A 144179-nucleotide genomic window follows, 5' to 3' on the forward strand; every position below is an offset into this window, starting at 1 on the left:
CCTGACTGACCTATTCTTGCTCAGGTGTTACATTCAGTATTTTGAGTATACTGTATACTGTGCCTTCACTGTCAACAGTTGCCATTTTAACCATCAAATCCAAACTCTGCCAGAGCAAATATTTATACAGCCCTGTCTGCCTCGACACCTTGGCTAGAGCTGTTCCAACTAAGCCTCTTTGGTGTGACACGTAACAGGATGGATGGCACAGGGTTGAGAGAGAGGTCTCAAAGGACTGTCACTGTAAAAAACACCATTATATTGCTGGTGCTGCAGCTGATTAATGTATTGGCCACTCCGAGGTCACACCTTGATTGAGACCTTCCTCCTGACATCTAGAATATGGCTGTAATAAAGACTGTTCTGATTCTCAGGGTAAATGTGTCTTCTCCAGTGTACAGTTGAACTCGAATAAAGTCAAGAGAGCCTCTCTCTAACCTTGAGTGTGTTGTGTATTTGTTTGGTAGGCTGATCTCAAATGTGAAATTCATCACGTCTGTGAGAGGTTCCTTCTCCGGGGACGCAATTCATTTGACAGTGTGTTTTCACATCCAATAACAAAATCTAGCCACTGTTACACTTTTCCAAGACATCTGCACAACCTTTTGGATGGTGGAGAAGTCAACTCAATCAGCAGAATGTGACTTGTTTAAGTTGTGATGACACATCATTGCTGTTCAGTACCATGGTGACATAGAAAAATATGTTATTTGCCTTTGTCAATTTTAGGTTAGCTATTCATTTGACGATATTTTGCATAGATGTTGACAACATTAAATATACTGTATACAGTAACATGTCCTTTGCATCTAATATCTAAACATTTCCCCAGGGATGCATTCATTTTGGTTCAACGTTTTTTATGTTGCATGATGATTTATACTGGATTACACACGTTTCCCCTAAACGGTGTGGACCGTTCTGTAGTTTCCTGCAGTCAAATTACCTAATGGCTTCAAGGGTCAAATTATATTAATATTTTTCATTATTTCATCATTAATAAATCCAGTGTTTCCAGTGTAATATCGGGATGCAAACTCAACATTTAATACATTTCAACTCTATATCTGAAATGTCTTATTTTTTTAAGCCCATAGCCATGTGTGTGAGGTGTGTACTTTTGTTTCACAGTAGATTTGTTTAAGACTACCAAGAAACACTCTGTGTGACCCTGATTTAGCCCACTGCAGTAATTAATAACCTTTGAGGTATGCTTGCTCCCATTCCATGGGTGTGGAGATGTGTGGCCTGATCAATATGGGTGTGATCATTTTAAAACGCATTTATCCTGCAGCACACAGCATGCACAATCACTCTCTGGGTAAACATAATCCCACCATTCTCCAACTGGTCATTCAGTACCGTTTCCTTTGAATTAAACATTGCACACTGTTCTGTTGAACTCAACACACTCCAGTTTCCCAACACACATATCTCCCTCTGTTGGCCAGGCTAGGGATAAGGCTAATTTAATTGTGATAATTGAAATTCCATTATTGTGTGAAATGTGTCCCCTGATATAGATATAAAATGGTGGGAGGTGAAATCACACCTCTGCAAACAGAGCCATGCTAACACAAGCATTCATCAGCTCAGTAAAATGGCACAAAGCAAAAATAGTCAGTTACAAGGTAAAAACAGAAATTAAGATGGACTAAACTCAAGTAATATGAATGTTACTGACTGACCTTGTCTTTATTTACTTGTGTCTGATGGAATGATTGGTGCATTTAGATGTCCTCTTTGAGGAACAGTAAAGTACTCTCTTAGTAGACAGAAAACATCCATTTATCCTCTGATTTCGACTCTATCCCCTGGCCCTGGTATAAAAATGCTTTGTCTTGGTGCTCTGTAGGATGGTATAGACTCTACTTAGCCGTATCGTGCCCAGCCATGTGTGCCCATATAGCCTTAGCACGCAGGCAGCCCAGTACTGACGCAATGTAATGATGTAAATGAACTCATATTGCGTCAGTGGCCACAGTAGCCCTCCCTGCCTCATTGACTTGACTGCTGCCCAGGACTGCACAGCTGGGCTCGTCAGGTCTAACGTGATGCTGTCTGACTGTGCACGCCCCATGGCCCTTCCACTTTCGCATGAGCACAGGAGCGAAAGCTACGCCGGATAGGCCACACAGACAGAGCCACATGAGCCAAAGCTCTGTTCATCCCAATTTTTATGATCCCATACAACATGACATTATCCTGTCTGACAATTACAGCACACACTAAAGCAAGAGGTTGTTGTTCCAACGCTTTTAGTCTTGATCATTGTGCCAAACTTACTTCAGAATCAAAATGTTGTTGTAGCAATAAATGAGTATCAATTAGGAGGCTATCACCATTTGAACCTTCAATCACATGGTAGGCCTATGTCATGTAACTGTATGTTTCTTAGATCCAAAACAAACCTCTGTCTCAGTGGGTGTGATCACAGGATGATGGCATTACCATGGTAGCCAGTGTGACATTCAACCATATTGTTCAACCTGCTGACTCAGATCTGTTTAGGGGACAAGGAGGGAGACAGGGTTCCCTTCAATGCTTGTTTACTTGATAAAACACATAGGCCAACTGTCATATTAGATTACATAGAATTAGATGACAATTTACACAAATACGTAATATTTTCCTGAAAATATTCAGTAGTCATTAAATTACAGTAAAATACAATGACCTGTCTGTAAATTTACAAAGTTTCATTGACCATTCTCATGGTCACCCAATTGACAATTGAAATGTTTATATATGTATTGTATTGACTGGAAACTGTACTGGAGTCGAACTAGTTAACGCAGGGGAAGGCACACATCACTGTTGTGCTCGTGCAAGGCAAATTGTAAGGGCGTGAACGCGCGCTGAAATAGTCCTATTTGCTTCCCGGGGAGAGAGAACCGAGTGCGGTAAGCGAGAGAGGAGAACGCGGAAACAGCAGGAGCGGTCCGCAAGAGGTACAGCTACCGGTGACAGCGAAACACTCGAACGGTATAGAGCCCAGATCCTGGGTGCATTTCTTTCGTGAAGTTATCGGATCAGAGGCTTTTTTTTTTTTATCGCTGTAAGGGGATTTTTCTTCAGTAGAGAGTATCATTCGGGATTCAGAATGTCGGGGACCAGGGAGGAGGAGCGGCGGAAACTAGCCGACATCATTAACCACTGGAACGCCAACCGGCTTGACCTGTTCGAGATCAGCCAACCCACCGAGGTGAGTCCGTGGACCTTCCCTGAGCACAGGCCGCACCCGTCGGGAGAGAGGCAATCATTCCCAAGTGGAAAGAAGACCGGGGGATACGCGTGCGGATTCTCTTGTCTGATAATGAATTATGAAAAACTGTCAACCAAACACATTTGTTAACAAATACCTGTATAGTACTGTTGAAATTGTCAAATGACCACAAAACTGTCTCAAACTCGAAAAACTAATTATCCACACCTTAATCGCAAATCAAACTAGCTACTGAGTTAACCAACCTGACAACCAGATCATTGGCGCTAGCTAACGTAATGTTTGAGAGCTAGCTAGAAAGACAGCTCGAGGCTGTTTTCTTGCTCACCAGCAGCACGCTCCGGTTTATAGCTGTAGCAAGTGCATGCAATGGCGGACGAGGTGAATACAGTAATTTATGCAATAGATTGTAAACTTGCAGTCACACTTGACTATTCGCTACCAAGCTAGCTAGCATCTAAACACACACAGATGCAATCCAACGTGGACGGTTACCTGGAAAATCACGACTCCAAATCTCGCTATTTACAGATAGACAAAAAATTCTATTGCATTTCTTGTGTTGGTTTTAAAAAAATTTATACGTTCACATTGTAAACAAGTGAAGCACACATTAGCTAACAGTAGTTAGCTCATATCGCTAGATTGTCGTTTGGCCACTTTGTATTTCAGCACCATGATTATGGATAGCAGCAAAGTAAAACACCGACGTCGTTAGCTAGCTAGCTAGCTAGCTTAGCTATCATTCTAACGTTATCGAGAGTGTTGAGTTGGGATGATGACTAGCCCAGTAATGGACTATAGGAACATAACATTACTCATTAAAGCCATGTTCTTTGCCACTCATCATGTAGCTATGTCACTAGGTGGTAAGGTAGCTAGTTGGTGTCAATAAACATTACTGTATGGTCTACTATATAAAATAAGTGTTTGCTAAGACAATGTTAAGTGTTTAACCTGTTGCTGGGTGTCTCAATATATCCAGATGGCTGGCTAGCTAGTTATCTCTCTTTTCTAATCAAACTAGCTACTAAAATGAGTCGTGTTCTTGCGTCTCCTGTCGTGTTTATATTTATTGCATCCAACACGCACGTAGTTGTTGTTTTTGTCTGATGGGTTTCAGATCTAGTTAATATTTGTTGGACTGTGTGTGTACAGTTTGCTACATGTAGTAAAGTGTTTTTTGGCGCGCAGGCAGAAGCCAGCTACCCCCACCCCTCACCTCCAAGTTGTCAAAGCATTGGGGGTGATGGGGGTCCCCTTTGATCCGATTAATTAGCTTTGGACAGAAGGACCGCTTCACTGTCAGCTAGGCCTAACTGTTGCTGCTGTGTTCCTGTAGTCCTGAGTCAGTATTCCCCTGCTAGTATTTACATTGCTTAAGAGAATTTGCTTTTGTGATGGTTTGGTTAACATGTCTCACATGTAACACACACCCCCCTCCCCACTCTAGTCATTGCTCTCCACACCCACAACCCTATGTCAATTTTGTATTTCCTCCATTGCTTATGAACTTGCCAACAAAATGTCAGAGATTGTTGGATGTCATTAACATAATAACATTCTGCATCAAGGCTATTATGTCATTTTTAGCCCATGCGTGACAAACGCTCCTTAAGCCAAAAAAGTATACATTTCTTGCAAAGATGTTAATGACATGGTTTTATAGCATGACCCCATGGCTGGTTATTGTAAAGCAGATGGGTCAGTGTATCTCTTTCCTCTATCTCCTGTGGAATTCACTTCCTTTTTGCCCCTCTCTCCTTAATAGTCTTGATAAATGCTATAAGATATTCAACTAGTTGTAACTGCTGACCAAGTCTCTATCCTTTGGAGTAGGGCCAAAATACAGTACCAGCAGTCTTAAGGGCTTACATTTTAAAACCAACCAAACAGCATTTTCCTCACCAACTTCGTATTGATCCTCATTAGCTGCATGGCTTGAGAGAGGGTGGATGGAAACTTTTGACTGGCCCAAATCAAAGCCCTATGGAGCACTGCATCCTGTCAGAAGGTTGGGTCTGTTTGTCAGAACAGTTTTGTCGGAATCCAGGTTTCCATTCCATCCATGTGGAAGCCAGTGATTTGATTGTTGGTGTCAGTGGAACAGTTCACCTTTTAGAACTTATCATATCCGCCCTCTGACTGGCAATGTGTGCAGACTGTGATCCTGGGGGAATGCTGCGTATGTTGACTATGGGTTGGATTGGCCAGAAATTAAGCGCCCGTCTCTTTTGTGTGCTACTGCTACCAACCAAAATAAAGCACAGTTTCACAGCTTGTTTTTGTTATATTTTGAATGGAAAGAGGACTGAGTTAGTGATCAGAGCAACATAATGTATATTCAAACTGATCAGCTGACCCTTTGATAGATAATGTTTAATCCCAGTTCATTTTTAACCATGCTGTTGTTGTGTTCTGCCTTAAACAAGGACAAATTGAAATACCTTGTTAATTTATCTGCTTTCGTCATCCACTAGCAAAAGACTGATGTCAGGTGGCCTTGAGAAGGGGGGTGTTATTTCTCCAGGTCATGTATGACATGAGAGGTTCTTGTCCTGCAGCCCTCTCTAGCATGTGACTTGTTGCCAGGGTTGGGTAGGTTACTTTCTAAATGTAATCCATTACTAGTTACCTGTCAAATTGTAATCGGTAATGTAACTTTTGTGTTACCCAAACTCAGTAACGTAATCTGATTACATTCAGTTCTTTTAGATTACTTTCCCCTTAACAGCCTCTTCGTCACCGATCCCGTAGCGGTTGAGGCATTAGAAGAAGACACAAATGTATGTTACCAATTGAACGGCATCTATTGCAGGATAAATCCATGTTAAAGTTTACATAGCTGGCCATATATGGATGTTACATTTTACTTAATGGGTTGGTTATGTAGGCTTCTTCTTTCTAATGATCAATTAGCCTTTTAAAATGATAACCTTGGATAAGCTAACACAACGTGCCATTGGAACACAGGAGTAATGGTTTCTGATAATGGGCCTCAGTAAGCCACTTCTCAGTAAAAAGGCACATGACAGTCCGCTTGGAGTTTGTCAGACAACAACCACCCGAGCCACTGCCTGTTCACCCCACTATCATCCAGAAGGCGAGGTCAGTACAGGTGCATCAAAGCAGGGACCGAGAGACTGAAAAACAGCTTCTATCTCAAGGCCATCAGACTGTTAAACAGCCATCACTAACATTGAGTGGCTGCTGCCAACATACTGACTCAACTCTAGCCACTTTAAACAATGCCACTTTATATAATGTTTACATATCCTACATTACTCATCTCATATGTATATACTGTACTCTATACCATCTACTGCATCTTGTCTATGCCGCACGGCCATCACTCATCCATATATTTATATGTACATGTTCTTATACACACACAAGTTTAAAGCAATGAATAAGGTAGTTGTTGTGAAATTGTTAGATTACTTGTTAGATATTACTGCACGGCCGGAACTAGAAGCACAAGCATTTCGCTACACTTGCATTAACATCTGCTAACCATGTGTATGTGACCAATAAAATGTGATTTGATGTAATTTAGAGTTTTGAGGACCTATCACCATAAATACAGGAGCAGAATTTCAACCAATCTCAACCTTGTCTTGCTTCATCAAGTCTTGAGATTTAAATTGATCAAAGCCATTGTGTTGTTAGATTTGTCACACCTATTTTCTTTACACTTTCATTTCAGGTTTACCATCTCCATGGAGATTTTTCCCCTGCATTGAAATACACTGAACAAAAATATAAATGCAGCATGCAACAATTTCAAAGATTTTATTAACCTATATTTAACTAGGCAAGTCATATTACTGAGTTACAGTTCATATAAGGAAATCAGTCAATTAAAATAAACAAATTAGGCCCTAATCTATGAATTTCATATGACTGGGAATATAGTTAGGCATCTGTTGGTCACAGATACATAAAGAAAATAGGCGCGTAGATCAGAAAACCAGTCAGTATCTGGTGTCACCACCATTTGGCTCATGCAAAGTGACACATCTTCGCGTAGTTGATCAAGCTGTTGATTGTGGACTGTTGTCCCACTCCTCTTCAATGGCTGTGCGAAGTTGGTGGGAACTGGAACACGCCTTCGTACACGTCCATCCCAAACATGCTCAATGGGTGACATGCCTGGTGAGTATGCAGGCCATGGAAGCTTCCAGGAATTGTGTACAGATCCTTGCTACATAAGGCTGTGCATTATCATGCTGAAACATGAGGTGATGGTGGACAATGAATGGAATGACAATGGGCCTCAGGATCTCGTCACGATATCTCTGTGCATTCAAATTGCCATCAAAAAATGCAATTGTGTTCATTATCCGTAGCTTAAGCCTGCACATACCATAACCCCACTGCCACCATGGGGCACTCTGTTCACAACGTTGACATCAGCAAACTGCTTGCCTGCATGACGCCTGGTCTCAGACGATCCTTCAGGTGAAGAAACCGGAGGTCTTGGGCTGGGGTGGTTTGCGGTTGTAAGGCTGGTTGGACTTACTGCCAAATTCTCTAAAACGACGTTGGTGATTTATGGTAGAGAAATTAACATTTTCTGACAATAGCTCTGGTGGACATTCCTGCAGTCAGCATGCCAGTTGCACACTCCCTCAACTTGAGACATCTGTTGCATTCTGTTGTGTGACAACTGCACATTTTAGAGTGGTCTTTTATTGTCCCCAGCACAAGGTTGACCTGTGTAATGATCATGCTGTTTAATCAGCTTCTTGATATGCCACACCCACACCTGTCAGGTGGATGGATTATCTTGACAAAGGAGAAATGTTCACAATCAGGGATGTAACAAATTTGTGCACAAAATTTGAGAGAAATAAGCTTTTTGTGCGTATGGAACATTTCTGGGAGCCCTTATTTCAGCTCATGAAACATGGAACCAACACTTGTAGCGTTTTTTAAATATTTTTGTTCAGTAAATTTACACACACACACACACTGAAGCATCCTTGTGTGGGTGCTCGCTGTGTACTGTAATTATACTTTACACAGAATAGACATGGTTACCAACAGGTCCAACAGCTGTAATTTGTGAGTTTATAATCCAGAGAGTGGTTATATGTGGGGACCTGGGAGTGGGCTGTCTGGGATTAGCACATCCTGACTGTGAATTTGGATCAGTCATTCCCTCTGACTGTTTGTTGCGGCTCATACTGGGGCGGCAGGTAGCCTAGTGGTTAGAGTGTTGGACTAGTAACCGAAAAGTTGCAGGATCGATTCCCCCAAATCAAATCAAAATCAAATTTATTTATATAGCCCTTTGTACATCAGCTGATATCTCAAAGTGCTGTACAGAAACCCAGCCTAAAACCCCAAACGGCAAGCAATGCAGGTGTAGAAGCACAGCTGACAAGGTAAAACAAAATCTGTCGTTCTGCCCCTGAACAAGGCACCAACACTTGTTCTGCCCCTGAACAAGGCACCCACTGTTCCTAGGCCGTCATTGAAAATGCCTTTTTAAATATAGGTAAAATAAATAAAATACTGGCCAACACTTGGCTCCTCTTCAATGGGCCAAATTATTATCTGCTTAAAGTTTGAGACTTTGTAATAATATATGATTACTGCTTCTGGTGTTGTACAGTTCACAAGATGACTCGGCTAGTATTGGCTGAACTATTGGAGCGCACCGCATTTGACTTGAAGGGGATGCTGAGAGTTGGGCTGGCTCACCTCATACATCCTACTGTGCGTGTGTCTCCTCCTCTCTTCTCTTAATACATCTGTTCATCCCGCCCTTCGTCTCCTCTACTGGGAGATGAAGCTGTAAATGAGTTCTATGTCACTGCTCAAGGCTTGCTGCCTGTGTGTGACTGTATTTAGCTGAGAAAGCTCTGTTAGAGTAATGGCTCAGTTCATTAGGAAGTGGCCCAAAGATCACGAACACAACTTGTCTTACTGGCTTCAAATGGAATTATGGCCCATATCTCATGGCCAGACTGGCTATTACACTTCCTGGTCTGTCTAATCTATTCCGGGGCCTGATGCTGAATTATGTTGAGTGATCCAAAGCGGAACACATTTCCATTAACAAATGTTGCACTTTGGCTAATTGGTCACATGATATGGTAAGGACGGTGAGTTTATTTTTCCTTTGCAGTTTCCACAGGTGCTTTCATGTGACTGTGTCTCTGCCTCTCCCTGATCCTGTTATTCTGATGTGGATCTCACACACACACACACAATCTTAATTTATGCTGCTGCTACTCTGTTTTTCATACATCCTGTTGCCTAGTCACCTTATCCCTATACATATCTACCTCCATCACTCGTGTCCCTGCACATTATAAATATGGTATTGGAACTGATCCTGTATATATATCTTCTTACATTCTCCTGTTCTTATTTTATTTTTATTTTGTTTGTACTGCATTGTTGGGTTTAGAGCTTGTAAGAAAGGCATTTCACTGTACTTGTGCACGTGACATTTGAAACTTGAATCCAGACATTAAAACTGAATTCAAAAATATTCATAAATGCATGCATTTAGTAGAAAATCAACTAAATGTATTGAACTTATTGGAAAGTTCATGAATTTACCCAAGTTAATCATAACACATGAATAAAATGCATCAGTGATTATTATTTATTTTTTCCGTAACGTTTCTCAAACGGCACAGGAATTCCCTTCTCTGTGCGTTGTGTGGTGCCCTCGTGTGTCTAATCTACAATTTGTGTAGCCGTTAGCGATAATGCTAATGATAACCGTCTGCTGGTAGATGGAAAGGCTTCCCCAAAAACCTGAAATGCTACCTGACAGAAGGCTGTTATGATTATTTGCATCAATCCATTGGCCATTTTTTTTGCAAACCTTGCAATCGCATGAGCGCTAGGGAAACACCACTAACCAAGCATCTCTGGCTGGTGCCTGGTGCACATTGCATTAAATGATAACGCCCCAAATTCAAAATGTCTTAGATTAGAAGGGGTCTCCTGATTGTTCAACAAAAATGTTATGTTCTATTCCCTGGCCTTGGCTTGTCAGACCCCATTAATCCTTACAGAGGCCTGACAGTCACTCCAGTCCGCCCTTGCCCCCTCCTTACTGGTCCACACAACACACCCAGTCCTCTGCTTGGCTGTTCCTTCTGTCATTCAGAGCCAGACACTATGTCACTCAGTGTGACCTCACAGGATCAGACGGGCATTGTGGGCTGATGACTTGTCTGTCACCCTCCTCTCAGCTCCCATGTAGCCTATTTGACAAACCAATAGAGATCACACAACCCGGTATTATATCCTACTCCTTATTCTGACTGGAGGAAATTTGATATTTGCAGGCCCAATGTCTATTGGGCTTATTGTTACAGGACTTTCCTCATGTGGAAAAAAAAACGTTGTGTTGAGTCTGCTTAGCCAGGGGAAATTCAAACCTCTCTCAACCACCCTTTGTGCTTTAGTTACTGGAAATGTCTCCTTCCATTTGCAAAAAAAATATTTTAAATGTTTTTGTCTGTCAAATAGTTTGTGGTCATCCTTCACATTACGGAATGGTGTCTTTTTGTTTCGTACGGTCTGTCAGTGGGCGGGGTGGTGTGTGGAATGTCTATTCTCTGAGTTTGTGCTGAGAGGGCTGTGACTGAGTGTCACGCATGTTTATGAACAACAACAACAAGTCTCAAGAGGCTAGACTGGTATGGGAGTTGGCTTAGCTCTAGAAGGATTCTGGCCTGAACTTGTAGTCTGAATTGAAACCTGAGATAGTAAGACTCGTGCCTCACCTACTTCCTTTATGGTGTCTGGTGATCGTTGCGTATTTGAGTGAACATCACATACAAATCCCTTATACAGGATTCCCCTTTAATACTTCTGGAGAATAATGTAATATAGAAAGATCTGTTTAATCTTCAGGGCTAGATCTAATACTCCAGTCCACATTATACAGATGACTACTGTTGTATGGGGACAGTTGGCAGCCCTCCCATTTAGTTTGAGTGATGGCCACATTTGGGACCAACCTAAAGTTTGAAAGCACATCTAAATCTCTAGAACTGTGAAAGGTAGAGATGCATTAAACCTCTATTTTCTCTTATGACGAGGAACAGAATGCAGTAGGAGAGAGAGAGATTAGAGACGGCAGGACTTCCTCTTCTCATTTTCTACCTGCTGAGAGAGAGCCTCCTGGCAGATCCAGTCTAATGCACTTACTGCTGGCTTCCTGATGTCCAATTGGAGTTTGCTCATTAAACTAGAGTTTAATGGCCCTTGTGCATACATTACTATGTAGCCTATACATTGGCCTTGTTGTGCTTGTGTACCAGAGAACCATTTTCTCTCTGTATGACAACCAATGAGTCAATGTGCTCATGGTTGTGTGCGGTCTTTGTCCTCCTCTTTCCTGATTGGCTTTTCTCTTGAAGAATGTTCTATTGCATGTCAGGTTGTTTCCCTTACATTAGGACTGCAACATGACTGTATTTCAGAACCCTGCTTTGTGTATGACATATCTCTTTTGTATGTCTGATGGTACTGTTTGTCCTGCTCAAACTCCTTGATGCTGCTTTCGGCAGTGCTGGCGACTCATCTTTGACCCTATGAGATCAAGCCAGCCCCCCTGAAATGCCTCTACTCAAGTTAATGAATGATGGTGCGTGGCGTCATATCCCAGTAGACGGAACGGTGAAGGCCCTAATCCAGGCACTTGTCCTCTCCTGTCTGGACTACTGCAACTCGCTGTTGGCTGGGCTACCCGCTTGTGCGTTCAAACCCCTGCAACATATCCAGAATGCTGCAGCCCGCCTGGTGTTCAACCTTCCCACGTTCTCATGTCACCCAGCTCCTCAACACACTCCACTGGCTTCCAGTCGAAGCTCGCATCCACTACAAGATCATGGTGCTTACCTACAGAGCAGCAAGAGGAACTGCCCCTCCCTACCTTCAGGCTATGGTCAAACCCTACACCTCAACCTTGACCCTCCCGCCCCTATGGGAGTGCAGCTCCCGCTCAGCCCAGTCCAAGCTCTTCTTTGTCCTAGCATTCCAATGGTGAAACCAGCTTCTCCCTGAAAACAGCAGAGTCCCTGCCCCCCCCACACACACCTTTCATAAACTAACACTCGCGCTTGACTCTTTTCACACTTACTAGCTCTGATTTTGCTGATCGCTACTTTGAGGAAAAAGGTACTTAATATGACTGTGGTTGTCCCACCCAGCCATCTTGAGTTGAATGCACTACTGTAAGTCACTCTGGACTCTACTAAATGACTAAAATGTAATAAAATAAATGTAGAGATTGGTATAAATCATGTTTGGCCGGCCCAGGGTAGTGAGCATCTTTACTGTTGTATGTAGGAAATACCTGAGAATGGCCCCCGGCCCTACAAGCCTAGGCCTAATCTCTTTACACAGGAAAGGCCCCGTTCTGTCACACTGTTGGAGGGGGGTTGGGGTGTGCTGAGTCGGCCCTCTGTTTGGTTTGGGCAGGAAAGATAAGCGTAACTATCCGGTGGGAGGGGGGTTATGGTGGGTCAGAGAGGGGAATGGGGGGGCGTGTGTGGGTGGACAGGGAGCTAGGTTGGAGATAATGCTGGAATGAGAGCCCCTCTCTCCCCTGTAGTCCCCGGGGGACCAAACCAGCCCTCCCTCCCTGCCTTCCCTGCTCAGATGACTGGGGATTGGTCAGCTCCTCTGTGGCTGATAAATGCCTGTTAGATCACAGGCCGGGGTTGAGGGGGAGTCGCGGATGAATGATCGGGTAGGAGCAAGCACTGTAGGATCCTTTAGACAAGTCAGGGTTGTCTTGTAAAAGTTAGGTGAGCCCCTTAAAGTACAGTGTGTATGTGTGTAATATATGATTGACAAGGATAGTATGGATGCAATAACTCAAAGGCTTATGTAGAATTGGCCGGTTGGTATTTGTATTCTTTGCGAGGGTGTGTGTGTGGGAATACTGTGCCTGAGGCAGCCTCGCCTGAAACGCCAAAAGTTAAACTGGGAACATCTGCTGCTTCTCATATGGCTCTCCTTTTTATCTGTGTTTTAATTCCAGGACTGGACCTGACCCCACCTTGATGTGTGGTGGGGCTGAGGGAGGCCTTTTAGGGTCGTCTCCCGCAGCTCTTTCACTTTGGCCCACCTCCCCAACCCACACCCATGTAGACCTGGGGCAGTAGAACACAACCGGCCGGCCGGGCCTGGTCCACGCAAATAATATTGTTGCCAAGCAGACAATGGCTGTCTGAAAGATGACCGCTGTGACTGAGGCTTCCCTAAACACAGCTCCCCCCTCACATGTTTGTTAATCTTAACTTAAAATCCCTTCAAACGAGTTGGTTTCTCCTTTGCACTCATGTTTTTCTTTTTCCCTTGGTTGACTTGCTGGGTTCATTCTAAACAGTGGAACTGGAACGTCCTAGCTAGCAGTAGTCTGGTGCTGGGCTGTACATGGAGGCCAGCGGAGGAGAGGCCTGGTGGCGTTGAGTGACCGAGTGCTCTGACTCTGGTTGGGCCCAGATGTGCGGTCTAGCTGGTGTGGGTTGGGGGTGGGTTTGAGGACCCTGTGTGGGAGCAGTTTTGTGTAAGGATGTGGTCAGCTCCCAGAAGTCTCCCCTCAGGCCCATGTGTTTAGTGGTGGGCTCCTGTGTGGTGTCTGCCCCAACCCCCCACCCCCCCACACACACACAGAGTAATCTGACAGAAGATGTGTTCCATATGAGGCCAGCAGTCTGGCTCGCGCTTGGAGAGGCAGTTGACTGGATTGATAGCATTTGGCACAGTGTGTGATGTGCTTTCATAGCTATGTTGAATGTGATTTGAAACCTGGGAATGGGCCTGCAAATGATTTAGGTGGGAGGAAAGAAGGCAATTATCTGTTTTGTCAAATCCCAATATGTCTTTGTTGGAATAATGGGCGCAGTTTCACGGAACAGTTATTCTTAATGTTAGGCTCATTTATGGCCCATTTCAGTCTTCTGGAGTTACCTGGCATCAGTTCCTGAAGACAAAATACATAAGTACTTAGCAACATCATATAGGGGTAAGATTTAGAACAGCTGCCATACCTGTGGTGTGAAGTCTTCCTTCCAGGGTAAAAACAACACAGGCCTGGCCTGTCATGGCTTGTCTCATCTGCAAACAGCATTGTAACCTGAAGTGGTTGGCGTCAGTGTCCTGGGCAGGGTTCTATGGTTACACTACACCTGGTTTTTGTTGCTAACACAGGTGTCCGAAGATCGCCAGACTTACTAAGGACTGACCGGCCTTTGACTCAATGGTGCGAGGTTGTGGTCAATTTTGTAGAGCTTTGCCGTCTCCGATAATTGGCTAACGTTCGTCAGCACTTTATTTTTTCTCTCTTTGTACCAAAGTCACCTCTCCAAGGCTGCTGGAAGTTGACGGTGCCCTGTTGCATAATTCAGTGTGTGCTTGTGTGTCACATCTCTTCTCCACACAAAGTAGGACCATACAGATCACACTAAGGTCACACACAGGCTGTGTGGACAGCGCTCTGACATGCAACCTGCGTGTGTGAGAAAATCTATACATTGTAATCACACATTACCGTGTTGCACCACAACCCAATATTTCACAGCGAGGGCTTACGTAAGGCCATTAACCAGCTTTAAACATTGATTGATTCCTCAAACTGAACATAGTTCTTTGGTTTGTCCGGAGACAGAGTGACCGTAGTGCAGAAATGCAGTTATTGTTAAAACAACAGTGCTGTGTGGAGTCAGCCCTATCCCATGTGATGTTCAAGCACAGCACACGGCAGTCCCTCTTACGGACTCAACCAGAAGAATACTGACCGGTTCTTCTAAAACTAGACTCTGTCTTATTATCGTTCCTGTGATACTGGCAGGCAGTGGGGGGGAAAAGCAACAGTAAATGGAAGCTTCCATCTATAAGGAAGCATGGGGCTGCACGTACAGAACTGCAGTTTAAAAAAAAAAAAAAAAAAACATTTTGTGTTCTCTGGCTGCCGACAGTTTGGTCAAAAGGGAGTTTGTGTACGCTAGCCTGTCAGTGCGTGAGCTGTCGAGTAAGACTGAATAACGTCCCAATGAAGAACAATCGGAGGCCTGTGCTGGGACTGGGATTGCAATTCTCACTGGGCTCCATTAGGAGAGACAGGAACTTTTTTTCTTTGGCAGGAACAACGCTATTTATCAAGGGAGAAAAAAAAGAACCAACTTCAGCTCATCCTTTGTGTTTGTTTTCCCTGTGCTGTAATGGTTCATGACCAGGACCTGGTCTGAGCTCCCAGTGATGGGATAACCCACATACCCACTCAGCCAACCATGTGACCTGCCAGGCTCAGCTCAGAACCATGTCCCCATTCATCCAGCTATTTTATCCATAAAACCTAATCAATGGATATTATTGGCAAGTACACAGTGTATAGGGGTCTCTTTCACCACTCATACTTTCCAGCTCTGCTTAAACAGTGAAGCCTTCAGAGAGGCTGTTGCTGTGTAGCAGAGGGAATGCTGTTCTCCTGTCTGCTCAGCCAGGACTATGTCGAACAATGGCTGTATGTCAAGTGTCAGCCAGGCAAACGGCCTGAGTTGAAGGGTAATTTAAGACGCTGTACCTCCCCTAAACGGTCTGTGTTACTGAAGCGGCAGGCAGACAGGCCCATCTCCCATCTCCCCCTGGAATTTACTGCTGTCTCTGTACACAGCGGCGCTTCTCATCATGCCGGGGCCTTGTGTAAAGACCTCAGAACCAGGAAGGAAGTTACCCCTCCTCCTTGTGAGCACAGAAAATACTGCGCCATCCCCTGGTAACAATCGACCACTGTTGGGCTATCGCGTAACCTTGATCTGTCTGTTTATCAAGGCCCAGCCTGGTCGGCAGGCAGGCACAGTTAAGTGTTTGCCACAGTTAATTTGCAGTGTTGCATGGCATCAGCTAATTTAGAACACGCTCCTGGTCCTCACTCACTCCATCCCACAATGCTCAACACAGAACAGACTGGGCACAACTCACACCTGGGACACAGGAGATGCACTCCTATGGAGCACGTCGGAGAGATTTGCTATAGAGCTGTGTTCTTCAGTCCCGGGGCGCTTCGGGATGTGCGCTGTGCAGCAGACCTTTGTTCCATTCCAGCACTAACACAGGATACTGCTGCTGTATGTACTGAGGGAGGGCCAACCAACAAGAGACTCTCCATAGAGGGAGGTAGAGTTGCAGGTTATGACACACCACATGCTTATCAGATGAGAAGATGGAAATACAGACTGGTGTAGAAGGAGGTTTGTTCTAGTGTAATGAAAGCTATTAAAGCTCTGATTAACAGTGTATTGATAGACCTTGAGGGGTTGTCTGGGTGTGACATTAGTTTCTACTGAGGAGAATGTGAAGAAGCCCACAAACATTAACTGGGAGTAGCGTGAGGTCACCCCCCCCCACTTCCTCTGAAGTCTCGCTTAAGTAAAAAAATATTTACTTAGAAAGTAGAGGACCCCCCCCCCCCCCCCTCCTCGGCTAAGCTGTTCCCATAAGGCTGAGCTGTTCCCATAAGGCGGTCACGCCTCACAGCATGTTGAAGGAAGGTCAGATCAATAACCCAGAGTCCTGGGGAGATGACTACATGCAGCTGGAATTCATTTTGACCAACGACCTGCAACAGGCTCTGTTATCAGATGGGCTGTCATCTAGTCATGGGAAGTTCTGATCTTTTCGACTCGTTCAGTAAAAATAACATCTTTCGACTAATTTCGTTCATTTCGGTCAGTAATGCTCGCGGGATCCCCTACTGGTGAACGATGAACTGACAACTCGAAAGAGTCATAATTCTACGAGCCTCTCGTTCAGGTTGTTCACCATAAGGGGCTTATTGGAGCTGTCATTTGTGACAGACTTGTAAAAGTTAAACAATGTTAATTTGTTGATTGCTATACATAGAATAAGATTTTCTTGATACATTTGAAACTAGGTCTAGTTGTGGCAGCAAACGGACTAGATTTTTATTTAACCTTTTATTTAACTAGGTAAGTCCGTTAAGAACAAATTCTTATTTACAATGAATGCCTCTTGGCGAAATGCATTTCTTGACTGCCGTGATGGTGATAAGCACAATATCGTTCGAACTGCAGCACCCCAAACTATCCGTTCTCGAGTTAAAGTTTGTTGAACAGAATTTAATAATCAATTAATTGCATTCATTCTTGCACCATGTGATCAATTACCAGTTCTAAACATGTGTTTTTCTTCTCTAAGCTGTTATTTCTGCCAGCAGCATGATCTATTTTAGTTGTTGGTCGAAGAGCATCTCCAGAGCCGCTGACCTGGAGGAGTGCGTATTAATCCTGCTGTAGTCATTGCAGCCAGCAGGTCAAACGAACGCCAAAATGTCACTCAGAAAAACAAATCATTACTCGTTCTTGAACTGCACATCACTACTGTCATCAGCCACAAAGCACCTTTAAATACCGCCAGCTCCTAGTCGCCTATCCTACTGAACCTTCCCCTCTGACTGTCAACTGACGGGGTGACTGACGTTGGTGACACCTGCCAAGTTTGTTTCATGGGACCAGCAAACATACAGACCCAGGTCTCCTTTGAGTCGTGTTCCAGAACAGGGCTTCGTTCCTGGGGGAAGATCTCCTGCAGAGACTCCCCTGTGGTGGAGGTCTGAGACTGTCTTCCCTGCCAGAGCTCCATATCCTCAGGCTGAGTCTGCTATACAGAGCTGTTGTTGACCTTGACCTTCTCCCTCTTCAGAAGATGCAGTGTTTAATGCCGGTCCTCTCACGACCTTGAGAGAACGTGTGGTTTTTAGCTGTAAAATTGAGACGGTAGAACTGTCAACAACATTGACTTTGAGGTGTAAGCATTAAAAATAATGTCAAGTTTAGTCTTTCCTCTATTCAGTTAAAATAAAACGAAAGCCTGTTTTTTAATTTAAAAAAATACATTTTTATTAATTTTAGACTTCTCACACTTGTATCCAGGTTTTCTAATGGGAATACGGTACTAGTGCGAATTCCTCCCTGTAGTAAAAATGTTGGTGTTTTTGCTGTTGGAACATGTCTATAATGTGTCTAGCTCCATGGGTCTCTAGCTGTGCATCTAGCTGTTTAGCTAAGTGGAGAGAGTTAGTGCAGATGTGCATGTATCAGCTGACCCCACTCAGTGCACTTTGAGACTGTTTTCTTAGAAATGTGGCATGTAGCTAATTTAACATGCTTACCATGGTTTTTATTAGCCAAGCTGGACTGTCTGGATGTTTACTCAATGTTGCACCACACACAGCTCTAGAGATCGAATCAGGGAGAAGTGATTAAGGCTGTTTTCACGGACTCTCTTCTCTCACTCTTTCTGGTATGACCCTCCAGCTGTAGAGGAGGATGTGGCTGGATTCTGGCCTCTCTCGCCCCGCCTTGTGTTTTCTCTCTTTAAGGCTCTTCAGGGGAGTGGTCCAGCGCAGGCTGCAGCTGTGCGTCTGTCTTTTATTACTGGAGAGGGTTGAGCCTCTTTGTTGAACTAAGCACTGCGAGGGACCTAATGGCATTTCAGCCCATCTTTGAGCGATGGAATAGAGAGAGTGAAGGTTAGGGAGGGATAGATTGTAATGCGGCGTCTTAACATTAACCGGGTGATGGACTGACTGGCTGGGTGGCTGGGTGGCTTTCAGCTCTCCACTCTTGGCTTTTCACAACCACCACCACCACAGTATCTGCTATGGTTACGACGGGTCCTAGTGTGTGTCTGACCACCACTAGCCTCCCAGAGGAGATGTTATTTAGTAAGACTCCTCCTGTCTGTCTGCGTATGAAGCTGGAAATCCACCAGTCACTTCCAAATCAAGGCCCTGTATGTGGGAAGGCCTTTAGAGAGAACCTGACAAGCCAATCAGTCCTCCATTACAATACATTATCTTTGCCTAGGAGAGGGGCTGCTTTCAGGAGACCTGGTTGTCCATAGAGCTGGTAGTGGAGGGTGATGTAAGGCCTGTCTGGGGGAAAGTGTCTGTTCTCAGACTGATAAAATCTACCCTGAGGTCTTGACCCCTGTGTTGATAGTATCTCCATCGAGGGTTGGAGTCGTAGCCTCATTCCCCCCAGACCTGCACTGATAGCAGTGTCTGTCTCCCCAAGCTGCCTGGAAGTTTTGTTAGATACGTTAGTGTTTATTAGATTGGACGTTTCAAATTGGTTTTAACTGCCTTTTAGAAATCTAATCTAGCTCTCCTGATTGTGATTCTGCCAAATGGAGCCCATGTTTTGGAGCGCTGGTGCTTTTCACTGTTCTGCTTCGGTTCTCTCAGAACTGCGCAAGCTCCGATATGTGGCTGAACCCGTTGAGTGATATTAACGCAACGTTTTGTCAGACGTCGTTGTGCCAGGTTATTCTCAAACACGTGGTGACATGTTGTTGTGGTAACTTGCGTCTTGTCAGCACCCTCTTCTTTCTGACTGACCCTGCAGTTCTTGAGTTGTTCTGAGAAGTGACTGTCTGCAAAGATGTCACCAGAATGCTCTTTCAAGGCATAAAGTATCTTTAAAATACATTTGACATAGAGGGGACCTCACAATACAATATTGTCACGATACTTTGGTACCGATATGTATTGTGATTCGATACTGATTTTATTACGATTCAATGTTCCAATCCATATTGCTCTCCATATGTCTGCTGCAGAGGGACATTAACCTTGAGAGAACACGTTTTTTGATCAGTCATGTAATTGAAAGTGCTGAAAAACAAAATTGTCTCCCTATTAAAAAAAAGATGTAGAACAAGTTAAAAAGACAATACTGGAGTTTTGGTGCAGGTACAGCCAACTCGCGCAAAAATAATATTACGATATTTTCAAAACGATACCATAAAAAGTGAAAATAATTTCCCTATATGTATCTATTGATTTTCCACTCCCCACCCCCCATCACTACTTTGCTGTGTCTGTCAGACGCTATCTAATAGTTCCCATATAAACTACACTGTATGTCTGGGGGAGGTGACTGCCTGCTCACTAGGTAGTTAAAAGCCCTGCACAACACTAATTACTGTTCTCAGATCAGTTTGACGTGGGAGGACGGCTTGTCAAACACCAGAATTGCAGGGTTGACTTACCCTCCAGGATTTATAGGGCCCATTTGTGTGAACTTATGCTTTTCACGCACTTGGTGGAATTGCACTAGAACAAAAGACCACAGAAATTGGCCCATTTGCTGAACTTTAGGAATGAGACCTGGCATTTTGGAGCCATTGCTTGAATGTTGTCGAATATGCCCAACTTCAGTATTTTAGTGTATTCTTTTCTTGTTAAAGTCAAGATTTTCTTCGAACCAAGCCTTGTGAGACCGAGAAAAGTGCAGTAAATCCTGAGACGGTGTTCATGTGAAATCCCCCGTAAACGTATTTCTCAATCCCCTTTGTAATGTGCTGCAGAGAGAGAGAGATCAGTGCACCTCACACACTGGGCTGACTTCATAAGGTGCTGCACCAAGAGAGAGCGCATCCTCCAACCAGGGATAACACAGATGGATGAGAGCGGGACCGGAGTAGCGGGGAGGAGAACGGAAAGTAGAGTTGGATATAGGGAGAGAATTAGCAAGAGTAGGAGGTGGGACTGAGGTGACGTCATCCCAACTATCAGGCTTGTCGACTGTCCTGAACTCCTGATCAACCATGGCCTCCTGAACACAACAGTAACATCTCCTCCCCCCTATGACTGACCTGTAGCCAGGGGGAGGGCTTTACTCAGCCATCCACCTCCCCTCTCTCTAACCATAGGCCTTAATCATCCACCCCACTGGCCCTGTTTGCTGGATTAAGACCATGGCTGTAAGGGAGGATATGAGTGATGTCAGAGACCGGCAGGCTTCATTTATCTTGGTCTTCATGTGATTAGACATTTCAAGTTTTATTAGTCGTATGTACGGGATACACATATGGTATACACCGTCCCAATGAAATGATTACTTGCACGTTCCTTCTCGAAAACGCAACAACAATAAGAAATAATACAAGTTAAGAATACCACCTTTAGGGCCTCCCGGGTGGCGCAGTGGTCTGGGGCACTGCATCGCAGTGCTAACTGCGCCACCAGAGTCTCTGGGTTCGCGCCCAGGCTCTGTCGCAGCCGGCCGCGACCGGGAGGTCCGTGGGGCGACGCACAATTGGCATAGCGTTGTCCGGGTTAGGGAGGGTTTGGCCGGTAGGGATATCCTTGTCTCATCGCGCTCCAGCGACTCCTGTGGCGGGCCGGGCGCAGTGCGCGCTAACCAAGGGGACCAGATACACAGTGTTTCCTCCGACACATTGGTGCGGCTGGCTTCCGGGTTGGAGGCGCGCTGTGTTAAGAAGCAGTGCGGCTTGGTTGGGTTGTGCTTCGGAGGACGCATGGCTTTCGACCTTCGTCTCTCCCGAGCCTGTACGGGAGTTGTAGCGATGAGACAAGATAGTAATTACTAGCGATTGGATACCACGAAAATTGGGGAGAAAATGGGATAAAAAAATTTAAAAAAGAAGAAAGAAAAAGAATACCACCTTTAAATTAAATGGCTCAGTAGAATAAACATTTGGTGGGCAAGTGTTTAAATTGTGCTGTATTTAGCTATTATAATAGGAGTCTGATAGCATCAGATCTGATGTGTGTGTGTGTGTGTGCGTGTGTGCTAAGGTGCGGAGAATCCGAGCAGGTGGTCAGTCCAGTTCAAGTGTTCAGCAGTCTGATGGCTCTTCGATAGAAACTGTCTCTGAGCCTGTTGGTATCAGACGTCATGCTCCGATATCGTCTGCCCAACGGTAAGGGAAAGAACAGCTCGTGGCTGGGGTGTGTCGGGTCCTTGATGCTGAAGGCCTTCCTCCGGCACTGTTTTGATTAGATGTCCTGGATGGCTGGGTGCACAGTCCCATTGATGTACTGGGCTGTCTTCACCACCCGCTGGACGGAGCAATTCCCGTGATTCAACCGGTCAGGATGCTCTTGATGATGCAGCAGTAGGAACATAAAACCTCATTCTCTCTACTGCAGTCCTGTTGATGTGGATCAGGACATGTTCCCTCCTCTGCTTCCTGAAGTCAACAATCAACTCTTTGTTTTGCTGACGTTGAGGGAGAGGTTGTCCAGGCACCACAATGCCAGTTCACTTCCCTCCTCCCTATAGGCTGACTCGTCTTTGTTGGTTATCAGGCCTACAACTGTGGAGTCGTCAGCAAACTTGATGGAGTTGGTGTCGTGCCAAGCCATGCAGTCGTGGGTGAACAGGGAGTACAGCTGAGGACACACCCCTCGGGGACCCCTGTGTTAAGAGTCAGTGTGTAGAATGGGCCTGATATGCCTGATCTGTTATCTTGAATGATTGGAGAATTAAGTTCACTTCAATGAAGTTGACCGTAGATCAGTGGTATTCAGTTTTTTTCTTTGGGGACCCCTTTTTGTTCTGCCAGAATTTCTGCTGACCCCACCCCAAATCTAATGTCACAACCTTCAAATCAGTATATTTCTATTTTTACATGAACAAATCAACTTAAATTCATTACATTTTCATCTCTTATCAAAAGGAAAAGAAACCAATAAATAGATTTACTCAATAAAATTATATTTTTCAAATCTTTCGCAAAAACGTTTGTATAATGTCCCATACAATGATCTGTACTTGTATTATTATTTGAAATGCCGACCCCACTGCAATTCCCCCGCAACCCCATTAGGGCTTGTGACCCCGACTTTGAATACCACTGCCCTAGATGCTGATTCTAGGGCAGCTTACAGTTTTCCCCCTTATGGTTAAAGGTGGTAAAGTCATAACAATGATCATCTTTAATGCTTTGATTATACTTACTGGGAGGCATATTAGGGCCTAAAATTAGACGGCAACAAAACCAGATCAACGATAGTTAGTCACTTGACTCATTACTTTTCAAATCCCTTTGTCACAAACCCTAAGATGGCGCCATGTTTGAATGTCCACAGGTAGTTGGTTGAATCGTTAGTTTATCTTGGCAGCTCTTATCAGCGGGGTGTAAACAAGCAGATAAAGCCTTTGTAGAGTGGGATTAGTTCAACCACTGATTTACATTGTTGTAGTAGGAGCGTAACTGGGTCAAAGTCCATCACAGCCACACAGCTTTGTGAAGTGTTGCAGAGTGAGAGTGCCTTGCCATGCCAGTCAACAGTGCCTTTTATGGTGCTGACTGTGGGGTGGGGGGGACTGACTGGCTGTGAATGGGTGGACCGTGTACTGATTGCCTTTAGCCTAACCTTGGGCCCTGAATGAGTGAGTGCTCTTATCACTAGGCCCTGCCTGGGGAGATGTTGACTGGATGCCCTCTGGGCTGCCTTGTCCTGGTGTAGGGCATGCTATGGAGATGCTGATGGGCCTCATTCAGTCTACACACAAATGTTGTGGAAGGTTGCAGATAGAAAGATCACTAATGGAACTGATGTACTGAATTCCTTATTCTACAGAAAATACTTATCTGATCGTTGCCCAACATACCACCCTGCTGAACACGGGGTGTAATCATTAGTCAGATTATGTTGTAAATTGTTTTGTCTGTTGCAAAATGTTTCAATTTAAATAACTACAAATTCCGTTTTTAAGAACACAATGGCTTTTACGTCACGTTGAAGTGCGGTTGGAGTTAACGTTTTTTGTTGCAAAATGTTTTGCAACTTTTGCAACGGAATCCGACCTAATGAATACACCCCATGTCTGGCCCCAGTTTGACTTCAGCAGACAGGTGCTGATGGAGAAGGCCCATTGTGTTGATTGGGGTCAGGCTGGGAACCTGTCTGACTTCCTGCTCTGCTACCCTGTTGGAACGCTGTTATGTGAATCGCAGCAGCAGCCTCAAATGAACTATAAGACTCTCTCACTCTGTGCTGATTGTTCACTCATATAATACAGTAAGTTACTCCCTTGATGTTTCCTCTTGTCAAAATCTGGTCGGCCTATTTGTGTTTTGATTGAGAACACTCACATACACAGACAACACTGTAGCTTGAATGTCTAGTCACGGTTGTTGGTACTGCATAACGTGAGTTCTGGATGTGGCCCAGCAATATCCATCTCTCCCTCCCTTCTATACTGTGTGTACAGTATGTCCTCAGCTGTTTACCTGTGTGGGACCATGTGTGTGTGTGTGTGGAGTTTGCTGCTGCACTATTTAGTCTAAGTGTGTGGATATAGGCTGCCGTGAACAGATGGAGAGGAAGTTCTGTACACACACTCCATGTATCAGGTCGTGTCTACACTTGACACTTACATGCGACGTCTGCTATCAGAATACGAAGATCATATTGAAAAGGCTGGTCTAGACGCACAAAAGGCGCTTTGTGGTCTGATTGTGTTCAGATCTGTCTGACCACTTCAGGAGGTGGTCAGGGATGCGTTGTGTGCGGACTTCTCCTCAGTCTGGACACAATCAGGCTACCCGAAAGCGCATACAGTGAGCGACGTAATCAGCACTCCTCCCACAAGTCTCCAGAAATGGGACCGAGCGGCGCCTTTTCATTATAATGCTGTAGGAACCAGGCTGTATCAGGCTCTGATTGGGAGTCCTATAGGGCGGCGCACAATTGGCCCAGCGTCGTTAGGGTTTGGCCTGGGTAGGCCGTCATTGTAAATAACTGAATGATTGGCTATGAAAAGCCAACTGACATTTACTCCTGAGGTGCTGACCTGTTGCACGCTCTATAACCACTGTGATTATTATTATTTGACCCTGCTGGTCATCTATGAACGTTTAACATCTTGGCCATGTTCTGTTATAATCTCCACCCAGTACAGCCAGAAGAGGACTGGCCACCCCTCAGAGCCTGGTTCCTCTCTAGGTTTCTTCCTAGGTTCCTGCCTTTCTAGGGAGTTTTTCCTAGCCATCGTGCTTCTACATCTGCATTGCTTGCTGTTTGGGGTTTTAGACTGGTTTTCTGTATAAGCACTTTGTGACATCATCTGATGTAAAAAGGGCTTTATAAATACATTTGATTGATTGATGGGCCTTACTGACTTGCCTAGTTACATAAATCTAGTGACAGGAACATACACATGGACATAGCTTATGCTTTATGGCTGGCTGGCGTAGTGGGGAAATGGGATGAGTATTGATCTAAATGTCATAATGCTGTGCAGAGGGCCGAGGGGGACATTATCCTAGATATACTTTGCACTGTAAAGATGGCCTTGCTTTCTTCAGTACTTCATTACACAGTTAGTTCTGCTGAAATCCATCGTCTTTACACAGCTGGATCCATTCATCCACCCATGGTGCTGCATCTGACCCAGACTGCCTGTCAGCCAGAGCTCTATTAAAACATGTTGGCCCCTCTGCCCTCCCCCAATCCTCTCATCTCCTGTCATCATGGGGCTCTACCTGCCTGTAGGGGGTGTGAAAATATTTCTGGGCTGGCATGGGCGAGGAGGGAGTGAGGATGGTGTGAGAATGCTGAGGGTGAGGGAAGGGGGGGAGTAGCTCCTCATTAAAAGCATTAGTGCTGGGAGAATGTTAGATCTGACGGAGCACATTAGCGTCAGCCTGCACCCCTGCAGCCCACACGGGGAGAAGGCATTACTGTCAGCCTGTCTGCCTGCCTGCGTGTCTGTCTGCCTAGGAACAGGCTCCGCAGATGGCCGGCACTATGGCTGCCTGCATGCAGGATTATTAGTTATCACTTATCTGGCTACCCCCGCCTCAAACAGGCTCACAGGCTTCACAATGGCTTTGCCAGGCGGTTCTAACACCACCACTCCCAAGGCTTTAAATAGAACTGACTCGCCTTGTAAATGTGGTGGTGTTTCTTTCTGTGAAGTTCCAAATTGGAACTTATTGCCTTGAAGTGTGTTCCGTTTCAAAGTGGAACATAGATAGTGCTGGCTGTGACTGGAGAGGATTCTTGATGGGGTGAAGTGGAAACAAGGTCAAGGCTGTTATTAGATAGCGTTGGACTTAAGACCAGCCTACTGAGCCTAGATAGAGATGGCATTGATATTTTTGACTTAAAACATCTAAAAGTGAACTATCTTTTGAGTAGTTGAAGTTCTCATAGAGCCAAATCCTAACTTGATCTGTGAACAAAATCACCAGACAAATATTCCATAGAAATCAATTCATGGTTTCGGTGTCTGGCTTATGCTTGCATATTTGAAGTGATGATTCTCCCAAGACTGTGCTTCTAGCTAGCTGACTCTCTCTGGGGGTTGACCAATCCCCCCCTTCCCCAAAACACAGGTAAATATTGGACTATAAATTGTGCTTTCCTGTATTATACTTACCGTAATTTCCGGACTATAAGCCGCTACTTTTTTCCCACGCTATGAACCTCGCGGTTTATACAATGACGCGGCTAATTTATTTATTTTTTATTTTTTCACAAGATTCATTCCGCCAAAAAACTGAGCACCGTCACATAATGTGACGTAAATCGAGCGCGCTCAAACTTGCCATCATTCTGATTACGGTAGTCATTTTGTCACCCTCATCATGGCAAAGACACGGAGAAATGCATATGATGCAGCTTTCAAGTTGAAGGCGATCGATCTGGCTGTTGGAAAAGGAAATAGAGCTGCTGCACGGGAGCTTGGCCTTAATGAGTCGATGATAAGACGTTGGAACTGTGCAGATCTGACTGAAAGCCAAAACAATCGCCACCGCAATGAAGTTTGACTTTCTTGGTAGGCTACTGTTTACTGCTATTTATTTTTTATTTTTGTTACAAGCCGTGTTTCGTTAAAGCCTATTTATTTTTGTTACAAGCCGTGTTTCGTTTAAAAGCCTATTTATTTTTGTTACAAGCCGTGTTTCGTTTAAAGGCTGTGTAAAGTTCATTTGTTTCAATGTACCGGTAGGCACTTGCGGCTTATAGACATGTGCGGTTTATTTATGTACAAAATACATATTTGTAAAAAATTCAGTGGGTACGGCTTATATTCAGGTGCGCTTAATAGTCCAGCAATTACGGTACGCTAAAATATTTATATTTTACTGGGCCATTTACTTTTAGTATCTTATTTCTTATTGCTGTTGCATTGTTGAGGAAGAACCTTCAAGTAAGCGTTTCGTTGGACGGTACATACGACTAATAAAACTTAACTTGACCTTGTGTGAGTTCCCACGGGACACCCGAAGGCCCTGGGTCAGAGGTGACCCCAGCAGAGACCAAGCCTTTGAATGTGCTGTCACTTTCACTCCAACACTGCAGACAGCCTGTGTAGTCCCCACCTGTCCCTGTCTGTTACACTGATTGATAAGAGGTGTGTGTGTGTTGTAAATCACCTGGTTCTGTCAGTGTGTTTGTCACAGAGATCCCCCTTCCTCTCTCTACCGGACACTCTCTCCCTGCAGCACTCTGGGAAAGGGGAAAGGCTAACTGAGACAGAATCCTTTGGGCCATCAAAGGGCCAACAAACCCAGCAGTAGGTAGAAGTTACCCCCTAATCTAGGATCAGGTTACCATAACCATTTTGGGTTATGAAAATCTGACCCTGTATCTGTGGTTAGGAGCTACTAGATCCTGTGAAGATAGATGGAAGCTTTTTATTGTGGTCTGCATTGTAGGTTATCTGGTGGGTCTTCTCTCAACACAGTATCCACCCAGCAACAGTAAAGTGAAGTGATGATTTGTGCATATGTGGTCATATTCTTTTGCCTCTAAGCCTCAGAAATGTTGGCCTGTCAAACTGGGGAGATGAAAGCACTGCTGGTGTAAAAGGGAATTGGGGATGCTTTAAAGAACCTCTGTTTTGACATCTCATCTGTCGGGAGATTTGGAGAAGGGAATGAGAACTCTCTGATGCCGTAGACTCTGTCAGGGGGAGTCTCCCTGCCTCCCCATCTCTCTGCTTGTGCTGCTACACATCACAAAAGCCCTCTTCAAAGGAGCATGGGCATAGTGCCTGTTGTTATTAGCAAAAGGTGCAAGCTGTGTCTGGTCTCTTAGAACACTTGTACAGGCCATCACAAAGGGGAGAAACTGGGCTTGAGCAACTTGCGCGCGCACGCTCATCCTCCCAGCGCTCCTGCAGAAAGACCATGAGAGGAAGAGGCCAAGCCCACTAGCTAAAAGGCCCAGTTCCAGCAGCCAATGTTTTAGTTGAACTGTGCTACTCCATCATGAAGAGATTCCAGTGGGTTCAGACGGCTGCTACCATTAATCGGAGGATGATGGTGTGTGTGCAGTTCCAGCTCTAGTAGATGTAAGCCAGGGCTTTCTCCTCCACCTCTCCCCCTCTCTCCCCCGCTCTTCACTCGCTCTCCCCGCTCTCTCTCCCCCCGCTCCCCGCTCTCTCTCCCCCCGCTCCCCGCTCTCTCCCCCCCCCCGCTCTCTCTCTCTCCCCGCTCTCTCTCTCTCCCCGCTCTCTCTCTCCCCCCGCTCTCTCTCTCTCTCCCCCCGCTCTCTCTCTCTCCCCCCGCTCTCTCTCTCTCTCCCCGCTCTCTCTCTCTCTCCCCGCTCTCTCTCTCTCCCCCCGCTCGCGCTCTCCCCCCGCTCTCTCTCTCTCCCCCCGCTCCCCGCTCTCTCTCCCCGCTCGCGCTCTCCCCCCGCTCTCTCTCTCTCTCTCCCCCCGCTCCCCGCTCGCGCTCTCCCCCGCGCTCGCGCTTTCCCCCGTGCTCGAGCTCTCCCCCGCGCTCGAGCTCTCCCCCTTGCTCGCGCTCTCCCCCTTGCTCGCGCTCTCCCCCGCGCTCGCTCTCTCCCCCGCGCTCGCTCTCTCCCCCGCGCTCGCTCTCTCCCCCGCGCTCGCTCTCTCCCCCGCGCTCGCTCTCCCCCCCGCGATCGCCACCTTCTGGTTTACAATGAGCTTGCAGGAGTTTGTTAATGTTTTATTGTGGAGCGCAACCAGAATTGGTTAATGTTACTTCTACAGCTTTTGTGGGAAACTTTCGCAAAGCAGAAACTCACAAGTGTGAAGTTTAGCTCCAAGTTCTATTTGAGGCTCACACCGGCGAAGGAAATGTATTGAGTACCAAAGCAATTTTAAAACAGTGCCTTTATATTGAGCAATTGCATTTTAGTAATTTAGCAGACGCTCTTATCCAGAGAAATATACAGTAGTGAATCCCCCCTCGCGCGTGCGCTCGCCCCCCCTCTCGCTCTCTCCCCCCCTCTCGCTCTCTCCCCCCGCTCTCTCTGCTATAGTAATTAGGGTTGGCGTTTCATGTTTTCAGTGGGCCGGCCTGTGCATTCCTGTTCTGCTGTCTCGGCCTGGTACGAATTGAGCAGAGGGATTAGCTCACACACACACACACACACACACACACACACCAGGGTTTCCATTAGCCAGCAATTGGGCTTTTGGATGAAAAATGTATAAATGGAAGTCAATAAATTAAACTTTTGCCAGCCAAAATGACCAGGAGGAAAAAACATCCTATTGCAAAATAATGCTTTTTATTCATTTTGACCTTCTTGCTTATTGGTCTATAGGTTAATTTGCATAATTTATTGGAATTAAATTGCCCTGTGTATTTTCATTAGTCATCATGTATCTTATTTATCCAGCATACAGAGCCTGTTTTGTGCGGGTATCTCCTGTAGCTCCTCCGCTGGCTGCGAATTAAAACCTGCTTTTAGAAGTACGTGTTAAAACCTCTTGAAGCTAGGGGGCAGAATTCTTATGTTTGGGAAAAAATAACGTTTCCAATGTAAGCTGCCTATTTCTCAGGCACAGATGCTAGAATATGCATATAATTGACAGATTAGGATAGAAAACACTCTAAAGTTTCCAAAACTGTCAACATATTGTCTGTGAGTATAACAGAACTGATTTTGCAGGCGAAAACCTGAGGAAATCCAACCCGGAAGTGCCTCTTATTTTGAAAAATCCCTGTTCCATTGCCTGCCTTTCCTCCATTTAAAGGGATATCAACCAGATTCCTTTTCCAATGGCTCCCACAGGGTGTGAACAGTCTTTAGACATAGTTTCAAGCTTTTATTCTGAAAAATGAGCGAGATTTATCAAAACGCGTCAGTGGTTAGCTGAATGTCCTTCGATTAGTTCATGCGCGCGAAAGTTGTAGCTCGACATTTTCTTTATCTCTTTTATTGAATAGTTTACCGTCCGGTTGAAATATTATAGATTGATTATAAAAAAAGGATTGATTATTAAAAAAAACGTTTGACATGTTTCTACGAACTTTACGGATACTATTTGGAATTTTCGTCTGCCCTTCATGACCGCTCGAGCCTGTTGATTTTCTGAACATAACGCACCAACCAAATGGAGGTTTTTGGATATAAAAATAATATTTATCGAACAAAAGGAACATTTATTGTGTAACTGGGAGTCTCGTGAGTGCAAACATCCGAAGATCATCAAAGGTAAGCGATTCATTTTATTGCTTTTCTGACTTTCGTGACCAATCTACATGGCTGCTAGCTGTTCGTAATGTTTTGTCTAGTGAGCGATAAACTCACAAAGGCTTGGATTGCTTTCGCTGTAAATTATATTTTCAAAATCTGACACGATAGGTGGATTAACAACAAGCTAAGCTGTGTTTTGGTATATTTCACTTGAATTTGGCGCTCTGCAATTCAGCGGTTGTTTACGAAAATGATCCCGTTAAAGGGATCTGTGCGCCAAGAGGATTTATTAACAGTTTTGCTGCACGATTACAAAGTTACACATTTCCTCCCATTCACTATTCAAATGCAGGCAACAGGCTATCAGTGTGTCACCCACCACTTTACAATGTGAGCTGAAGGCAGTATGCATTTTGAAAACCAATTTAATTGTTTGAAATCTGAATGTTTTATTTCATGTTATGAGGCATGTCTTACCTTGCTTCAAAGTAGCCTACATGCAAAATCTGACCATGGAAACGTGGAGGGAATTATTTTATAAAGACTTCATAGGTGGAGCATGAGTTTCAAGTTTGGGGAAGCTTACAATGTATGCTACCATTCTGCGTGCCAGTTATGATTTTCAAATGCGTATTTTTGTGGAACAGTTTCATTTCAATAATGTTTTCATTCTCAGAATCATTGTCACGTGGTCAATCATACACATTTGAATTAAAATGATGATAATCTCAAAGTAAAAAGTGAACTAATACGAGAGCAGCATCCTCTGCCATATGGACACGTTGTTACACCGTGATCCAATGGCGGCTAAGAAATGAGCGCATGGAAGTTATAGGCTAATATAACTTCCATCTTTCACACCGAGGATTGGAGATTGTTGGAAAGGTTTTAAATAGTTTACTGTGAGGAGCTATAGTTGTAATATATTATAATTCACAATGGATGTTAAAAAAAATACTTCTACGTTTCTGCGCAGCTGGCCAGGTACTTCTGTGTGTACGCTCCCTCAACATTATCAGGACAGAGAGACCAGACACTTGCTCACACGGCGCACTCCAAACAAAAGAAAATGAAAACATTTACAAATCTCATAAATGATTATGAAATTAACAACAAAAAACTTTAACAGGTTGTGAACTTTGCAAATAACTTTTCAACGGTACATAACTGCAATACATGCATTAACAGAAATGAATGTAACCAAATGATGGTCGCTAACTACTGGTGACATATGTAATGGGGAATTTATTTTTATTTTAAATCAAAGGAAAAACAATTCACACAATGAATGCGCAAGAATTAGCGGGAGACAGCTGAGCCGTTTTTGGAGAGAGATTCGCCTATATCTTCGCCAAACACCCCTCCCCTTGTTTCAACATTTTAAATTATACTCGAGACACATTATCTTCAGACATATTTTAGATGCCACGCAGGCTTCCTGAATAGACATAGGCCTATTGCCACGCAGGCTTCCTGAATAGACATAGGCCTATTGCCACGCAGGCTTCCTGAATAGACATAGGCCTATTGCCACAGGCCTATTGCCACGCAGGCTTCCTGAATAGACATAGCCTATTGCCACGCAGGCTCCCTGAATAGACAAAGGCCTACAAGCTTGTGATTTGAAACAATCCACAGATAATTTTTTATAAAGAATGAATTGATTCCTCTGTGGCTAACTCATGCTTTCTGGTAAAGTGTTTTTAATGATTTTATTTCTGTATAGACAGGATTAATTATATGATTTTGGCAAATGTACTTCCCTATTGGACCCAGCTTTATGCCATTTCTCTCCTGTTCTATTGGCAAACCATCCTAGTTGTTGCATCTTTAGAGTCTTTCAAAATTTCTAACAGAGATTTTCAACTCTGTCACATATGGAACCACTATCAGGTGTACTGTTTAGAATGGTGTTTTCCCAGGTGGGCTGCTTAGAATGGTGTTTTCCCTGGTGGGCTGCTTAGAATGGTGTTTTCCCAGGTGGGCTGCTTAGAATGGTGTTTTCCCAGGTGGGCTGCTTAGAATGGTGTTTTCCCTGGTGGGCTGCTTAGTATGGGGTTTTCCCTGGTGGGCTGCTTAGAATGGGGTTTTCCCAGGTGGGCTGTTTAGAATGGGGTTTTCCCAGGTGGGCTGTTTAGAATGGGGTTTTCCCTGGTGGGCTGTTTAGAATGGGGTTTTCCCGCAATTTAGATTTTGGAAAATATTTGAAAATTACATGTTCTGTTAAGATGCATTACCATAATCAAAATGTGATTTCTGTCATTCTGAGCACCGTGGGTGGACGCCTTAATAGTACACACACACACACACTGAAGGAGAACATTCCTTCATTCCTCTCCCCTCCTCACCACCCTCTAGCCTTAGGCTCCTAGGCTCTGCTCAGCTCAGAGACGAATCTATACCCCACTACGCCCTTCTCAGCCCCTCTGTTCAACCTGAGCCACTGGAAATCAGCACACCAGCATGGTCACTTAATCCCTGTGTTTATCCAGTGACAAATTATACACCCAATAATCTCAATACACATCAACAATGACTAATCCAGATCAGTGTTTCCACAGGGTGAGAAATAATTGGCTGGCAGTTGACTGAAACCCGTTGCCCACTGGATCCCCCTGAGCAGCATGCCAGCCATTGATCCTTTGGGTGGTACGACGCTGACCCAGCTGCTATTGCTGTGGAGAGACTGGCTTTACGTCCAGAGAAATCTACACAAGCGTTCTCTATACTACGACTGTAGTCATCTAGCAGTTGGCACTGATGTCATTACAGCCTGGCTGAGCTAAGAGCTTAACTCAATGAAACCACTGGTAGATGACTAACTGTAGCCTGATGTGTTTCTGTGTTCTTTGGAGCCAACACCTCTGGCTACCAGGCTAAGTTGACTCCACTGCCACCCCTGTGGATTTGCCCTGTGTAAATCTAATGTGCATAGCCTCATCTGGTGTATCAATGGCCCTCATTTGTTGCTGCTGCCCATATCAAAGAGTGCAGTAGATGGATAGAGCTAGTCTAGGATTGTCCAGGGCCACAGCTGAGGCTCAGCACTGTGGTTCACCCACGTAAAGGTGAGATGAGGTAAAACCCCTTGCTGCTCTGCTCCACATATTGACTGCTGCAGCTGGGGCCTTATTTCATGAGCAAGTGGTTCTTGGGGGCCAGAGTACATTGCCACAGTCAGTGTGTTCACTTCCAACAATTCTCACTGTTACAAAAGAGTGTTTGGAGAACAGGGGTTCTGTAGTTGAGGCCTTGGTTAGCGTGTCCTGCTCTCTTATGGCTGCCTGGTGTTCCAGTAAGAAGTGTGGTTAACAGTTACTATTGGCAGCATGGTGTTATGTATTGCCACATAACTGTCATGCCATTGGTGAAGAGCTAACAGTGAGGTCAGAATCTATAGTGGGATCAGAGCTGAGACTCTGTTCTCTGTCCCTAACAACACACTGAACAGGGGAAGGGTTTGGGTGCGTGTTCTCTCTTTCCTGTGCAGGGGTTCGAGGTAATTGAGGTAGCTATGTACATATAGTAGGATAGATAATAGACAGTAGCAGCGGCGTATGTGGTGAAAGTGTGTGTGCGATGTCAGTGTGTGTGTATTCAGTCAGTGCAAGAGGTTCAAAAAAGGGTAAATGCAGGTAGTCCGGGTATCCATTTGATCCAAGTCTTGATTAGCAGTCTTATGTCTTGGGTGTAAAAGCTGTTCAGGGTTCTGTTGGTACCGCTTGCTGTGCTGTAGCAGAGAACAGTCTACGGCTTGGGTGGCTGGAGTCTTTGACAATTTTGAGGTCCTTCCTCTGACACCGCCTGGTTTACAGATCCTGGGAGCTCGGCCCCAGTGATGTACTGGTCTGTGATGTGGACACCAGGAACTTGAAGCTCCACTACAGCCCCGTCAATGTGGATGGGGGCGTGGTCACCCCTCCGTTTCCTTTTGTCCACGATCAGCCCCTTTGTCTTGCTGATGTTGAGGGGGAGGTTGTTTTCCTGGCACCACACTGCCAGGTCTCTGATCTCCCTATAGAAGGAAGTGTTTGTGTGTTTCTCTCTCTCTCTGTCTGTCTGTGTGTGTGTGTGTGTGTGTCAAGTTAGAGCCTAAAATGTGTTAATCACGTTTGCCTGCTTTATTTCATTATTGTGATTGAGGGAAGCCAAATGGTTTTCTGCTTTGATGGTTTGCTGATTTAGCCGAGCTCTGGCGATTGGAGTCATGTGCTTACCTTCACTACACTCTACTACGTTCTCACTGTCACACACAGCACTCTAACACAGCCTGGGCTGCCTCAATTCTCTGCATCTATTTCCCCCTTCTCCCAGTCTCCCTCACTTTACCCCTGTCTCTAGTCTTCACCTCTCCTCCACCTCCCCTCTCCTTCTCCTCCACCTCCCTTTTCCTCTAACTCTACTTATTTCCATCTTCATTCTACAGGAACACGCTGGCCCGTTATCCCTGTTAATTGTGCATTTATCCCAAATGACTTAACGCTTGCTTGGTCTCCAGAGGTTTCTGGAAGGGTCAGGTGTTTTGGGGGAATTGGAAGCAGGAAATTAAATGATTTTGTTTTCCTAGCGTAGCCGCTGTTGCTAGCTGTTTGAAGCTAAGTGTTTCCAGGTGCTAACTAGCCGGATAGTGGGTCTGGGAATTGCAAGGGACGTCACAATACCATATTATCACGATACTTAGCAGGGTTCTCCCCATATAATGTATGAGGGGCGCTGCGCCACCTTGTGTATTGGCTGTGTGTACTGGCTGTGTGTACTGGCTGTGTGTACTGGCTGTGCCACTGTGAAAAATGTGTTATCCCGCCGTATTCAGCAGCACCATTTTGTTAAAAATGATGGGGAGAACACTGCTTTGGTGCTGATATGAAATGTGTTGCAATTCTCACGATTCTGTATGTATTGCGATTCGCTACTGCAATTTTATTTCGATTTGATATGAAAACATGTTGGCTCACTATTTATAAAGAAGGTATAGGATGAAAAATACCAGAGTTTTGGCGCAGGTACAGCCAACCAGCACTAGCTAATGCTGCCTATCAAAAAAAATGAATTTGGGTTGCCACTCTGCTCTGCAGTATATTAAAAGTCAAAGGCAGGCCTACGGGTGTATGGGGCTTCAAAATCAAAAAAATAATTTTATTCCTGAGAGAGAACCCCATTGCTCTGTGAAACTGGTGACTCATCGCGCGCGTGTCTCTGTGTGTGAGTCGGAGAGAGGGAGTGAATGAAAGAGTTCCTCTCTTTGATGCTCTGTGGTTCATAACACAAGGCACACTGTGCCTCCTCCTCCAGGCCCAGCAGCTCCTGTGATAGACTATTGATGGGCAGAGCAGGACAGCTTCTCATGGTGCTGCTGCTGACTCAGTCAGGCAACACCTCAGGCCTTTTGCCTAGCTCTCTCTCTTTCACTTTCTAGCTCTCTCTCTTTCACTTTCTAGCTCTCTCTTTTTCGCTTTCTAGCTCTCTCTTTTTCGCTTTCTAGCTCTCTCTTGCTTGGTTATTCACTTTCTCTCCATCTCTGATTAATGAGCTAGCCTGCAGCTGACTGACTGACGGACAGCCATCACCCAGCCATCCATCTCTTCCTGTAACTTGGGTGGATGCACAGCATCTCTCTTCTCACTAATGACCTTTTCGAGGACTCTGCAGTTGCTGTGGTGCTGTTGCTATACTAAAAGGCATATATATTTTTTGGGCTCACATTTGGTCATGTAGATGGGAATATCACACGCAGAGGCACAAAGGTGCCTGCAGACTTGTTTTACCAATGTGATAAAGCTCTGTGTGTGCGTGCATGGGAAAGCAGTTGAGGAGGGGTGTGTGTGTGTGGTCCTAGAATGAATAATTCAATGGCCTGGCTGGTCGACTCAGTTTATCAGGTGACAGTCTCTTCACAGTAAGGTATTACAGGGTGAGCTATAGACTTGGTGGAATATGTGGAATTGTAATTAAGTTGATTAGACTAGCTTATAGCGGGACACTTCAAGCAATCAGGATACAATACTAGAGTTTTGGGTATAAAAATAGGATTGATGTTGGATTCCATGCCAGCTGTTGCTAGATTGCTTCTCTCAGCTCTGCTCTGTGGGAATAGTAATTTCCTGTTGTCTGTGACCTGGGCAGCTCGGCCAGCCTGGGGATCTGAAGGCCTGTCGACTCGTTTAGCTTAACAGTCCTCACTGTGTTACATCTGTATGTATGACAGACCAGCTACTTACTGCACAGTGCTTGAGTGGTCCATCAGTCTGCCTTTTTGCATTGCAAGGGAAAACCCGAACACCACACACACACACACACACACACACACACACACTTGCAACGCAGTCATCTGCATTCACACTGCCCTTCCTGTAGTCTCAGACTAGACTGGCCGTATTGTTGTTTTTTCGGTTGTTGATAGTCTTTGTCAGCAGAATTCTGCACTCCCAGCTATTTCATGTGAATGCTGCCTGCATGTTTTGACTGCCAGCTCTATTCTGTGGCTTGTGTCCAGCAGCACAATACACACCCACTTAGCAGTGGCCTGAGTCTGACACTGTCTGTCTCTGAGAAGCCCACATCAACTATTCATGTCTGTCTTCGTGGAACTCCCTCAGTGACAGTCTAATTACCCCTTTTCCCTACAGTACAGTGCTCAGACAGCTGAGTGTCTCACTCCATTTCTCTCCTTCTTTCTTCTCTCTCTCTTTGACTCTCTCCCTCTCTCATCATTTCAGTTCAATCCATGTGTAACCTGTTGCGTTGTCGGTACAGCAGGAAGACTCGCAGACACTCCAGCCAGAACCAGCCTAACCAGAATGACCGTTACCTCAAAGGACAGGGTCTTACTCTCTCGCTCTCCCTCGCTGTCTCTCTCCCATCTTTGTATCCTAACAAAACCTGGCCTTGTTTCCCAACCCACTGGCTCCATCTCAGTCAGTATGGAGTTCTGGGCAGGAAATGAAAGACAGGGCTGTAGGACTCTGGATGAGATGAGTGCTATCCAGGTGTGTGTTTTTATTTGATTGCTCTTACGTGTGTGTGTGTGTGTGTGTGTGTGTGTGTGTGTGTGTGCGTGCTCATGATGCACTCATAAGGCCTGGTGTCTGTAGGGTCAGGAGGAAATGCACGCTGCAGGAGGAGAGGGGCTGTGGTCACTAGTCAATAACGGCTCTGGTCGCTGTACGGGCTGTCTATTCCCCTCTAGATATCCACTCACTAATTGCCACAGAATAAGTGCTACCTTTTTTTGATTTTTCAGCACACTCTGTGTGTTTGTGAGGGTATTGGAGAGAGTGCCAATGTGTACGTTGGCTTGTAGTGACAACAACGCTGGTTTGCAGCGATCTGTCTTGGCCTAACCCACATCAACACTTGCCAATAGCAGTTGTGTGTCAGTGTTCTGAAGCCACGTGGTCCCGCTGAGGTTAGCATTTTCCTCATTTCATTAGGGACATTAGATATGGACGTTTCCTCATCAATGTGCTATGATGTGATATTACATATGTGAAGCAGGTTTAACCATTCTAACCAGTGAGGTTGACTGACAGCGTTCTAATGAAACAGCACAGCCACATTCCCCATGGTGGTGTTGTCCTTCTCACTGGGTGGGGAAATACCACAGGCATGTCTGACTGACAACTCTGGGCCACAGTGAGACCCAGGCCAGCAGCTAACTCAATGTACCTCCCTGTTCCTTCCTGCAGTATCTACACACACACACACACACACACACACACACACACACACACACACACACACACACACACACACACACACACACATGCCAGAACACCCACAACACTCTCCCCATTACTACCAGGCCTGGCTCCTGTTCCAATCTGTTGTTTACACAGGGTTAGTTTCTGACTGATGAAGGTTTGATAAAACTGGTGCACTTGAGCAGGTTTCGTTGGCTGACTGGGGCGGAAATGGAATCTGATGTTGTTCCTCTGGCTAACCAACTGTGTATTTGTGTTGGAAATTAATGTTTGCTGTGTGATGTTTTAAGGGGCTGGTTTCCATCAGGTTAGGTCTGTATCTGTAGGCTGGGTGTATATTAACTTTGGCTGTGTGAGGGTCTCTGTGTGGGGCTGTGGGCTGGGTGTATATTAACTTTGGCTGTGTGAGGGTCTATGTGTGGGGCTGTAGGCTGGGTGTATATTAACGTTGGCTGTGTGAGGGTCTCTGTAGGGCTGTAGGCTGGGTGTATATTAGCTTTGGCTGTGTGAGGGTCTCTGTGTAGGGCTGTAGGCTGGGTGTAGCAGGGCTAGCAGGGTGTGGCTCTGTACCCAGACTCCTCTGAGGTGGTGAGTTAGGTCAATGTTTTCTCAACCTCAGGAAGGCTGGCCCTCGGGGAGCTCTTGGAGTGGAGGGGGTATGTAGTGTGAGGTGAGGGTGGTTTCTCTCATACTCCCCTTTAACGAACTGCAGGGGAAGTGGATGTTTCCTGTCAGGTAATCATTAGGTCATTAGGTCGAAAGGCCTTTCCTCCTGGACCTTCTACAGGCCTAGACGTCTCCATCTCTCCCTCCCTCTCTACCACACCTTTTACTGAGGCCAGCAGAGCTGAAGCTCTGAGACGCTGCTCCATAATAAAACACCCAATGACTCCATACCTACATTGGAACACATGTCAGTTGGTTTTCTATGACTATGTTCTGTGGAAAAAATGGTGTCCACTGGCCAGGCATCAAATCAAGTATGTCAAGTAAAAGTGTATACTTGTATGTTCAAAGACATGGGCTGTGTGTCAGATATGTCAGCCTATGTTCTGAGCTCCTGGGCACTGACTGTGCTTCCCAGGGGCCTGACTCATTGTAATTCCCCTCCAGTAGTGGTGCTGACCGAGAACAGGCCAGTGAGGAAGGGTTGCTCTCCCCCTTCTCTACTACTGCCTGGGGCACAGAGGGGCTTAGCAGGCCCTAGAGCTCCCCTCCTGGAACAACGCTGACGCCAGCGACAACACACACCACAGCCTAAGACGTTCATCCCTGAGGGATGGAGAGACCCTCTCCTCCCACTTCCCTGTCTGATGGATGGTGGAGGAAAGGCCTAAAAACAGGCCTGTGGTTGACAAGGCTAGCTAGAAGGCCTTTCTCTCAGTGACAGTGGGATGGGGTGATGAGGTTGTGAGATGATTAGGGGGGGGGGGGCTGGTTACGTTGCACCCCTCACCAGACAAGGGCATCATGGGTTTGGTTGTGCAGGAGGGCACCCATCTATCATGATGTCCGCTCTGGGGGGACGGGACGGGGACAGGGGTGCAACATGTTTCCATGACAACGCAGCACACTGACCAGAACTCCCATGCAGATGAAGACACTGCTAGCCTATAGAGTGTGTTCTCTCAATGCACAGCATGTGTGAAAGAGAATGCATTTTCACTTTGTTAGCGCACTGTGGTTTAGCTGCCCCTCCAGCTCTGCATTGTATGCAGGGCACTAGGCAGGTTTACCATTGTTTAGGTGGGGTTGAATGAGGGGAAGTGGGAGTGTGAGTACTACAGGAAGTGACTGGTCAGTGTTAACTACTTCTCTGTGTTATCTCTGCCTACTGGGGAGGACTGGCATACAGTTAGGCTTTGCTTTTGACCATTCTGCTTTTCTCTCTCACACACGGACACAAACACCATCCAGAATGTAATAGAGCTATATAAAATATAAATCCACTGAACCTGCGTCTAAAGGTTTGAGTGTTTTCTCCCCCCAACGCTAGTGAACATTTCAAAACAAACTGTTCTGTGAGAGAGCGGGAGCTGGGAGGCAGGCCTTATCTGAAGCACCACTCTGTGTGTGGGAATTGGGAGATGCTGCTATTAGCATATTTATCACAGCCTATGGAGCTGAAGTCTCTGTGTGTTAACCCTGGCCAGGTATGAAAGGGAGGATTTGGAGAGGGAAAAAAACCTTAGTCTTCTGCTTTAGGGGATTATAGCAACAGTAAAGAGACTGGAGAATGTAGCACTGGGCTGTGAGGGGAGGGAGGTGGGGATAAGGAGGTGGGGGGAATGCTCTCCCTGTCTGTCTTTCAGTCTCTCTTTGTTGCTTTTCCAAATGGATTCTGATATCTGGTTTAAATAGACACTTTGAAGAACTCGAGACGTCATGGAATGGACAGGAAATGGAGGAGAGGAGAAGAGGAAATGAGATCTGGGAGGGAGTGATTTCCAGTCTGCAGTGCAGACCGAGGCCCTGCTGCGTGTGTGGGTGCATGTGCGGTTACGTGTGTGGGTGGTTGTGTGTGTGTACAGTCACTCAGAAAGAGAGCAGGCTGGAGAGAGTGTAGCCCCTCCAACCAAGAAACAACCATGTGGTGAGCTGTCATCTCCATTTCCTCTCCCCTCCGCGCTCCCTCTGTCACGGATGAGGAATGAGCTGCTACACGGTACTCTCTCCTCACTGACATGTTTCAGTCCTGTTCGCCTGCAGGACTCTGGTTTGATGAAAAGGTCAACAGGGTGAGTTCAACACAGTGTTGTATGTAGCTGTTGTTGCTCCCCCTCACCGTGTACTGTCCCATCCGTGTTGGTTTGGACGTTTTCATTTGCCGTAGCTGCGTTTGTCACCTAGGAGATGGTTACTGCTGTGATCAGACAGGCCTGACTGCTCAACGACAGCCCTTGGTCACCCACATTCCAGTGACTAAATCAGCCTGCACTGCTGTAACGCCTCCCTTTGTAGCGCTACAGTGTACAACTCACTGATAATAACACTCCGCTGTGTGTCCCCCCCTCAGGTTAGTCTGTGTGTGTGTGTCCCCCCCTCAGGTTAGTCTGTGTGTGTGTCCCCCCCTCAGGTTAGTCTGTGTGTGTGTGTCCCCCTCAGGTTAGTCTGTGTGTGTGTGTGTCCCCCTCAGGTTAGTCTGTGTGTGTGTGTCCCCCTCAGGTTAGTCTGTGTGTGTGTGTCCCCCTCAGGTTAGTCTGTGTGTGTGTGTCCCCCTCAGGTTAGTCTGTGTGTGTGTGTCCCCCTCAGGTTAGTCTGTGTGTGTGTGTCCCCCTCAGGTTAGTCTGTGTGTGTGTGTCCCCCTCAGGTTAGTCTGTGTGTGTGTGTCCCCCTCAGGTTAGTCTGTGTGTGTGTGTCCCCCTCAGGTTAGTCTGTGTGTGTGTGTGTGTCCCTCAGGTTAGTCTGTGTGTGTGTGTGTGTCCCTCAGGTTAGTCTGTGTGTGTGTGTGTGTCCCTCAGGTTAGTCTGTGTGTGTGTGTGTGTGTGTGTGTGTGTGTGTGTGTCCCCTCAGGTTAGTCTGTGTGTGTGTGTCCCCCCCTCAGGTTAGTCTGTGTGTGTGTGTCCCCCCCTCAGGTTAGTCTGTGTGTGTGTGTCCCCCCCTCAGGTTAGTCTGTGTGTGTGTCCCCCCTCAGGTTAGTCTGTGTGTGTGTGTCCCCCCTCAGGTTAGTCTGTGTGTGTGTGTCCCCCCCTCAGGTTAGTCTGTGTGTGTGTGTGTGTCCCCCCTCAGGTTAGTCTGTGTGTGTGTGTCGTTGTGTGTGTGTGTGTGTCCCCTCAGGTTAGTCTGTGTGTGTGTGTGTGTCCCCTCAGGTTAGTCTGTGTGTGTGTCCCCCCCTCAGGTTAGTCTGTGTGTGTGTCCCCCCCTCAGGTTAGTCTGTGTGTGTGTCCCCCCCCTCAGGTTAGTCTGTGTGTGTGTGTCCCCCTCAGGTTAGTCTGTGTGTGTGTGTCCCCCTCAGGTTAGTCTGTGTGTGTGTCCCCCCCTCAGGTTAGTCTGTGTGTGTGTGTGTCCCCCCTCAGGTTAGTCTGTGTGTGTGTGTGTGTGTGTGTGTGTGTCCCCTCAGGTTAGTCTGTGTGTGTGTGTGTGTGTGTGTGTCCCCTCAGGTTAGTCTGTGTGTGTGTCCCCCCCTCAGGTTAGTCTGTGTGTGTGTCCCCCCCTCAGGTTAGTCTGTGTGTGTGTCCCCCCCCTCAGGTTAGTCTGTGTGTGTGTCCCCCCCCTCAGGTTAGTCTGTGTGTGTGTCCCCCCCCTCAGGTTAGTCTGTGTGTGTCCCCCCCCCTCAGGTTAGTCTGTGTGTGTGTGTCCCCCCCCTCAGGTTAGTCTGTGTGTGTGTGTCCCCCCCTCAGGTTAGTCTGTGTGTGTGTCCCCCCCCTCAGGTTAGTCTGTGTGTGTGTCCCCCCCCTCAGGTTAGTCTGTGTGTGTGTCCCCCCCTCAGGTTAGTCTGTGTGTGTCCCCCCCTCAGGTTAGTCTGTGTGTCCCCCCCTCAGGTTAGTCTGTGTGTCCCCCCTCAGGTTAGTCTGTGTATCCCCCCCTCAGGTTAGTCTGTGTGGCCCCCCCTCAGGTTAGTCTGTGTGGCCCCCCCTCAGGTTAGTCTGTGTGTCCCCCCCTCAGGTTAGTCTGTGTGTCCCCCCCCCCAGGTTAGTCTGTGTGTGCAAACTGTATGTGCAGCCTGATCATTCTTCCAGAGAGAAGCGACCGAAACTGCTCTAAACCTCTTTGGTGAGTCAGGGAGGGGGAGATTTGCCGAGGGGGAGGCAACAAGTCTTCAGTGAAAAGGGTCTTTGTTCTCTCCCCCTCCCCAGGTCTGCTCCCTCCATGGCAGGACCCAGGTCAGATCCAGTCAGCTCAGTATACCAGCGGCTGTCTCTATTCACAGCCACACACTGATCCCCAGTCAGTCTGACACACAGCTGATAATGACGGGCAAGTGGAATGTAGCCGGGGGTCTTTGGTGTGTCTCTAGTAGCTGTGCCATGCTTTGGGCTGACTAAGCATGTCTTACTGCTGTTGACTGTAACAAAGCATGTTGTTCTCCCTGGAGCGAGGGAGGGAGGGTCAGTTTTACACTGTCTTTTAAATGTTAGCTGTGTGTGTGTGTTAGCAGTGTTTGTGTGATAAATAAAAATATATACCAGTTTCATTTAAGGACCAAAAAATGTATAGCTGTGCCATTTTATAAATTGCAAAATAGTTGTGAAGAGATTTCCGATGTACCTATTCCACGGCACATGGTTTATGAATTGACACGCAAAACAACGCCGGATTCAAAATGTCACATTTTTCTATTTAAATTATTATACAAAATTCTTGCAACCAATAGAATGTTATATATATGGGGGATACATTCTTCCCAGCTCTGCAGATTTTGCTGTGAGGAGGCAGAGTCATTATATCATTTATTTACTGTCCATATGTAGCTTGTTTTTGGTCACAGGTCCAGGAATGGCTGAAGAATTGCAACATTTACCTAGAACTAATGCTGCACAGCAGTACTGGGTGATTTGGAGAGTCATAGTCAATCAATCAATAATATAATCATTATTTTAGCAAAAAAATGTATCTTTAATTTACAATCTGTAGAAACTGAGAATAGAAAGGTTCAGTACTTTTGTGAAGCATCACAGCACAGTTGAAAAATATATGGCAAATAGAAATCCAAAATGGAGGATGTTGAGAGATAGATGGGAGGGGTTGAATGGAGCTGAAGGGTGGGACTAATAACAAGATAACCAATGTAAAACATACGGGGTCTGTAAAATGTATATAGGTTCAGAAATGTTGTGAAATAACACAGTTACAAATAGAAATCATACTGGATGGACATCAGAAATAGAGGAAGGACTAAAAACAAACTAAAGATAACTATTGTAAAATAGATTGTGTCTGTAAAATGTGTATAAGATGTATAAACTGAAGGTAGAAGCCTAAGTGTTATTGTTTATTAGTTTACTCCAATTGGGGGAGGGGTGGTAGAGTTTTTATGTATGTATATGTAAAGATATATATTTTTACCCCCCCCCCCCCCCCCCCCCAAAAAAAAATATATACCCCCAAAATATATGGGGGATTGGAAATGATGCAGGCAATTACATTGATGGAAGCAACAATCTATCCTCAATATTAAAGCTGATCTACCACCTAATAAAAAAGAGTGTGTGTTAGCGGTGGGTGTGTGTGTGTTAGCAGTAGCAGTGTGTGTGTGTGTGTTAGCAGTAGCAGTGTGTGTAGCAGTGTGTGTTCTCAGTGGTCACCAGGCCTAGCCTGTTGAGAACATTGGCCTCTCTCTCTCTCTGGGGCCTGTTTCACCTTCGCCTTAATAGCAGGGTGATGAAAAGCACAGTCCAGGACAGCCTTGTTAGATGTAGGGTTGGAAGAGAAGGGTCTGCTGTGCTATCTTTCTCTGATTCCCCCTTTCTCTGCTAGTGTCTTTCTATGTCCCCACCACTTCTCCTCTACCATCTCTTTCCCACATTCATGTTTGGGTTTTCTCTCCAGGTCTTGTTAATGAGTCCTGGGGTCAGGGCAAGCAGCTCCTGTTGGATAGGTTCTGTGTTATTGCTGTGCAAGTGCTGCTCTTGTATCCAACACGAGGGCACGGGGCCATTATTGGATTCTTGTCACCCTCCACGACGAATCGCCCCCTTAAAGTGAATGTCTTCCTAAAGCCACTGATTAAAGATGCTGCCCTTGGGGCTTTCTCTCGCTTTCCCCTTTTGCTCTCTCTCTCTCTCTCTCTCGCTCTCTCTCTCTCTCTCTCTCTCTCTCACTCTCGCTCTCTCCGGACAATAAAACGTAACTATTGGTTATTTTGTGGGCAGTGTGCAGAGATGAGGGTGCAGTGGTGCATGATGGGAGAGTTTTGTCCTAACGAGCACTGAGCAGCACAGTGGAAAGTGTGCAAGAGAGAGGGGAATGCCTCTCCTACTTACTGCACACAACCCTTCGCCTGGCCCCTTCACTGAGAGAGAGATGGAGAATGAGGAAGAAAAGAGACTGAAGGAGAGTGAGACGGGAAGAGAAAAACAGAGGAATAGGGGGTTGGACACAGGCCAGCAACCAGTAGTAACAGGGCTGTGTTTCCCGGGGAATGATTATTCTGGTTATTAACCCTTGGTGCTGGACGGCCGACCGTCACGTCATTGTGTTTTTCCCCCTGGGCCGGGTGGTGAGCCAGCAGCACCTTCTGCCACGTCAGACCCAGAGTCAGCCAGACACAGCAGAGCACAGGCCAAGCCAGCCAGACTCCAGGGACTCTAATCTGCGCAGGTACACAAACAGAACAGGGCTTCTAATCAGACTTAGTGATTTCCAATAACCAGGGCCCTGCCCACTCCAGGCCTCAGCTGCAGAAGGATGAAGCACTGGCTGTTTTGTGTTATTCCTTTTAATGGTTAGGTTAGGGTGTGTGGAGGTTGAGCCTAGAGCCGTTTCTGGCAGTCCCTCCGCTCTGCTGAGAGCGCCACACCCAACCCTGTGATCTGATTGGAGGGTAAACAGGACGAGGGGAAGTGTGCTCTGTGCTCTGCTGTACACACGGTAACCTCCTAGGTCATGTGTGTGATAAGCCCAGGGCAGGGCTTATGGAGGTAAGGGGGGGGTCACTGCACTGAACACTACTGTAGTTTCTTCAGGTCACGCTAGTAGGACAACAGTCGGCTCAAAGCTGGCTTAGTTCCAATGTTCCCAATACTGAGACCAGCTAGTAGCAAGCTACTCCTCAAAAGCTTGACCCCTGATTTAAGCAACGCTTTGGGATTGTCCTCTTGCTTGTGGTTGTACTGTATTTGATTAGCTGCTCCCTCCTATGATGAAGTGACAAGGCCAAGCTGCACGTGATGACTGTGGTTCTGACAGATGGGGACCCCAGATGTGGTAGCCGTACAGCTGCACATGCCTCATCTGCCCAGACAAAATTGAGACAAATAGCCAAACAAACACACACACATACTCTGAGCAACATTTTTAGATGGATCTTATGAGAATAGCAGGTGGTCCAGAGTATTGTCAGGCTGGGGGGGGGGGGGGGTCAGTAGATGGGATGATTTTATATTTTAAGAGGCTCTGAGATGAAGTAAAATGAATTAGGCCATCAGCCTAACATACACACGGCTGGAGAAAATGAGCTCGTTTATCACGTAGCTAGTGCGTTTGAGCGGGGGCCCAGCCTGAGTCTTTGTACTACAGAGAGAGAGAAGGAAAGAGAGGGGGCTAACTCCCTCCTCCTCTCATGCAGACTGCAGCTCAGACATGAGGATTAGCCTTCCCGCCTCTCCTCAGGCCCGTCCCAGTATGACTCTGACGCTAGGCTAGACCGCTACGCTAAGGCCATGCCAGGCAGACACCTCCCCCTCCCACGTGACTCCTCCTCAGCTACCTCAGCTCTGGCCTGTTTAATACAACTACTACTACTACTACTACTACTGCTGCCCACGGCCGGCTACATTGAATGAACAGAGACAGATTCTGATGAAGTAGGGGTGTAACAGTTTGTTGGTGTATTAGTACATGCAGTTTCCAACTGCTCATTCTAAATTGAGTATAAGGCAGGAGGCAGTACATAACGCAAAATGACTACTCCTGAAGAAGATGGCTTCACGTTACCCTGCACCAATATTCCCTATAAAAAAAATGGCACTGAGATAATTTCTGGTCTCCTGAGCGCAAACTTCAACATGATGAAAATTCTGTGCAACTTCCAGCGCATGCTTACTGTGAACACTGAGGCTGTACCTGCTGTTGTCCCCCTAGCTAAGTAGACTACTGTGGCTATTTGATCATAGACCTACCAGAGTGGCCTACCATCAAAAACAAGGGAGAAAATGCATCCAATAGTATTTTAACATGGATCATTCAGCCTACAGTAGCAGCCAATGTGTGGTGTTCAATGTAGGGCTACATTCCATGAGATGCTCAGATTTGTTTTTTAAACATGACGTAGAACGTAAGTCTATGCAACATTAACCAATTAAAAACACTACAGTAGCAATAATGTTTGCAGTAAGCTATAGGCCCAATACATTATCACCCCATATTGGCTTTGCTTGCATATCAGGCTTTTTTTTTTAATGACAACATTTTGAGGTATGCTATACGATCACGCCGGTAATAAATACGTTGTTGTATTATGAGGCACAACTGAGTGAGCATACGTTTAAATAATTAGCTTTTTATAATTATTTTTAATAATTAGCTGCTGATCTCTCCCTCATTTTATGGCTTATAAACATGTTGAATACAAAGTGTTGACAGTGCTGAGTAAGAGCACAATGCTTTATCTTTGGCTTTTTTACAGAAATGTTGGCCGATCGACTAGGAATGCCGGTTGGTGACCACTGTTCTAGAAAGTTGAGTAAAGTTTAAACCCCGTTTCTCACTTGCTAGTGTCCTCAGTGTCAAAGTGCAGTGTTTGGTGACAAGGCTAGTGACATCAGCTGAGCCCAGAGATGTGCTACCAAGTGGTGTGAATGGGTGTGTGGTAGACTTGTCTTTGCACAAGTCTCCCACGCTGTGCTGACAGCTGCCAACAGGCCAGGGCTACAGATTCTGGGTTGGGCCTGCCGTGCTATTCTGGTCCGCTGTCTGTGAGGGAGACGGGCTACTCTGACTGGGCTGCTCTGTCTGTTTCCATCACCACACCAGTCCATCATCAAGAGCGTCAGGGCTGTTTGACTTCTATTTACAACCTTCGCTGTCCTATGCTCTGCCTTCTCAATTGTAATAAAGTTTGTTCCTCACCGCTGTTGATATGCTGGTTAAGACTAGTTCCTTCCTGTCCAAATGACAGTTGGTGTTGAAGTGGGATCCAGTGGGATCTTAACAGCAGCTGTGTCAGCATGCAGCAGCAGCAGCAGCTGTGTAGGGTGTTCAATCACTGGTCCTATAGCTCCTTCTGGCCCAGAGAACTGACTTTTCATCCTGGTCCAGTGGCCCCACGGCCACAGTCCCCCTGGGGCCTCTTCATCCTATCCCCTAGCCCTCCTCCCCTTCACGGCACGGGACTGTGTCCGAGTGTCACACTGGGAATTCTCCTCTGGGTGAATTAGGTGCTATTACTGCCCCAAGCATAAGGTGCTGCTCTCCTAGGGCCCAGTGGACACATTAGGGAAAATGCAGACTTTTGGTTTCATAACAGATTAAGCTATTTAGAATCTATAGAGGCCAGTGAAGCCTAATTGATTGGAACTTAGTGATTTACCTGGCCCCAAATTACATTGCATGATGGAAGTTACATTGAGCTGGCTGTAATGGATTATGAGCAAGACTGTTATTTTGGGCACTGGAAATAGGCGACGTTAGATTGATGTAATTTTGCTCAACCTGTCCAGCAGTGTGTTGTCAACAAGCACAACTGAACTCTGACTGCTATTTTTTCTCAGTGGAGGGAGATGGAGCAGAAAAAGCCTCCACTCCTGGAGAATTGGGTTCACCCAGGGTTTAGCATAAATCAGAACAATCCCAATGGCTCAGTAACGACACAGGAGAATGTTTGGGGATTGACAACATGCTAGCTAAGAGGTTCATACAGAGGTGCTCTGACTGCACTGCTGATGGACTGACTGGAAAGGCTGTGAGTCTGTCCACTCCACCACACTGTCCGTTCTGCAGCCTGTCCTGTCATGTTTAATGTAGGTCTGCGATAAACACTCGCTCACTCTCCGCTCTGTGTGCGCGTTCAGGCCGCTCCCTCTGACACACACTTCTGTCTCCACAGCTAGAAGAAGAGAAGGGTTGACGGTAGCACTTTGCCCCTGCATCAGCTGTGCTCTCCTTCTCTTCCTCTCTGGAAAAGAGAACACTTTCCATACTTTAGCCAACACAGGACTATAAACAGTATTAGCCTTGTTTTCCCCCTACAAAACACTGTTCTACATAAAGGACAAGTCCAGTGATAAAACAGAGAGAAATATACGGTTGATCCTCTGCAATGTTACTACTTTTCAGTGCTGGTCTGGAATTGAGAGTTGAAGGGTTGTTGTAGGGACTCTATTGAGGCTTTATAACTTTCTGTCCGAGGCCCCAGGCCTGTTTTCATCAGGAGTTCTTTCCCCCTCACCTGTCTGTGCCATATGAGATCATATGTTTTGGATGTTTCTCCCCATGGCATCATCTGCCTGGCAACTACTATGACAGATGTGATCTCTTTGTGGGCAAAACCAAAACCAACGCATTGTTAATAAACAAATACTGTGGGGGTGGGAAATCTAATTGATTATGGAGTTCCTGATAATCATTTACATGTTTTATAGTTGAGTTGATAATTGATATGTAAGTTGCCTTAAATCAGACTGCTCCCTCGGCCCAAGCAGATACAGGTTTGGGGCTGTAGAGGGACAGGAGGAAGAAGAGTGAAGACAATGAGTGTTACAGGTCCACACACTCAAAAAGAAATTGCTATGAACTATAGAAATCATTAGATATCCTATAGGTCTGTCCCTGGCAGGGTCACTGCCCCGTGTTGTATCTCTCCTCTATATATCTCAGCCTGTGTTTACTGGTTGTTAGAGTGTGTTGATACAGGGCATTTCTCTGGCCCTCCTCTATGTAAACTGACCCAATTACATTTCAGAGGCACTTCTCTCCCCTCAGTCACTATCTGATAAAGAACACCTGGGAGATGCCTAATCTGCCCTCGCTGTAGAGAAGAGATAACAGAGAGGAATCTTCTTTCTCTCCTTTAAACCTCAGCCAGCTCACTGACTGACTGAGCCTCTGCCCTTTCATGTGCTGGGCTCAGTTAAGACCCAATCTAGCCTCTCATTGCCGGAGTCAAATCTGCTGCTGCATATCGCTCTCATTCTCAACCACGTCACAGCAGGACTCAAAATGCATTAAAATCATGATGCCTGTTAGTTAAGCAGCATTGTCACTGTGTTGTATGCAAATTAGCTTATTTCTCCACGTGTGTCCCTGTCCCTAGAGTAGCTGGGTAGCTTCTCCAGTCTGTCCCTGTCCCTACAGTAGCTGTGTAGATTCTCCAGTCTGTCCCTGTCCCTACAGTAGCTGTGTAGCTTCTCCAGTCTGTCCAGTCAGAGCCTTGGGGAGGATGATGTAATGCTTTATTTCCCTTTCATGCAAAGCAGAGAGAGAACACTGTGATACGTTTCCCAGCCAATACCATACCTGCCCCCCCACCCACCCAGCCAATAACCTGCCTGCTCCCCCCCCCCCCCCCCCCACCCAGCCAATCACCTGCCTGCTCTCCTCCCACCCAGCTAATCACCTGCCTGCTAAGTGCTCTCCTTCCAGCCAGCTGCTTGGCAGACATGGTCTTACATGAGAAAGGGAGATGAGTGGAGGAGAGGAAGTGAGAGAGGAAGAGGGGGACAGCATCCATGCTATGTGTGCAGGGAGCTGGATGAGGCTGGGTTGGATGTTGCTGTGGTGATGGTGGATGATTAACAGCAGTAGATGGATCAGGTTGCCTCAGCTGATTCTAGGTCTATGTGGCTTTCTCGAACCCCTCCATTTCTCTGCTGACAAAGTCAGTGCGTGTTTGTGTGTGTGAGAGGTTTGACACACACACACACACACTCAGTCAGTCAGTCGTGTTAATCCAGGACACTGACATAACTCTGCTGGATGAGGAAAGACAGTGATTTCTCCTGGCATACTTCATGCTGAGGAGGAAAGACATTGATTTCTCCTGGCATAATTCATGCTGAGGAAGAAAGACATTGATTTCTCCTGGCATAATTCATGCTGAGGAGGAAAGACAGTGATTTCTCCTGGCATACTTCATGCTGAGGAGGAAAGACATTGATTTCTCCTGGCATACTTCATTCTGAGGAGGAAAGACATTGATTTCTCCTGGCATACTTCATTCTGAGGAGGAAAGACATTGATTTCTCCTGGCATACTTCATTCTGAGGAGGAAAGACATTTAATTCTCTTGGCATACTTCATGCTGAGGAGGAAAGACATTGATTTCTCCTGGCATACTTCATGCTGAGGAGGAAATACATTGATTTCTCCTGGCATACTTCATGCTGAGGAGGAAAGGGGTGGAGAGGGAGGAGAAGGAAGGTGCTGCTGAGAATAGATGACTGTGTGTGTCTTCAAGCCCTGAATATTGGTCTTGACAAAGGTTGACCTGACCGCTGGCTGTTACTATGCCAAATACAGGTTTAGCAGGGGCATTGGTTTAACCCTGTTACCATGTCAACTAGAGGTCGACAGATTATGATTTTTCAACGACGATACCGATACCGAATATTGGAAGACCAAAAAAAGCCGATACCGATTAATCGGCCGATTTTTTTTAAATTATTTTTTGTTGTTGTAATAATGACAATTACAACAATACTGAATGAACACTTATTTTAACTTAATATAATACATCAATAAAATCAATTTAGCCTCAAATAAATAATGAAACATGTTCAATTTGGTTTAAATAATGCAAAAACAAAGTGTTGGAGAAGAAAGTAAAAGTGCAATATGTGCCATGTAAGTAAAGCTAACGTTTAAGTTCCTTGCCCAGAACATGAGAACATATGAAAGCTGGTGGTTCCTTTTAACATGATTCTTCAATATTCCCAGGTAAAAAGTTTTAGGTTGTAGTTATTATAGGAATTATAGGACTATTTCTCTCTATACCATTTGTATTTCATTAACCTTTGACTATTGGATGTTCTTATAGGCACTTTAGTATTGCCAGTGTAACAGTATAGCTTCCGTCCCTCTCCTTGCTCCTACCAGGGCTCGAACCAGGTACACAATGACAACAGCCACCCTCGAAGCAACGTTACCCATCGCTCCACAAAAGCCGCGGCCCTTGCAGAGCAAGTGGAACAACCACTCCAAGTCTCAGAGCGAGTGACGTTTGAAACGCTATTAGCGCGCACCCCGCTAACTAGCTAGCCATTTCACATCGGTTACACCAGCCTAATCTCGGGAGTTGATAGGCTTGAAGTCATAAACAGCAGAACTGCTGGCAAAATGCACGAAAGTGCTGTTTGAATGAATGCTTACGAGCCTGCTGCTGCCTACCATCGCTCAGTCAGACTGCTCTATCAAATCATAGACTTAGTTATAACATAATAACACACATAAGTACGAGCCTTAGGTCATTAATATGGTCGAATCTGGAAACTATCATCTCGAAAACAAGACGTTTATTCTTTCCGTGAAATACGGAACCGTTCCATATTTTATCTAACGGGTGTCATCCCTAAGTCTAAATATTCCTGTTACATTGCACAACCTTCAATGTTATGTCATAATTACTTAAAATTCTGGCAAATTAGGCGGCCCAAACTGTTGCATATACACTGACTCTGCGTGCAATGAACGCAAGAGAAGTGACACAATTTCACCTGGTTAATATTGCCTGCTAACCTGGATTTCTTTTAGCTAAGTATGCAGGTTTGAAAATATATACTTCTTAAAATCAATACACAGAAAGGCATTGATGTTTATGGTTAGGTACACATTGGAGCAACGATACGCACCACATCGATTATATGCAACGCAGGACACGCTGTGTAGTTAACTAGTGATTATGATTGATTGATTGTTTTTTATAAGATAAGTTTAATGCTAGCTAGCAACTTACCTTGGCTTACTGCATTCGCGTAACAGGCAGGCTCCTCGTGGAGTGAAGTAATCAGGTGGTTAGAGCGTTGGACTAGTTAACTGTAAGGTTGCAAGATTGAATCCCCCGAGCTGACAAGGTAAAAATCTGTCGTTCTGCCCCTGAACGAGGCAGTTAACCCACCGTTCCTAGGCCGTCATTGAAAATAAGAATGTGTTCTTTACTGACTTGCCTAGTTAAATAAAGGTGTAAAAAATTTTTTTTTTAAATCGGCCAAATCGGTGTCCAAAAATACCGATTTCCGATTGTTATGAAAACCTGAAATCGGCCCTAATTAATCGGCCCTTCCGATTAATTGGTCGACCTCTAATGTCAACCACTCCCTTCTCTCTCCACTCCCTCCTCTGTAGTCCTTGGAGCTCTGGTCACGTGACCAGGGCCAGTGGTTTGCCTAGGCAGGCTGTTGTTTTGTTTGTCCATCAGTTAGCCTGACAGACGTGATAGGCTGGCCGTTAGGGGTGTGAACGTTATTTTTTTTTTCGTCTTCAAAGTTAAAATCACAGTGCAGGTATCATAACATTATTTTCCTTCTTATAGACGAGCTAGGCCTCGGGAAAAGTGTGCAATTTAAATTAAACCAGAGGTGAACTTTAGGCTACTTTTTAGTGAATTTGCGAGGCATTCAAAAAGGATACAGATTACCAAGACACCTGTGCACCACGGTTCTCTCTGCCTGCCCCATCCCCTCTCCCTTGCACTGGCAGCGTTGTATTAGTGGAAACCAAGACAGTTCTCAGGGCAGGTCTTGTCGTGTAATCGGGACAATTTTAGCTAACCCTTTCCTTATATTAACCTCTAATTCTCCTAACCTGCTACGAAAAGTCACTTCTGCTAGTCAAAACGGGCATACCTGCCCTGAGAACAGTCTTAGTTTCCACTAATGCAATACAGCCTCGCGCTGGCTCGAATGCTCTTTATCTTCGCTAATGATGCCAGTGTGTGTAGAATATCCTAGCCTATTCATTGATGATAGGCCCTGCTTTATTGAAGTTGCGAGACATTGTAAGCCAAGAAATTGTGAGATACAGCACTCCATATACTGTGACCCTCCCCTCTCTTTCCGTCCCTTGCTAGCTCGCTATGAAAGATGCGAGTGTTTGTGTTCTCGAAAGTACGGCAACTAATCAGTAAATTCAGTTTAAGGGGCTTTATTGGCATGGGAAACATATGTATACATTGCCAAAGCAAGTGAAGTAGATAATAAACATAAATAAACAATAAAATTGTACAGTAAACATTACAACTAACAAACAACTAATCAGTCTCCGTTCCTAAAATACTGAATCTCAGGAGTCGATTCCTAGAGGAATCAAATCTTGACACTCAGAAATGGGAGTCGACACCGGGAGTCGACGTGTAAGAAGTCGAGGAATCAATTATTTTGGCGTCTACTCCCCACCACTACGTCGTCGTTAAGTTGGACATTTTATACAGTTTTCTTAGAGTTTTAACAGAAAATAATTGCTGTTTTAAACGTTAAACATGTTCCATTTTGTCACATGCTTTCTGGCCGTTGTTTGTCCATCAGTTAGCCTACTACGGCACATCCCTCCATCTCCCCACTGGTTCATTGCAGATCTGACTGGGTCTTAGTCAGATTACCATACTAATGGTGTCAGGCCCCTCTGTTTAGCAGACATGTCTGTCCCGTTCTGTAGTCCAGAGGCTCAGTACGCACAGCCCTTCTACTAGTCCCCTGCCTCTCCCCACCACTGGCCCCTTGTCTCAGGGCCACAGAGTGAAACGTCATGGATGTGGTGGGATGTACAGTATGTGTCTATAAAATGGGGTTCATCCATATAGGTCCCGCTTACCTGTATTTCTGCTAAAGGTTTCTCATGTCAGATGAATCAGGCCAATGCAAGTCATGTTAACATTGCATTACTTCTGCTATTGTAGCTGTCCACTGGGCTTTATAGGGCAGTGTGTTTATCGTGTGACTAGGATTGCAATCATTCAGATCATATAGGATTACAAAAGGCCACATCTTGCGTTGGACAGATCTTATTATCATACATATAAATGTGGTCTCTGTCTACATTGTTTATAACTAGAGATGGTCATATAGTCTTTATAAAGCTGGTCTCTCTACATAGTTTATAATTAGAGATTATCATATAGCTTTTATTAAACTGGTCTCTGTCTACATTGTCTATAACTAGAGATAAAACCCCAGATGTACATTCATTGGCCCACTAGTGAGCCTGCATCTGGTCCAGAGGTAGACAGAGGGAGAGATGTTTTACTTGTACCAGTGCTGATGGAAGTGCCTTTACTCCTCTGCTCTCGTCTCAGGGGTACAGGCAGGTGGAGTCTGGGTGGACTGAAATCGTTATGGGATTGTTTACATCTAGATATCATCATGGAGTGATGAGCGTTAGAGTACTGCTTTGTTAGTGTTAGTGTACTGTGACATGGCAGTGCCACCTGCTGGGCTGATGGGCAACTACATGTTGTATATTTGAATTGGAAAGAACTGTGATGTTGCGAAAAGCTATTTACTATTACAAAAGTAATAATGTAACTCCTTTTGCATGTTGGAATTCTCATACTACTTTTTAAAAGACTTCCAATTATTTATTTAAAGAGACTTTACTGAGGTGTCTACGAATGGAGCTTTTCATTCAAGCTCTAGCATATTGACTGCATTGATGCTAGTAGATTGATGTCAGTCAGACTGTATGTGAAGTAGACTGGCCCATCACTATAATAACTTCAGCACGGTCTCTCAAACCCATTAGTCTGTTCTGCTGTCCGTCCATGTTTTCCTGGACCAAAGACAAGGCTCTGATTTTACCACCATCCAGGTCCAGAGAGCCTCCCTGGCCATATCAGCTACGGTTTAGGTTCCCCTCTAATATCCCCTATTCCACTCTGTAAGAATATCCCTCTCCTCCACATTACTTTCCATAAGGCTGGGTGGGGATGACAGCAGCAATATTTCTGCCCCGGGACAGAGGAGGGGTGTGGGGGCTATATATCACCAGACTGACGCTGTGCCTGAGGAGGCAGGGAGGAATTTGGGAATGTGAAGCGGATATAGGGATGAAAGGAGCTGTATTGGAGTGAAGCTGATTTATCACCTCTAAGCGGCTCAGGCCAGGCCTCTGTCAGAGTGAGACTAGTCAGATGAGCAAAGAGTGGGAGACTGTCTGTGGAGGCAGGCCTGGGGTGGATGTGAGCTAGCTAGGTATCTCATAGTTCCGAGGTCCTGTCCATAGCTGTACACGGTAACCATGAAGACTACAGACACACACACAGAGTAGTGTCTTACCTCATCTCAGTCTTCTCACCCTTCTCTTTGTCAAGTCCACTACCTTCAAAGAAATAGCCTCCGGGTACATGTGTTTGTCTGCATAGTTAGTGTGTGTGGATGGGATTCTTCATGACTCAGGAGGCAGGTTTCCTGAAATAAGAGGATGTGTGTGAGCTGAGCTCTCCCAGGTGTCTAGTTGGACTAGTCTGGGTCTGTAAATTAACCATAGATTACCCCCAGTCACAGGTTAGGATTGAGGGTACCTGGCACCATCCCTACGGTGAAGCATGGTGGTGGCAGCATCATGCTGTGGGGATGTTATTCAGCGGCTGGGACTGAGAGACTAGTCAGGATCGAGGGAATGATGAATCGAGTAAAATGTAGAGAGATCCTCGATGAAAACATGCTCCAGAGCGCTCAGGACCTCAGACTAGGATGAAGGTTCACCTTCCAACAGGACAATGACCCTAAGCACACATCCAAGACAACGCAGGAGTGGCTTCGGGATGTTTTTGAATGTCCTTGAGTGGCCCAGCCAGAGACGGACTTGAACCCGATCGAACATCTCTGGAGAGACCTGAAAATAGCTGTGCAGCGACACTCCCCATCCAACCTGACAGAGATTGAGAGGATCTGCAGAGAAGAATGTGAGAAACTCCCCAAATACAGATGTGCCAAGCTTGTAGCGTCATACCCAAGAAGACACAAGGTTGTAATCGCTGTCAAAGGTGCTTCAACAATGTACTGATACCCCCTGTATTAGAGGTCGACCGATTATTGGAGGACCAAAAAAAGCCGATACCGATTAATCGCCCGATTTTTATTATTTTTATTTATTTGTAATAATGACAGTTACAACAATACTGAATGAACACTTTTATTTTAACTTAATATAATACATCAATCAAATCAATTTAGCCTCAAATAAATAATGAAACACTTGGTTTAATTTGGTTTAAATAAATAATAATGCAAAAACAAAGTGTTGGAGAAGAAAGTAAAAGTGCAATATGTGCCATGTAAAAAAGCTAACGTTTAAGTTCATTGCTCAGAACATGAGAACATATGAAAGCTGGTGGTTCCTTTTAACATGAGTCTTCAATATTCCCAGGGAAGAAGTTTTAGGTTGTAGTTAATATAGGACTATTTCTCTCTCTACCATTTTGTATTTCATATACTTTTGACTATTGGATGTTCTTATAGGCACTTTAGTATTGCCAGTGTAACAGTATAGCTTCCGTCCCTCTCCTCGCCCCTACCTGGGCTCGAACCAGGAACACATCGACAACAGCCACCCTCGAAGCATCGTTACCCATCGCTCCACAAAAGCCGCGGCCCTTGCAGAGCAAGGGGAACAACTACTCCAAGTCTCAGAGCGAGTGACGTTTGAAACGCTATTAGCGCGCACCCCGCTAACTAGCTAGCCATTTCACATCGGTTACACCAGCCTAATCTCGGGAGTTGATAGGCTTGAAGTCATAAACAGCGCAATGCTTGAAGCACAGCGAAGAGCTGCTGGCAAACGCACAAAAGTGCTGTTTGAATGAATGCTTACAAGCCTGCTGCTGCCTACCACCGCTCAGTCAGACTGCTCTATCAAATCATAGACTAAATTATAACATAACACACAGAAATACAAGCTTTAGGTCATTATTATGGTCGAATCCGGAAACTATAATTTCGAAAATTAAACGTTTATTCTTTCAGTGAAATACGGAACCGTTCCGTATTTTATCTAACGGATGGCATCCATAAGTCTAAATATTCCTGTTACATTGCACAACCTTCAATGTTATGTCATAATTATGTAAAATTCTGGCAAATTAGTTCGCAACGAGCCAGGTGGCCCAAACTGTTGCATATACCCTGACTCTGGTGCAATGAACGCAAGAGAATTGACACAATTTCCCTAGTTTAATATTGCCTGCTAACATTAATTTCTTTTAGCTAAATATGCAGGTTTGAAAATATATACTTCTGTGTATTGATTTTAAGAAAGGCATTGATGTTTATGGTTAGGTCCATTCGTGCAACGATTATGCTTTTTTCGCAAATGCGCTTTTGTTAAATCATCCCCCGTTTGGCGAAGTTGGCTGTCTTTGTTAGGAAGAAATAGTCTTCACAGTTCGCAACGAGCCAGGCGGCCCAAACTGCTGCATATACCCTGACTCTGTTGCACAGAACGCAAGAGAAGTGACACAATTTCCCTAGTTAAAAGAAATTCATGTTAGCAGGCAATATTAACTAAATATGCAGGTTTGAGAATATATACTTGTGTATTGATTTTAAGGCGTTGATGTTTATGGTTAGGTACACATTGGTGCAATGACAGTGCTTTTTTCGCGAATGCGCTTGTTAAATCACCCGTTTGGCGAAGTTGAAGTAGGCTGTGATTCAATGATAAATTAACAGGCACCGCATCGATTATATGCGACGCAGGACAAGCTAGTTAACCTTGTAATATCATCAACCATGTGTAGTTAACTAGTGATTATGTGAAGATTGATTGTTTTTTATAAGATACGTTTAATGCTAGCTAGCACCTTACCTTGGCTCCTTGCTGCACTCGCATAACAGGTAGTCAGCCTGCCATGCAGTCTCCTCGTGGAATGCAATGTAATCGGCCATAATCGGTGTCCAAAAATGCCGATTACCGATTGTTATGAAAACTTGAAATCGGCCATTCCGATTAATCGGTTGACCTCTACCCTGTATATAGCTTCGCTATTGTTATTTTACTACTGCTCTTTAATTATTTGTTACTTTTATTTCTTATTTTTCAGTTCTCTTTTTTTATTTAACACATATTTTTCTTAACTGCATTGTTTGTTAAGGGGCTTGTAAGTAAGCATTTCATTAAGGTCACCTGTTGTATTTGACACGTGACAAATAACATTTGATTTGATGAAATGGTCTGAATACTTATGTAAATGTAATATTTCAGTTGTCCATTTTTTATACATTTGCAAAAAACGTACCAAATGTGGAAAAAGTGAATGGGGTCTGAATACTTTCCTAACGCACTGTAGCGGTCTTTGGGATTCTTTCTCTATATCCCTCTCTTACACACAACACTCTCTTTTTCTCTCTTTTACACACACACACACACACACACACACACACACACACACACACACACACACACACACACCATATTGAGAGGTCATTTTAGGATGTTTTCTCTGAGGTAAGGAAACGCACGGTGACGCTACTGAATCCATTGTTCTGGTTGGTGTGACTTCATTCATTCCTCCCTCTGTCATTGGCCGAGAATGAGTGATTCTGGTCCGTGAGTCCCTGGGCTTAGGCTGATGTCACTCTGAGGGAATGGAGACAGAGGACATGTAATACTGGACCAGATACTGGTCTGCCCAGGGGAAGACAATCACATGGGTTTTATTGTTTAGGTATAAATATCATGTGGTTCTGTATTGCCCCTGGCATCACCTGTAGTGTGCAGTACTCACAACAAGGTCGTTTTTGGTCAAGCAGTCTATTTCTGTCTCTAGCTGAACAGACTGAAAGGAGCGCTGGAGTGTATAGTCTGCTTTGTTATCTGCCTGCAGGGCCTGCACCTGAGCACCACACACACACACACACACACACACACACACACACACACACACACACACACACACACACACACACACACACACACACACAGTCCTCCTGAATCCCTTCTAAGCCCCTTTTTATAATTAACACACTGGAGGTACCACCAGCCTACATCCTCTATAAACTCTCCACAGAAGGCTGGTTTAGCTAGAAATGACAGGCACACTGTTGAGAGTTGCAACTCACATAGTTACCTGTGGGAGGCAATGGGCAGACTGTGTCTGAGATGTGATCAGGGTCAGGAGTAGTGTCTGGGTGTGGTTGGAAATGAGCTCTGGATGATGTGATTGTTGAAGGGTGCTCTGGTATAACAGACGTGACTGTTATCTCTTTCCTGGCTAAGCTCGTATTCCTCAGACACAATCACTGTAGCTTGGCAGAGCTACAGTATGAAGCGCCTGCCTGTCTATTGTACTGAAACGAAGGAGAGCAGGTTCCTCCGGGCTCTTCTTCCCTCTCTTCCTCTCTTCTTCCCTTAGCTCCCCGTGGTGTTAGAAACAGGAACAGTTATCCCTGGGCTACTGTCCTCTTTTCTCTTGTCCCAGAGAAATCTATTCTTCTTGCTCAAATATCATCCACAGCTACAGGTTATGAGCGTAGCTTACTGCTGTCAAATTAAGGCTATGTTAAAACAAAAGACTGCTCCAGACTTCACAGTGCAAGGACAAGATGAGAGCAGGGGTTTAGGCTTTCTCTCTTAACCAGGAAGTTGAGTTGATGCCTTCTGCAGTGATGTTTGTTCATACTTTTCTGTCGGACAGCGAATGAGAGCGAAGTTGCCTGTACGTTTGACTGGCTTCGTGATCGGCTAAGCCTGGGGGGTTTCAAGATGTGAAGGCAGTGTTGCATGGAGTGTTTGAGAGAAGGAAAGTAAAAAGCCAAACTTGACCCTTAGGTCGTTACCAGTTCTGAAGTAAAGGACAGACCCTCACCTCGCCCTTTCTCTCCTCTTCCCTCTCTCCAGGACTTGGAGTTCCACGGCGTGATGCGTTTCTACTTCCAGGACCGCGTAGCAGGGAACTTTGCCACCAAGTGTATCCGCGTGTCCTCCACGGCCACCACTCAGGATGTCATCGAGACGCTGGCCGAGAAGTTCCGGCCCGACATGAGGATGCTCTCCTCGCCCAAATACTCCCTCTACGAGGTCCATGTCAGCGGGGGTGAGTGTGGGGGCGGGGGGGTCGATGGTTGGATATGTGGATGGTTGTGGATTTTGTAGGGTGGGTCTGTAGTAAGTAGCTTAGACCAAGAGTATTGAAGAGGCTTGTTTGGGTATGTGGTTTGACATTCTGCTTTGCGTTAGCTACTCTGTTGGGGTTACTAGACAAACACTGTTAGCCTGCAGTAGGGCGAAGACAGGAGAGCGGTATCCAACTCCCATGGTGCTTAATGTGAACTTGAGATCAACAGCCCGCAGTTCAGGCTTTGAGCTCAATTCATACTGAGAGATAGGCAGAGCATGTACGTGTGTGCCCGCATAGCACAGTCGTGTGGTTTTCCACTAGCAGCGGTCATGAAAGCTAATTTAGACCAGCTTCTTATATAGTAATATTTATAAACCGCAGTCCTACCACATTATGTCTATGTAAATCATTAACACTTTATCTTAAGCTTATACTAAGCCATGTTTATCTATGTTAAATGAGTGTATATAGCCCAGAGCTAGCTAGCTAGCTGTATAGGGGTATGGGTAAACTGGTGTGGGTTAACAGTGTGTTAAGTGGTAGACTCCACCCTCTCTGGCAGAAGAACGGAAGCTGGACTTGGATGAGAAGCCACTGGTGGTGCAGCTCAACTGGAACAAAGACGACCGTGAGGGACGTTTCGTCCTCAAGAATGAGAACGACATCATCCCCAAGGTGAGTGTCAACAACAACATCAAGGAGCAGATCAGCCTTAGCTAGCCTGGCTTCCAGTCTGTTTCTGCTTCCGCTAAACCAGGTACTGGGCTATATGCCGAGGTTTGTGGATTCCTGTGAATTTGCGTAGCACTATTGAAAAAGAGTAGTGGACCCAGGCAAGTCTTAGATGTGGCCCTCAGTAAAACTGCTGGACCTCTGTCATGATAACACTATCACATTACTCTGTAGCACTGTAACAAATACCCAACCATCAAGTTCACCGCTATGATCTTGTTATTCGATATTTCATTAGAGGCTGTTCAATGGGACTGACTGTCCAATGTGTTTATGTCCATCTTGGCTCTGATACAATGAAGTGCCTCCTGCTCCGAGACCTCTTTAGTGCTCTTTAGCACCCCAGAGAGATGCAACTGTGTTTTTTATAGTGGAGCACTTGACTTCAAGTACCTCAGCGCCCCAAGCCTCGCTTCCATTTCCTCAAACAAATAAATGCTTCTCCCCCTGGCTCTAGTTAAAAGGCAGTAGTGTCTGGGTGTGTTTTGAGATGTGTGTTAAAAGGCAGTAGTGTCTGGGTGTGTTTTGAGATGTGTGTTAAAAGGCAGTAGTGTCTGGGTGTGTTTTGAGATGTGTGTTAAAAGGCAGTAGTGTCTGGGTGTGTTTTGAGATGTGTGTTAAAAGGCAGTAGTGTCTGGGTGTGTTTTGAGATGTATGATTGAGTTATGTGTGATCTTCTGGTACAGGTGGCTACACTGACCAGTGAGAGTTTAACCGCCCCTGCCCAGGAGAGCAGTAAAGAGCTCTGAAATATACACATGTTTGTGTACACACACTCAGTCTCTCACACACACACAAGCTGGATTCTCTTACCCAGACTAAAATGGTCTGTAACTCATCGCTCCAGTCATAGCAGGAGGACCAGATCTGAAACCACACCCTCTCCTAAAAGTATCTGCTACTAGAGGACTCCCTAAAGTGCTGTTAGGCTGGAGTGTTTTAACCACACTAGGACATCAGAAGCGTCTGGAGTGCTTCTGGGAAGTGGAAAGAGAGGCAGTCCTATCAGAAGAGTCCCCTGCTCAGCCGTTTGAGAGGGAAGGACTGGAACACTGGATGGCTTTAACACATCTAATGCTTTATGGGGATTTAGACTCCAACTGATCCCTTCTGAAAAGGCCCATTCTCTCGCTCTCTCTCTCTGCTTTATATGGCCAAGTCTATGCCTCTGTCAGTTCACATTAGGCTTTGACTATCAGCCTGCTTTATGTGAAATGGCAAAACGAAACTACTGCCGCCAAAGAAATGAAATCCTTTGTCAGCTGGTTATTATTCTGTTTACATATGCAGCATTATAGACGCCAGTCTTAAGTATGTGTGGGACTGCGAGTTTGATTGAACTCTGGCCATGTTATTTTCTGTCTGTCAGCTGAATTGACTAGCTGGCAGAGTGGTGCCCAGGCCTCAGACTCTAGGTGTTAGGTAGGCCCCAGTACTTCCCTCTGTGTGGAGGCCCTGGGTCACTGAATCCTACATAGCCCTCAGCCAACCTTCCAGCCAGCCAGTCCCTAATACCACAGATCACCTAAATGAAACACTTAGACTAAGTGAACTGCCTGAGTAACAAACCTCACACCCTCTCCCATCCTAACTGCTCGCTCTCTCTTGCTCTCGCTCTTTCACTCTTTCTCTTTCTTTCTTTTGTGCCCTTTCTCACCACAGAAGGTGCAGAGCAACGGGCCGGAGAGGGAGAAGGAGGGAGTGATCCAGAACTTCAAACGGACACTGTCCAAGAAAGAGAAGAAGAAGGAGAAGAAGCGAGAGAAGGAGGCTCACATTTCTGACGGAGATGAGCAAGCACTGAGCAGAGAAGATGGGTAAGGAGGGCAATGTCACACGCTTTATATAGTGTTTCCTTACTTAGTCTTGCCGGTTGAAAATTATATAATTGATGAAGAACGTCCCCACATCCACCTGCTAGTGTATTAACATGCATGGTAAAGCAAATGGAGCACTTCTGAATGTATTTCTCCTGCTCCTCCAGTGAGAACTCCAGACTGGCGGCGGAGGTGTACAAGGACATGCCAGAGAACAGCTTCACCAGGACCATCTCCAACCCTGAGGTGGTGATGAAGAGGAGGCGGCAGCAGAAACTGGAGAAGCGGATGCAGGAGTTCCGCAGCAGCGACGGCAGGCCAGACTCGGGTACACTCACCCTGGGACTGTCTGTCAATTAAAAACTTTAAATGTGTTATTAAGCTTTTATTTGAACAGACTGTAGCAGTGTGAGGACACGAGTGTGAGAGCTGAGCGTGTGCGTTTGTGTGTCAGAGTGAAGTCCAAAAGCCATTGTCTCTGGTTCTTGTCGTGTCCCGTCTATGACCAGTAGAGAACACCCTGTCACCATACTGCAATTACATAAGTCCTGGATCAGTCAGAGCAGAGGTCCACTCTAACCCGCTTTAGCCAATGTCCTCTGTGAACACCACACACTGTCTGGTACTGCCAGTCCTCACATCTTGTTCCCTGTGGCTTACAGCCCTCTGCCAACCAATGGAGGAACAGCAAGCTGCAACACCAAAAATGGCCGCAGGAGGGTTTTTTCTTCTCCCATAGTTAGTGACGTGTAAAAAAAAATTGGTCTGCCTGACCTCTGCATCCCAAATCTTTTTTGGTCAAGTGGTTATGGTGGCATTCATCTCGTAGTGTTTAATAATAAGTAAAAACATTGTTTTGGATCTAGGGTAATCTAATCCTAGATCTGTGGTTAGGGGCAACTTTCTACCTCTTGACACTTCTTTACCCAGACTTTCTCCTTTTGAGTGTTGCCCAGACCTCCGAGGTAGTGTTGCCCAGACCTCCGAGGTAGTGTTGCCCAGACCTCCGAGGTAGTGTTGCCCAGACCTCCGAGGTAGTGTTGCCCAGACCTCCGAGGTAGTGTTGACCAGACCTCCGAGGTAGTGTTGACCAGACCTCCGAGGTTGTGTTGCCCAGACCTCCGAGGTTGTGTTGCCCAAACCTCCGAGGTTGTGTTGACCAGACCTCCGAGGTAGTGTTGACCAGACCTCCGAGGTTGTGTTGACCAGACCTCCGAGGTTGTGTTGACCAGACCTCCGAGGTTATGTTGCCCAGACCTCCGAGGTTATGTTGCCCAGACCTCCGAGGTTATGTTGCCCAGACCTCCGAGGTTGTGTTGCCCAGACCTCCGAGGTTGTGTTGCCCAGACCTCCGAGGTTGTGTTGCCCCGACCTCCGAGGTTGTGTTGCCCCGACCTCCGAGGTTGTGTTGCCCCGACCTCCGAGGTTGTGTTGCCCCGACCTCCGAGGTTGTGTTGCCCCGACCTCCGAGGTTGTGTAATCTGGAGGCCTTAGTCCTCTGGTCTGGTCAGCCTCTGCCTCTTCACTCCCAGCTAAATGCCCCTCTCTGGCACAGATATAAACCTTTATCCCAGTTCCTCCTCATATTTCCTCTCTATCTAGTCCCAGTCCAGAGGAGTAAAGCCCTGTGTAAAATAGGCCAGCAGTTTAGGCCTACAGCCCTGTCTTTTAACTCAACTCAGAGCCAGCACTTAGTCTGAGAGAGAAAGATAGAAAATATAGTGTGTGTGTCAGTGCTGATTGGGAGATATACTGCTATATGGAATATTCCCACAATGGAAAGTAAAATATCTCTAATAGATTAGCATAATCCAAGCAATATGCTCACACGTGCGAGTGTCCTGTTTCTGTCTCTTAGGGGGGACGTTGAGGATCTATGCAGACAGTCTGAAACCCAATATTCCCTATAAGACCATCTTGCTGTCCACGACAGACATGGCAGACTTTGCTGTGGTGGAGGCCCTGGAGAAGTACGGCCTGGAGAAGGAGAACCCCCGGGAGTACTGCATCGCCAGGGTAAGTAAGAGTCAGCACACCACTCCATTCCAAACACAACTAGACCTTACTCTACCCCATTGGAAGCCAACCTTGGGCCTGGAGAGTTACAGGGGGTTTGGGCTTTTATTCCAACCCAGCACCAACCCACCTGATTCAGCTCATCACACCCTAGATGAGCTGTTTATTAGTTAAATCAGGGTTCTTACTGTTGGGACAAAATCCTTGCACACCATGTAGCTCACCAGGACCAGGGTTGGTGATCACTCCTCCATATTAGCCTCACCTACCAAGCTTCTAGATCCCTCAAACTAAACTCTGGACCTTGAAGCCAGTTCCAACGCATGTTTGTTCATTGTTTCCCTCTAATCAGGGACTAATTTAGACCTGGGACACTAGGTGTGGGCAATTCATTATTAGGTAGAACAGAAAACCAGCAGGCTCCGGACCTCGTTGTGTAAGAGGTGAATACCCCTGTTCTAGATATTACTGTACACCAGTGGTATTCAAAGTCGGGGTCGTTGGGGATCTGCAGTGGGGTCGTCAAAATAAACAATAAAAAAAAAAAAAAATCAACAGAACAGTGAGTATACATTATTGTATAGGACAATATACAAATCTTTTTGAGTAAGATAATGTGAAAAATACAATTTTATTAAATGTATTTTTTGGTTTCCTTTCATTTTGATAAGAGATTTAAATGTAATGAAGGTTATTTGTTGACGTAAAATTTAAATATAGTGATTTTTAAGGTTGTGTCGTTAGCTTTGGGTGGGATGGGGTCCTCAGAAATCCTGAAAGAAAAAATGGTGTACCAGCTTAAATTGGAATACAACTGCTGTACACAGTTATACAATATGACAGACTCACCTTTCTCACCTTGTATCTCTAGTTTTATAGCATGAATGCACCAATTTGTAAGTCGCTCTGGATAAGAGCGTCTGCTAAATGACTTAAATGTAAAATGTAAATGTAAATCATCAAATCACGCACCCACTTGTGGTCAGAGTTTTACAGGGAACACTCTTAGTTTGGGAGCACAGTTCACAAAAGTGAAAAGTTTATATCGTGTCTTCAGAAAGTGTTCCCACCCCTTGACTTTTTCCACATTTTCTTGTGTTACAATCTGAATTTAAAATTGATTAAATGGGGTTGTTTGTCACTGGCCTACAAACTAAACACCATAATGTCAATGTGTAATTATGTTTTTCACATTTTTTACAAATTAATAAAAAATGAAAAGCTGAAATATCTTGAGTCAATAAGTATTGAACCCCTTTGTCATGGCAACGCCTAAATCAGTTCAGGAGTGAAAACGTGCTAAAGTCACAATCAGTTGCATGAATGACTACCTCATCTCTGTACCCCACATATACAATTATCTGTAAGGTGCCTCAGTCGAGCGGTGAATTTCAAACACAGATTCAACCACGAAGACCAAGGAGGTTTTCCAATGCCTCGCGAAGAAGGGCACCTATTGGTAGATGGGTAAAAATGGAAAAAAAGCTGACATTGAATATCCCCTTTGAGCATGGTGAAGTTATTAATTACACTTAGGATGGTGTATCAATACACCCAGTCACTACAAAGATACAGGTGTCCTTCCATCTCAGTTGCCGGAAAGGAAGGAAACCACTCAAGGATTTCCCCATGAGGCCAATGGTGACTTTAAAACAGTTACAGAATTGAATGGCTGTGATAGGAGAAAACTGAGGATCGATCAACAAAATTGTAGTTACTCCACAATACTAACCTAATTGACAGTAAAAAGAAGGAAGCCTGCACAGAATAAAAAATATTCAAAATATGCATTCTGTTTGCAGCAAGGCACTAAAGTAATACTGCAAAGCAATTCACTTTTTGTCCTGGATACAAAGTGTTATGTTTGGGGCAAATCCAATACAACACATTACTGAGTACCACTCTCCATATTTTCAAGCATAGTGTTGGCTGCATCATATTATGGGGAGGCTTGTAATCTTGTGAGGCACTGTACATATGCTTCACAAGAGGAGCTTAGGTCACCCTTGTGTAATACACACCCCCGAGCCGCCATGCTGTCCTATTCAGAAAATGGAGGTGTGAGTAATGAATGAATGTTTGCTCGATTTCCCCTCCATTTGTCTCCGGGGTGAACTAGAGGACAGGGTGGGTGTGGCCGGGCCACATTTTAAGCTGATTTAATGTTTCTGCGGTAACTGGCCTAGGTCCTTTTTAAACCCTACATACAGTATTTCATCAGCCGGCTGCACTCTCTGTCTCTGTGTGTCTCGCTCTCACTCCCTCTCTCCTTCCCTTCATCCGTCTCTCTCTCCGTATCTCCCATCTGCCGGCCACACTCCTCCCTGTGGTCTGACAGATTAAAGCATGAAGGGGTCTGTTGGCACAGGCCTTTGTTTGATAGTAATTGAATTGCATTTCTCCAAAGTGCCAGGCCAGCAGATGTGATGCTGTGTGTGTGTGGTTGCCGGGTAGGGATAGCAGAGCAGCAGCACCATGGCCGGCCTAATATCTCCTGTCATCGTGTGACAAACATCTCCATGCTACACCGCCAACCTTTGCCGCCTCACATCCCTGCTGCCTGACCGCCAATCACATTAAAGCAGTCCCTCCTCCATCCGCCTCTCATTTATTCATTTGAGTCATTAAAAAAGGAAACATTTCAAATGCTCCGATCAGACATGGACATTTGCCTCGCCAGCGTCTTGTGTTGGACAGGTCATCACTACAGCCAGACTGAGTGGAGAGTAGGAGGGAGAGAGGTTATGTCTGGAGCATGAGGAACTGGAGCATTCTTAGGGAAAGGAAGAGCAGCCAGCTATTGACGAACATGCTAATGTGCAATAATCATGTTATAAAGGCTGGTTTGGTACACATCCTTTATGACCCCTATATACATTATAATTGAGCATTATGAGGTATTCTATGTGAATTATTGTTTGGTTGATTTGGAATTTGCTGTGGAATGTGTGGTTGTTTCATGGGTGTGGTTTTGTGGTTCTGCAGCACACAGATGACAAGTCTGGGAAGGAGATCATCCTGGACGATACAGAGTGTCCTCTTCAGATCTTCAGAGACTGGCCCAACGACAGAGGTAGAACACCATAGCACTACGGGCCCAATCATACATTCAGATCCTGCTTGTATCTAAAGTTTTACAGCACCTCTTCCATTGACAGCATTGCATGATTTATACACAGCCAAAAGCTAATTTGAACTAATAGTGAATCTACACTGAACAAAAATAAAAACACAACATGTTAAGTGTTGGTTCCATGTTTCATGAGCTGAAATAAAAGATCCCAGAAATTTTCCATAAGCACAAAAACATTATTTTTGTTCAATTTTGTGTACAAATTTGTTTACATTCCTTTTAGTGAGCATTTCTCCTTTGACAAGCTAATCCATCCACCTGACAGGTGTGGCATATCAAGAGGCTGATTAAACAGCATGATTGTTACACAGTTGCACCTTGTGCTGGGGACAATAAAAGGCCATAAGCTACGGACAACAAAATTGCATTTGATTGACAATTTGAATGCACAAAAATAACCTCACGAGATCCTGAGGCCCGTTGTGACGCCCATTTAAAAAAAAATATATATATATATTTTTTTTTTCTCTAATGTATTTATATAGCCCTTCTTACATCAGCTGATATCTCAAAGTGCTGTACAGAAACCCAGACTAAAACCCCAAACCGCAAGCAATGCAGGTGTAGAAGCACGGTGGCTAGGAAAAACTTACTAGAAAGGCCAAAACCTAGGAAGAAACCTAGAGAGGAACCAGGCTATGAGGGGTGGCCAGTCCTCTTCTGGATGTGCCGGGTGGAGATTATAACAGAACATGGTCAAGACGTTCAAATGTTCATAAATGACCAGCATGGTCAAATAATAATCACAGTAGTTGTCGAGGGTGCATCAGGTCAGCACCTCTACCGTTCCTGCGGTCTCTAGAGAGTTGAAAACAGCAGGTCTGGGACAGGTAGCACGTCCGGTGAACAGGTCAGGGTTCCATAGCCGCAGGCAGAACAGTTGAAACTGGAGCAGCAGCACGGCCAGGTGTACTGGGGACCGCAAGGAGTCATCAGGCCAGGTAGTCCTGAGGCATGGTCCTAGATCTCAGGTCCTCCGAGAGAAAGAGAGAATTAGAGAGAGCATACTTAAATTCACACAGGACACCGGATAAGACAGGAGAAATACTCCAGATATAACAGACTGACCCTAGCACCCCTACACATAAACTATTGCAGCATAAATACTGGAGGCTGAGACAGGAGGGGTCAGGAGACACTGTGGCCCCATCCGATGATACCCCCGGACAGGGCCAAACAGGCAGGATATAACCCCACCCACTTTGCCAAAGCACAGCCCCCACACCACTAGAGGGATATCTTCAACCACCAACTTACCATCCTGAGACGAGGCCGAGTATAGCCCACAAAGATCTCCGCCACGGCACAACCCAAGGGGGGGGCGCCAACCCAGACAGGAAGACCACGTCAGTGACTCAACCCACTCAAGTGACGCACCCCTCCTAGGGACGGCATGGAAGAGCACCAGTAAGCCAGTGACTCAGCCCCTGTAATAGGGTTAGAGGCAGAGAATCCCAGTGGAGAGAGGGGAACCGGCCAGGCAGAGACAGCAAGGGTGGTTCGTTGCTCCAGTGCCTTTCCGTTCACCTTCACACTCCTGGGCCAGACTACACTCATACTCATACACTCATACTCTCTACACTCGCCAGTTTTAGCTTTAGCCAGCACCATCTTCAGATTTGCCCTAACATCGGTAGCCCTGCCCCCTGGTAAACATTGTATGATCGCTGGATGATTCGTTATAAGTCTAATACTGCGGGTAATGGAGTCGCCTATGACTAGGGTTTTCAATTTGCCAGAGCTAATGGTGGGAGGCTTCGGCGTCTCAGACCCCGTAATGGGAGGAGTAGAGACCAGAGAAGGCTCGGCCTCTGACTCCGACTCGCTGCTTAATGGGGAGAACCGGTTGAAAGTTTCTGTCGGCTGAATGAGCGACACCGGTTGAGCATTCCTACAGCATTTCCCTCCAGAAGCCATGAGAAAATTTGTCCGGTTGCGGCGACTGCGAGGGGATTTATACTACTATCTGTACTTATTGGTGGCACAGACGCAGTTTCATCTTTTCCTGCACTGAAATTACCCTTGCCTAACGATTGCGTCTGAAGCTGGGCTTGCAGCACGGCTACCCTCGCCGCAAGGCGATCGTTCTCCTGTATATTATGAGTACAGCGACTGAAATTAGAAGGCATCATGTTTATGTTACTACTTAGCTTCGGCTGGTGGAAGTCCTGACGAACCATGTCCAGATAAAGCATCCAGAGTGAAAAATTTGAATGAAAAAAAAGTTGAGTGAGGGGAAAAAACAAAAAATATAAACGGTAATTAAAAAGTAAAAACCGTAAAGTTGTCAGGTAGCAAAGTAAGGTTAGCAACAAAACGCACAGCAGCACGTAAACAAGTCTGCAAGTTGTGAACATTGTGACCGGAAATGACACCTGTGCCCAGCAGATGCATATCTGTATTTCCAGTCATGTGAAATCCATAGATTTGGGCCTAATGAATTGCATGTTGCGTTGAGGATAATCCGTTGTCTGTAAGGATTGTATTGTTTTTATCTGAAATCCCCTGTCTATACTGCCCTCTCCTGGTAGCTCTGGGTCATAACGCATGTGTTGTTTCAGGGGACCTAGTATTCCAGCTGAAGAAGAGACCTCCAGACTACGTGCCAAAGAAGGGCCGCAAGCCAGAGGACAAGGGCCCCAGGGGGAAGGGCATGGACGTGCCCCTGCATGGGTCTCTACCCCCAGAGAAACTGCCTTACCTGGTGGAGCTCAGCCCAGGTGCATCATACACACACGCACTGCAGATCACATATATATGCAGACACACACACTCTTGAACAAGAACACACACACACACACATTCCCAGCCGACGCCAAATGCTGGCGTGTACAGAACTGCAGTATGTAAGACAGTTAATTCTACTCACATAGCTAACAGAACAGCATAATCATTGCGTAATGACATTCACACACCAGTAGGCAATATGGACCAAACCTGATCCCCTGAACTTTCTAGTCTTCTGACAAGGTGAGTGAGGTGGGCCCTAGAAGCATCTCCTGCCAAGTCGACTGTACCTAGGCTTGGGCGGTATCCAGATTTTCATATTGTCATACCGTCCTTCTCTCATCCCGGGTTTTACGGTATTACCGGCATAGCACACAAGGGGCGCTAAAAACGCAAGAAAGGCCCTTTTGGGCCTCTATTACCAGAATGCTAACAAAATTAGCACCAACTAATAGCGAACTCACATAGAAGCTGTTAGCTAAATGCTAATGAGCGAAAACGAACTTAAACGAATTGCAAGATGGGCAAATCCAGCTCATAAAGTTTTACAAGCATAGCTAGTGTAGCTACCGAATCACTTTCGGTGAGTGTGGACATTTACAAGCAAAAGTGAACGAGACAAATTTTGCAAAAGAACCAAGTTGTGATGCATGCTTTTCTGAAGGAAGAGTAGTATATGTACACAGAAGAACAGAGGGAAAAAACACTATGAAGCACTGGAAAAAATGGCTGCTGTACAGATAACTTATCCATAGCTGCACAGCAGAGACTCACCGATAGAGAATGCTATGGACTGACTAGCTCTCGCTTTCTCCCGTTGTGCTATTTACAAACAAACATGTGACTGGCTCAACTGGTCTGGGGAACTACGGTAGCTTCATTATGTAAAATAATGTGACAGGTGAAATGAAGTTGCACAAGTTGACTGCAGGTCAACTTAAGTAGCTACAAATATTCACATTTATTGAAAACTTCAAATAAATTGTATTGAAAAACCATCCTGTTGCTTTTTCCAAATACTCCAGTGTGTGGTATACTTCCCAAGCCTAACTGTACACCCTCTCGCCCACTCGCGGAAGACACATTTCAGTTGAATGCATTCAGTTGCACAACTGACTAGGTATCTTCCCTTTCCCACCAAGAGAATGCTTTCAGGACTACAGTAGCTGCTGCTCGTGTTGCCTAGGTCAGGGATGGGCAACTTTGATGGGGGTGGGGGCCACAAAACATGGAACTCATCATTAGGAGTCGCTGTGGCTCGGGTCTGGGTACCCCCCCCCCCCCCCCCACACACACACACACACACACACACACAAATTAGGGTGGAGGAGAATGTTAGCAGTTTTTAATATCACTAATGATCAATAGGCATGGGTAATTTAACCATGCTTACTACAAGTTTAGATAGCTGGCCGATAGACTAACTTACCAATCACCCCAAAAGAATTGCTGACATGGGCTAATTGACTGACTGCTGATGCACAACCAAATTTCGTAGTTGCACCTGTGTTGAGACCCTGGCTGAGTCCCCCTCCCCCTAAAAATGGCGCGGGCCACCAGTTGCCCATACCTGGCCTAGGTGTTGGGTCAGTCCTCACTGATGGGCTGGCCCTAACAGCTGCCTGTTTCCACTGACCCCCTCTCCCCTCTTTTTCTCTCTCTCTCTCTCTCCATGCTCCCCTGACCAACCATGCAGTGCACTAACCCTGTCTCTCAAAACCGTTTTTAACCTCCTCAGGGATTTGATTAGTACTTAAAAGATTTGAAGGTTTGCAATCTGTTTGCATACATTGCCACAAAAGAGTGTGTCTCCCAGGCAAGGGTTCTCTGCTCTTTCTGCAGGAAAGTGATTCAAGGTGTGTGTGTGTGTGTTTTAGTGTGGATTCTGGGAATGTTTTATTGGTGATTATTACTGGGAGTGTGTGAGGCGAAGAAGGGCGCTGCGTTTTCTCCTTGATGCAACATTTACACCCCATGCTGTGTTTTCTCTCTCCTGGCTTCCTGTGGTGTGTTCTGTGTGTCGCTACTACCTACTGCTGTGTCTTACTGCTGTGTCTTACTGCTGCCGCCTCTGCATGTCTGCTCACCTAGGGAGGGGGAATCACTATGGCTACTACACCTATCGGCACCACGAAGGTAAACCTACCGACCCACCACGCCTCTCCACCACCACACCCATCTACTGCTGTGTTTCTCTGGATAGAAGTTGACTTGTGGTAGAACCTGCCCTTAAGTACAGAACTAGGATCAGATTACCCTGAAGATTATTGGTTATTCTAGTTTTGACCATTATTGTGATGGCAAAAGATCTGACCCTGTATCAGTGGTTAAGTGTTAGGGTCAACTCGTACCCGATCTCCGAAGTTTCCCTTTGGCATTGATCTAGGATCATGTTCTCCACCCCAAATGTTCACCATAACAATTCCATGAAATGAAACCCTAGATCAGTGTCTGTGGGCAACTGAATGCTACTGTACTGAATGCCTTGTTGATCAGTGGCTCAGCCAATCAGAGCAGGGCCTCACTATCTAGGACGGGACCTTAAGTCAACTCCACTGCACTAAGCCACGTTTAGGGCCCCTGCCAGACATTATTAAGCTTAGCACGTGCTTTTTGCAAATGAGGATTTTCGCAAAACCCAGGATTTTCAGAAGATATATGTTTTTCCCACCCTTGTTAACTAATTTGCTGCTTTGCTTTTACTAAAATCTGTTTTTACTAATCAAAATACACAGATTATCTGGTCTACTGGTAGCTGTTATGACAACATGGTTTTGTATGTCTATTTCCCCTCTTATGTATTTTGTGTGTGAAGTGTACGACTGTCATGTGTTGGTAAAAATCTCCCTCTGTGCTCTGTGATGGAGTGAGTGAGTGAGTGTGTGTGTGTCCCTCCATATTGTGAGTACTGACTGTCTCCTGGTCTCCACCATAGACGGCTCAGACTCCAGGGACAAACCGAAACTCTACCGCCTGCAGCACAGTGTTACTGAGGTGGGCTCAGACACTACAGACGACGGCTCCATCCAGGTAAGGACCTGCCCTTTGTCTGTCTCTGTCTGTCTCTGTCTTTCTCTGTTTGTGTCTCTGTCTGTCTTGGTCTGGGGTCACATGCTACATTGATGTAGCTGTAAATTACGATGGCACACTGGACAGCTAGTTAGCTGAGCTAAAGGTCTAGTAATACTGAGTGTCTCCTCTCCTCCAGCTGTTTGGTCCAGGTATCCTGCCCCACCACTGTAAACTGATGCATACGGAGGGATTGGTGACAGTGACACCACACAGTCTGGAGGCTGAGACTTACGTGGATGGCCAGCGTGTCACCGAGACCACCGTGCTACGAAGCGGAGCCACACTGCAGTTCGGCGTCTCCCACGTCTTCAAGTTTGTGGACCCCAGCTACGACCACAGCATGGGCAAGGGAGGGCCCGGACCAATGATGAGAGGCAGGCACAAGTCAGGGTAGGTGGGGTGAAGGGTGTTGGAGCTAGCACATACACACACTCACCGACGCGCGCACACACACACACACACACACACACACACACACACACACACACACACACACACACACACACACACACACACACACACACACACACACACACACCGTGGCCGCGAGAATAGATTTTATTTATTTATAAAGATCCCCATTAGCCGACGCCATTGGCGACAGTCAGTCTTTCCTCAACTCTTAGCCAAGACAGACTGGCATGTATAGTATTAATATTAGCCGTCTGATTTACAATGAATAGCAAGACGTGCCGCTCTGTTCTGGGCCAGCTGCGGCACAACTAGGTCTTTCTTTGGAGCACTTGACCATATGACAGGACAATAATCAAGATAAGATAAAACTAGAGCCTGCAGGACTTGCTTTGTGGAATGTGGTCTCTTTATTACGGACAGACCTCTCCCCATCTTTACAACCAAGATGGGTCTGGGGGGGGGGGGTATTTATTTTTAGGGGGTGCTGCGGCACCCTCAACCCCCTTACTTCCCGTGGCTTTGACACACACACACACACACACACACACACACACACACACACACACACACACACACACACACACACACACACTTGCAGTGGACTACAAATGTAGACACGTTTGGAAAGTTAGCTCGCTCATCCCAGTGGTGATGACAGGAATGGCTGTGATTCGGAGAGGAAGCAGCGGAGACCTGCTGAAACCAGTGTCATCGGTCCCAGGATGCATCTCTCAGCTGCCTGACTGAACAGCACAATGGTGGCTCATCTCTGTGTGTTCTGAACAGGCCATGACAGCACAGCCTCCTGTTTACACATAGCTGCCAGCCACCAGAGATGACATGTGCATCCCTATTGGAACCTTATTCCCTATATAGTGCACTACTTTTAACTAGAGCCCTCTGGGTCCTGGTGAAAACGAATGTACTTTAAAGGGAATTGAGTGCCATTTAACCCAGCCATGTCCTACCTGCTAGTCATTCTGGTCTAGAACCCTGTGGCCTCAGTACACCAAACTATCTTCTGATAGTTGAATCTTTAGTCAGAGCCTATATCCTGTCAGGTATCCTACCCACCTCTACAGCTCAGGCTTTACTGCTCTCTGTCTGCATCAGAGAAGGCAGTGCTGCTGAATTCCATTTGCAGGATTCTGACCTTCTCAAAGGTGTGTTAGTTTGTGTGTGTGTGTGTGTGAGAGATTCGTTCCCTGGGGTTGGGATGTGACTCCAAGCCCGTAGTTGACCACATTGCTGCCGTGGAAACAGATGCCACGTGGGCGGGAGGGGGAGGAGCCATCTGGGTGCAGCAGGTTTAGCTCTAATTTAACTCTGGCTGCAGAGAGGGAGCAAAAAAAGAGATGTGGGGGAGAGAGAGGAGGTGGGGGGAGAGAGAGGAGGTGGGGGGAGAGAGAGGAGGTGGGGGGAGAGAGAGGAGGTGGGGGGAGAGAGAGGAGATGGGGGGGAGAGAGAGGAGATGGGGGGGAGAGAGAGGAGGACTGTGGGGGAAAGAGAGGAGGGTGGGGGAAAGAGAGGAGGTAGGGAGAGAGTGGGGGAAAGGGAGGCAGCAGAAGTGCCAGAATGGGGAAAAAGAGGTAGAGTTGGGTCGCCTGCCAGGCTTGGGCTGTTGTAAGGACACTCTAATCTGATCAATCCGGGCTGGCTGGCTGGCTGGCTGGCTGGCTGGCTGGCTGGCTGGCTGGCTGGCTGGCTGGCTGGCTGGCTGGGGTGTGGCCTGCAGTGCTGTGTTATTAACGAGGCAGAGAGGACCAGGACCCTGGCGCCCCACACGCTCACAAACTCAGATCACTGCTGCAGCCTCCTCTGCTCACTACAAACACTACTCCAACCAGAGAGAGAGGGAGAGAACAGGACGGGGACACTGCCAGGTGAGACAGAGTAATGTCTTCCTATGGTTAGACAGTGGTAGGGCAGGGTTTCTAGGCTACTTCTCACAGAGGAGAATGTGTTGCATTTGTGGACTATGGCTGGATAGGATGTCTCCACCACATGGGTGAGGACACTATAGTAGATGACTGGAGAATGACCTAGGCTCTAATTGACAGTAGATGTATGATGATTCAAGAAGATGACTATATTAGCATGTTGTTATCAGTCATTAGGCTTCTAGAGTGCTTTTGGTGAGCGTAGACTGACGGTTGATGTAGATCCACTAATTAGAGGGTCATTAAGTCTGTGTATATCTGGGCTTTAGGCTAAAGACAGAATTCCCATGATGTTAATTTGACCAGCCACGTTGACTTGATGTATAACATTTGGACTGGCTGGGCTGGTTAATTTATTAATGTTTGTGGATGTAGTGATAAGCCCTAATCCACCGTTAATGCTGTGGCCTGATGTTAGAGAGGATGACATCTGGGTGGGAGAGGAGAGAGGGAACGAGGGATTGGAAGAACGGAGAGGGGAAAAGAGAATAGATCAAAGGACTTCAGCTTTTGGTACAGTTCTGGTGCATTTCTTGCTAGTACTACATTGGGACACGTATGTTTGCTATGGGACCTCCATGCTCCATGACCTCCAAAAACTCCATGGCTTTGAACAGCAATGGAAATCAAATGACACCAACTTAGTTCAAACTCGGACTATGGGTTTTGCTCTAAGTATGGGACTGTGTTGTGATTGAGTGGTTGGCCTGAACCAGTCCTCTCTGGTCAATTACACAGCTTTCAGTAAGAGAGGCTACAGTCACATGTTCCCCTCAGTGCAGACTGATTGGCTGTACTGTAGAGATCAGGATCTGTGCGTCCTCTTGTCATGGGTCAGCATATGAAATAGTAAGTCCTTTTCTTTAGAACAGACAGCTCTCTCACACAGCCCCACTGTATGGCTCTGGGCCTGTCTTTGCATGTCACCACAAATGTTAACTGGATTTAATTCACATGTAGCTCAGGGGTATATTTAGATACATGTGTTCTAGTCATTCATTTGCAGTGATAAGGCCAATGGAATTTCTGGCATTCTGTTAACTGGCCCGGTCCTGACATGGGTGGCGGAGTGTGTCGCTACATAAATGTGGCTGTATATAAGACTGTGGGGGGGGTGGGTGCGTAGGCCTGGTGGGGGTGTGTGCGCATGTGTGCGCCTGGTGGGTGTGTCTTTGTGTCTGGTGTGTGTGTGTCTGCGTACGTACGCCTGGTGTGTGTGTGGTGCTGTGGATTATGTCTGAGCTCCTGTCATTCTCTCCCAGTAATGAAAGTCCTTCCTGCTCTGCCTGGGAGATGTTCTGTCCTTGAGCTTATTGTCCCTCTCTCTTTCTGGCCCCTTCTCTCTTTCTGTCCATCTGTCAAGCAGAAGTGTTCCTGAGACGACCTTTGACCTGCAAGGGGACCTCCACAGTGGGACGGCCCTCTCCACCAGCAAGGTACAGTAACTCCCCCTCCATGTCAAGGTGTGTCCCTTGGTGTTCTCAGCACTACGTGTGTGGTGGTTGTATGTGATTGCGGTCAGAGTGTTTCATATGTTCTGTGTGTAGTTGCTGTGTTTGAGGGATCTTAGTGCCATCGTTGGGCAGGAGAACATTCCACCATGGTGTGTATTGCTGTGTTATTGCAGAGCTCAGGGAAGCTGGAAATGGAGCGTTCATCCAACGGCAGTGAGAGAGGCATGGTCAAACCCATGATCCGCGGGGAGCAGCAGGACAGCAGGTGAGAGACACACATCTGGAATCAATGAATTAATGGGGACCCTAGAAGCCCAGTTGGTAGAGCATGGCGTTTGCAACGCCAGGGTTGTGGGTTCGATTCCCATGGGGGACCAGTATGATGGTATGATGTGAATGCACTCACTACTGTCCCTCTGGATAAGAGTGTCTGCTAAATGTAAATGGAATCTCCACTCTAGTCAACTCAGTCCAAACAGTTGAAGCTAGGTCAACTGCTACTAGAGACAGCATCTGTGTTTTTAGTGGTGCTGCCTAGAGAGCAGTGGTACAGTAGCTAACGTCATAACTCTGTCACGCTACAGTCCCCTGCTCTGTCGGACACACCATCTCCAGCCATGCCTTATGAACCAGGGGAAACCCGAGCCTCACTGAGCTGCACTGGGGCCCCTCATCAATAATACAGACCGCAGGGCCTGAGGCACACATACACACACACATGCATGGTGTACACACACACGGCTGCTCACTCTTGACGCACAGGGAAGCTCATGCGCTCACACATCCGGAGCAGACAGGAGCCATGCTGTACCAGCGTGCGCAGGCCCTGCCTCTGGAGAGGTGTGTGTCAGTGAACGGGCGTGGTGAACGGGCGTGGTGAATGTGTCCTATGTGTGCTGGTTTACTGAGAGCCTCTGTCCTCCCCGCAGGTCCCAGGACATCCTGAGCCCAGAACTGACGCTGCCGGCCAGCATCGAGTTCAGGGACAACTGTGAGTCCTGCAACTACCTTCTCTGCTGGAGCTGTACAGGCTCTCGCTGTCCTTCTTTCTCACGCTCTTTCTTTCTTTCTAGCTTTTTCTCCTCTCACTCTATTTGAGTCTTTCTCTTACCATCTCTCTCTCTCTCTATACCTGCTGTGTAGTTTAGTAATAGTGTGACTTAATGATAACTAGATAAGGGCCATCCACACCATCTTGCCACAGTGCATTTAGCTGGTGTCTGAAATAGAGGTTGACCGATTAATCGGAATGGCCGATTTAATTAGGGCCGATTTCAAGTTTTCATAACAATCGGTAATCGGTATTTTTGTATTTTACACCTTTATTTAACTAGGCAAGTAAGTTAAGAACACATTTTTATTTTTAAATGACGGCCTAGGAACAGTGGGTTAACTGCCTTGTTCAGGGGCAGAACGACAGATTTTTACCTTGTCAGCTCGGGGATTCGTTTTTGCAATCTTCCGGTTACTAGTCCAACGCTCTAACCACCTGCCTTACATTGCACTCCACGAGGAGCCTGCGCGGCAGGCTGACTACCTGTTACGCGAGGGCAGCAAGAAGCCAAGGTAAGTTGCTAGCTAGCATTAAACTTATCTTTAAAAAAAGAATCAATCTTAACATAATCACTAGTTAACTACACATGGTTGATGATATTACTTGTTTATCTAGCGTGTCCTGCGTTGCATATAATCGATGCGGTGCCTGTTAATTTCTCATTGAATCACAGCCTACTTCGACAAACGGTGATGATTTAACAAGCGCATTTGCGAAAAAAGTACTGTCGTTGCACCAAATGTACCTAACCATAAACATCAACGCCTTTCTTAAAATCAATACACAAGTATATATTTTTAAACCTGCATATTTAGTTAATATTGCCTGCTAACATGAATTTCTTATAATTAGGGAAATTGTGTCACTTCTCTTGCGTTCCGTGCAAGCAGTCAGGGTATATGCAGCAGTTTTGGCCGCCTGGCTCATTGCGAACTGTGTGAAGTCCATTTATTCCTAATAAAGGCCGTAATTCATTTGCCAGAATTGTACATAATTATGACATAACATTGAAGGTTGTACAATGTAACAGCAATATTTAGACTTAGGGATGCCACCCGTTAGATAAAATACGGAACGGTTCAGTATTTCACTGAAAGAATAAACGTTTTGTTTTCGAAATGATAGTTTCCGGATTCGACCATTTTAATGACCAAAGGCTCGTATTTCTGTGTGTTATGTTATAATTAAGTCTATGATTTGATAGAGCAGTCTGACTGAGCGATGGTAGGCAGCAGCAGGCTCATAAGCATTCATTCAAACAGCACTTTCGTGCGTTTGCCAGCAGCTATTGCGCTGTTTATGACTTCAAGCCTATCAACTCCCGAGATTAGGCTGGTGTAACCGATGTGAAATGGCTAGCTAGTTAGCGGGGTGCGCGCTAATAGCGTTTCAAACGTCACTCGCTCTGAGACTTGGAGTAGTTGTTCCCCTTGCTCTGCATGGGTAACGCTGCTTCGAGGGTGGCTGTTGTCGATGTGTTCCTGGTTCGTGCCCAGGTAGGAGCGAGGAGAGGGACGGAAGCTATACTGTTACACTGGCAATACTAACTAAATAAGAACATCCGATAGTCAAATACAAGTCGTATAGAGAGAAATAGTCCTATAATTCCTATAACTACAACCTAAAACTTCTTACCTGGGAATATTGAAGACTCATGTTAAAAGGAACCACCAGCTTTCATATGTTCTCATGTTCTGAGTAAGGAACTTAAACGTTAGCTTTTTTACATGGCACATATTGCACTTTTACTTCTCCAACACTTTGTTTTTGCATTATTTAAACCAAATTGAACATGTTTCATTATTTATTTGAGGCTAAATTGATTTTATTTATGTATTATATTAAGTTAAAATAAGTGTTCATTCAGTATTGTTGTATTTGTCATTACTACAAATACATTTTAAAAATCGGCCGATTAATCGGTATCGGCTTTATTTGGTCTTCCAATCATCTGTATCGGCGTTGAAAAATCATAATCGGTCGACCTCTAGTCCGAAAGGTATTGACTCATTGTCTGCATGCTGCGCCAACTGGCTTTTAATGTTGTCAACTGCCCCTAGTGGTTTTATTGAACACGGTCATGTTAACATTAACTGAAATGTTATTATGTAAATACGCACATTGTTAGACCATAGTACCATAGAGGTCATATCTGTATGACTGTCGACATGAATTAGTCAAGCTGTGAAAATAGCAGGTGGTAGCATGCAGGACTCTTTCTTTCTCTCGCTCTCTCTCTCTTTCTCTCTCTCTCTCTCTCTCTCTCTCTCTCTCTCTTGATCGAGCAATTGGTTGATTACCTTCTAATCAATAGGGAGCCTAACACACCAGTCCGTTCTGTGAATGACATGCAATGATTCTCCAATGAACACACACTGAATGTACTGCTACTTCTGATGTGTGTGATGGGCTCTCCCGCTCCCCTTTAGCATAGCTTTATTTGTTTAAGCCAGTTTAACTTGCCTTTCAAGCCCTTTTATATGCAGAACCTTGTTTGTGGACTCTAGTCTTGGGCCTGGCTAAAGTCAGTCTCTGTGTATTTGAAGTTGTGTGAGTTTATGTGTTTGGCTATGGAGCAGAGAGAGCAGAGGCCTTTGATTTGTAATATCGGGGGGGGGGTTGCTCTCTCACAACTCTCTCACAATGCACTATAAACAGCCCCTGCTGGGGAACCAGGAAGCCAGGGTTGGGGACAATGTTATCTCAAGGCCCTACTGTAAACACACAAACATGCACACAGAGTCACTCCTGTAGCAAAATCAGGACTGACCCATCTGACTGTGACTTATGTCACGTGAACTCACACCGCACCGTTATCCCCCTCCTTGCCCCCACCGTGCACCCTCCAGCCGAAGATACCTTCCTGACGGCCATCATCAACTACACCAACAGCTCCACAGTGCACTTCAAGCTGTCCCCCACCTACGTGTTGTACATGACCTGTCGCTACGTCATGTCCAGCCACTACCGGCCCGACATCAGCCCCTCGGAGCGCACCCACAAAGTCATAGCCATCGTCAACAAGATGGTGAGCATGATGGAAGGAGTCATCCAGGTGAGTGTCCATCCTGCTGCCTCGCCTTTTTTTCTCCTCCTCATTCTAATTAGGAGGACATTCAAGGTTTACGGCCTGGGTTTGGTGTGTATATGACCACTTTATGTCCTCAGCCAGTTGCCTGAAAAAAGGACACTGACAAAAATACATTTGTTCTCTGCACTTTTATGTTATTTTTCTTTTGATTGGTTAATTTCACTTCCCTCTAGAGATACAGGTGACCCAGGACCGAAAGAAAAACCCCAAAACTGTAGCTGACTAGGTAGTCATCCTGGTAGTGGTCCTGGTAGTCATCCTGGTAGTCAGCCTGGTAGTCGTAGTATTTTGTAAGATTTCTCTTGGTTTATTCAACCAGGTCATTTCCACAGAATAATTTGTAGAGGCGTGAAGACCATGTTATGTCTTTCTGTCCAGCGTCTCTGTGTTCACTGGAACACAGGATCATTGTGGTGTTCCGAAAGCACTCTCAGCCAGCACAAAACCCAAATTACATTTTGTATTAGTGTAGCAGTAATACCCATACTCTGGGACACCAACCCTGAGTTATGTGTGAAAAACAGAAATGGCCCAAATAGTGCAAAACAATAAAACCTAGCAGAGTTTGTCTGACTCCTCACAGCACTCTAATATGGTGGGAGTTTAGACCTGTGGTTTGTCAGGTCAGTCCTCATGGGATTCCTCATCCTGTCATTATACAACCTTAAAGACACTCAATTTACATACAGATTGTAGTCTGTTAATAGATGATTATCTGTCTACACACTGACAGTGTCTGTCACAGACACATACTAGACACATACTGGACACACACACACACACAGTGCAGGAGCATTAGGGAAATCTGTCTGCGTTGCTCTGTGTGTGTCTTATAGAAATCAGGCTTACAGTCATTAAACCCATTTAAAGATGGATTTTTATCCTGATGATTTTGGAAATCCAAGTCTTAAACCTCCATGAGGGACATTGGAAATTTAATCTGTGTTCCTTAAATAATCAAATATGCACAGCAATGTCCCTGCTTCCTACAGGGAACAGAATTGTGGGTACATTCAAAACTAGTTTCTGCAAGTAGGCTGTGCCTTCTCTTGCTATATTTAAAGGAAAAAGCATTTCCCATACACTACCAAAGTGGAGTTCATGTGTATTGCACATGACCATGTGTGTTGTGTTCTGTTGACATGCCTGTGAGTGAATCTCTGTCCATGCCATGGTTTTTGTTGACAGTCTTTCTCTGTCCTGTGGGATGTCTGTCTGTCTGTTTGTTTCCTCCCTCACCTCTGTGACAGGAGATTCCTGAAGCGGACCAGGTAGGACACCTAACACGTTGCTAGGGGAGAGAGTGCTCTCTCTCTCATCTCTCACTCAGTCTCGCCATCTATCGACTCAGTCAAGCTTCGCTCAGTCCTCCATGCTTCTTTTCTCCATAACAGAAACCAAAAACCCCTCAACCAAACCGCCAAATAATCCCTTCTCCTACAGCTGGACTCTAAAACACCAACATAATAACCCTCATTCAGCCTTCAACCTGGAACATGTGGTACTAAAAACAACTCCAACAAGTCTCTGATTGTGGCAACATTGAAATAATTGTCATTTCCATTTGACCTCATGCTTTACTGCACTTCCGTGTGGATGAGAGACAAACCCCAACGTTCTTTTGATTTTGTTGAATTTTTCCCTTCTACATTTTTAATTTTATCTGTGGTTTAACATGGTTCTTTTGGATGCGTTCTGTCCTGTGGCCATTCTGAAGTGGGGGTGTTGTGGGGATAGACGAGTGCGGAATACACAGGGACCAGCGCCGGCCGAGACAAGTCGGGTGGACCTTGTGTATCCCTTATTCTTTGAGATAAGGTGACATTAGCTCATCACACAGACCAGACACTGGGCTCTAAAGCACTAGCAGCCTGTTCAGTTTAATCCTGTTTATCTCTGCTAAATGTTAGAGGCGTTCAAGAACAGCTTCACAGGGTAAAATACATGAGTACTGAGCTGAATGTCCATCCCAGACCAGTATTTGTTTGTATACTGGTTGATGTGGAATGTGGTCCCCGTGCAGAGATGCAGTAGCTACTGCTAGAGGAAGTAGACCGCATTTATATCAGGACATGCAGAGAACTGCTCCACACAGAAGCTAGCAAGAAAATATAAGTGGAATAAAATTCCCTGTTGGCACTGTTCTAACGTCAGTTTTCCCTAAATGGTTATGGTTAGGATTGGGGGAGGGTCAACTGATCTTAGATCTGTGCCTATTAGCTGTACAGTATGTTTATTCCCTCAACTTTAATATGACAAAGAGCCTGTTAATCCAGTAGTCTACTCTGCACAGCCCCCCCCCCCCCCCTCCAAAACTGACCCTCTGGGAGAGGCTGTAACTGGGGGCCAGTGTCTGGTTCTGGACGTCTTGGATTGGGGTGGGGTAGGGTGGCAGGTGCACGAGTCTATCCCTGGAGTGCTGCTACTGCTCATGGCTGTGAGTCTGAGAGTCCCCCCTTCACCCCGTGTCTGTCTATACCTCCTCTCTGACCCCCTGCTCTCTCTCTCTCTCGGTCTGTCCTACTCTGTGATTGGTGTATTCCAGAAGCAGAAGAACATTGCGGGGGCCCTGGCTTTCTGGATGGCCAATGCCTCAGAGCTGCTCAACTTCATCAAGCAGGACAAGGACCTGTCGCGCATCACACTTGACGCCCAGGACGTGCTGGCACACCTCGTCCAGATGGCCTTCAAGTGAGTGCCCCGACTTCCTCCCTACCCTCTGGCCCCGTCTCTTTCCTAACCCCTGGTCCTCTCCTCTCTGTAGTTCTTCCTCCGTCTTCTTGGCCAGCCTCTTTAACTGCCCCTGTTTGTCTTCTTTCCACTCCTCTTTGCCCCATCATTCCCACTTCTTGTTCCTGTCCGTCTTCTGATCACTTCTCTGCCCCCCACTTTCTCACCCATGACCTGGAGACCAGGCTTTACCTTATCCTGCTCCCAACACTACCCTGTCAGTCCTGTGTATGTCATGTCTGCATGTACGCCATCAGGGCTAAATCAAACCACATGTGAGTAATAGTATGATTGGACAATTATTATGCTAATTCTAGATCAAAATGTGAAGTACCCTGCCATTGCTGGCATCGATTCTCCTGAGTGAGAAAACAAAATATAGATGTCTGCTGCCCATGGAAAAATGGCCCTCGTTCACAATGTTCTAGCTAGTGGTTAGTGGCCCATGCTAACTTCTGCCTGAGTTGTCCCATGAGCAATAAAAGTAGCCGAGGGTCAGGGGGTTAAGCAAGATAATTGTGTTGCTTCAGCTCGGACCATGTAAGGATCTGGAGAAAGTAAATCTAGCCCTTTTCCGTACTGTTTCTGGAGTCTGTGTGTGGATGCAGGAACACAAAGGGGAGCTGTGAATATGTGGAATGTCTTGGGCCTGGCGTGTGTTGGCCAGACTGGAGCAGGGCTGTATGGGCCTGGGGAGAGAGGAAAGGTCCCAGTAAAAACAGTTTCCACGGCTCTCCCATTCCCCTGTTCCCTCTGTTCTGCTCCCTGGAATGGCTAGCTGAAACAACTGGTGCTTTGTCTTTCCGGAGCAGAGCGGTGGCCGTGCCGGCCAGGCCAGACCACTGGTGTACTGTGGGATTCCAGAGGAAGTCCCGTTAGGGCAGTGGAAGTGTGGGTGTGTGTGTGTGTGTTGTTCTCAGGCCAAGGGAACGTATGTGTGTTTGACTTTATGTAGGTGGTCGTATATGCATTGTATGTGTCTTTTGTTTATCCATATCCATGTGGACCATACAGAACCAATGTGTTGTGTTCTCTCAGGTACCTGGTCCAGTGTCTGCAGTCTGACCTGAGTAACTACATGCCTGCCTTCCTGGACGACCCAGAGGAACAGAACACTCAAAGGCCCAAAATAGGTGACTCACCTCTGTTCATACACGGTCTGACACTCTTACTGTGTATATATACTGTATATATACTGTATATATTAAACTCATCCAGGCCACAGTGGGGATACTGTTACATTTGTAAACTCGGCAACAAAAAAAAAACGTCCTCTCACTGTCAACAAACTTAACATGTGTAAATATTTGTATGAACATAAGATTCAACAACTGAGACATAAACTGAACAAGTTCAACAGATATGTGACTAACAGAAATGGAATAATGTGTCCCTGAACAAAGGGGGGGTAACAGTCAATATCTGTTGTGGCCACCAGCTGCATTAAGTACTGCAGTGCATCTCCTCCTCATGGACTGCACAAGATTTGCCCGTTCTTGCTGTGAGATGTTACCCCACTCTTCCGCCAAGGCACCTGCAAGTTCCCGGACATTTCTGGGGGGAATGGCCCTAGCCCTCACCCTCCAATCCAACAGGTCCCAGACGTGCTCAATGGGGTTGAGATCCGGGGCTCTTCGGTGGCCATGGTAGTCTTGCAGGAAATCACGCACAGAACAAGCAGTACGACTGGTGGCATTGTCATGCTGGAGGGTCATGTCAGGATGAGCCTGCAGGAAGGGTACCACATGAGGGAGGAGGATGTCTTCCCTGTAACGCACAGCATTGAGATTGCCTGCAATGACAACAAGCTCAGTCCGATGATGCTGTGACACACCGCCACAGACCATTATGAACCCTCCACCTCCAAATCGATCCCGCTCCAGAGTAAGAGCCTCGGTGTAATGCTCATTCCTTCGACGATAAACGCGAATCCGACCATCACCCCTGGTGAGAAAAAAACGCGACTTGTCAGTGAAGAGCACTTTTTGCCAATCCTGTCTGGTCCAGTGACGGTGGGTTTGTGCCCATAAGCGACGTTGTTGTCGGTGATGTCTGTTGAGGACCTGCCTTACAACAGGCCTACAAGCCCTCGGTCCAGCCTCTCTCAGCCTATTGCGGACAGTCTGAGCACTGATGGAGGGATTGTGCATTCCTGGTGTAACTCGGACAGTTGTTGTTGCCATCCTGTACCTGTCCCGCAGGTGTGATGTTCAGATGTACCGATCCTGTGCTGGTGTTGTTACACATGGTCTGCCACTGCGAGGACGATCAGCTGTCCGTCCTGTCTCCCTGTAGCGCTGTCTCACAGTACGGACATGGCAATTTATTGCCCTGGCAACATCTGCAGTCCTCATGCCTCCTTGCAGCATGCCTAAGGCACGTTCACGCAGATGAACAGGGTCCCTGGGCATCTTTCTTTTGGTGTTTTTTAAAGTCAGTAGCAAGGCCTCTTCAGTGTTCTAAGTTTTCATAACTGTGACCTTAATTGCCTACCATCTGTAAGCTGTTAGTGTCTTAACAACCGTTCCACAGGTGCATGTTCATTAATTGTTTATGGTTCATTGAACAAGCATGGGAAACAGTGTTTAAATCCTTTACAATGAAGATCTGTGAAGTTATTTGTATTTTTACGAATTATCTTTGAAAGACAGGGTCCTGAAAAAGGATCTTTCTTTTTTTGTGGAGTTTATTTACATTCACAGCTACACCGTATGTAACTCTGATTGTTTTTTAAAGTGAGCCCTCTAGTGGGGACATAGTGTATAGAAATCAACTGAAACCTTGGTGGACTGGTTATTCACTAAGTACTCCAGCAGTAGTGGAAATGTAAAAAGGCATTCCTCTTCCTTCCTCATCCTCCATCTCTCTCTCTCCCCACGTAGAGGATGTTTTGCACACCCTGACGGGCGCCATGTCGCTGCTGCGTCGTTGCCGTGTCAACGCGGCGCTGACCATCCAGCTGTTCTCCCAGCTCTTCCACTTCATCAACATGTGGCTGTTCAACAAGCTGGTGATGGAGGCTGACTCTGGACTGTGTTCACACTACTGGGGCGCCATCCTCCGCCAGCAGCTCAGCCACATCGAGGCCTGGGCAGAGAAACAGGGCCTGGAGCTGGCTGCCGACTGCCACCTCAGTCGCATCGTACAGGTATGATCCACCTATCTTTGTCCAGCATGGCACACCTGTTAGCTACCCACTGTTTTCCATATGGTGACTTACTGTAGGCAGGGCAGGCTCTTCCACCTCAGAAGAATGGTTTCTATTGAATACTTGTCAGCAGCTCTGGGTGATCCTTTAGGAGCCGTTGTGCTTAAGGAAAGTTGTAGGGGAAGGACTTCAGCGTGGACAACAGGTCACTATAAATCAAGTCCTTCTCTGTCATTAATTGTACTCTGTTGTGTTGTTCCTCCCCAGGCTACGACTCTCCTCACCATGGACAAGTACTCCATGCAGGACGTGCAGAACATCCACAACACCTGCTTCAAGCTGAACTCCCTGCAGCTCAACGCCCTCATGACCAACTACCACTGTGCTCCTGACGAGCCTTACATCCCCCCAGTAAGACATGACAACACACTCCTCTATTCACGTGCGCACTCACACACTAGAGTTACAATGAATGACTCTGAAGTGGAGAAATAGGGGTTTGCGGTTTGAAGTATTGCTTAACACAAGTCTCCTCCCATAGTTGTAATATGTTGGAGTTTGAGCTGTTATTTTGGGGTAAACATTAGCTAAGCTCACCACTTGACTGATCTTCCTAGCTCCCTTTTCCAGTCCAGGTAGCTGTTTCTACTTTGTGGAATATTGAGGAAACAGTCAAAGGACTATTACACACATCCCTCTCCTCTGATGTAACTAAGCCCCCATTGGTCCGTCTGGTGTCTCCCCCTATAGGAGCTCATAGACCACGTGGTTGCCGTGGCGGAGAACACAGCAGATGAACTGGCCCGTAGCGATGGCCGAGAGGTCCAGCTAGAGGAGGACCCTGACCTGCAGCTGCCCTTCCTACTACCCGAGGACGGCTACTCCTGCGACGTTGTGAGGAACATTCCCAACGGATTCCAGGAGTTCCTGGACCCCCTTTGTCAGAGAGGTACTTGTGTGGAGGAGGAAACAATAATACACTCTATTCCAGAATGTCACACCGGTTGTGTTCTGTCTAAACCTAAAGTTGTGAACCAATCAGAGGCTGGGCTGGCCTGTGTTTGTTTTGTTGACGCGTAGGCAGTGGAATGTAGTAGCTATGTAAGAGGAGACTGGAGAGCTGTTTGCTCCTGTCCTCATCAGAGTGTTTGAGAGAGATTCCAAGAGTTGTTCCTGCTGCCGTGTCACTGTAGTCTCAGATCTGTACTAAGTAGAAGAAGATAACTGTGATTTCCTCTCGTGTCCTGTGCAGGATTCTGTCGGCTAACCCCTCACCCGCGCTCCCCTGGGACCTGGACCATCCACTTTGAAGGAGTCAACTGCGACAGCCACTTCTCTGCAGACAACTCCGACCTGGTAGGTGTCCCTCCGACCGTTACTGCTGTAGGACTATGCAGGACACCATTACATTGAGCTGCATGATCATGCACATTAGTGCCTGTTAGTCATGACGCAGACATGTCCTTGTACATTAGCCACCATATTACTAAGTAACTGAGAAGCACAGAGGAATTAATAGGCTGCTGCTTTTAGCTGTTTATAACACTTGAATATATTTCAATTACTCAACTTCTCTGTTTGTGGCTTAATGTTTTGGCATCGCTTGTTTCCAACGATCGTATGGAAAACGTTAATGTCCCATGCTGCTGTCATGCAATCACCGTTCTGCCCTACTCTACTTAACACTAACAGACCTCCCCCCAACACACACACACACACACACACACTCCCTCCTGCTCGATTTCAATCAACACCAATTACACCACAGAGACCAATAAGTGACCAGAGAGCTCTGGAACGGCAGTAAATTATACCCTTCTCACCCTAATCACACAAAAAAAGAAATTACACTGCTTCCTGTATATTTACCCTGTTTTTTTCCCCCCAGCTCTCCTTTTTCATGCTTCAAACCTCAGCTCAGGGTGGGCATTAGCCCCAGCCCCCACAGTAGTAAAGGGACCAGGGAGAGGAGGGGAGAGGAGGAGGGCGCCCAAACCGTTTAAGCACCGCTGAGGTTTTGATTAATGGCCTCTTGGTCGTGTGCCAGGCGGGGTGACCCCGGCACCCCGCCTCATGTTTCCACTGCCTTGCTCCAGAATCACTACTCTAGTGTTCCATAGAGTACCGCTGTTAGCAGCCATTACAGGGTTAATAAGACAGAGACACAGGGGATCCCCGAGGAGCACAACAATGGGGTAGGTTTCCCTGATCACTAGTCCAGACAGGAGGTGTTACTGTAGCTAGCCTAGTGCAGTCTGACTTTTGTCATCCTAAAAACACGTTCTCTCTGGAGAACATGCTCACACTGGCAGGTGTTTGAGTTAAGAGTTGGTCTCTTACTGCAGAATATCTGTTGTCTGAATGAATGTTTTCTTTACTCATTGTAGCCAGCTGAACCCTGCATCACCCTGCCCTCTAGCACTTGGTGAAATCACTCCAATGGCATTCAGAAAGACTTGTTCTACACCACATCACACGATGAGAAATGCCACCAGATCCCTGTTAATGTGGCTTTGTATCCACTCTCTGTCTCTGAACTATGTGGCTGTACAGCATAGCTCAGCGAAGAGTTGTTTGTGTCTTTGGGGCTGTTGAGTCTCAATGTGTTCAGTGCCATAGGGACGAGAGGCAGTCTGTGTGGAAAGCCCTGCCCTCTCCCTCTCCCCACCCTGCTCCCAGGCAGCCCTCTTTTTAAACGATCCCATTGAGATCCTCTGGAGCCAAGCGCATGTGGCTTTCATTCTTGATTCCTCTCCAGCCCCCGCCATTTCTCATTGCGGTCGCCCCAATCCAGCTCTCTCTCTGTATGACGACCCTGCTCTGCGCCTATCCCTCTGCTCCCTCATCCAGCGCCTCATTCTGCCTGAGAAACGTCCAGGAGAGAGCTCCCAGCTCTGAGAGCCCTGTAGAAGCCTGACTGAGCTGCTCGCCTGGATCCCACCGTTGACACCAACTGCACTCTAGCTCTTTCAGTACATTTCTCCTAAGCTAACGCTGCTGTGTCCTCTCGTTGCAGCAAATGCGGAAGGAACCGGAAGTTGTGACGGTCACCCTGAAGAAGCACAATGGCATGGGCCTCAGCATTGTGGCTGCCAAGGTAAGACATCTTTTAATCCTTTCCTTTTATTATTGATAATGTATTTGTCGATACCCACTAGTGCTCCTTCAAGAGGTTTGTGATTTCCTGGCTGGAAGGGAAGTGTTATGTGACTGATGAGAAATACACAGATTCAATTAAGAAATAACCCAGAATCATTGACATTTGTTGCGTCCATGCTCAAGCAGACTTGATGACTACTGCCTGGTGAACACATAAATAATCCAAAATAAGCCCTTCTCTCAATCGTTGTCAAGAACCTGCCTGAAGGTGTCCTCATTTTCAGTTCAACAACATTGCCGGTGGAACATGCTGTTTCTAGCAGTGTTGGTGAGGATGGATGTAAGAGCCTTAGGTTGTACTGGGTTCTCTTCTGTGTTTGTTTACTACATTAGCCTGCCGTAACTCCAGATAATGTGTGTGTGTGTGTGTGTGTGTGTGTGTGTGTGTGTGTGTGTGTGTGTGTGTGTGTGTGTGTGTGTGTGTGTGTGTGTGTGTGTGTGTGTGTGTGTGTGTGTGTGTGTGTGTGTGTGTGTGTGTGTGTGTGTGTGTGTGTGTGTGTGTGTGACCGCCATGTTTCAGCTGGCACCATTATAGCCCAGGTCTGACCCGGGTTGGTCTGTGTGGGTTAATTGGAGTGTGTTTCTGCCGTATGTCCACCAGATGCGTATACGTTTTGCCGTAAGTTGTTTTTGCCGGATGTCTAGTCAGCATTTTTGGTACTTGACGCACATGTGCTTTGCAGGGCTGCAGAAAGGTTTGCAGCATGGAGGACAAGGTAATTTTCCCTGTCTCTGGCCTCCCTGCCCTGTTCCACCAAAGCACCGATTTCTACCGGGGCCTCCATGCAAAAAATGTTGCATGGAGACACATTGCCAATATGATTGGATTGAAAGTTGAATGTGAAATAATTAGCTGGAAAGGGGGAGCTAGGTGCTAGCAATTTCTAAGCTAACTTGGAAAGTGCTTAGCTTTGTAGTTTGTACCACCACGCGGTAAAGCACACCACAGCTTAGTGCAACAGCCCCAACGCCGCGTTGTGGACTGCTCCATTGGCAATGAATGACGTTCGCCGGAACGCAAAGATTTTGACGCATCTGGTGGACATTAAGGCTTTAGACTGTCACTGACAGATGAATGAGAGTCTGAGAAGAAGAGGGGGCGGATGGAAGGTGTGGGGCGGGCGGATGGATGGTGTGGGGCGGGCGGATGGATGGTGTGGGGGGGGGGGGGGGGGGGCGGATGGATGGTGTGTGGGGCGGGCGGATGGATGGTGTGGGGGGGGGGGGGCGGATGGATGGTGTGGGGGGGGGGCGGATGGATGGTGTGGGGCGGGCGGATGGATGGATGGTGTAGGGGTGGGGGGGAGGGGGGCGGATGGATGGTGTGGGGGTGGCAGATGGAGGATGAGTGGGGGGGGCGAATAGAGGGGCCTCCCTGAACTGTTTATTTTCAAAGCACAGTTTTTGTATTTGAGGAGGTGGGGGCCACACCCTCTGTTTTTACTGCTATTTTCAACCTGAGGTGGAGGGAGAAAGACCGAGAGAGGTGGGGAGAGAGCAGAGGGAGGGGAAAATGGGAGGGGAGGACAGGAGACAGAAGGAAGGCACGAGTCCGAGGCAGACTGGAGAAGCGAAGGAATGAGAGAGAGGGGGAGAGTGAGAGAAGAGTAATTTGCCCAGTGCAGAACACACAGCTGGGTAGTGCTCTGAAAGTTTACCCAAACTGTTGCAGAGTAGCGAGTGGCTAACGCTGGTGGACTGTTTACTTAAGTCTGTAAATGGTATTTCCTACTCTGGCTGGCTGCTGATTATTTGTCATATGGCGTCCTACAGTAGAATGTAGTGTGGACCTCTTTCTTTCTCCCACTGCGCCGCACCTAGTATCTCCTCTAGTATCTCCTCCTTCGTTAGCTGTTTTGTTTTGGTCTCTGACTGTGTGATTATTACACCAGTACATCTGGGCTGTGATCTGCCCCTCCTTGTGGACTTTTAATTGTGCCTGAGCGCGAGCCAGTTCTAGCCGAGCGGGAACTATCTACCTACACCATGTGGTTCTCTGTGGTTGGAAAGAAGGACGAGTCGGTAAGGCGCTCTCTCTCTGTCTCTGTCTGTGTGTGTTAAATACAGGTGTGACTGTGTATGTGTGGTGGGTGGTGTGTAGCCGTTTTGGCAGAAGAGGGGGTTGAGGATGGGAAGACACAGCTAATAGTCCTCCAGTATGTGCTGCTGTTCCACTTGCTCAGTGTTCTCTACTGCTGTAAGCTTCACACCGTCTTTCATATTTGACGCCTGTAGAGTTTTCTCTAATCAAGTATTATTTTCAGTTTAAATTCCATGTTTTGCAGGGTTGCTCATTCAAAATGTATGATTTCTCTTTTGCCAGAAACTCAGACCAAATAAGCCTCCAGCTCACACCAGTTCATCATATTGCTGTGACCCGCTATGTAAGGAACCTAGGGCGGTTCTCTACTGAGCTATTACCCATTTTGGGCTGTCCAGCTGCTCTACTGCTGCTATCTCAAGACCACACAGTTAATGATTGTCAAGGCGATGCAGGCACACAGGCCAGAACGTCATCTCTGGGACAAGAGCTTGATTTGCCTAACTTTTGTCCCCTTGATTCTGCTCTGACAGGCCTAGTTTTGTGTTTACTCCAGGCTGTTATGCTGCAGATGTTCACCTAAAGGGCTTCGTGGGGACAAGACTGTTGGGTTCCAAATGAGGAAGAACAGGGGGATATCCTGACCCTCTCTCTCCACTCCACCTCACAGGGGAGTCCTGCTGCTCATTGTCCAGCATTTCCCCCCACTGATGACAACCCAAGGCCTGGGGAAGCTATTCTGATTAATCTTTCCCCAATCTGGAGGTAGACAGACTGGCCCTCGAACTAAACAGACGTTCTCATTCCTTTCAGCGCTTTTTAAATATGATATAAGTTGGCTTGTTTTGTCTGTTTGCTAGTCTGTTTGTTTTGTAGATGTTGAGACGATAGTGATGGAACAGTAGTGTAGATGCAGCTATACAATGATTAGCTGGTTGAGTACAAAGCCTATGGTCTCCCTCCAGTAGAGCGCTGTAGCAGCAGTAACAATGGGAGGATGTGCTCTGAGCTCGCGGGGCTGTGTTTCCTGCTGCTGGCTAGCTCGCTGGCTGGCTGTGTGTGAGACGGGACTCTGAGCATTAGCTTACAACTGTGTGTGTGTGCTTCTCAGAATGTGGTTGCACTGGTCACTGCCACTGCCTGCCAGTCCTGCCCTGGAGCACAGCAAGAGTTACACCATGTAGGCCTACAGTAGTCTATATTTCCTGGGTGGGTTCTACAGTATGTACTCAACTGAATGACAGTGGTTACTAGGAACATGGCAAAACCCAGTTGTGGGTTCCCAGCTAACGATCACGCCCCTTTTTCCTTTGCCGTTCTTTCTCTGTGACAAATGGAAAGTTTAGTTCAATGCCCAGTGAGTTCACCATTCCAATTGCCCTGCCACGGACCCTTCTGTCAATCGCATGTTGTTTTGGGTGAAGTTGTACACGGTGACGCACACATTATCACGGGCAATTTAACACTTGGCCTTGTTGCCTCCCTAAACAAAGATCTAATCATCTAACCTCTATGGGGGCCATGCTCGTGTCGAGACAGTTTGCCACTTTGAATCCTGGCGCCTAGTAGAATTTCACAGCACTCAAACTGCCTCATACTGTCAGTTAGGATTGGGGTGGAGGCTCACATTTGTGACAGCACTCATTCCATGTTTGACTGCACCTGCCTGGATTAGCAGCAGGTACTGACAGAGGGAGGGAGTGTCTAATTTAAGGCAACATATATATGACCACCATATGACCACCACGTAGTGTTGGAGGAATGGAAGGAAAAGCTGCTAGAGGTTTAAACATGCTGTTCTCTAGCTATTCTCCTCTTCATACTGTTAGTAGTGTGTCCAGGGGACCAGACATCTAGTCTCCCTCCATAATTGTTCCTCTTCAATCTGTGGAGCGATGGATCCAATGATTTGTGAGTGTGTGCGCGTGCGTTTGACCATGTTGGACGTGGTTCTTATCAGACTGACATGTAGCACATCTGGCTTGAGTTAGCCCCTGAAAGGTCCCTCGTTCCCGCCGCTCTGTGAACTACTGTTTTTATGACTTCATTAGAGCAGTGAGCCTGCCGTGTGTGTGTCCTTGTCTACAGCCTTGCAGATTTTAGACAGGCTGTCAGACAGAGGCACAAGTTATTAAACAACAAAATGAAAGACTTGAATAGCAGATGATGAATGAGCGAGATATGGATTGTACTCTCCAGGGAAATATCCAAATCCCCCACTTCTAAACAGAGCCCCGTCTGCCTCTGTCAAGACTGAATAGCCTGTTTAATAGAAAACCACATGAAGAGCCTAGCAGCCTCCTTTAACCATCACACACCCCAGACAGAGGGGCGAAGACACCGATTTGTGTGGTCTCCACTAAACCAAGCAAGCCCCGCCCCCCACCACACACACACACACACACACACACACACACACACACACACACACACACACACACACACACACACACACACACACACACACACACACACACACACTCTCAACAGAGGGAAGCATACTGGAATGATTTAGACCGCAGGCAGATGTCAAGACGTCAGATTAGTGTGGTGCCTAAGTGTGTCTGTATCCTGTTCATCTGGAGTTGCCCAGAGTTGGCCCAGTGTGACGATCGCACTGTCTGACACACTTCTTATCAGATTCAAGGACACATTCTCTTTGCTTAATTCGCTGTCATCACAGACAGAATGTTCCATCTTGAGAAAGAGAGATAAGAACAGAGATGAGAGGGGAAAAAAGTTGGTTTTGTGAGATGATATTGTGCTGCTAGTTCCTTGCTCCTTCTTTCTCCAGTCAGATTGTGTAGCGTAGCCTGAAATAATGAGTGGATGGATGGATGGAGCTGTTCACGTCTCAGTATGGAGCTCCACTTAAAAACCAAAGAACTGTGGACAAATTGACTTGTGTGTGTATTATAGTAAACTTCCTCAGGACTCCAGTCCACCGCATTCGACTTGGTGTGATTAACTATTCTTTCCTGTGCTAAACCCAAAGGCAGGAAACTGCATATCATAGTATGATTTTATGTCCTATAGGAGTCTGGTTTAAGATATGCACACTCACACACGTATGAATGCAGCCTCAGTGTGAAAGGACAGACAGACAGTAGTTGTGTGGATGCCTTTGCTCCAATTTCCTATAAAGCAAATCTGGGTTACAGTGCACTTCCCTGGGCAGGAAGACTCATTGCAGGACAGGGCGGGTCGGGAGAGCTGTTTGTTTGTGACACAGTACATTTGACTGAAGTAAAAAAAAAATATATATATACATTTGGACTGCTTTAGTGGGCTCCCTTCCTGAATCTACATTTTTCCTCAGTCAGCTAGTTTGTGAAAAACTCTGAACAGTTCGCAATTAAAGTAGTAAAACTTAATTTAGATTTTGTAAAAGCACACGTTGCGATAAAGCAGATCTCTATTTTGTGGAAGTGCGTCCCCTCTTCTAATTGGTTAAAACAATAAATTAACTGAAGTAGAACTGTGAGGTTACAGTGAGGTGTGATATGTGTCTGGGCAGTGCTAGCTTTGTGTGTGTGTGTCTGGGCAGTGCCAGCTTTGTGTGTGTGTGTGTGTCTGGGCAGTGCTAGCTTTGTGTGTGTGGTGGTGGCTGTGCAGTGCTAGCTTTGTGTGTGTGTGGTGGTGGCTGCGCTAGGTGTGTGTGAGATGAAGTCCTCTCTGTCCTTACTGGACCCTACCACCAAAGTGTGAGCGTGCTCAGCCTCAGATCATAACACCTGGTAAACTAATCACAAACTACAAAGGAGAGGGTCATTTCCCCTGCTCACCCTGTGTTGTTGACCAGTTACTTAAGAGTGATGCAGTCACTTGTTAGTCCACACATTGAAAAACAGCTCTTGTAGTACAATTGTGGAGTAAAAAGTTAACAGAAGCGTAACATTGAAATAGACAGCAAGGCACTTCATCCAAAAAGCGTTTGAAAACTTTGTGATACTGCACCTCCCTATTAAAGTTCTTTATAGAAATGAAGTGCATGATAGTTTCTATCAGATGTTTTTGGGCATTGATCTTTCCTCTGAACAGGTTATCTACAGTGTTGTTCTGGAGCCACATGCGGAGGCTGAACATGCTGTCTACAGTGTTGTTCTGGAGCCACATGCGGAGGCTGAACATGCTGTCTACAGTGTTGTTCTGGAGCCACATGCGGAGGCTGAACAGACTGTCTACAGTGTTGTTCTGGAGCCACATGCGGAGGCTGAACAGGCTGTCTACAGTGTTGTTCTGGAGCCACATGCGGAGGCTGAACAGGCTGTCTACAGTGTTGTTCTGGAGCCACATGCGGAGGCTGAACAGGCTGTCTACAGTGTTGTTCTGGAGCCACATGCGGAGGCTGAACATGCTGTCTACAGTGTTGTTCTGGAGCCACATGCGGAGGCTGAACAGGCTGTCTACAGTGTTGTTCTGGAGCCACATGCGGAGGCTGAACATGCTGTCTACAGTGTTGTTCTGGAGCCACATGCGGAGGCTGAACAGGCTGTCTACAGTGTTGTTCTGGAGCCACATGCGGAGGCTGAACATGCTGTCTACAGTGTTGTTCTGGAGCCACATGCGGAGGCTGAACATGCTGTCTACAGTGTTGTTCTGGAGCCACATGCGGAGGCTGAACATGCTGTCTACAGTGTTGTTCTGGAGCCACATGCGGAGGCTGAACATGCTGTCTACAGTGTTGTTCTGGAGCCACATGCGGAGGCTGAACAGACTGTCTACAGTGTTGTTCTGGAGCCACATGCGGAGGCTGAACATACTGTCTACAGTGTTGTTCTGGAGCCACGTGCGGAGGCTGAACATGCTGTCTACAGTGTTGTGCTGGAGCCACGTGCGGAGGCTGAACATGCTGTCTACAGTGTTGTTCTGGAGCCACATGCGGAGGCTGAACATGCTGTCTACAGTGTTGTTCTGGAGCCACATGCGGAGGCTGAACAGGCTGTCTACAGTGTTGTTCTGGAGCCACATGCGGAGGCTGAACAGGCTGTCTACAGTGTTGTTCTGGAGCCACATGCGGAGGCTGAACAGGCTGTCTACAGTGTTGTTCTGGAGCCACATGCGGAGGCTGAACAGGCTGTCTACAGTGTTGTTCTGGAGCCACATGCACTGAGGCTGAGACTTGACTAGACGTGTTACAGCTGTATAATACTCTGTAATTGTCTCCTTTGAGGCGTTCAGCCCCCCCAGCTGTCTGGCTCCGATCACAGGTGTGATGTGTGCCACACTTAGTCCACACAGACACACATCTCCTCTTGGCATCGGGCGAGGCGTGCAGCATGACTGCGAATCGACACGTTTAACACCCTCCTCCGACAATGTGATCATTAAAAACAGTGTTGTAGCTAGCTACTCATGTTCATTCTGTCAGGAGGCAAAAGAAACACCCCTGGTTAGGCGAGGTGCTGGCTAGCGGAGTAGAACACCTGGTTAGGCGAGGCTCTGGCTGGCGGAGTAGAACACCTGGTTAGGCGAGGCGCTGGCTGGCGGAGTAGAACACCTGGTTAGGCGAGGCGCTGGCTGGCGGAGTAGAACACCTGGTTAGGCGAGGCGCTGGCTGGCGGAGTAGAACACCTGGTTAGGCGAGGCGCTGGCTGGCGGAGTAGAACACCTGGTTAGGCGAGGCGCTGGCTGGCGGAGTAGAACACCTGGTTAGGCGAGGCGCTGGCTAGCGGAGTAGAACACCTGGTTAGGCGAGGCGCTGGCTAGCGGAGTAGAACACCTGGTTAGGCGAGGCGCTGGCTGGCGGAGTAGAACACCTGGTTAGGCGAGGCTCTGGCTAGCGGAGTAGAACACCTGGTTAGGCGAGGCGCTGGCTGGTGGAGTAGAACACCTGGTTAGGCGAGGCGCTGGCTGGCGGAGTAGAACACCTGGTTAGGCGAGGCGCTGGCTGGCGGAGTAGAACACCTGGTTAGGCGAGGCGCTGGCTGGCGGAGTAGAACACCTGGTTAGGCGAGGCGCTGGCTGGCGGAGTAGAACACCTGGTTAGGCGAGGCGCTGGCTGGCGGAGTAGAACACCTGGTTAGGCGAGGCGCTGGCTGGCGGAGTAGAACACTTGAAAATTAAAAGGAGAGCCACACACTCTAGGAGCTCAGATGTAATAATTGAATAACGCTGGTTATTAGAATATTAAATGATAACATCTGAACTCCTAGAGTGTGTGGCTCTCCTTTTCTTTTTCAAGCTTTCTGTGAACTCAGCCATTAGTGTCAACTTCCTCTCCTTTACTAGAATAAATCAAGTTAGGTCTATATGTGAGTGAGGTGAGATACGTGTTGGATGAATGGGGATTATACCACCTTTAGGCAGGCATGAATACTACCCTGTATTCTGCTACACTAGCCAGCCGTCGTACTGAAAAACAGTAGCAATTAGAGCTCTCGTTAAAGCACTGCAGAGTTTTATTAATGGGCTTTATAGACCTTCTTTGTTTCATGCTGTGCTAACTGAGCCTATGAACTTGGTGTGTGTGTTTTGGGCTGAGCGGCCGAGGCGGGGTACAGTAACCCTCCTGCTGTGCCTGTCTGACTACTGCCTTACAGGGTTGTGGATTCCATGAAACACCGCCTCCCTCTCTGTCTGTGGGTTAGAGCTCCCATTTCCCTCACATCTCTCCTTGATGTAAAGGCCTTCATCTAGAACATTACTCATACTCTACTAGTCTACATGTTTCTGTGGTAACAGAAGCTCTGACATGTTTTGGAGAGATCAGGTAGCACCTACTTATGGCTTTAGATTGGACACCTGGAAGAACACACGTACCATTTTGGTGACTTAATGACGTCGTAGTGTCGGTCACAACAACCCAAGTGGCGTTGCATCACACACACACACATACATTCCCCGGTTTGTTTCTTCCCCGTGGCAGTATAGATGAAACTGACAGCCTAGTTTTCTCACTATGCCCAAATGTGAGCTGTGATAAGATTTCCCTCTTGTAGGACAATAAATCTGAATCTGTATCAGCCTGGTAGAGGGCCAGTGGTCCTCGTGTGGGTAAGGGGACACCTTTTCCTCCTGTCCCCCCCCCCCCCCCCCTTCTGTGATGTGGACCATTGTGTCCCCATGTCCCCCGCGGAGGACGGGTGGCCTTCTGGAATGTCCCCCTCTGGGCTTAGGTGACTCCCCTCTAAGAGGAGTCTGTCACCCAGCACCAAGTGACAGCACTGGTGATAAGACACAGATTAGTGACTACCACAACAGTGCCAGACTGAACATAGTGACTACCACAACAGTGCCAGACTGAACATAGTGACTACCACAACAGTGCCAGACTGAACATAGTGACTACCAAAACAGTGCCAGACTGAACATAGTGACTACCACAACAGTGCCAGACTGAACTTAGTGACTACCACAACAGTGCCAGACTGAACATAGTGACTACCACAACAGTGCCAGACTGAACATAGTGACTACCACAACAGTGCCAGACTGAACTTAGTGACTACCACAACAGTGCCAGACTGAACATAGTGACTACCACAACAGTGCCAGACTGAACATAGTGACTACCACAACAGTGCCAGACTGAACATAGTGACTACCACAACCGTGCCAGACTGAACATAGTGACTACCACAACCGTGCCAGACTGAACTTAGTGACTACCACAACAGTGCCAGACTGAACATAGTGACTACCACAACAGTGCCAGACTGAACATAGTGACGTCTGCTGTTGGTTTAGTTGACTCTTCCCTCTATTCAGGGGTTTTAGGTCTGGTGGTTTTCATGTTCTTGGCTCATTCTTGTTTATCTGATGCTCTGTGGTGGTAGTTGTGCTATATTAGAACAATTGTATGGTGCAATAGATATGAAGTGACATTGGACATCAAGGTGGGGAGGAGAGGAGGGTATATTGTAGAGTAAATGGCTTTCTCAGGCAGATTCTGTGTCTGCCTCTCCGCTACTGTGGCTGAACCCTACTCTGGGTTCCCATACCCACAGATCCCCTCTCGGTCTCTCTCTGTCCATCCTCTCTCTCTGTCTCGCCCTCTTTAGTCTTCAGATCCTCTGGCCTTACATTGTTTGCGTTGGCATCAAACGTAAAGCATCACATATAAGGAGTGTGGTAGTTGACTCCTCAACGGTTTATATTTCAGTGGTTGTTTTGGCAGATCTTCACAACGCCCATCAAACACTTTGAGGAATAGTCAGCGGGCGACCGTCCAAACCTCTCCCGTAGCTTTAGTGTCGACCGCCAGCCTTTCTCATCCGATCACCACACACTAGCCTTAAAACAACAGTGTGTCTCATCCACGGCAGCCCTCGCGTGAGATGGCTAATGGGCCCACACATGGGTGGCTTTTACTGGTAAAGCCGTCCAATCCCGGTTCTCGTGTTTGACTTGTATATTATTGGCACCTCCAGCTGGAGTCTGTTTCTACCCACAACCCCCTGCTGATCTCTGTTAAGGGTCACCAGAGCCCCACACCCATCCTTTAATTAATGTCGCTTCCAAAGACTCGTGGCCCAGCGTCAAGAGGTATTAGTGCTCAGACTGGAATGTTGATACTGTAAATACAGGGTCTTATTGTGAGTCACTACACTTGAGTAGGAGCATAAGGTGGTGAGGTGTTGAACTGGTGCTGTGGGGGAGAAGGACCACCAGGCTGGCTATGCTGTGAGGCGGTATCTATCTGCTGCACAGTGGAATGTGTTGTTGACCGTTGAGGAGGAGGGCTGGGATCTCCCTCTCCTCTGGCTGCTGTCTCTCTGGCCTGTCATACTCCTCCGCTCCAAGATGCTATGTTTTGTCTAGAGGACAACACCTGTTCTGTTTTCTCTCTCCCTTTGCTTCTCAACACACATTCTCACAATAACATGTTCATTTTTATTTAACAAGGCAAGTCAGTTGAGAAAAATTCTTGCTTACAATGACTGCCTACCCCGGCCAAACCCTAACCCGGACGACGCTGGGCCAATTATCCGCCGCCCTATGGTTCGCCCAATCACGGCTGGTTGTGACACAGCCTGCAATCGAACCAGGGTCTGTAGTGACGCCTCTAGCACTGAGATGCAGTGCCTTAGACCACTGCGCCACTCGGGAGCCCCACATGTCTCTAAAGGTTGTGTACTGTACTGGTGGCTCATCAGAAGAGGTCAGGACTGTATGTGACTGTCTGACTGTGTATAGGCCTACATGGGGATGCAGGTGACAGTGTAAAGCAGTTTCATTGCTTTAACTGAAGCTGTACTAGTTCCCTTGAATTCATGAAGGAGTTCATGTTCAACTTCAGAAATGAACCGTTTGTTCTCAGTAACACTAATAGTGGCTGGTGGCCAAGTTCTCTGTCAAGTTCATTTGATGCTGTTCGATGGGTTCCTTCAGGCAAGCATGATGTTGAATTGTCAATCTTGAATGGGCTAAGGAGCAATTGTTCAGTGGAGTTCTGGAGTTACAAAGTAGGAGTAAAGTCTATATCTACTATCTAGCCTGCTATGTTTGTACAGGTGAAAGCTATTTTTAGAGTGGTCTGGGCAATAGCTCCATGTAAACTGTTCTCTCGTGTTATTTTGAAATGGAATGATATTAAACCGAACAGAACAAGTACTATCCCAGGCAGCTCAATGTGATCTCTACCTGATCTTCCCTAAATATTACAGCTGGCTCTGGCCAGGCCATATTGGGTAGTACCCTTTGCTACCTTTAGAGAGCTCAGCAATGGGAAAATACTTTTTCATCAAAAGAACATTTTTATAAAACGCTGACCCTTCAGGGATTCTTCCACACTACTCTAGGATTGTATTTGAATAGTTTGTGGAATGATTTTAGCGGTATTAACTGGTATGGTGATTTGAGGCCTTGTTGGAGTTTTAGTTAGGCCAGAAGGATGGGGGAACCACTCATTATAGGGTTTCCCGGTCTTTCAAATGTGGTGACTGTTAAAGGGAACCAAAACTGGTTGAAGTGGCTGGTCAAAACAGCAGATGGCACGTATCATGTCAAAACAGCAGATGGCACGTATCATGTCAAAACAGCAGATGGCACGTATCATGTCAAAACAGCAGATGGCACGTATCATGTCAAAACAGCAGATGGCACGTATCATGTCAAAACAGCAGATGGCACGTATCATGTCAACCCTCCTTTGGCCTCGTCTCATGTAGCGTCATTATTAACACCATGTTTTGTTGATACTTCTGTCAACAGTGCTGATTGAATCTAAGTTGTCCCGCTCAGGCTCTCTAGATTCCAGATGAATAGTTTAATTTAGCTGTCAGTTCACTGCAGACAGATGTCTCCAGACAGTGCTACAGTAGCTGTGTGATTTTAGTGATGTGCTATAACCCTAAATGGTCTATGTGTTACTGTTAACAATGTTTCACCAGTCCAGTAGGCCAGCTGATTAGCAGCTGCTCCACAGTAGCATGTGTCACAATAGAACACTGGGGCCAAGTGTCCCAGCCAGACCTTCTTTATGTCCAAGTGTTCTGTCTGTCTCCTTGGCCTGTGTAGTGAATGTTCTCCTCGGTCTTCCTCCAGGGTGCTGGGCAGGACAAGCTCGGGATCTACATCAAGTCTGTTGTGAAGGGAGGCGCGGCTGACATGGTGAGTGTTTTAGATCAACGACTACATCCTATATTCAGAATGACCTCATCTAGTATGTCAATTGTGAAGTATTTTGGCTGTAATGTCTTTTTTCGTAATATGTTGGACCGCAGTAAGACTAGCTGTCTCCATTGGCTAATGGGTGTCCTAATAAATCTGCTCAAATCAAAAATCTAGACTGACTTTCAATGTGTGCACTGCTGCTATTATACAACCTGTCTCTTCTTCCCTCACCCTCTTTCTCTGAGTGCGTGTCTGCGTGTCCGTGTCTGTGTGTGTGCATGTGTGTGTGTGTAGGACGGGCGTCTGGCTGCAGGGGACCAGCTGCTGAGTGTGGACGGCCGCAGCCTGGTGGGCCTCTCCCAGGAGAGGTAATGCCTCAGAAATATTTCTGTCCCGCCTTGCCCCGGGTCACTCCACAACACTACTTGGCCCTTGTGTACAGATTGGGTTTAGGATTGAAGCAAGACATGTAATGTCCTGCTGTTGTCCTTATAACGCACTGAAGAGAACCCAAGATAGGGAACATCAAGGCCAAGTTGATACAAAGAGCCGTTTCAATAGAAGGCAGTTACACCATGGAACTAAATAGTCTCAATCACGTTGAACGAGCAGAGACTTATCTACAGTGCACTGACTTACAATGACCTCCACGATGTTTATGTTGGGTCTAATAGTAATGAATAGCTTATCCTTGGTCCACACCTCTCACAGATTAATCCTTTATACCCTTTCAAACACCCACAACCTTTCTGTCCGTGTGCCTTTGGTTTCCAAATGCCCAAACAGTTGAAACTCAGTGCTCAATCGCTAACATTCTGTTTTCAAAGAGTTGATTTGAACTTTTAAAATCTAATAGCCATGTTGAAATGAAAGCATTACACTATCAAATCAAATGTATTTATAAAGCCCTTCTTACATCAGCTGATATCTCAAAGTGCTGTACAGAAACCCAGCCTAAAACCCCAAACAGCAAGCAATGCAGGTGTAGATGCACGGTGGCTAGGAAAAACTCCCTGGAAAGGCCAAAACCCAGGAAGAAACCTAGAGAGGAACCAGGCTATGAGGGGTGGCCAGTCCTCTTCTGGCTGTGCCGGGTGGAGATTATAACAGAACATGGCCAAGATGTTCAAATGTTAATAAATGACCAGCATGGTCAAATAATAATAATCACAGTAGTTGTCGAGGGTGCAGCAAGTCAGCACTATCTGCTCTTCAACTGAGAATCTGTTCCAACTCTTGGGTTTGTTGGTTGCTTTGAGAAGTTATTGTGTGTATGTGTTTGCCAGTGATTAACCACAAGGCCTTGAGCTCCAAACAGACAGTTTAAAACTGTGGGGAAATGAATTTCTAAATGCTATTACATATGGGGAATGTTTTAAAGCCATTCCTGATCAAGTTATGTGAACTCTTTGTCTGCCAATGAAAGTCTCATAAACATCTGTACTTGGTACTACCACGATGAAAAACAACAACTTTGGCATATTTGTTTTGTTCTGTTACATTCAATCATCTCTCCATTCCAATCTATTCTGATTGAGTCCCATGAATATATGTGATGTCCTCGTTCTCTTGTCAGGGCTGCGGAGTTGATGACGAGGACAGGCTCTGTGGTGACACTGGAGGTGGCCAAACAGGGAGCCATCTACCACGGCCTGGCCACGCTCCTCAACCAGCCTTCTCCTATGATGCCCAGAGGTAAGGGTCTGCTCTGCTAGGGCAATGGTGGTGTCTGAAAATTCAGTGTCCCCTATATAGTGTACTACTGGCCCATAGGGTGCCATTCCAGATGCAGACAATGTCCCTTCTTGTTGTCATGGTCTAGAGTCAGTGTTACCACACTAGCATAATCAGGGTTTGTGGCGGGCTCTAGCAATCCCCCCCCCCCACACACACACAATTAAACTTAGCAGTTGTCACTAGGGCTCAAAATTCCATTGAAATGTCAGAAGCCAAAGTCTGAGTTGTTTTGTTTTCAACATCCAGCCTATAGACTTCTGTGGTATTAGAGAGACAGTTGTAGTTTATGGGGTGCTGGCTGGTAGTGTGTGCTGTGAACATGACTGCAGATAGTTAAGGATGTCCATTGTGCATGAACTGTCTGCTGTGGTTGGCTCATTAATCCTTAATCTCTCTCTCTCAGCGTCGCAAGGAGGGCGTGACAAGAATGGTAAACTGAGACCAAAGAGCGAAGGCTTTGAACTGTACAACAACTCGGTCCAGAACGGCTCTCCAGAGAGCCCCCAGGCCGACTGGCAGGCCTACCCAGAACCAAAGAAGATGAGCGGGGAGGAGAGGCTACTGAAGAACCGGGCCGACCACCGCTCCAGCCCCAACGTGGCCAGTGAGTAGATCGAACCCATACAGCACCCCTGTGTGATACAGAGGGACGTTTAATAGGCCTGTTGTGACATACTGTACATGTCAGGAGGGGAGGGCAGTGCTACCCAACCCTGTTCCTGGGGAGTTGTGCCAGTGTGTCTTGATTAGGAGATTTTTTTTAGTGTCGGGCTGGAACAAAAGCCTCCAAACCCCATAGCAAGAGATGGTGAATGGTGCTCACTGAGGTACAGTATGTGGTGTGACCACTGGGGTACAGTATGTGGTGTGACCACTGGGGTACAGTATGTGGTGTGACCACTGGGGTACAGTATGTGGTGTGACCACTGGGGTACAGTATGTGGTGTGACCACTGGGGTACAGTATGTGGTGTGACCACTGGGGTACAGTATGTGGTGTGACCACTGGGTTTGCCTCTGCTCAGCTCTGACTCCATGTTTTTTTCCTCCTCCAGACCAGAGCCAGAGTCCGGGAGGGAAGGCCGTCTACACACGAGGACCTGGGACCAAGATCACCTCTGTCTCCACGGGCAACCTGTGTGTTGATGTGAGTAAACACAGCAGCAACAGCAGCCAGAGGAATGTCTCCGTAGCATGTCTCTCTGAGGAGAAGTTTTACTCTGTCCGAGTTATGAGACCACACCAAGACATTACCAGTCACACCACTGGACAGGTCAGAGTAGGACAGGGCTGAACTCCATCATGCAGAGACCGTACAGTATTGCATTATTTCCTGTTTTTAAACCCGTTCTTCTCAGCACTCACAATCAAAACTGTAATCAAGAGTCTTATGAGTCATTATTGGTAGTAAAAACCGAAAGCAGCGTTACTGAAAATAGCTTTACCTCTTGTTTTTCATGTTCCCCTTTAATGAATCCTAATCAGCTCTCTAACCACTTACTGATTAGCTACCCAGCTGTGGTGCTGTGTTCATGTGCTGCATCACCAACAAACAATGGTCTCCCTGACCATGGCACCCCAACGCCATCTACCGTTAACAACACTGATTCCAGAAATCCAAGACCACAATAACAATTGTCTGGTAGCCGACCTTAATGTATGATTTGAACTAACACAATTCCTTCTCTATGCGACCACAAGAACGATTGTCTTGATCTCTTAGCCAACCGTAATGTCTGGTTTAAAACTTCTTATGGCTGCAGGAGCAGTATTGAGTAGCTTGGATGAAAGGTGCCCAGAGTAAACGACCTGCTCCTCAGTCCCAGTTGCTAATATATGCATATTATTATTAGTATTGGATAGAAAACACTCTGAAGTTTCTAAAACTGTTTGAATGATGTCTGTGAGTATAAAATAACTCATATGGCAGGCAAAAACCTGAGAAGAAATCCAAACAAGAAGTGAGAAATCTGAGGTTGGTAAATTGACAACCGTCTTTAGAAACTTGAATGAGGCTTCAACTGTGTTGTGGGGCTGAATAAGAGCTGAATGAGTCAGGTAACTGGCAGAGAGCCATTTCCTGGTCACGCGCATTCCACATGATATCGAACTGCGTTCCATTGATTCTCTAGACATAAAAGAATTCTCCGGTTGGAACTTTATTGAAGATTTATGATAACAACACCCTAAAGATTGATTCTATACTTAGTTTGAAATGTTTATTCGACCTGTAATATAACTTTTTGAAGTTTTTGTCCGAAGTAATGCTCGACCTGCACGAGCGTTTGGATATGTGTACCTAACGCCCTAACAAAAATAGCTATTTGGACATAAATAATGACATTACCGAACAAAACAAACATTTCTTGTGGAAGTGGGAGTCCTGGGAGTGCATTCCGATGAAGATCAGCAAAGGTAAGTGAAGATTTATAATGCTTTTTATGAGTTTTGTTTACTGCACAATTTGGCGGGTAACTGTATGGCTTTCTTTTGTGGCTGAACGCTGTTCTCAGATTATTTAATATTGTGCTTTTGCCGTAAAGCTTTTTGAAATCTGACACAGCGGTTGCATTAAGAACAAGTGTATCTTTAATTCTATGTAAAACATGTCTCTCATCAAAGTTTATGATGAGTATTTATGTTATTTGACGTGGCTCTCTGCAATTTCTCCAGATATTTTGGAGGCATTTCTGAACATGGCGCCAATGTATACTGAGGTTTTTGGATATAAATATTAACTTTATCAAACAAAACATATATGTATTGTGTAACATGAAGTCCTATGAGTGTCATCTGATGAAGATTATCAAAGGTTAGTGATTAGTTTTATCTCTTTCTGCTTTTTGTGACTCCTGTCTTTGGCTGGAAAAATGACTGTGTTTGTCTGTGATTTTGTGGTGACCTAACATAATCGTTTGTGGTGCTTTCGCTGTAAAGCCTATTTGAAATCGGACACTTTGGTGGGATTAACAACAAGATTACCTTTAAAATGGTATAAGATTAATTAAATCTTAAGTTAACATAAGTTAGTTGAAATCAAATAAAATAATTTACAGTAAGACATTGTTAGTTTGGCAAAAAAAAACTAAGCCAACATATTTGTGGGTTACATCTTTTGTCCAATGGAAAATAATTGCAAAAAAGGCAGATGACCTATGTAGCAAATTAGGCTAAAGTATGTTTGAGGAATTTTAATTATGAGATTTCTGTTGTTTGAATTTGGCGCCCTGCACTTTCACTGGCTGTTGTCATATCATCCCGTTAACGGGATTGCAGCCATAAGAAGTTTAATAGTAGTTCCTTTTTCCTTGTCTATAGGACGAGCCCTCTCCACCCCATCCGGAGGCCTATCCTATTCCCACTCAGACCTACCCCAGGGAATACTTCACCATCCCAGCCTCCAAGTCTACAAACCGGATGGACCCGGCCCCAGGACAGTTATACGCTGACGACAGGGGTCCTCCCGGCCCCATGGAAGACCACCACCACAACAGCATAGCTATGCAGGTGTGCACACAGTGACATCACTCCAGGAGCAAAGGAATCATACATAAATGTTTTCTCTGAATAGCCTCCCTCAGAGTATATACTATGAAAGGCGTGTTGTTAATTTATAAAGGAATTAGGAGTATACAGTTGTGAAAAAGTGTTGTGCTGCTCTTGCACTGTGTTAATGTGTGTGTGACTGCCGTGTCTGTCCTCTCAGCGGGTGGACCACTCTCAGGAGGAGCTGTGTGACCTCCCGGTGGGCTACCCTCCAACCGGCCTGCGTCCTGAGGACCTGGTCCACCTGCACCAGCAGCAGCAGAGAGAGGCTGACTACCAGCGAGGCAGTGGGGAACACTGGGTCAACCACCACCAGGTCTCCTCCTCTGTGGAGTCCTCCACCTCCAGCCAGGAGCATCTCAACTACTCCTCGTCCTCCTCCAACAAGACCCAGAGCAACCACAAGAGTGGCCCGGGACGCTGGAAGACCCCCGGCCCCATCGCCCCCCACCCAGGGCCCGTGGCCCAGTCCACACGCACGGACCTCCCTCCCCCTCCACCACCCCCTCCCCCCGTACACTACCAGGACTTTGAGCTCCAGCCCGACCTTCCCCTGCCCCCTCCTCCCTCGGCCAACCAGCAGCAGGCCGCAGCAGCAGCCGCCGCCGCCGACCGCAAGAAGCGCGAGGAGCAGCAGCGCTGGTATGAGAAGGAGAAGGCCCGGTTAGAGGAGGAGAGGGAGAGGAAGAGGAGGGAGCAGGAGAGGAAGCTGGGACAGGTCCGTAACCCAGCTGTGCCTGTAGCCCACAACAACAACCAACACGGGGGCACACTCCCCCCTCCCACACAGCACCAGCAGATGCCCCCTCCCCGGTCCCCCATGCAGCAGGTGCCCCATCCCTACCTCCCCCCCCAGGGCCAACAGCAGGCCCAGCAACAGCAGCCCCCCAGGCCAGAGAAACTGTCCACCCTGCCCAGAGCGGGCACCCTGCCCCCTCAGGGTAACCCAATGGACACAGTGATCAGAGAGCTGCTCCCCCAGCAGCAGCCCCGCACCATCGAGCGCCGGGACCTGCAGTACATCACCATCAGCAAGGAGGAGCTGTCTTCCAGCGACAGCCTGTCCCCAGACCCCTGGAAGAGGGACGCCCGGGAGAAGCTGGAGAAGCAGCAGCAGCTGCACATCGTAGACCTGCTGGACAGGGAGATCCAGGACCTGCAGGCCAAGCCGGAGCGTACGGCCGAGGAGAGCGACCGGCTCAGGAAGCTGATGCTGGAGTGGCAGTTCCAGAAGAGACTGCAGGAGTCCAAGCAGAGTGATGAGGAAGATGAGGAGGATGACGACGAGGACGTGGACACCATGATGATCATGCAGCGGCTGGAGGCAGAGAAGAGAGCAAGGGTGAGCTGCCCTGGAGAGCAGGGGTCTAGTGTGCACAGTGGAGAACAGGAGGATGTGGAGAAGGTAGGCTACGGTATAGGGAATCATACCGGACATCAGAGGTAAGGTGTATGGAGGAAAGACCAGTGGCCCAAGATCTTCATAGTGCTATTAGATGCACATGAACCCATCATTGGTTACAGTACACCCATTATAAATGTTCTGAGCTCTGAAAGGTTTTTAGCCTCTCGACTGAAGGTTCTCATGCCAAGGAAGGGCGAGCCATGGGAAGCAAAACACTGAGAAAAGAGGAAATGGAACTGGGCTTAATGGTTACAGAATAGGATATGGAATTCCCATGAGGAACCCCATGAAGTAGCTAGCTACAATGAATGTTTTGCAATGTGCACCTGCAACATCCTTACGTCATTGCTTTGCCATGCTGAGCTGAGCTGCTGTACTCGACTGGCTGCGGAGAGAGGGAGGGAGGGGGCAGGATGCCGGACACACAACAAACTTACATGGAAACATAGCAAAGTACAAATTGGTTCTTTTTAACAAATTTATTATGGTCATTTGGAAATGATTCATCTCATTTTCCTGGTCTAACAAGATGGCTAGAGTAGCATATTTTTGCCCATCAATGTACCATTGTACATGCAAAAACACACCCTTCCTTGGACAGAATAAAATGCCATCTAACCTGGGCTAATGTCGCTAATCCCCTCAGACGACACCACAGATCAACATAAACCAGTGAGACCCCTCTACAGTGTGTTGCTTCTCATTTGTAACTGTTACAAGAGTACTGTCTTCAATCTGCTGTGACCTTGTATCCAGACTGTCTAGTGAGACAATGATTCCGGGATGTAGTGAGCAGTCCCTGCCAGCCAGGCCAAGGCTCACAACCCCTTGTTGTCTGTCTCTGAGGGAGAAAGGTGGTCTTAGTTTCGGCCAGGAGGTTGGTGGTGAAACGATGTGTAAACGGGGCACTTTGGAGCTCCATGCGAGGGATGGGACTGAGCGGAGCGTTGTCTGTCTGAGGGGAAGTGGGCCGCTCATTCGGCCGCTGGCAGTAATCAGCCCCATTCTGTGGAGAAATGTTCCTGGCACCACATCACTGCTGCCTCCAAAACCCCTAAAAATGTTTTTACTTTTATCTTCTTCTATGCCCTCCTTTTAATTTATATTTATTTACTCTCTTTCTCCTTCGTTCCTCCTCTTTTCTTTCTCTATTTGTCTCTCCTCCCGCAGCAGACTGCTGTCCCAGCAATCTCTGTTCTAGACTTGGTACGTTCTCTTTGCGCACTGCTCCTTATCCTCCTTTCTTGTCTTCGGTTCCACCTGTCTCTTCTCGTTCATTCTGTCCCCTCCCTCTCATCTGGCCTGGCCTGGGGGGGGGGGGGGGGGGGCTGCTGTTCTCGTGGAGCGACAGGGGCGGGGTTCGGGGATGTCACCCTGCGACGCTGTGGAACCCTGTCTGTCTCCACTAGATAACTGCAGTATAATAACTCATTTAACCTTAAAGAAGTCTAAAACTAACTTGGGCATGGTTAAATACTGTATTTGTTCAAGAGAACCCAGTACTATGCAGCTGTTTCAGTGCAGGGAGCTGCCTGGCCTGCAGTGATGGTCAGTCTGCATGATTTGAGACCCTCCCCCAGCAGTGGTCATCTGCATGTGGTGTAACCATCATTGTGTCATTGTCAGTCCACTTCATTCAACTCATCCAGCTCTGTGTGAACAACGCCGGTGCTCAGTCAATATAGCATCGCTCTCCTCCTCAACTCCCCTCTCATTGGGGAAGTTGCACAGTGTAGGAAATGTTTCTACTGTCCATCTGTAGTCATGTTTCATCCGGTGATTGACTTCCAGTCTGTTGTGTTTGGTCACCATGACATCAGTGATGTAACTAAGGCTTGAACTGGACGCTCCTCTGCTCTGCCTAGCCATGCTGCTGTTTGTTCTCGCTGCACGTTGCCATTCATTCTGCATGTCCAGCTGTCGCCATATGCCTGTCTGCAGTGCAGACCGTTTTACTCTCACCACAGACGACCTATCCTGTGGCAGAGAGAAAAGAACTTCTAGATTTATACAGAGCATCCCATCAGCATATCTAGACCTAGATGTTTTCAACACAACAAGCCCTTGTCTGGAAACCCGATGCCAGTGTGATGTACCTCACAGGGGGGCCAATCTACTGAATGAGTCTTTGTGTAGATGCAGACCTGATAGGGGTCCTTAGAGCTTTGGGGATTTACTGTGGAGCTGTGACTGAGTGAGGAAACACACCGAGTATAGTAATATGAGCCCATGACAGGAGGTTCTGTGTGAACTAACCTTACCTGCACTATGCATTGAGACCACAGACAGACTAGCGCAGCAGTAGGCCTACTCTAGTTGTAGAGCTGAGGATAGTTTGTTACTAAATTATATTTCCACCTTTTCACTTTAGGAAGTATGGCCTCACAGCATTCATGTACAATGCATTTGAATAGTATAAGAAACAGTTGATTTAAAAGTATATTCCACTATACAACTGATTCATCTCCAAGCACACAATTTTGAAGGACTCCTGAGATCAGTAGACTGTAGGACATGTTCCCGGACCGTGTACATGGTGCTGAAGTGTCTGTGTGTAGTTGCAGGACGAGGAGCGGCGGAGGAAGCAACAGCTGGAGGAGATCCGTAAACGCGAAGCGGAGGACCGGGCCAAACAGGAGGAGGAGAGACGCTGGAGAGAGGAGGAGAGGGCCAGACGAGAGGTCGATGAGAAGGTACACCTCCCTGACAGGACCCACAGAGCCACGTATATCGACGCTACACAGTTCTCACACAGCACATAGCTAGCTAACACACAGCTGGTTAGTCAGGTGCTGTCAAAATATGAGTTCTCATTTATGTTCATGCTGGCAAAATATTCTATCATAATATTCTATCAGTGATTTCTGTTCAGTCAGACTTCAATACGATTATAAAAGAATATGAATGCAATAGACCACAATTAAATCCAGATGCTTGCATTGCCCACAGCTGTCTTTCAGTATTATTATTTGTTACATTTTATTAAAGCTAGTTATGTGAAAGGATTGATGTCACTGCCAGCAGAGCAGATTAAAGCAGAATGCCCCAGTCGGATCTATTAACAGAGGACATCAAAGTGTAAACCCAGAGAGAGTCTTACCTGCATGGTAATTATAGTATTACCCTGTGGGGATCTGCCCAGCTAATTGTAGTTTACCTCGTGAAACAGGAGTTGTGCCTCAACTAAACAGTCCAGCAGCAGAATGCACAGTGAAAAACAAAGACCGATCCGTGGGACCACTTCTCTTCAGGGGGTGGAAAGGGTCAACTGAGGTGGTCGTTTTTTTGTGAAATCTGCTAACATGATCAGCTTTTTCAAGGTTTCTACTGTTCTGTTCCCAGTTGGTCAGTCTCCCACAGAGCTGTAAGTGATCCTGTGGGAGGAGTTGTGAATACGCCCCTCTACAATGTACCAGTCAGAGAACTGTGAAGGGGACTCTGTCTGACTGGGTTTTAGGAACATAAGAAGAAGCCAGTAGAGCAGTGATTAGTGATGGAAGTAGTACCCTGTGTTCAGGGGAAGTGTTATTGGGCCAGAGAGCAAAGGGCCTGTGGCCAGGGAGTCTGCAGACAGGATGCTGACTTATCTTAATGAAACCTGGTGGTTGGTCTGTCAGAGGCGAAGCATGTTTTTGGAGCACTAGTGTTTTGTGTCCTCAGTCCCAGTTAGTTACAGGGACATTAAATGACCAGTGGTCTGAGAGCAGCAGCACCCCTTCATCTTGCCTTGTGTGACGTTGTTACAACATCCCAGTGCCATTTTGTTTTACTGTGTGACCATTGATTCAGCTGTTGTCTTCCTGTGAGTCATCCTCACACCACTGGTAATTGAAGCCCTGTAATAATGGCAATGATGTCCAACTGCATGGACTCATGATGGTCCCCTTCCTCTGTGTTATGTTATGTATGGATGTATGCATGTAACCCTCCTACCCCCAAAAAGCATGGGAGTCACTTTTTACAATATTTTACATTTGTTGGGAAGCCATAGTCATTCCATCAGGCACTGCTTTGGAACCGCTGTTGGAATGCCCCACCCTCGCTGTGGTTTGTGGTGGTCATACCAGAGTACAATACATATCTGTTCCCCCACCATACTCTCATCGATGACATATACCTACCCACCATACCACTCACTACGCACACACTAACCCAGGGGATCCATGTACAGAATCCAGAGCTGACCAATCTCTATTACTAGCTGGTACCTTTCCAGAGCTAAAACCATAGAATCCCTCCAAAAATCCCTGAATTGGAGTCTTCAAGCCTATCAGATCACTTGACTGTAGTCTAACCCAAACCACTTCAAACTGTTGGCCCCAGCTGTCAGAGAAGTGTCTTTATCCATCCTCACCTCTGGTGGTTCTCAACACGGCATGGAGGGAAGGAGAGGAAAACAGCACATTTACATTTTAGTCATTTAGCAGACGATCTGATACAGAGTGACTTACAGGAGCAATTAGGGTTAAGTGCCTTGCTCAAGGGCACATCGGCAGTTTTCACCTAGTCGGCTCATGGATTCGAACCAGCGACCTTTGTTACTGGCCCAACGCTCTTTACCGCTAGGCTTCTCTACTAAAGTATTACAGAACCCAGTACACACAGAGTAGTCTCCCCCACCTCACACACACAGACATACAGACACATAGTGGACAGATAAGGTGGAGGACTTGTCTGGGTGTCTTGTGGCCATGGGTAGTCTCCCTCCAGCAGAGGCAGAGTGAGTCAGGTCCAGCCAGCCATGCCTTGGAGGTGAGAGTAGGCCACACTAACAGGCTCTTCCCATTCCCTATTCCCTTAGAGGAGACAGGAGGAGGAGTACTACACACGCCTGGAGGAAGGGCGGCGCCGGCAGCACGAGGAGGCCGAGCGCAAGCTGCTGACGCCTGACGAGCCTGGTCTGTACAGACCTCCCCTCCCCAGGGACTACCAGCCTCAGCCCCCCCCTCCCACTGCATCCCCCGCAACCACTGCCACTAACGCTCCACCACCCCCGCCTCAGAGAAACACTTCCTACCTCAAAACCCAGGTTGTCTCCCCTGACGCCTTGTACACTGCCAAGTTTGTCTCGTACAATGACGAGGAGGATGAGGACACTACAGGCCTAGCAGGTCAGGTTAAGCTCTCCTCCACCAGGAAGTCCTATGGCGACCTCCCGCCCGCACACAAGCCGCAGCCGCCTGCGCGCAAGCCCCGTCCTATGTCTGATGGGATCTTTCTGTCCAGCTCATTCCAGCCGCCGGCTGTCAATGCCAACAGTACTGCAGGGCAGCCCCCTCCCCCTCCCATCAAACCCAGCCTCGGCTTCATCCCGACAGGCAACTTTAAAGGTAGACACAGAAAGGAGAGAGGACACGCCTCCCGTATACCTCCCACTCCATATCTCTCATTCAGTCGTTCATGTTTTTTGTGTTATATTTTTGTGTTCCTGTTTTTCCAGTACAGAGGCGTTCTGGCTTCCATTTCCCCTTCTCCCTTTCTCCCACTCTATTTCTCTATCGACAATCCAATAGATCTGTATTGTAGTTGCCAATCAACTTGTAATTCGTTTTTTCTCCCATCGGTTTCTGTTATAGTTTTGTCCTCTTTTTTTGGAATTTCCACTCCACCACTAGCAAATCAGGTTCCATTTTTGTTTAATTTTCCCAATCCTTCTGTCAGAAAATGTCCTCTGTCCTCACCCATTCCTCTTCCTCCAATCATCTTTCTAGTGAGTAAAAGCAATCGGTAAACCAACCAACCCGTGATTCCCTATGAAAGCAGTCCAGATATCCAATCATAGTACTGTTGGTGTTGCTGCTCAACGCCCACCCGCCCATGTGTGTTTGTTTTTGCTGAGGGGGTGGCCTGCCCGTCTCCCGCCTGCGGGCCCCACGGCTGCTTGGTGGTGGTGTTGGCTTTAAGGAACACTGAGACACTGGCTTCTTATCTATCACACAGACACTGTGGTGGGACCTGAGAGGAGCAGCTCTCTTTAGGCTCACTTGCACACCTGGCAAAGGGGAAAGATCTTTTGAGTGAGGCATTGTCTTTGTCTGTGGCTGTTTAAAGCTCTGTCAGGGCTCCAAACCAATCACTGATTTAGATTACTGAGCAGTACTAATTCACTTTAATCTAGTTCTATGGTCTTCATCTGTGGCACAATGTTTTCTATTTAAGCCTTTAGTGACCCCTACTGACAAAAGTAGAAAAGTTGTTATTTTTATCAACACCTGGAACCAATGACATTCTATTTTATAAGTTATTAAAACAGTATTTATGCTTTCATAAAATGTTTAAAGATTAGCTTTGTTTTACAATTTAGGAATAGTCTGTATATTTTTGCTCAACAAAGCACAATATTTAAAGCCTCTTGGTGAGAACAGAATTCAAGTGTAACGTGGATGTCGATTTAAGGCAGCCCCCCGCACCTCTCTGATTCAGAGGGGTTGGGTTAAATGCGGAAGACTCATTTCAGTTGAATACATTCAGTTGTACAACTGACTAGGTATCCCCCTTTACCTTAATATCTCTATTTCATGTTACTCTAAACACAATACATGTTCAGTGTTTCATTGTAAGCCATAGCATAGACTACTGTAGTAAATAACTTAATATTCACATTGACCGGAATCACAGGATTGTGCCTTTTAATTTTCCAGACAGATGAGTTTGTTGGTACATGTTCTAAAAGAAAATATGAAAGTGCCCCCCCCCCCCCCCCCCCCCCCTCCGGATATGAACACTTTAAACAGCCATGGAGAAAAGATGTCACTAATACAACACAGTCTAACAGGGTCAAGATGTTCAGTGACTGTCACCCTGCATGTAACATCTGCACACAGCACCAGTGCCCTTCCCCTACCCAGTATGAATGATGATGATGATGTATGGGCCTTTTGTTATTGTGTTGCATTCCTCACTCAAATTGAGAGACCAATCACAAACCTTGCTATAACGCCACATCAACATAATCCGCCTCTCTCCGTCACACGCCTCCCTGCGCTGAATCCAAGCTCACTCCAATCGACCTGATATCCATTGCTATCTACTGCCTTTGCTGCTTTGCACTCCTCCTTTCAGCCCTCAAGTGTTCTGTTCACTCCTCTTTTTGTCTTCTATGACTGTTCCAGTCTCTGCCCTGTCTGTCTGTCTGTCTGCCATGTCTCTGTTTTTGTGAATTTCAACTGGTATGCCCTGTCTGTCTATCTGTCTGTGCCTTCTGTGGCTCTGGCTGTCCCGTCAGTCTGTCTGTGTCAGTGACATTGTCTAATGCTGCTGCTTACCACCACCTCCTCCTCCTCTGAGGGCCATGCCGTGGTTCAGGTGACCCGTCTCCACCTGAATCATTGGCTCCCTCTGTTAACAATAATACATTCAGGCAGACGAATCCACTGGCAGTATCAAGAAGAAGGGCAACCCAGCTCTCTGATAGTGAAGACGTCTAGATGTCTAGCCAAAGGTTTTGAGAAGGCTCAGATTCCACCTTCTGCTCCACTTTATCTTAAAAGAATATGAGCAAAATCTGACTAATGTGAATATTTGGAGCCAGGTGTAAGGAAAGGAAAACATTATCCATGGCACAAGAATATAGAAAGACCTTTGGTTGACTTTTATGCATTTTTACAATTACATCTGAAGCCAAGTACTGTTCTGTATAAGCTGAAATTTGGCTTCCGAAAGAATGAAATCAACAAACCATGAAAACTGCGTTTCTGTGGTGACTTAGTTACTGGAGGGTTCAGAAGGTATAGTTTTAGCTTAGGGGACAGACAGATCTTGGATAGGTACCAACTTTCAACCAGTCTGTAGACTCCGAGAGCCTGTTCTGTGCCAGAAGAACTTGACCCTGCCAGTGGAGTCCTGCCTCGGTTCACACGTCAATGTGTTTGTGTCTGCCCTGGTATCCCTAGTTTCATTAATTTTAAACAAAGAAAAATCCACATGCATTTGAATTCTGGTTGTGCTTCCACTCAGACACAGCATGTTGGAACACAACCAGTAAGATTCTATTAGTGGGAGTTCTGGGTTAGTGTGAGAGACAGCAGCAACTGCGTTTGCCTGGCCCGGGCACACACGAACACGTGAACTTACTGATTAATGCCTACTGTGGGTCAGAGGTAGAGGTCACCTGGGGGTCAATGGTGTTGGGTTAGAAGTTAGAAGGCCAGTTAAGATACCGAATCAGTCCTCATTCAGCCACCTGTGGCTTTGATGAGCTCCTAGCTAACATCCAGTGGTTATTCAGTAAAGTTTTGTCATAACAGGCTTGATGACAGTTTATCTTGGGTGCTACATGACTTAGTGGTTGACCTCCACTTTTGATCCCACAAACTTGTTTCACAGACCCTGCTGCTTCAGGCGTGCCTTGGACTGCACTAACGCTATTCACTCAGCTAAGCTAGTCCCTGTGGCTTGTTTTGGTCTGTGGAAAAGGCACAGTTGTATAATTTGAACATGACTGAAAAGTTGCTGGGTACAGATAACAATCATATATAGCCTGGACTGTGACTTGGTCACAATTTACAGTTGACACAGTGTTATGTCACAATAACTTTGCATTGGTGTGCTGTACTCTTTGTGTACTGAAGCAGGTAAATTAATCCCAGGGAATACATTTAGTAAAGATATGTTTTACACAGAAGTTATGTACCCAGCAGCTTTTTTCTTTTTTTTACGCTATGGGTTTAACCTGCCAACATGGTACAAAACATATTCATTAACTAATGTGCTCTGTTTCCCCAATTTAATTAATGAACACAGGATTTAATTCATACACTGGAAACACAACAGGGGTTGTAGGATCAGGAGAAGTTTACAAGGACCCGCGAGAAAAGTGGACGAAAGGGTGAGGCCTGCCATGCATCTCTCTCTTCATAAACAGATAATTCAACTGGGTCAGAGGAAATACTTTTAGACCGAATGAGGACCATAAGAAACTGAGACGTATATAGGAATTCTCAGAACACACAACGTTGTACAGTATATGTTTTAAGTCGTATTGTGGTTGCTTTTCTCATTGCAGTGGTCAAGAACAGGAAAACACATTAACTGAAGGAGCCCCGGAGAGTATGACATTCAAGGAGCGCCAGCGGCTCTTTTCCCAAGGGAAGGAAGTATCCAACAAAGTCAAGGCCTCGCGAAAACTCATGGAGCTGGAAAATGAACTCAATACAAAGCAGTAGACAAGTAGCCTTAGCAAGACAAATTGACCGCCAGGCCCCGACTGAGCAATGGGAAAGAGAGCCAGCTTTTGTTTCCCAGTGACTCTCCTTTTTTTTGTTTTTATTGAACAACTGGACCATTACATACAATTTAGATGTATCGTCGCAATAGTTGAGACATTTATTTGCTTAATTTCCCTCTTAAACTATCAGATATTATAATAAAGCACTGTAAAAAAAAATATATAATAATAATAATACAAATTAATTATTCTACTAAGACAAATTTCAAATCACATGAAGGGGAATATATTTTTGTTTGTAAAATGGTTCTTGGGTTAGGGATGAAAAGTTCTGTTCATTTAAACAATTTTAATAGCTTAATGTAATGTGGAATATTTTATGCTCTTTCTGCATTACATATTTTCACACTTTTAAATAAATGGCTTACCAGACCAATCTTTTAAGTTGAACTTCTTCCTATACTCATTGATTCAAATGGAGTAATGTTGTCCATTCTGGTTTGCGATACACTGTATTCTTCATTCCTTAGAATGTGGCTTTAGTTTTGATCCAGGCATTACTGGAAGATGCTATGTCTTCACTATGACTTCCACATATATAAACTGGTTTACTGGGGGTCCACCTGAGTGCACGCCCACACTGTAAATATCTCTCTCGTTCCAAACGCAACTCTCAATTCTTAATAGTAACAGCTCTCATTTGTTTTTTATCTTCAGAAATGGACGGTTCAGACTTTATCCAACAGGGCATTTTATACAAGTGTGACGTAGGAAATTGAGATAAGGAACTCCTACCTTTTTGGTTCTCACTGTAAATTTGGGGGGGTGTCTTATGTTTTCTATTCCCCCCCCCCCCCCCCCACACACACTTTTTAGTATTGATTTTCTTTGTTTGAATTTAACAGTAATTTGCAGAGTTGTGAAATTTGACCAGTTGTATACATTGCCAGTATGCGGAAAGTGGAAGCGTACCATGATGGAAAATTACTTCATTTTCAGTTCAAATGATAATAAAAATCCAAAGTAAAAACCTTGTTTTGTTTAACAGGTATTTATTTGAACCTTATGTAATGTACTTGCACAGATTTTGTTTATTTAAAATGCTTGAGCATTCGGTTAAATCAATACAAACATGGAATACATTTGGGACTTATAGGCTACTGTAGGTAAATGCTATTTTAAGGATTTGGGCAGAATGCTATTTACATGAAGTACATCTCTTCATTCACAGCTGTTTGAGTGACTCCATCTTGTGTGTAAATATGTTTTTGGTTTTTTTCAGAACATGGGCCAGATTTGAATATGTTAACGTTCATTATCCATAAAGTAACAGTATCAATATCCTGTTTCAGCTTTAAAGATGTTAACCGACATGTATACAAATGTATTCATGTTTCTCATTTTAGGTAACACATTTGAATCATTTAAATTGTTTCATGATAGCCTTTTGTAAATCATTAATAAATACATATTTTACAAAATGCAGGAACTCTGTACAAATTTGTATAGAAATATTTACAATTGTGTTTTCTTTACATGCTTTAGCTATAGTTTCTTTGTGATAGTGATAATGCACCTGTTGGCATTGTGTACTGGTGTATGTATCTTGTGTACATGCACATCTTGAAGACTCCTCCAAGGAACTATGGATTTGAGAGGAACATATCTGATTACTGACGTGAGTAGTACGCCTAACCTTGGTATGTCTTTGGACTAAGGTTGTTTTTGAGTCAAACCAGAAGGCATTACACTCACTGTCCACTTAATTGTATCAGACATAGTCAATTATTTAATGTACCCTAGAAAGACTTTCCTCAGTGACTGAACAAACTCCATACAGTGGATGGCTTCAGGTATTAAGATCTGCAGCATCAATCCTAAACTGTGGAACTGGGCAGCCTATTTTCACATCCCCAATTATCCTTTTGTGCAACACTATTTTCCTATCAGAAGGAAAACATTGAAGTCTATGTTAGGTGTGGTATTGAACTGTAAGGGTTGATAACAATGTATAGGTCTGATCATGATGGGACCTCAAAGCCTTTTGAAAATGGCACGTTCTGCTGCAGCTGGGAGCACAGAAACTGGCCAATTTCTACTCTTTCACTTGCAACCATTTTTTTCTAATAAACTGAAACATGGACACTGTTCTGTTGTTTAATTAGTTACAGTAGTGATTTTAGCATGTAAATCTTGGTGGGGGGGGGAAAAGTGAAGCATGCCAGCAAAGCCACTGCACAACACAACACTAAACAATACATTAATTGCACTTTAAGGGTGACAAACAGTGCCCACAAACTGTTAGGGCCTACATAATGCTGTACCAACACCATCCACTGCTACACCTGGCTATCATCGGAGCCTTGTCTGGCAGTGAAACAGTTCATTCAGCCTCATTTACTGCCTCTTTTTTTTCTGTTCTACTGACAATTGAGATGTACAAACTGTGGATAAGAGGCAATCTGTAATTTCGATTAAGCCAAGCAAGCTATGACGGACGTAGTGAATATAACTTTTTGTCCAGAGACAGAATTCAGAACATGGGCCGTTCTTAGTGTTCTCCCTGTACACCAACTCAGAACCGTAGGATAAATAAAGGGGGCATATAAGCAGACAATGAAAGCTCTTACAATATTCAAATACATTTCTCAAAAACAGGTTATAGGCTACATGTGCACCAAATTATTAGGGTGATGCACATGGGCTACTAACAGCTTACTACACAACACGCACTCCGTATTACTTTCTTAGCTACAGTATACAGTTGAAGTCGGAAGTGTACACACACTTAGGTTGGAGTCATTAAAACTAGTTTTTCAACCACTCCACAAATTTCTTGTTAACAAACTATTTTTGGCAAGTTGGTTAGGACATCTACTTTGTGCATGACACAAGTTAATTTTCCAATAATTGTTTACGGACAGATTGATTCCCTTATAATTCACTGTATCACAATTCCAGTGGGTCAGAAGTTTACATACACTAAGTTGACTGTGCCTTTAAACAGCTTGGAAAATTCCAGAAAGTTATGTCATGGCTTTAGAAGCTTCTGATAGACTAATTGACGTCAATTGGAGGTGTATCTGTGGATGTATTTCAAGGCCTACCTTCAAACTCAGTGCCTCTTTGCTTGACATCATGGGAAAATCAAAAGAAATCAGCCAAGCCCTCAGAAAAAAATGTAGACTTCCACAAGTCTGGTTTATCCTTGGGAGCAATTTCCAATGGGCCAAAATTCACGCAACTTATTGTGGGAAGCTTGTGGAAGGCTACCTTCAATTGTTTGACCTAAGTTAAACAATTTAAAGGCAATGCTACCAAATACTAATTGAGTGTATGTAAACTTCTGACCCACTGGGAATGTGATGAAAGAAATAAAAGCTGAAATAAATCATTCACTCTATTATTCTGACATTTCACATTCTTAAAATAAAGTGGTGATCCTAACTGACCTAAGACAGGGAATTTTTACTAGGATTAAATGTCAGGAATTGTGAAAAGCTGAGTTTAATTGTATTTGGCTAAGGTGTATGTAAACTTCCGACTTCAGCTGTACATATCTCACTGGCAGTAAATGAGGCTGAATGAACTGTTTCGCTGCCAGACAAGGCTCCGCTGATAGGCAGGTGTTGCAATGGTAAGATGTTAGGACAGCTTTATGTAGGCCCTAACAGTTTGTGGGCACCGTTTGTCACCGTTATAGCGCAATTAATGTATTGTTTAGTGTTGTGTTGTCGCTTTGCTGGCATGCATCCCGCTTTTTTCCCCCACCCCACCAAGATTTACATGTTAAAATTGCCACTGTTTATGTCCAATGAGCACCAATACGTTTTATCTATAATTTATTTTCATATGACAAGGCTTAAAAAAAAGATTTGCCAGTAGATTGTTGACTTGATTCATGATGATGACTGCTAGTTAAGATTTTGAAAGTATCAAAGCTACTTCAAAAGCCAATGTTATTTAACTAGGCAAGTCAGTTAAGAACAATTTCTTATTTATAATGACTGCCTACTCCGGCCAAACCCTAACGATGCTGGGTCAATTGTGCGCCACCCTATGGGACTCCCAATCACATCCAGTTGTAATACAGCTCAGGATCGAACCAGGGTTTGTAGTGACACGTCTATCACTAAGATACAGTACCTTAGACCGCTGCGCCACTCCAATGACATTGAGCCTTCTTGGATGGGCACTTCTACTGTAACTCTATGGCAGCACCCAAGGGGCTTGAATTTTCAAGCTCTACCCTTAGACTTGGCGGTGACGTAGTGTCCCCATGAGTGACAGAACACTGAGCCAATCACTGTGCAACGCTCTGGATTTTCTGATGGTTTGCCCCACCACCACAGAAAGCACTGAGTTAGGCTGAAACACATGCATTTTGGAGCTCCCTTACTCAAGAAAACAAAAAAGAGACCATGTTTGTATAAGGCTTTATTAACTCAGTGATATTTAGTTTTTTTACATTGTTTGCAAACTGATATGTGACACATATTAATGCCAAAATAACATGCAAAACAGGCACTGCAGTAGCTACTAGTGCAAGCGCAATGTTCATACCCTTTAGGCAAGTGTAGGTCAATTTGTAGAGAATAGAGAATGCTATACCATTAGATGGTCCAACGGCAAAGACGAAGCTGTCTAACAGCAGTGAAGAAACAATGTAGCGGTTTAGAATGTGGTAGCAGCCTTGCACGAGATGCTACGTTGCAACCACATAACATAATGTTCAACACTTTGGTTGAACTGAATTGGCTACAAATAGCGCAGAAAACCTGCTTAAAAGAGGTTAACTGCGATGATATATACCACAACCCACTAACATGATTATCAGATGTTGTGTGCTAGTGTAATGCTAACAAGGAAGTGAGCACGAGAACATCTTGCAATAGCACGTGATTTCTAGACAGCAATTTAGTACTATATTCACAATCCGCATAGCGGAAATGCGATTTTAAAGCGTGATTGGAATGTAAAGGCAATGTTCCCGCTTCAATTATACATTCTTGCCTTTGTGCTGTTGTCTGTGCCCAATACTGTTTGTACCATGTTGTGCTGCTACCATGCTATGTTTTGTTTTAAGTCTCTCTTTATGTAGTGTTGCGGTGTCTCTCTTGTCATGATGTGTGTTTTGTCCAATATGTTTATTTTTAATCCCAGCCCCCGTCCCCACAGGATGCCTTTTGCCTTTTGGTAGGCCGTCATTGTAAAAAAAAAAAAGATCTTTGTTTTTCTCTGACTTTCCCAGTTAAATAAAGGTTAAATTTTAAAAAATAAACGGAGACTGCATTCACAGTAAACGCTGCATATGTCGGCTCAATCTGAAATGACCTTTATATTTCTATCGCGGAATCTGTAGAATAAAAAACAAACTGGCGCACACCTAGACACATTATTTTGTGTGGAGGTGCTGACAAACAAGGGAATAATTATAAACTCAAAAAAATATAGTCGCCCACTCCATATATCAACTCCCGGATAATTATTGGGTCTACCCAATAAATTACTGGAAGATTATATATGGAGTGTGCGACTCTCTTTATTTTTATAGTTTTATCGCGGAATCTGTAACACTTACATTTTACAGATTGAATCGATGCCTAAATCTAAAAAAAATCTAACAGCGTATCTAGTTCAAACAGCTATACAGCGTGCATATTAAAGTTGCCAACTAATACTATTATATATATGAGTCAGGATGGCCGAGCGGTCTAAGGCGCTGCGTTCAGGTCGCAGTCTCCCCTGGAGGCGTGGGTTCGAATCCCACTTCTGACAGCATATTTTTCTACATAAATTATGTATGGTACAGCGTTGTGACCTGAATACACTCACGACGGCTTTCATTGTTATCCTTTTTTAAAGTTTTTCTTTACTGAACAAACGATTGTTACACATCGATTATTGACAATCCATTCACACCAATCTGTAACAAATAACACAATTATAAAAGAGGAAATGGCGTATGAATTACTGAAATGAGTCAGATTATTTTGTTAAAGGCATACTTGGGTAATTTTCTATTAAGGTATCTTTACTTTTACTCAATTTGACAGTTGGGTGCTTTTCCCACCACTGGTTATGCCACAAAAATAACCAGTGGTGGAAAAACTGTCATACTTGAGTATAAGTAAAGATACCTTAATAGAAAATGACTCAAGTAAACGTCACCCAATAAAATTCTACTTAAGTAAAAGTCTAAAAGTATTTGGTTTAAAATATACTTAAATATCACAATTAAATGTAATTGCTAAAATATACTTAAGTATCAAAAGTAAAAGTATAAATAATTTCAAATTCCTTATATTTCAAATTCAAATTCCAGATGGCACCATTTTCTTGTTTTTTAACATTTATTTATGGAAAGCCAACAGTCCAACACAGTCCAACATTCAGACATCATTTACAAACGAAGCATGTCTGTTTAGTGAGTCCACCAGATCAGAGGCAGTAAGGATGTCCAGGGATGTTTGGTTGATAAGTCTGTGAATTTGATTATTTTCCTGTCATGCTAAGCATTCAAATAAGTACTTTTGGGTGTCAAGGAAAATGTATGGAGTAAAAAGTACAATATTTTCTTAAGGAATGTAGTGAAGTAAAAGAAAGTTGTCAAAAATATATAAAGTAAAGTACAGATACCCCAAAAAAACACTTAAGTAGTACTTTAAAGTATTTTTACTTAAGTACTTTACACCACTGAAAATAACCATAATCGATTACAGTACATTATGGCATCAAAACCAAAGAAAAAATGAGGCCTATCAAATTACTAACTTGAATATCAGTGTAGTCATAACATTTTAGCAGTTTGACTAAATATCCCAATAGTATTTTTGTTCGATAAGCAAGAGGCACAATATCATTCAAACAAAAGGACATTCCACTTCAGGTATTTATGGTACATGAATATCAAGACTAAACTGTGCCAGTCAAAGAGCAACACCATTGATTTTCTTTCAAATACACTCCAAGAAGATGTTGTCATACTGAAATCTTCATTTAGATAACTTAAGCCATGCTTAAAAGGTGAACACTCCATTCATCAACCCATTGAGACGTCCTCTGTAGGTAAATAGATGCATGCCGTACAACTGCCCTGTGCCACTGGTCATCTTTTGTTAATTTTGCCAAGCGTTGAATTCCTTCTTTGACATTCTCCTCACTTGTCAGAGTGTACATTTTGTCTGCATTTCCATAGTCAACAACCTCCACCGTAAAATGGCCATTTGATGCATTATCTGTTACAACTGCACAGTAGAGTACACCATCCTCTTCATATTCAGCAGCAACATGGTCATTCATTCTTAAGTCCACCAATGTGCTGTGGTTCTCCATGGTTTCTTTAAACAGCTCAGCGTTAAACAGCTCAATCCATTTTCAGAATGGATTGTTCATCAAGCTGTTTACGGTATTGATGTGGGAAACAAACCCCAGACCTCGGAACCCTGATTTTATTTTGGGATCAGGGGGGAGTTGTGCAAGTTTTGGCAATTGGATGGAGCAAACTATTTCTGTGAGTTTGGAGGAACTGTCTACATCACCTTGATCTGTTTTCCTTCTGTCCTTTCCTCACATTTAAACTATGTGATTTTTTTCACTGTGCTCTTTCTAATCTTACTGGGCATCAGGACACTTTGGTGGGTTTGCTTTTTGAGAATTTAAAGACTGCGTCTTTTGATGTTGGTGGTTGTTGTGGCCGGTAACACACTTTCAGATGATATCTGTCTAGTTTTTTATCAAGTTTTGTTCTTCAATTGCTCTTTGTGTCCTTCATGACCAGTCACAGGTCCACTGTTGCTTTTCTTCTCCTTGGGTTTTTGATTAGCAATGAGCGGTTTTGACGTTCTCATTGATGTTTATGTCTCCATCAAACAGATCGAAAGACAGTCCCATCCTCATTCTTTCCTGCAACAACAGCTTGAAGTGGCTAGTGGAGAATGGATTTCTCCAGCCATTTGTTGACCTCTGCAAAGTTGTTCTTTTTCGGGATTTGTTAAACTGCATCTCAATGCCTGGATGGGAGTGAACAGTAAATCTGCTGAATGTCTGGGAATAGACATTAAATAGTTTTAGTTTTTTCAACAATATACATGTTTCCATAGTCCACAGCCAAAACATGTTTAGAAGCAGAGTAGACTGAACAGGGCAAGCCACATCCCTGTACCATTTGCCATTACCGTAATATTATGCCAGGCAAAGTTTTCCAATACCAGGACCAGAGTTGGCACGCAGTATTTCTTCACTTTCCATGGTGACTTTCTACATCAAGTCTTCAATCATTTCAGTATTTCTGTCCAACTGGCAATACATCTCCCATGGACTGCACACATGAGTGACACAGACTGCTCTTCACTTCTACATCTCAAGTTGAAGGAGGGATGGACAAAAGAGTCTGGGCATACTGATTGCATAAGTTGCATAGAGGTTTGCCCTTCTCTTGCAAGACCTTTTTCCACAAGCTTCTTTGCTGCATTCTGTTGAGTGTTGTGGAGGTCAACGACATTGTTTTTTACATACAGTTGAAAGTGTGCACTGCATGTCAAATTCACTGACTGGCTTTGAGTGAAGTCCTTCAGTAAATCTCATGCCTCTGTGCACCAATCACCACCGCTGCCTTTTGCAGGTTCAATCAAGTTGTAAAGGCTACATCTAAATGCTTGCCCCTCAAGATCAAGGAATGCTGCCACAATTGCTTGAAGATTGTGCACACTCTTTTGCTACTATCCCATTGTCCACAAATATCACTTCAACTTCGTCCTACTGTGCTCCTACAATGCAGGCCCTGTACCATCTGCCGTCCTCTTCATACTTGGCAACAACATGAAACACCTGCCTGCACGGGAATTGTGTGTGTATGGTAATGCTCCTGCATCACTTCCATAATTTCCTCCAAGTTGGGGATCTTGCTTTTCAGCTGGCACCAAAAATCTGAGGGTGTGTTGATGTGAGCGCATTGCACAGCTATCTCACCTCCGAATGTCAGTGTTTTGAATTTCACAGTCGGATTCTTGTCTTTTGGGGTTCTTGACTTTGGGCTTTCAGGTTTCTTTTCACAGCCATCCGATTCAGAAATGTCCCACATATCTTTGGGAGAGTTCCTTGTGACTCCACTTGTGCTTAATCCATTTCCACTAACTTGTCCTTTTCTACAGAACTTCTGTTTCATCATTTTCTTCTCCATCTCGCTCTTAAGTATCACAGGCTCAGAGGGAGTGTATTTCCAGAATTATACATGCTTGGTTGTGGTCAGGAGCTCTGTGATGTGTTGTTTTCCCTCTCACAAATCAACCACATATCCATCTTTCCTTACGTGGACAACATGCACAAAGTGAGCTTTGTTGGAGACTGCTCGTCTGAAGTATTCTGTTGCAAAGATTCTCCATACAACGTCGTCGTCAAAAGGCTTGACATTCACGAGAGAACAACTGAGGACAAATGCTGGTTCAATAGCAAACTTTTCCAGGATCTTCTTGATGCATATATAGTGCATTTGGAAAGTATTCAGACCCCTTGACTTTTCCACATTTTGTTACGTTACAGCCTTATTCTAAAATGTAGGATTTTTCCCCTCATCAATCTACACACAATTCTGACAAAATAAAAACAGGTTTTTAGACATTTTTGCACATTTATTTAAAATAAAAAAACGTAAATATCACATTTATGTAAGTATTCAGACCCTATACTTAGTACTTTGTTGAAGCACCTTTGGCAGCGATTACAGCCTTGAGTCTTCTTTTGTATGACGCTACAAGCTTGGCACACCTGTATTTGGGCATTTTCTCCCAATCTTCTTTGCAGATCCTCTCAAGCTCTGTCAGGTTGGATGGGTAGCGTTGCTGCACAGCTATTTTCAGGTCACTACAGATATGTTAGATCGGGTTCAAGCCCGGGCTCTGGCTGGGCCACTCAAGGACATTCGGAGACTTGTCCCGAAGCCATTCCTGTGATGTCTTGGCTGTGTGCTTATAGTCGTTGTCCTGTTGGAAGGAGAACCTTCGCCCCCATTCTGAGGACCTGAGAGCTCTGGAGCAGGTTTTCATCAAGTATCTCTCTGTACTTTGCTCCATTCATCTTCCTCTCGATCCTGACTAGTCTCCCAGAAAACAATTAAATTATCACAACACATAGGTTGTAATATGGCTTTTTTCCTGGATTGGCTTCCCCGGTAATTTTACCCACGCACCTACTGCCCTAGATTAGAATATGTGAAGATGTATGCATAACAGCAAATGATCATAGACAAACGTTAGCTGGTGCATGGCTACACAGTGACCTCACACGTGTCATGATGTCACGTGTGCTCCCTCTCTAGGTCACCAGGCTGCTCGTTATGGCGCACACCTGTCGCTATCGTTATGCGCATCTGCGCATAATGACACTCACCTGGACTCCATCACCTCCTTGATTACCTGCCCTATATATGTCACTCCCTTTAGTTCCTTCCCCAGGCGTCATTGCTTCTGTTTCAGTTTCCTGTCTGTGCGTTGTTCGTGTTTCTTGTTTTGTATTATGTTTCATTTATTTATTAAAACACTCACTTCCTGAACTTGCTTCCCGACTCTCACCGCACATCGTTACAGAATGACGCCTCACCAAAGAGAAGCATCAAGGAGTGTTTTGTTTTTGTTTTGGAGGTGATGTTGGGTCCGGGTGTTAGAACCGGAGCTACCTGGGAGGCCTCAGCCAGTTTGTCGGATTCCCATGCCTCGGCGGGTTCGACGGGTTCCCCTGCCTCAGCGGGCTCGATGGGTTTCCATACCTCAGTGGGATCGATAGGCTCCCATGCCTCAGCTGGGTGAACAGGTTCCCGTGCCTCGACCGAGGCAACCGGGGAGGTCTCAGCCGGCTCATCAGGCTCTCACACCTCAGCCGGTTCATCAGGTTTCTGCGCCTCAGCGGAGGCAACCGGTCCGCTCCTGATCCCTGGGATCGTCCCTGTGGTTGGTGTCCTGCAGCTAGAGCCGAACGCGCCGGGGAGGGGTTTACAGTCACGTATGCACTCTCTCCTGCACTCTAGGTCGCAATGCTCCTGCGCCTCAGCTGGATCGACAGGTTCCTGCTCCTTAGCATAGGTGACCGGTCCGCTCCTGATCTCCGGGATCATCATCTTGGTCGGCGTCCTGTGGCTAGAGCCGCATGTCGGGGAGGGGGTACTGTCATGTGTGCTCCCTCTCCGGCTTCTAGGTCAACCGGCTGCTCGTTATGGTGCACACCTGTCACCATCATTACGCGCATCTGTGCATAATGACACTCACCTGGACTCCATCACCTCCTTGATTACCTGCCCTATATATGTCACTCCCTTTGGTTCCTTCCCCAGGCGTCATTGTTTCTGTTTCCTGTCTGTGCATTGTTTGTGTTACTTGTTTTGTATTATGTTTCATTTATTTATTAAAATACTCACTCCCTGAACTAGCTTCCCGACTCTCAGCGCACATCGTTACACATGAGCAGTATAACTAACTAGCTAACCAACTAACATATCGAATGAATTCCCTAAGTCAAACATTAAATTAGATATGGCTACGAATATACTATTAGAAGTTTGGACAATATTTACAGTACAGCATGGGTAGCTATGAACTGGAATCTGGGTTTACAGAAAGCGTTATCTTTTAAACCCAGGAAGCAGCCATTCAACTTACCATTCACCAGCTTTTCAATCTTAATATAAAAATATGTTGGGTACTTTACCAAAGAATGGCGTTTCGATGGGCAACTATCGTCATTACTGCCGTCCCTGCCAGTATTTACTTCCAAAAAATCTAAATAAAAAGTTGCATGCAACCGAAAAAATGCCTCATCTGGGAAGAACCTAAGTATTGTTTTAGAGCAAGTGCGCATGCCCTATTCTTTGGTAAATTGGCCTGAATATTTTAACATTATTAAGCTTGAAAGGCTGGTGAATGGCAAATGTAATGGCTGCTTCCTGGGCTTAAAGGAGAACGGCTCCTGTAAACCCAGATTCTGGTTCAGGGAGAGCTATTCTCCGCATGGAAATTAGCGAGCTAGCTACATGTAGCTGGTTGCGTTGCTAGGTAGCTAAATTACACACAATTACCACAAATGGAAGCTGACAGGCAGCTACAATAAACACGATAATTCTGTGACAAATAGCATGTTGGCTGTTACATTTTTGTTGTTAGAAATTACTGTGGGCTACCTTCATTTCACTGAAGACCCATCCAACTTCAGAGCAGCAGTCAACAGGTGTGACCTTGAAAAGGATGGAGAAAAATCTAACTTCCTCTCTATACAGTTGAAGTCGGAAGTTAACATACAGTGGTGCAAAAAAGTATTTAGTCAGCCACCAATTGTGCAAGTTCTCCCACTTAAAAAGATGAGAGAGGCCTGTAATTTTTATCATAGGTACACTTCAACTATGACAGACAAAATGAGAAAAAAAAATCCAGAAAATCACATTGTAGGATTTTTAATGAATTTATTTGCAAATTATGGTGGAAAATAAGTATTTGGTCACCTACAAACAAGCAAGATTTCTGGCTCTCACAGACCTGTAACTTCTTCTTTAAGAGGCTCCTCTGTCCTCCACTCGTTACCTGTATTAATGGCACCTGTTTGAACTTGTTATCAGTATAAAAGACACCTGTCCACAACCTCAAACAGTCACACTCCAAACTCCACTATGGCCAAGACCAAAGAGCTGTCAAAGGACACCAGAAACAAAATTGTAGACCTGCACCAGGCTGGGAAGACTGAATCTGCAATAGGTAAGCAGCTTGGTTTGAAGAAATCAACTGTGGGAGCAATTATTAGGAAATGGAAGACATACAAGACAACTGATAATCTCCCTCGATATGGGGTTCCACGCAAGATCTCACCCCGTGGGGTCAAAATGATCACAAGAACGGTGAGCAAAAATCCCAGAACCACATGGGGGGACCTAGTGAATGACCTGCAGAGAGCTGGGACCAAAGTAAAAAAGCCTACCATCAGTAACACAATACGCCGCCAGGGACTCAAATCCTGCAGTGCCAGACGTGTCCCCCTGCTTAAGCCAGTACATGTCCAGGCCCGTCTGAAGTTTGCTAGAGAGCATTTGGATGATCCAGAAGAAGATTGGGAGAATGTCATATGGTCAGATGAAACCAAAACATAACTTTTTGGTAAAAACTCAACTCGTCGTGTTTGGAGGACAAAGAATGCTGAGTTGCATCCAAAGAACACCATACCTACTGTGAAGCATGGGGGTGGAAACATCATGCTTTGGGGCTGTTTTTCTGCAAAGGGACCAGGACGACTGATCCGTGTAAAGGACATAATGAATTGGGCCATGTATCGTGAGATTTTGAGTGAAAACCTCCTTCCATCAGCAAGGGCATTGAAGATGAAACGTGGCTGGGTCTTTCAGCATGACAATGATCCCAAACACACCGCCCGGGCAACGAAGGAGTGGCTTCGTAAGAAGCATTTCAAGGTCCTGGAGTGGCCTAGCCAGTCTCCAGATCTCAACCCCATAGAAAATCTTTGGAGGGAGTTGAAAGTCCGTGTTGCCCAGCAACAGCCCCAAAACATCACTGCTCTAGAGGAGATCTGCATGGAGGAATGGGCCAAAATACCAGCAACAGTGTGTGAAAACCTTGTGGAGACTTACAGAAAACGTTTGACCTCTGTCATTGCCAACAAAGGGTATATAACAAAGTATTGAGAAACTTTTGTTATTGACCAAATACTTATTTTCCACCATAATTTGCAAATAAATTCATTAAAAATCCTACAATGTGATTTTCTGGATTTTTTTTTCTCATTTTGTCTGTCATAGTTGAAGTGTACCTATGATGAAAATTACAGGCCTCTCTCATCTTTTTAAGTGGGAGAACTTGCACAATTGGTGGCTGACTAAATACTTTTTTGCCCCACTGTACATAGGTTGGAGTCATTAAAACTCGTTTCTCAACCACTCCACAAATTTCTTGTTAACAAACTATAGTTTTGGCAAGTCGGTTAGGACATCTACTTTGTGCATGACACAAGTAATTTTTCCAACAATTGTTTACAGACAGATTATTTCACTTATAATTCACTGTATCACAATTCCGGTGGGTCAGAAGTTTACATACACTAAGTTGACTGTGCATGTAAACAGCTTGGAAAATTCCAGAAAATTATGTCATGGCTTTAGAAGCTTCTGATAGGCTAATTGACATCATTTGAGTCAATTGGAGGTGTACCTGTGGATGTATTTCAAGGCCTACCTTCAAACTCAGTGCCTCTTTGTTTGACATCATGGGAAAATCAAAAGAAATCAGTCAAGACCTCAGAAAAAAAATTGTAGACCTTCACAAATCTGGTTCATCCTTGGGAGCAATTTCCAAACGCCTTAAGGTACCACATTCATCTGTATAAACAATAGTACATAAGTATAAACACCATGGGACCACGCAGCTGTCATACCGCTCAGGCAGGAGACGCGTTCTGTCTCCTAGAGATGAACGTACTTTGGTGCGAAAAGTGCAAATCAATCCCAGAACAACAGCAAAGGACCTTGTGAAGATGCTGGAGGAAACAGGTACAAAGTATCTATATCCACAGTATAACGAGTCCCATAACCTGAAAGGCCGCTCAGCAAGGAAGAAGCCACTGCTCCAAAACCGCCGTTAAAAAGCCAGACCATGGTTTGCAACTGAACATGGGGACAAAGATCGTACTTTTTGGAGAAATGTCCTCTGGTCTGATGAAACAAAAATAGAACTGTTTGGCCATAATGACCATCGTTATGTTTGGAGGGAAAAGGGGGAGGCTTGCAAGCCGAAGAACACCATCCCAGCCTTGAAGCATGGGGGTGGCAGCATCATGTTGTAGGGGTGCTTTGCTGCAGGGGGGACTGGTGGACTTCACAAAATAGATGACATCATGAGGGAGAAAAAGTATGTGGATATATTGAAGCAACATCTCAAGACATCATATCATTTTCTTACATTTACATTTAAGTCATTTAGCAGACGCTCTTATCCAGAGCGACTTACAAATTGGTGCATTCACCTTATGATATCCAGTGGAACAACCACTTTACAATAGTGCATCTAACTCTTTTAAGGGGGAGGGGGGGGTTAGAAGGATTACTTTATCCTATCCTAGGTATTCCTTAAAGAGGTGGGGTTTCAGGTGTCTCCGGAAGGTGGTGATTGACTCCGCTGACCTGGCGTCGTGAGGGAGTTTGTTCCACCATTGGGGTGCCAGAGCAGCGAACAGTTTTGACTGGGCTGAGCGGGAACTGTACTTCCTCAGAGGTAGGGAGGCGAGCAGGCCAGAGGTGGATGAACGCAGTGCCCTTGTTTGGGTGTAGGGCCTGATCAGAGCCTGAAGGTACGGAGGTGCCGTTCCCCTCACAGCTCCGTAGGCAAGCACCATGGTCTTGTAGCGGATGCGAGCTTCAACTGGAAGCCAGTGGAGAGAGCGGAGGAGCGGGGTGACGTGAGAGAACTTGGGAAGGTTGAACACCAGACGGGCTGCGGCGTTCTGGATGAGTTGTAGGGGTTTAATAGCACAGGCAGGGAGCCCAGCCAACAGCGAGTTGCAGTAATCCAGACGGGAGATGACAAGTGCCTGGATTAGGACCTGCGCCGCTTCCTGTGTGAGGCAGGGTCGTACTCTGCGAATGTTGTAGAGCATGAACCTACAGGAACGGGTCACCGCCTTGATGTGAGTTGAGAACGACAGGGTGTTGTCCAGGATCACGCCAAGGTTCTTAGCACTCTGGGAGGAGGACACAATGGAGTTGTCAACCGTGATGGCGAGATCATGGAACGGGCAGTCCTTCCCCGGGAGGAAGAGCAGCTCCGTCTTGCCGAGGTTCAGCTTGAGGTGGTGATCCGTCATCCACACTGATATGTCTGCCAGACATGCAGAGATGCGATTCGCCACCTGGTTATCAGAGGGGGGAAAGGAGAAGATTAATTGTGTGTCGTCTGCATAGCAATGATAGGAGAGACCATGTGAGGATATGACAGAGCCAAGTGACTTGGTGTATAGCGAGAATAGGAGAGGGCCTAGAACAGAGCCCTGGGGGACACCCGTGGTGAGAGCACGTGGTGCGGAGACAGATTCTCGCCACGCCACCTGGTAGGAGCGACCTGTCAGGTAGGACGCAATCCAAGCGTGGGCCGCGCCGGAGATGCCCAGCTCGGAGAGGGTGGAGAGGAGGATCTGATGGTTCACAGTATCAAAGGCAGCCGATAGGTCTAGAAGGATGAGAGCAGAGGAGAGAGAGTTAGCTTTAGCAGTGCGGAGCGCCTCCGTGACACAGAGAAGAGCAGTCTCAGTTGAATGACTAGTCTTGAAACCTGACTGATTTGGATCAAGAAGGTCATTCTGAGAGAGATAGCAGGAGAGCTGGCCAAGGACGGCACGTTCAAGAGTTTTGGAGAGAAAAGAAAGAAGGGATACTGGTCTGTAGTTGTTGACATCGGAGGGATCGAGTGTAGGTTTTTTCAGAAGGGGTGCAACTCTCGCTCTCTTGAAGACGGAAGGGACGTAGCCAGCGGTCAGGGATGAGTTGATGAGCGAGGTGAGGTAAGGGAGAAGGTCTCCGGAAATGGTCTGGAGAAGAGAGGAGGGGATAGGGTCAAGCGGGCAGGTTGTTGGGCGGCCGGCCGTCACAAGACGCGAGATTTCATCTGGAGAGAGAGGGGAGAAAGAGGTCAAAGCACAGGGTAGGGCAGTGTGAGCAGAACCAGCGGTGTCGTTTGACTTAGCAAACGAGGATCGGATGTCGTCGACCTTCTTTTCAAAATGGTTGACGAAGTCATCCGCAGAGAGGGAGGAGGGGGGAGGAGGGGGAGGAGGATTCAGGAGGGAGGAGAAGGTGGCAAAGAGCTTCCTAGGGTTAGAGGCAGATGCTTGGAATTTAGAGTGGTAGAAAGTGGCTTTAGCAGCAGAGACAGAAGAGGAGAATGTAGAGAGGAGGGAGTGAAAGGATGCCAGGTCCGCAGGGAGGCGAGTTTTCCTCCATTTCCGCTCGGCTGCCCGGAGCCCTGTTCTGTGAGCTCGCAATGAGTCGTCGAGCCACGGAGCAGGAGGGGAGGACCGAGCAGGCCTGGAGGATAGGGGACATAGAGAGTCAAAGGATGCAGAAAGGGAGGAGAGGAGAGTTGAGGAGGCAGAATCAGGAGATAGGTTGGAGAAGGTTTGAGCAGAGGGAAGAGATGATAGGATGGAAGAGGAGAGAGTAGCGGGGGAGAGAGAGCGAAGGTTGGGACGGCGCGATACCATCCGAGTAGGGGCAGTGTGGGAAGTGTTGGATGAGAGTGAGAGGGAAAAGGATACAAGGTAGTGGTCGGAGACTTCTTCACTGCATTGCAGGCATTAGCAGGGAAAAGACCATGTTCATAATCATTCAACAATTTATTTGCATTTTCTGTCTAATAAAGGATGTAAAAAAAGAACGAAAGTAAAAATTTGTTATGTAAAAATTATTTCATACTCCACGTTTAGGGGGCCCACAAGGGGGTGCAAAATTGTTTTCACAGGGGCACTGCCCCCCCCCCCCCCTTTAAAGAAATGTATGGAAAATGATTTGAGAATTTGCCCAGCAAAAAAAATATTCGATAAAATAACACGGTATTTAATTAAATTTCAGGTTAGAAACAGATTTGTTGTGTTCAGATGCAACTTTAGATTAAAAAAAACGTATTGGCTTGACTACACTAGAGGGGGACATCCCGAGTAGCAATTGATACAAGGCCTATATCCTTGTTGCTGAAAAACTGTTTCATTTAGGTATTTCGCATAAACCCACAGGAAATAATTATGCGTAGACAAATACACTGCTTTATTGCATAAATTATTCAATTTCAAATTAAAATAGCAAACACTTATTTGTCTGCTAACGGCATAAGGTGCGAGGCAGTGCAGGCCTACAGCAGACCAAGGGTAGATGTTGGCTTTTTAGTTAATCATTGATAGACTGAATCAGCGCCCCGTCCTCTGCAAATATGATAAATGAATCCCTAGGCAATTACCAATGTGACGTCGTTCTTTAACCACAGCATTGACTCCAAAAAGGTAGTTATCAGAGTTTCATTGTAAGGTTTGGGGAGAGACTAGAGAACTGCGCTTTGTTTTTTTCTATTAGGCTACTGAAAATGGATGGCTAATTATGAGATGAGACGATGAAATTGGGGGAAAAGTATATATAAGTATATTTATTTAGAGGATTGTATTTGTGCGGATAGGATACTTGCCTCATGAAGACAATATGTGTACATGTTCTTACACATGCATTTAAATGTTCCATTTCAGTTATTTTGTATTTGTTTTGTTTTACTTTTTACCTCATAATATTTTCATTGAACATGCCTATGAAACGGAATACAAGCCCGATCCGGGATGGCCCATTTCTTCATGTTCATCCACCTTCAACCAAGAAATTCTGCGATGCCTCTGAGGAGTTTATGCACACCGCTTTATCTGACGAGAAATTACCCCGTGATTTCCATGGACATTCACTCTCAAAGTTTGACGAGGAAGATGATTCGGGAATTAAATCAGGTGATGAATAAAGTCGGATTAATAGGCCTACACATAATTGATTGCTGAGAGGCCCTCTTCCCCCAAGAGTCATCAAATTATAAACGCCATTAAAAATTGAGCGCTTGTTGATGTCAAGCAGTAGTTTGTGCTGTATTAAATTGTGGATCGTTTTTTGTTGAAATATGCCTGCACCAAAGTGTACTTTTTTCATTGTTTGTTGGGTAGGCTAAAAGAAAAGCATGTATTCCAAATCCCATGTTTTCTCCCTCTCTCTTACCATTTGTAGCCTAAACATTCTACTTAATCTGACCAGAACCTTTTAGTCATAGCAGACGGTTTTAGCCAGAGCGAATTATACAGTAGTGAGGGCATACATTTTTTCTTACCGTGTACCGGTCCCACTTGGGAATCGAGCCCACATCCCTGGCGTTGCAGGCACTATGCTCTTCAAACTAAGCCACATGGGACCCATTTTTCTCTATTGTGTTAATTTTCATGACTCTTGGAAATCCTGTCTAGGGAATACTTATTTATAATTGTATGGTTCATTTAGCCACCTACCTTGTCATGGCCCTGCACTAGTGAAAACTATTTTTCACTTCATGACTGTTTTCTCCCCCACAACACTGTCAGAAGCAGAGGACACTAATGAAACCCCGTCTTCTGAGGAGGACCAGGATTTTGTTGAGTATTCCAAAGATTTGGCTTTCAAACAGACTACCCCGAGGAAAAGCATCACTCAGATCATAAAGGACAAGAAGAAACAGACTCAGCTCACTCTTCAATGGTAGTGTTACAAAGTCACAACATTTTACAACTCTATAATATTTATTGTGTTGTAATGCATTTGTATAGTAACAATACTTCTTACAAATGTGAATGTTTATTTTCTTGTTGATGATTGATTATACATGTGATTTGTGTGACTGTTTGTTCCTGAGGCTGGAGGAAAACTATATTGTTTGTGAAGGGGTTTGTCTGCCACGTTGCATCCTGTACGCTCACTACCTAGACTTCTGTAGGAAGGAGAAACTGGATCCAGCCTGTGCTGCTACATTTGGCAAGGTGATATGAGTCTTGAGGATGCGGTGGAGTTTGTGGTGGATGTTATAGATAAATGCAACATATGGTGGTGGAAAATGTAAATTATGTTTTTTTGGTATTGTTCTCTGTGCACATTAGACAATTCGTCAGAAATTTCCACTTCTTACAACAAGAAGACTTGGGACCCGAGGTCATTCAAAGTAAGATCTAGCGGGGAATATTTGCTTTTCAAACAGAATTGTTATTGTAGTGATATGATATGCCTCAATATAACATGTATTGATGTTGTTGATATTTGACAGATATCATTATTACGGCATTGGCATCAAAGAGAGCAGTGCCTATTATCACTTGGTGTACTCAGGAAAAGGCTTGACGAGGTAAGATCATTCACAGAATTTGCTCTGGAGCATTGTCATAATACACATCAATCTGTAATGTTTGTTATAGAAAGTGATCAGCCAGGTCCTAGGCTACTTACTCAACTATGGAATTGAAATTGCAATGACATTCTGGAATTGAATCTCAGTGTGATTTATTATTTGATTATAGATTTTCAGGGAGCAAACTCAAGAATGAGGTAAGATTGTTATGAATGAACAGTCTCTAGCAAATATATAACGGACAAATAACAGTTTATTTTCATTTCCATATCTTCTTGTAAGATTTTAGTGACGTGAATCATGTTTTCTAATACATTCTATCTGTTACTAAGACTACGACGTCAAACATTCACACTGTTTGATGTTCCTCTATTTAACAGGGAGGATATACTCGGAAATACTCCCTCAGCTCCAAAACAGGAACTTTGCTTCCAGAATTCCCAAGTGTACAGCATCTAGTGCTTCAAGGTTCTGTCTCTAAAGAGAAGGTTTGTATTTTTTTCATCAATACTTCAACTTTCTGTGCCATTAAGATTGCTGATCACATACTGTATTCAATAGCAAGAAGACTGTAACCAATGTGAATTATCTTCACATTATGTTAGTGCGAAATGTATGCACTCGCTCTGGATAAGAGCATTTGCTAAATGACTCAAAATGTAAATGCAAAACATTATGTCCCATAGGTGGACACGCTCATCATGATGTACAAAACACATTGTCAGTGCATCCTGGACAATGCCATCAATGTCAACTTTGAAGAGGTATTCTATACAAAATCCAAACAAAAGATTTTGTAGCCTTTTCTGACGAATTTTCTCCTGACTCACTATTTATATTTACTATGTTTCAGATACAGAATTTTCTGCTGCATTTCTGGCAAGGAATGCCCGACCACCTTTTACCACTGCTGGATAACTCCGTAATCGTGGACATCTTCTGTGTGTGTGACTCTATACTATATAAGGTAAGTGTTTCTCCAGAATCATAGAGCAGCATCCTCATTAGTTGTTGTAGGATACCTACCTCAACTGGACAAGTTGTGCTATCCATTTTTCAGGTTCTGACAGATGTCCTGATCCCTGCTACGATGCAGGAGATGCCTGAAAGGTAGAGTATTTTTGTCTTTCAACATTTTTGTTTTGCTCACCTGGACACCAGATGTATTGTAATGTTTATGCTATATGGAATTACTAGTCATAAGATATGGCAGTCGGTCCAGGTCACGTACTGTTGTGTGTAAAGAGTATCTTGTTTGCAGTCTCCTGGCAGACATCCGTAACTTGGCCAAGCACTGGGAAGACTGGATGGTGTCTTCTCTGGAAAACCTCCCAGAATGCCTCTCAGAGAAGAAGCTCCCGATCGCACGCAGATTTGTGTCCTCTCTAAAGCGTCAGACCTCCTTCTTACACCTTGCCCAGGTAAAGCACTGATAACAGCACAGAAGAATATACATATTTTGTTCATGTTTAACTTTACAAATACATATTTAAAAGTATTTGAAGTATATCTATATATCATTCATTTTATTATGACTCTAAGAAATATAATTTGCATATGTCATTTTTGGTCATTTTCTGTTTTTACAACAGATCGCGAGACCCGCTCTTTTTGACCAGAATGTGGTGAACTCCATGGTGGTGGATGTAGATCAAGTGGATTTGAACAGCATAGGGTCACAAGCCCTTTTCACCATCTCAAGTGGTGACCAAGACTCTGACCTCTACTCTGAATGTGAGAGACTTGAATCATTTTCCCTCATCGAACATTTACATTGTACATGGAAAACACTGCCAGGTTCATTCCTGTAAACAATGTTAATTTGCTTTCTCCTCATGTTGCTAGATGACTCTATAACAGCGTTCCAAGAGCTGAAAGACCTACTGAAGAAGAATGCCACTGTGGAATCCTTTATTGAGTGGCTGGACACTGTTGTGGAGCAGAAGGTCATTAAGGTACGTTGTCCCCTTTTCCAATCTAAGATTGGGGTTGTCAGATTGGATGTTGACATCTATTTCTCTCCAGCCTGGGAAGCAGAACGGACGGTCTATAAAGAAGCGAGCTCAGGACTTCCTCCTCAAGTGGAGTTTCTTTGGAGCACGTGTTATGCACAACCTCACGTTGAACAACGCCACAAGTTTTGGTAAGAAATGACTACATCCCTCTATAACAGTTCCTCCTGATAGTGTGTATATCCATGGAACATCTAGAACATCTAGAACATGCAGGAAATGCTGTACACTAGCCTATTTATATGTCATTTCAGCTTTCAGTTAAATTCATTACTACTGCCATAGTCTAAATGATACCCGGTCGGGCACTACGACAGACACAAACACACTTATCATTTTGCTAGGTCGGCTGGCTCTGAACAGAATGCTACAATGAGCCATAAATTATAATGGCCTAGCCCCAGGTAAACAAAGCATTATCTCTCGGTCGCGTGCACTGTGTTTGGAGACAGACTTCCATGCACCTTCCTCACCTCCTGGCCATGACGGGTCTATCACCAAACAAAAGTCAAACAGACTGGAGAACAATCACATGACCCAACAGGTCAAACAGCAGGCCTGGTGAGATGAAAGCCCAGGTGAAGGCAGACCTCTGGGGCTGGTTGTGTCAAACCCTTCTCACCTGGTTATTGGTGCACAGAACAGCCTTTGGAGCGGTTTCACAGTTTGTAAGGTGAAGGTTGTTAGAGAATATTTGGATATTCTGTCATGATAGTGCACATCTGAGCTTCAGAAAAATGTGATAAGATAATAGGTTTGATTTCTGGTGGGAAAAACTAGGACAGTAAGAGGTTGTTATGCTAGTAGCAAACTAAGATGTGTTTTTTTTTCATCCCAGGTTCGTTCCACCTAATCCGCATGCTGCTGGATGAGTATATCCTTCTGGCTATTGAGACACAATTCAACAATGACAAAGAACAAGACCTCCAGAATATCCTAGATAAATACATGAGAAATGCAGGTACAAGCAAGCATGACTGTTTTTACTTTTGATCGAAAATATACAATTACATGTCATACATAGAGTATCTAATTATATTATGTAGAACTCTGATTGTTTTTTTTCATTAAGTTGTTATTGAAATTCATCTTAATACTATCAGTTTTTATGAAGCAGTATGGAGTAATTGTAGAGGATGTAGGATCACTGAGGTACATTGTTGTGATTATTTTCAGATGGCAGCAAGGCGGCATTCACTGCCTCCCCTAGCTCCTGTTTCCTGGCCAACCGTAACAAGCCCAGCGCGGTGTCCAGTGATCTGTCTGTGAAGAACGAGTCCCTCTCAGAACACACATACATGACCCTGTCAGCTAATCAGCAGGCAAACATGACCTACCAAGGCTCTGAAACAGATGGATTCTCTCTGTCAGGTGCAAATGCGTTTTTAGGGTGACATTTTCTCAGTCAGTTCCTGAATTGAATTTGCCCGATTGTATGTGAGCTTTATTGAAACTGTCATTGGTTTAACATAAATAAGTTTGTGTGACAATTGCTATTTTAATAATAAATGTTCCTATTGTATTGTCTAAAATCTTAGTCATTTTCCTCTATACTCCAAGGACAAATGGACTTTTCCCAGAACAGTGGCCCTCTGATGACCCCTCCCATCTCCCCAGCCATGGTGAACAGGGGCAGTGTCATCAACCAGGGCCCCATGGCCGTCATACCCCAGAGCGCCTGCACCACCATCCAGCCCCACATCTCCTGCCAAGCCTTCCCAGACACCATGTACCAGAGCCTACCTTCCAGTAGCCCCAGCTACTACCCAACCACTTCCAACTACCAGGCTGTGTTCAGGCCCCAGACACAGGCCCAGGCCCCTGCCTACCACACCCGCTCCGATAGCAGCCACTACCCGTCCTTCAGTGAGCAGCACCTGGCCAAAGACTACTTCAACAGCAGCTGTGCTGTGTCCCCCTACAGCTCCAGACCCACCTCCAATTACAGCACAGCCCCTGATCCTGGGATGGAGACTCAGGGGGTTCCGCTACTGGACTCTGGAGGATACAATTTTGTCATGAGTGGGTTAAACAGTAGTGGCTGTCAGGAGTCTGCCTACTCAACAGCAGGACACAGTGGTAAGGATTAATTATATTGAAATAGGCCATGAGTAGTCTGTTTTTCCTGGTTAGATCATGTGGTCACGTCACCTAGTCAAAAATAACTCAGGGCCCTAACAATAAGTTGTACCATAAATGTGTATTCTGCTCATAGAGGAACCTCTCTGTTTTTCAGGGTACTATGGAAACAGTGGCTACCTGGATAGCCAGAGGCTGGGTTCCATGATAGACCAGCATGTGTCAGTTATCAGCAGTGTGAGCAGTATCCGTTCCGTCCCAACGTACGCTGATGTACACGACCCCCTCAACATCCTGGATGACACAGGCAGAAAGCCGGCAGGCCCTTACTACCCTGAGTCTGACTCACTCGGCACACCTGGAGGTCAGTGATGGATTTAATTTATATTTAGTGCTCAAGGGACTTTACATTGTAATAGGGAACGCCATTG

At 45.7% G+C, this 144179-nt stretch overlaps 2 protein-coding genes and 1 non-coding gene across 11 annotated transcripts in view; all 3 read left to right on the plus strand.

The window, feature by feature from the left end:
• The first annotated feature begins 2889 nt into the window (after nt 1–2889).
• On the plus strand, nt 2890–120767 carry LOC120024176 (afadin-like). Of its 9 annotated transcripts, none has more exons than XM_038968349.1 (34): nt 2890–3205; nt 60578–60773; nt 61360–61472; nt 63192–63346; nt 63514–63674; nt 65205–65362; nt 68348–68435; nt 71057–71215; nt 73314–73358; nt 74158–74252; nt 74431–74684; nt 78015–78084; nt 78276–78367; nt 79032–79093; nt 82006–82211; nt 83498–83518; nt 84793–84938; nt 86016–86110; nt 87860–88125; nt 88393–88536; nt 88876–89074; nt 89378–89481; nt 91142–91222; nt 103814–103879; nt 104177–104250; nt 105459–105577; nt 106023–106223; nt 106674–106765; nt 108937–109125; nt 109325–110506; nt 113128–113262; nt 115371–115899; nt 119312–119396; nt 119574–120767. In XM_038968349.1, the coding sequence occupies exons 1-34, from the start codon at nt 3104–3106 to the stop codon at nt 119731–119733; spliced, it is 5844 nt and encodes a 1947-aa protein (XP_038824277.1). In that variant the 5' UTR covers nt 2890–3103; the 3' UTR covers nt 119734–120767. The 9 variants fall into 9 exon arrangements, with proteins under 9 accessions (XP_038824277.1, XP_038824281.1, XP_038824283.1 ...); XM_038968353.1 differs by having other exon boundaries at nt 115371–115680; XM_038968355.1 differs by having other exon boundaries at nt 115371–115467.
• A 4663-nt stretch (nt 120768–125430) lies between these two features.
• trnal-cag lies at nt 125431–125513 on the plus strand. Its single transcript has one exon. It is a non-coding gene; the product is annotated as a tRNA-Leu (tRNA).
• A 13319-nt stretch (nt 125514–138832) lies between these two features.
• rfx6 (regulatory factor X, 6) overlaps nt 138833–144179 on the plus strand; it is a 5613-nt gene continuing 266 nt past the window's right edge. The window contains exons 1-17 of the mRNA XM_038968086.1: nt 138833–139017; nt 139172–139295; nt 139413–139474; nt 139577–139654; nt 139827–139854; nt 140038–140145; nt 140344–140421; nt 140511–140624; nt 140718–140767; nt 140919–141078; nt 141250–141391; nt 141503–141612; nt 141683–141800; nt 142508–142630; nt 142846–143040; nt 143230–143745; nt 143906–144112. Coding sequence (XP_038824014.1) covers nt 138833–139017; nt 139172–139295; nt 139413–139474; nt 139577–139654; nt 139827–139854; nt 140038–140145; nt 140344–140421; nt 140511–140624; nt 140718–140767; nt 140919–141078; nt 141250–141391; nt 141503–141612; nt 141683–141800; nt 142508–142630; nt 142846–143040; nt 143230–143745; nt 143906–144112 — 2398 coding nt within the window. The remainder of the gene's footprint in view (nt 139018–139171; nt 139296–139412; nt 139475–139576; nt 139655–139826; nt 139855–140037; nt 140146–140343; nt 140422–140510; nt 140625–140717; nt 140768–140918; nt 141079–141249; nt 141392–141502; nt 141613–141682; nt 141801–142507; nt 142631–142845; nt 143041–143229; nt 143746–143905; nt 144113–144179) is intronic.

The sequence above is a fragment of the Salvelinus namaycush genome, chromosome 29 (genome assembly GCF_016432855.1).
Source record: "Salvelinus namaycush isolate Seneca chromosome 29, SaNama_1.0, whole genome shotgun sequence".
NCBI classification, from domain to species: Eukaryota; Metazoa; Chordata; class Actinopteri; order Salmoniformes; family Salmonidae; genus Salvelinus; species Salvelinus namaycush.

Excerpts from the sequence above, each read along its gene's own strand:
- LOC120024176 (XM_038968349.1), top strand. The coding sequence starts at position 3,104 with ATGTCGGGGACCAGGGAGGAGGAGCGGCGGAAACTAGCCGACATCATT. Across the intron at positions 63,675-65,204 it reads CGACGGCAGGCCAGACTCGG|GGGGGACGTTGAGGATCTAT; the intron begins GTACACTCACCC and ends TCTGTCTCTTAG. Across the intron at positions 119,397-119,573 it reads CGAGAAAAGTGGACGAAAGG|TGGTCAAGAACAGGAAAACA; the intron begins GTGAGGCCTGCC and ends TTCTCATTGCAG.